The sequence below is a fragment of the Gymnoscopelus braueri genome (genome assembly GCF_963280865.1).
Source record: "Gymnoscopelus braueri genome assembly, chromosome: 7".
NCBI lineage: Eukaryota > Metazoa > Chordata > Actinopteri > Myctophiformes > Myctophidae > Gymnoscopelus > Gymnoscopelus braueri.
Genome location: NC_137608.1, coordinates 33,850,076 through 33,971,971, shown reverse-complemented (window position 1 = coordinate 33,971,971; position 121,896 = coordinate 33,850,076). Strand labels below are relative to the sequence as shown.

Below are 121,896 nucleotides of genomic sequence, written 5' to 3'. Positions count from 1 at the left end.
AGTCAAGGAGCCTCAAATTAATACGTATCTGTCTGCAGTCCCCCATCTGAAAACATGTTGTGCCAGGGACCCACCATACAAGATTTGTGTTGTCAAAATATCAAAATTGTTTCCAAGATTTTTTTGGCAAGGGCGAAGGGCTCGCTTCTTTTGGGCTCGTATTCATAGACCTGGTTGCTCGTTTCTCTCGCAAAACCTGGCAACGCTGCCCACTAGCGGAAGATAAACAGAAAGCTGTCAACATGGCAGAGGTGAGTTAAAAAAAGATACAAACACTATGTCAACCAATACCATTTAAAACATATAGTTGGACAGACAGCCAACAAGACAACAAATGACTCTTCATACACTCATCTATAAAGCTTGTTTACAGCATGCAGGCCTGGTCCATAGAATAGATTCAAAGACCGACCTGAGGGTCTGAAGGAAAGATGACGAGCATTAGCTCAGCAGCTAAAGTAACTTAAAGCCAACGTTTAAAGACACATTACTAAACAATAACCAGTCTTACGTGTCATATCACATCAGTTATACCGTTATTGTTGCATTAATGTGGAGGTCAGACTTTCCATATTATAAGCAAGACTAGACGGTGGTAACGTTAGATATTCTACTACTAGCCTGCCTGGCTAACTTACCTGGTGTGCTAATATTTGCTGTAGTACAGGGGTTCTCAAACCTTTTCATTTTAAAGATCCCTATAACTCTGAGAGTGTACAGATCGCTATTAAAAAAGACTGAAGCAGTTGGGTTCCATTTGTACACTCAGAGTTACAGACCTGCTGTATGGGATCCATTTGTAGCCCCCAGAAGGTCCCTGGACCCCACTTAAAGAACCACTGCTCTAGTATTTCCCTCTAGTCACAGAACTTGAGGGAAACCACTTTTGTGACACTGAAATACATGAATATTATGCTATAACAACAGTGTGAAAGAACATACCACAAACCCTGTGATTACTTTTAGTAGTAGTAGGTCTGGGGATCTTAAAATGCTTCTTCTTTTTTTTTGTCAATTCCAATTTAAAATCAATTTATACTAAGATCCCCAGACTCTAATATCTACTACATTTCTTTTTACATTGGATCACCAGTAAAACAAAAATAAAAAATAAAAAAAGTATAATTATAAGTTGCATTGCATGTGCACTTCTGTGCCATTAACTTTGTTATGTCATAACATCGTCGCTATGTAGGCTAGTACATTGCATAACCACAATGTTACCCTGGAGAACTTTGATTCCAATCTGTTTGCCAGCACAAAGCTATAATCAAACAATAGCTTTAAGTACTCTTAATAACTTTCAGCTCCAGCAAGAGACAACAATATCTTTGAGCTCGCACTAATAGTTTAAAATGCAGCCTACAGGCTGTCGCAGTGCAGTGATCATTGTGTTCTCATTATTTCAAAGGCTCTGGGTTTTGTCTTGTTTATTCTAACATCAGTGATTGTTGAAGTTCTTTAACCCAAAACACTACCCCTGATTTATGTTTCAAACAGTAACAGCTGTTGCCGATGCTGTGTGACACATGCTGTGCTCTAGACCGGTGTCAAGTACTGAACATTTTATTAAAGAGAAAGAACTATTTCTCTTCCCTGGTGGCTGATTGATGCCAGCGTAAAAGAACATAATGGTGAAATAAGCTCCACTGTTTCAGATTGCGTGTCTCTGTTTTGATCAAGAGATCCTCATCAGACAGGAATTACTGCATGGAGATCTCTTCATCGAAATGTTGACACGCAATAAAGCTGTGCTCATTTCACCAGCATGCAAACCTTATTTTCTTTTATGTGTACTAGTCTCCACGGTTTTATTGCGTTGTCAATGTTTTGATCAAGAGATCTTCTGAAGATCTCTTGATCAAAATCATTGACAGGCAATAAAACAGAGGCGCTCATATCACTGGTGTGTGGTCCTTATTATTTTTTATGTGAACTTGGCACCTGGGCACTTGGATCGTGCTTGCGCTGTGAGCACTACCCTTTCATGATTGATGGCTGTCAGCCCCATTTTATTCCAGGACCTCTGAATAATACCTAGCTACCAGCCAAAGATTGTATCGATATGCTTCCCTGAAAATATTTTTTTGTATTTTGCATGTCAAGCGTTGAAATAAAATAATCGATACACATTTGTAACTTCTAAGTTCTGTTATCATTATAAAGGGACAAATTTGAAACTCTTACCCTATTAAATGGAGTCTATTTGTTACAGACTCACAGCCTGCAGGACATGAGGCAGCAGGCAACTGTTGCTGCTAAAGTTTTCATCCAGAGAGACTACACCAACGGCACTGTCTGCCAGTTCCAGCTTAAGTTCCCCTCTGACCTGGAGACCAGAGTAAGATATATATCTGTGTCTGTTTCTGTGTGTGTTTGTGCCAATCCATCATTAGATACAGACACGCATGATGCAGCCATGCACACATTTCACAGACACATACAGTACATAGCATTCTACAGACTTGTGAATTTGCTTCATATGTCTGCACTGTAGAGGCAATTACAATATGCCACAGATGTCTGCAAGCCTGGAGATCGAGGCTAGCGTGGTAGAGAGACTAGAGACATCTACAGCACGCTACAGATGTCTACATTGCAGAGACATCTGTAGCATGTTATGTAAGAATAAATTCATCTCAAACTATAACAATGTAGCTGTTCATAGATCTGTCTGTGGTCACTGGTTAATGGTGATTAATCTTTGCAAAGGAAATATTCTCACATCCACTCAGCTCAAATGAAGTTACTTGAGGCTGCAGCCTGAGCAAGAGCAGTGTGCTAGATCTTTCTTCATTTATGGTCATTTGATGGTGATTTAAAAAATCCATTGAGATTATAGGGTAGCACGGGTTAAAAGAATTGGACCCGATCTGAAACTGACCGGTGGATAATTGGACCCGGCCCGAAGGGGGACCGAGGAAAACTGGTACCCCAACGGACCAAGGATAATTCAAATTTACTAGAACCGGTCTGGCCGGGTCTCTAGACCCGTACTGGACCCGATGCTCATTTATGCTCTTTTCACCGTGGCATTGAGACTAGCCGTGTGTGTCAGTCGCCTCCCCCGCCCCAGCCGAACTTCTGGAGTGAAGCTCTCAGTCACAGACGAAGCAAAGTTTAGAAAGGAGTGCGCTCGCTCTATATGTTGCAGATACAGTGTACATTTTCACCGACTTTCTTATGACGTCCGTCCCCGCAGATAATGGCATTATGACCACAAACACACAGAAAAAGTTCCAACTTGCAACTTCCCGGTGGCTTTCCTTTACGTTTCACCGCCTGGGTGGCAATCAGAGTAGAGCTCTGATTGCCAAGAAGCTTGTGGTCTCACGATCAACATGTCTATCATGGATACCATTAACTGTAAACTGGTAGTTGACATGTGATGTTCCTGATAAACTATTCGACTAGTCGGCTTTTCATGGCCGTCCCTAGTTTTTTTGTCATGGCAGTATCAGCGGAAGTTTATGTATGCTTGAAGTCAGCTTTGCCAAAACAAAGTGATATAGAACTTCTCTCAATCTGCCGGTCAGTGCCGACATGTCGGAGGAATGCATTTGGAGGAGAGCTGATCCTGGTGCAATGACTTTGGTCCAAGGGGATGGTCTGCCCTGCTGCACTCTAAAGTGCTCTAAAGAGTGCCATTAAAGTAGAGCACAGTCATGTTGTACATTCTTCGTGGATCTGTCCCAGTGAGCTTGCCATTCTTATGTGCATCCAAACTTCCAGGTTCTGGTACCGATAACAAAGGATAAGAGGTAACTAGTGTCTGTTAAAGTTGTTGGGGTTATCAAATGGTCACGTCCTATCCCCAAGGTGTTGTGGAACAAGTTGTGTAACAAGTTCTAGGCCAGCGTTTTTCCTCTGTTTTGCAATGATAGGCCTCCACAACTGGAATACTGCACAACTTGTAGAGAAAAATAACAAACTTAGAATTTCAAATTAACTTGGTTTCTTTCAAAGAGCACAACGGTTTATTACAATAAAGCGTGCAAAGAAGAGTTTTGGTGCTACAATGTGTCTAGTATTGATAATATTAGCATAGATGTGGAACGCAAATTCCTCCCACCACCGTTTTGAAAGACGCCAATTTGAGAGAAGAATACTGCTGGACTGTGTCCTGACTGTCCTCATATGACTGCGAGCAGACAGGGGCTTCAGTAATGATCGTGGGGGGGGAAGAAGAGCAGGTCGCTGAGAGACTGAACAGACTCGGTGCCACATGAAAGTGCGTGGTGGGTGATCGGTTCAGAGTTCATCGAACAAAAAGCAGCAGCAGCTTTTGCAACCCATGTAGCCACATGAAATGATCAGTTTAGCAGCACTTAAGCCTAGTGGTTTAATGGCGCTTCCCTCTAGATTGGGTGGTCTTTGTCTGGTTTTTCTTGTAGGATGTACTTTGTGTAGACACACACATGCCAAATGGCTGGAGAAATACAGTGGGCTTTCTCCTAAGGGAGGTAACTGCTTCAGTATCGTATAATAAAAAAGTGTTTCCAACATATCTTTTTATTATTCGCTGCAAACTATCAGATATGCAGCGCCAGCGCGTTGCCAAGCTGTTAAGTGGGCTTTTTCCCCTGTTTTTTTTACTGACCTGTTATTTATGTCACCTCCTCTGGACTATTGCTGGACTATTATAGCGATAAAATATATCTTTATTTCAATCTGTTTCTACTTTAACATGTCATTTCTGCTGTTTGGCTTATCTATCCCTGCAGTAGTCTTCATGTTGAAACGGCACATTCTTGCTTATCATTATTATTTGGGGCTGTTGATTTATTATTGTTGGTAGTGCTTTTCTGTTTTAATACTTTGGAGAATAATCCCAAATAACTGGGAAAGCACTCTGTATCTTAAAATGCTTTTGGCAGCTTCTTTTGCCAGACAAGCTAAGTTAGCTGAGACAGAATTTTGTTACTCTCATAGTTTCTAGACGGACGGTAATTTGTCTTGATGACGTTGGTGCGGAACAATATGAGTTGTGTAACATAAGAACATACTGGATTCAGTGCAAGGGAACTGTGCAGGTCAGTTCAATGGAGGTAGAGTGTACTGTACATATCCTTATTCATTTTTACAGTTAGAAAATGCACTGAAAAGGTCGCAGCTGCGGGGGGGTGTCAAAATCTCGTATTTACATCGGTAGAATGAAGCCCATATCCCAAGGTTAGGTGATATAAAGGAAAGCAGAGAGGATGAAGTCTCGGTGGGATTCGACCATCCATCCTCCTGCATGTTCCTGAGGGTAACGTCCCACCAATGACACTAGTGTCAGTGATGGGATGACACTGTTTTAGGCTTACTGTGTGCCTAATATGTTTTGTTTTTGTAGGTATAGTCTATTCTGGTAAATCCTCCCAGCATATTCCAATTGAGCGCATCTGCCAGTTCTACATAGTGTGTACAGATAGACATCATCTTTCTTATTTATGGCTATTTATGAGGAGTGTGTGAATAAAGCGCAGATGTACTCCACTTCTCCAGGAATATGCTCAAATCCAGAGGCCTAGTTTACCCTTTTGCACTGTTATCTCTCACTCATCACTCAATCATGGCAGCAGCATTTTTGGAATGTTCAAATGTCGTGCATGCATTGGACATAATTGAACAACAGAATGGATGCTCACAGCAGAGGAAACGTGTAGAACAAAAGCTGCTATTGCACACTGTCAACTCCTGAGCGTTCATTTAACTGAGAGTGTACTAATGGGACCAAATGGACCCGTTTTGGTTCAATTCCAGTGAAATCTCCAGCGTTGAATTAACGCTGTTGTATAGGCAGGCATCAAAACACTAGTATATCAGACCACTGAGCTGGAGCATGTTGCTGTGGCTGCATTCTTCCAGCACATGGGGGGTCAGGCGTTAGAGGGTTATTCAGGGATCCAGGAGTCCAGAGGCCCAGCTGGCTGCTGGTGAGCTCTACAGACTTCTATCTATACTCCATACTCCATACTCCATACTCCTGCTCTCTCTCTCTCTCTCTCTCTCTCTCTCTCTCTCTCTCTCTCTCTCTCCCTCTCTCTCTCTCTCTCTCTCTGTCTCTGTCTCTGTCTCTGTGTGTCTCTCTCTCTCTCTCTCTCTCTCTGTGTCTCTGTCTGTCTCTGTTCCTATAACATATAGGGCCCTATTTTTGCGTCTTTTAACTACCAGGTCTTATGACTTAATTTAAGACCTGGAGGCGTGGCCAATGCTTTTTCACTATTTTGAGTGGCCAAACAGCATTGGCCACGCCTCCAGGTCTGTAAGTTAAGTCATAAGACCTGGTACTTAAGACATGAAAAATAGGGTCCATATAGTCTGAATAAACGGCAGCGTACAACATTCTTTATTACTACTGCAGCAACTCCTAACACACTTTTTCGAGGGCTCTTTATCTGTGCTTCAGGCTCCAGCCAAAGGTTTACCTCCCCTCCTCTCTCCTCTTATCTCTGATGTTCTGAGTGGGTCTCAGTGAGTGCACTGTGGAGAGACTAGCGTTGATAACCCAGTCAAAACAACGGCAGAGTCCAGCAGCAGTCCCTAGGCCCTAAAACATCCATGGAGCCTGCCTCCGTGGGAGGAATGCTTGAGAAAGGCTGCTTTTATTGTTACCCAGCCCATTTTCATAACTGTGTTCTTGATGCTATCAGGAAGTCTTGATAACCCCCAGATATAGGGTTGAGTTAATACACGGTGAGTTCCATGTCAGGAGATAAGGTCACGGTGAATCTCCAGCGTGTGTGTCCAGCTAAGTATTAACCCATTAAGACCGGGAACGCATCTGTGTGTCAGTTCAGTCAATCTGTTTTAGATTTCTTTGGCTATTCAAAAATAGCAGATATACAAGCTCATAGTTGCCGTGCTACGAGCTTGTAGATCTGCTTTTTTGGGGGGAAATCGTGAATATTTTGTGCAAATCTTTGAATATATATATATTTCTAAAGCGAACATTTCTAACTCAAATCTTTGCTTCTGGGGATTCTACAAATGTCTTCTAAATCTTAACAGTTTTTTGAAAAAACGTATGTTGCTGTAAGTGGTTCTCAGTTTTTCATGGCAAGGACCACCCAAAATTATATGTATTTAGCTGCGGACCCCCATCTCAAAATATTTTGTTCCAGGGACCCCCAGAAGTTGTAACATGAGTTAAAAATGTTCGCTGAGAAAAATATGTATTGAAAGATTTGCAAAAACGATTAAAAAAAAATAGCAGATCTACAAGCTCGCGTTATGAGCTTGTATATCTGCTATTTTTGAATAGCCAAAGAAATCTTAAAATGACACACGGATGTGTTCCCGGTCTTAAAGAGTTAAGTGAAAGCACACAGAGATCATACAGCTGAGGCATTCTCATTTCAGAGTTGTTTTGCCATTTCTGGAAAGAGGTGCAGCTCTCTGCCTTGATGAATTACATGTCTGGGAAAATTCACCCACTCGTTGGTCCAGAGCAGAAGGGGGAAAAAAAGTGATCTGGGGTTTGTTAGAGGACTTTCCATTGTTAGAGCATTTTCCATTTGATCTTCAGAATAATTTTCCATTTGATCTTCAGAATAAAATCAGACGGCGCTTCATTTACTGATTGGTCCAAAAATACCGAACGGTGAAGATTTAACATTTTTGAGCAGTGCCCTCTATGCTGGCACTGGCCATCAAACAAAGCACCAACATAAAAATGAATTGCTGATACTCAAACCCTTATAATCAGAATAACATTGATTAATGATAGTTGATTCTTAAAGTAATACTAGGTAACGTTTTCAACAAAACTAAAGTTAAATTGTATATCTTTTGCGAGTGGCAAAAGTTTCACAACACCCACTCCGTGAATTTCACCCCCGGAAGCCTTTTATTTATATATTTTCTATTGAACGTGTACGGGGGGGACTTTCCCGGGAAAATGACGTTCCTGGCCAACGTCATGACGTCGTGGCCGACGTCCTCAGGAACTACCGCAACGGTTTCCTGTTTGGCCAGGAACTACCGCGCTATTAACAAAAAGGAACCTCACGCTGATTTTAAGATAATGTAGGATTGGGAGATCGAAAAAGAACAGAAAAAGAAAGCACAGCTCATGGTAACTAATGCTCCACTGGCTAAGAGAAACGATCCGTAGATAGTATAAAACAATTAAAAGATCGCTTTTTGAAACGCTTCCGGCTTCCGGTGAAAACGAATGGAATTCTGGGTAATCGAGGACTAGGGAAATTGTATGCAGTGACGGTAGTGACCAGCAGAGGTTGCTAAAAATCGTTATTTGTGATTTTGCATTGTACAACTTTAACTATTTAAAGAACACATTTATAGCACGCAACCTCCGAATAAAACACAAAGTGTGTGTGTGTGTGTGTGTGTGTGTGTGTGTGTGTGTGGGGGGAGGGTGGGTGGGTGGGCATTTGATGACTGATGTCATAGACTTGCCTCTCCAAGTACTCTGATAATGGTCGGGCACTGCACTAAGTACCAATTTAAACAAATGTTATTGACACATGTGTCCAATAGATATGTGCAACCCTTTTTTTAAATTGAATTCTCAGAATAAAATCTTCTATAGAATATTCCAAAGTGATACTTTTTTTTAATGTCATTTCCCTCCATTTCCGAACATTACCTTTAGCAAAATGGCTGTCCCCGTATCAGTTTTTAGTCCTGTTAGTGGTGACAGGAATCTAAGGATGGCATTGTCTTGTCGGTCTATCCAACACTTTTGGTCTAAAATTCTTGGCTGGTTTGCCATCGAAATTGCTGTGAAGCTTCATGCTTCCTGGCAGATGAACGCTTCTCGTTTTGGTGACACCATGGCTTTTCCTGTAGCGCTAACCTTGAGGGCTAAATGTCCACTTATATAAAAGATAAACCCATTTGCAGCCTATTTTCATATAATTGCTCCTCACTAGCGCTCATTATAAGATGATTTTTGTCAGAATTTCAGTCTGAATCTCAGAGCAGGGCTGTGAACAGTTCATAAACCTGCCTAGTGACATCATCGGTAGGCAGGTTTGGTAAATTCAAAGAAGATTTTGTGGGGTGCCAGTCATTCAAGTTAAAGCAGTTTTTTTTAAGCTTTGGTAAATTTGTACTAATGCATCAATACTTGTCTCTTAGGCGCGCTACAGTACAGTATACATAACAGTATGAGAGAGATTTTGTGTTGTCAAAATGAATATTAATACATTATAAGCAAAACAATCACTACACACTTTTTTATACATTTATATACATTTATAGCTTGTGACAAAAAAACTGCAGGATATTTTGCGGAGAACTTTTAAACTTAAGTCAACAGGGGGGTGTAATCTATTCAAAAATGCATTGAAAAAGTAGAGCCCAGATGTGGGAACGAAAAGTCACCTTTTCATAGTTCACCATATGGCCTATAATGAATAAAATATATAAAGAATACAAGTAGAAGGGGTGCCGTGTGTGTGTGGGTGGGTCTATGTATACCAGGGGTCCAAATGTGGGTCTGTAAGTCTTTGGGACACCAATAGATTTCAGGGAACATTTCAGGTAATTTTTCAGGTTCTTCAGACATATCCAGTCTTGTGATTGGCAGTTGTTGGCTTTGGTCTATGTACTTGCCGTATGTGCTGAGCCAGGCCATTTTGAAGTTCATTGGAGATGAATAAGATATATCAACCAGCAGCTGTATCTGTCAGTTTTGATAAGCTTGGTCCAATATTGATACGCACGAAATCACGTTTTTCAAAAGAATTCAAAATAGTGGAAAATATAGCCAGACCGAATTTTGTAGTTCTTGAGGCAAATTTGTAGCGTGATGATAGAGGGATGTCTGTAGCAAGCTCTGTGCAAATCAAGGTGTAGGAGTTGTGATGTTTTCAAAGTAAAACATCTATCATAGGGCCCAAACTGATTCAATCAAAGGATTGTATTCATATTTGTTGTGCAAGTCACGCACATAACTTCCAACCTTGGTGAAAATTTCACGTCGATATCATTTACCGTCTCACAGGAATTAGCAAATCCGTGACAGAAGGAGATGAAAAATGAATACAAAAACAATAACATTTCACTCAGCCCTTTGGGGATGAACCTCTAATAAGTAGCAGATAATGTAAAATCTATACCACTTGTATGACTGTGTGTGGGTGCGTGTGTGTGTGTGTGTGTGTGTGTGTGTGTGTGTGCTGAGCAGAGTGCTTTCACAGCCACCAATGGATATAACGTGTAACCTTTAGTTGCTCCATTCTTATCAATTTATCGGGAAGCTACCTGCCTTGTGTGTGTGTGTGTGTGTCGTTGCCTTGTTAAAGGAATAGTTCACCCAAAAAATTACTTATTTTCTATCAATTACACACCCAATGAAGCCTTGAATTCATGGAGATCTTTTCGTTTTTGTCGCATTCCTAAGCCAATAACTTCACGCCGGTAGGCGGCGGTAATCAAATTATTGGCTTAGGAATGAGACAAAAACCAAAAAAATCCATGAATTCAAGGCTTCATGGGGTGTGTATTTGATTTTTTTTTGGGGTGAACTACTCCTTTAATGAATGATCTGGTTTGCTTTATATTCAGATGGCTTTTCTTGTGTGTGTTTTTTACAGATTGACAAGCAGCAGTTTGAAGAGACGGTGAGGACACTGAATAACCTCTACGCCGAAGCGGAAAAGCTTGGCGGTCAGTCGTACTTGGAGGGCTGCCTGGCCTGCCTCACTGCCTACACCATCTTCCTCTGTATGGAGACCCATTATGAGAAGGTGGGAGATTGCATGATGTCTCAATAGACGCTTGTAATAATTATAAGTTCTGCTTATAATACGTGGCTTTTAACCCATTAAGACCTGGAACGCATCTGTGTCATTTTTTTGATTTGAGCTAAAAAGCCTTATTTTACACTTTGGCTATTCAAAAATAGCAGATATACAAGCTCATAGCGCGGCACCGAGTGCCGCGCTATGAGCTTGTATATCTGCTATTTTTGAAAAATCGTGAAAATGTGTGCAAATCTTTGAATATATATATATATTTTTAAAGCGAACATTTTTAACTCAAATCTTTGCTTCTGGGGGGTCCCTGGAACTAAATATTTTGAGATGGGGGTCCGCGGCCAAATACATATCATTTTGGGGGTCCTTGACATGAAAAATATTGAAAACCACTGATATAGAAACATAGGTTTTTCAGAATACTGTTGGGATTTATGTAGAATCGGCTTCAGGTCTTAATGGGTTAAAGATGTAGGCTGCATTTCTTTCAATAATCCCACCATGTCTGTTTCATCCTCTACTGTATCTTAACATTTTGGTCTCCCTCTCTCTTTCTGTCTCTTCATCCATTCTTATCGTCCTGTCGTTCACTCATTCGCAGATTTCGCACACAGTCATTCTCTCACCCCAGTGTCCTAAACACAGACACACAGAGGAGGAAAAAAAGGCTATTGTGGATTGACTACATTTATACATAGACCCATCAACAAATGTGTCTACAAGCCACATTGGAGATTATTGAAGTGGGTTCAAACCCTAAGAAGCCATGTTGTTGCTGAGTGGATCCATGCAGCTTGGCCGTAAATCAACAGCTTTATGATCCTCTGTAAAAAGCTTGCAAAATGTGTATGATTTATATACCTCCTCAACCTCTGGCAAACCCCTCTCTCTTAAGCCCAACCCACACGGAATGTAAATGAATCAGTGTGTCAGTAGGCTTCTCCTATCCAGGGGATTTGTATTGGAGTGGACAGGAGTAATCGAGGATGAAAAACAGTTTGGCTTGGTTCGCGGTTTTACGAGACCCTTCTAAAGTCTGGTGATTTGAATTAGCTGGTCTTTGCCAAAGCCAAAGATTCGCTGGAGTCGACTATTCAGCTCCTGGCAAAAAGGAGGAAAAAAAATCAAGAATGCAGCAGGCTGGCTGGTTGTTTTATGGAGGCGGCCTTTTAGCCAATGGTATGCAAGTTTCATCCCAGGTATGAAGAGTTCCCAGAACGTCCCACTGCTGCAAGATATTGAAGACTAGCTAACGTGCTATATATTAGTGTGATTGTGTTTGTCCGTCTGTGTAGAAGTATGTCAAAGACGTACCCTGCACAGAGCCAGATCAGGATCAAAAAAGCATTTGTAAATAATAATTAGTATTTGTATTGTATTATGCAAGAATGCAAAGTCGGAAAACACAGACCAGGACTCGAGGCGAGTCGTGTGGACCCAATGCCGGGAAGCAAGCACTCCGCTTCAGTATTCAGCTGAGAATCTCATAATGTTAGAGCCTCCTGATAGTATTTAAAAAATGTACGTTATACATTATTATTATTTATCAGGGGCACGGTGGCACAGTCGGTAGCTGTGCCACCGTGCCTCTCAGCTAGAAGGTCCTGGGTTCTATTCCCGCAGGGGACGCTGTGGGCGCTGGGGGCGTGTTCTCTCCTCCGCGTCATCAGTGCCCATACCCTGGGTGGGGTTGGCGAAAGGGCCTTTCTGTGTGGAGTTTGCAGGTTCTCCCCGTGTCTCCTAGGGTAGTTAATACCCTCACAAAAACCTGCAGTAATCCTGGTCACTATACTGCCTCCCCCTGGCCAGCCGGGGCGCCTGATGGAGGGGAAGGGAACTAGTTGGAATAACGTGTTCCTTCCACGCGCTACGTCCTACCAGGGAAACTCTCCCCTGTCAGGTGACAAGAACGTCAGTTGGCTCTCATGCATTGAAGGAGGCATGAGCTCGGCCCTGGCCTCCCTAGGTTGGCAGAGGGAAGGTAGTGCCCAGGATTACATAGACAATTGGCACTGGGTGTAAAAAATAGGGTTACAAAATCGTGGGATAAAAATTTTAAAAAAATAATAAAAAAATTGTACGTTATACTATTTGTAACTGTTATTCCTGTGTGCTTTCAGGTTTTGAAGAAGATTGCAAAGTACATTCAGGAGCAGAACGACAAGATCTACGCCCCACGAGGTCTCCTGCTCACTGATCCCATTGAAAGAGGACTCAGAGTTGTATCCTTACCTTATGTGTTTTGTTGCCAGGAAAACATTTCTTTATAAGGACAATCAGTTCAGTTCTTCTCTCAACAGCATCAAGGTGTGTGGAAAGAGTTGGAGTTTTCCCTCTAGCTTTAACTATAAAGCTTTTACAAAGCGGTTTTGGTTCTAACTGCTAACAGTCACATCTTAAATGACTCTTGTGGTTGATGTGCTGACAGTATCATTCACACTTTTGTTTACAACATTAGGATAAGCTTGACATCATACACACTCAACAATTACAAGCAGCCAACAATGAAGCGTGATGATGGAGGGATGTCTGTATGCCTTGACAACTTTTATTGAATGTTAGGTGTGGTCTAACAATGGTTGTGTAAGTCAGATAGGCACGAGACGAATAAAGAAGAGCTGAGGAAGAAAAACTAAAATTCGTATCCAAGACTGGAGCATAATATAGTAAATGAGATTGTCATGGGATGGGGAAAGAAAGGGCATATGAAATTATTGCTCGAACAAATGACCTACTACACCAAATCACGTATCTAGCCGATGGATGGATATTGCATATTAATCCCAATTTGTTGTTGATGTGTTAGACATAGCGATGAGCTAGAAGAAGCTGTTATATTGGCTGTTGATAAAACGACGAAGAAAGAGGTTTTTACGAGGTTTTACAGTTGACATTAAAAAAGAGGAATTTGGGGAATGGTCCAGGGGATATTTTCGAACCAATATTCACATGGTCCCTCTGACAGCCGGACTTATTTTGCAACAGGATGCTATTGATGCCAGTAATAGAAAATATTTTGAGAAATATATATATATATATACAAATCTAGCACAGAGATGCACTATTGCAGTCTGCGTGTTTCAGTGGTCCTAATGCCTAACAAATCAAATGGGCCATGGAGCTTATTGCAACTATCCACATACCCTCTCTATTGCCTTTTATCTGGACCTGCAGGCAATAAATGGGAAGCATCATTGTTGGTCAGCTTACAGGAAATGTAGGGATGCACTGTAATAACCACCAGATAAAAGTTGTGTATGTAATCCATAGCATCTGCGTAAAATCAGCGGGCGTGCAAAACAGCTCGGTTTTTCCAAGAGTTTGTGTGGGGGAGGGTCATGGGTGACTCAACATTCTAATTAATTGTAACTGGTGGATTAGAAATGGTGAAAAAAGGAAAATATGATTGAAATCGTTTGCAGCCGAGGGCCATTCTCTCTTTTCTCTCTATTGGAGTATGATGGTTTTCATTTGTACAACTGACCTGGATTATGTCTTTGACACGGCCAAGCTGTTGCTCTGCTGACTTTGGCTTGAGAGCAAGTTGGGGAGTGCAGAGATTGACAAGAATGTCACACTTGTGCCTTTGTTTAGTCCCAACCACAACACACACACACATCCCCTGTCGATTCAATAGAGAAGTCTGACCGATGACTATTTCTGCATGTCTGATGATGATCTTAACCACCACCATCTGAATGTCTGTTTTGGAACTGGTCTGAGAGACTAAATGTAAATCCATTTTCTGTTTACATTTAAAGCGGTTTATTTTGTAAAAACCCAGATTTTTCCATTTTGAACACAAAACCGTTCCCATGAATTGATTTGAAAACAATCGTGTCAGATATTGTTCCTTAACTAGATGTTAATGAAGATTGAGATCACCGTCTTTGAAGACAGGAGCTTGGGAAGATAAAAGCCACATTGGTGAGTTTAATCACTTATGGAAGTATTTTTAATCATCATTCATTTCAGTCACGCACACTTCCAGTAGGGCAGGGAAGAACCTCCACCATGGGTCCACATGGTGGCACTATAACAGCCCACTTCACGTTTTGGCCTCTATCTCTTGAACCGTACAATCAAAACATTTTCCCCCTGGATTCCTTGGATCATAACGCTACTCCCCATATAGGCCCTGGCCATTTGTGCCAGGACAAAATTTCTGCCATTTCACGTTATCTTCAAAACACACTTTTTGTTACTACTCCTACACATTTTGTCAAAATCTCACACAAATCTGCACACATTATCTCTGGAGTCATGTGATCAGTCAGATCGTTCAGATTCCATTCCATTCCACACGGCCTGGTGGAGACCTCGCTCTTTTCTAGTTGTTGCTATTTTTGCCAGACCCAAGGGGTCGGGCTTACATGAGGCTTTGTACCTGTTTCGTCCATACATGGGCAGGGGCCATTTGTCCTCCGGCCCCAGCCAAAAAAGTCTGTCCCCCTTTCGTCCATACATGGGCATACACAGGCTGATACGTCATGTGAAGTCCGGCTTAGCCGTGACGTAGTGCATGTTTTGTTCCTGTTTGCCAGACCCAAGGGGTCGGGCTTACATGAGGCTTTGTACCTGTTTCTTCCATACATGGGCATGGTCACTTTGTCCTCCGGCCCCAGCCAAAAAAGTCTGTCCCCCTTTCGTCCATACATGGGCATAGACACAGGCTGACACGTCATGTGAAGTCCGGTGACGTAGAGCTCTGATCTTATAAAGTACTTATTCTGGGTCTGGCAGAACCAGGTCTCCTGGTCTTGTTATCTGAGATAAACTGCACATTCAGTAGTGTGACATCAGTAAATACAGGCCTATATTAAATGAGATATATTGTAAGTTTAGAAAAAGTCCACAAAAATGTTAAGACATATTGATTGTGTTTGATTCATACATATTGTAATGTGACTGGCTTTTATCATCCAGCACCATTAGAGATGACCTGTAGATTTCAGTTGTTGACTGGTCGCCACCATGACACTTGATGTGTGAACTGCTATATAACAAAATCAATTGAATGTCGCTGACAGTCATAGAAAAAGCAAGGTTTTATGCATCTAGATTTTTCGCTGTTTTGGGTTTGAGTCAGTTGGTGACAGTCCATGCATAAACCGGACATTAATATTTGCAATATGTGCAGCTCTGCTCCACACTACAGCTGTTGTCAGAAAGGGAGTGAATGAGATACATCTGCCAAAATGTAATGATGGAGAAAAGACCTAGCAAGACAAAAATGGGGTTTCACAGATTTTTAAGAGACATTTGTTTTTGGTCAACTCAGTCCAAGAACCCCTGCTGTATTAAACCATTCTATTGATAAAGCACCGAGAACACATCATATTCTTCTGCAGCTTTTATTTACTTTTCCTGCTGTATTCCTTTGCATTAGCTCGTTAAAATCATTTGATTCTGCCCAATGCAACAACTCAACCATGGCTGAATTTCATACATTGAAGATTCCCTTAAAAATAAATTCCATGGCAGACGGATTAAGGTTTTAGCCTCTGGAGCACCACATATCCTTCCATAAATCCTTTCTCTGCTGTTGAATCTCATCTTTTCCACGAGTGTAACTCATTTCATGTGACAAAGAACACAATTTTCCCATTAAGACCTCCGGATATGCTCTCCTGCTTGTGTATGTATTACACCGTGCAGGTGTTGAATAAATAAATAATGTTAATTAAAAAAGAAATCTGACACGTGATGAGCTCCGCATCATAGCTGCAGTCGCTACAGTCGACGCCAAAGTAAGTCTTTTATCCATAAATATTTTACCTATGGGGAATGTTATGTTTGGCCAACATTTTTAAGACCATAGACCCCATGCAGACGGATAAGACATGGGGGCCGTCTATCAAACAAGCACATTTTCTCATTTGAAATTCCTTGCCCAGTGCCTCTCTATACATATACATTTCTCAGCTAGGAATGTAAACCGTCTCTTTTTATAAGTAGCTGCTGAGAGAGTAGTGTTTTGGAACGTGGCCATGGTCAGAAGAAGGCGAAACCGCAGTGGGCAGGCAGTGTGTGTGCATTCATACACTTAATCAGTACTAGTAAGGGCTGAAGCTGCTTTGTCCCGTGCTAGCTAGCTCATCTCCTTGTTCTTCTTAACTTTCCCCTTCCCTCACCTCTGTGCCGTGAGCCCCCCCCGTCCCGTCCCCCGTCTTGGCTGAAGGCCCTTTTGGCTCGGAGTACTGTTCTGTTTGTCTAGAAGTCTCCTAGGACCAAGCATAGGGCTGATGGAAGAGTGTGATGGATCAGCCGCCAGACAGACAGCTAGCTCTGTGGGGGGGGAAACAGACCTGTTCTGTTTATTTGAGCCAGTGGCAGGCCAGGCAGGCAGGGAGGGTATCCAAAGTGGTTGGAGAGATTGTCCTATTATGGAAAGGTCACGGGTCTGAATATTAACAGCACAGGGGCCAGGGGCTTCAAGGTCACAAGGAAAACTGATCATTTGCGCACCGCACAAGTTTTTCCCAAAGCACAGAAAGCATCCGATTTCCTGAACAGGCAACGTGGACAGACAAATGTTTTTCTTTCTTTCTGAAATGCAAGACGGTGGGCCCTTACCTGCTGCTAACTCATTTAAAGATATTCATGATGAATGTATTAGCCCAAAGGGAAATGGAAATTGGGCAAGATCATACAATGTCAATGCTTTGGCTTCCTCTGTACCAAATCCACAGCCACCTGCCTGTGTGGAAACCATAAAATAGACCACGCACAAGGCGAGCGTCCGCTGTCAGTGGGGATGTTGCAGAGAGTGTAGGCGGAATGTAATCAGCTGCTCATTTTCATATAGATCAAGTCTTTAAGCCGGGCTGGCAATTTGGCTGTGCATGTATGCATGCATGTTTATTGGGAGCTAAACTGTTCAGCTACTGTGCTATGTTATGGGTTCTTTGCCAACTTTTGTCTGCTCCAACTTGAAAGCGCAGCCAAGTGGAACTGCTTGTTTGACAACTTTCAATGTCGATGAAAACGTTCTTGCTCAAAGATGAAGAAAGCACTTGCAGAAGTACACGCCCAAGACACAGAAAAAATAACTCGATGTTACGGATATACGTTTTTATGTCAACATTTTTGGATAAAGAACACAGCCATCTTTATCGCAAACAGGTACTATATGCTGCTGTGTAATCCTAAGAGGTTCATTCCTGCAGTTGGAGGCCACCTGGGGCGGCCATAGCTGAGTGGTTAGTGAGCCCGCATAGGGAGCCAGAGGCCCTGGTTGCCCCAGGTTCGATTCCAGGCCAGGCCAGCATATGTGTCGATGAAATGAAATTTGTCCCTGAGCAAGACTCTTAACCCCTAATTGCTCACAGGTTCTCATTGGAAACAAGACCGCAAGGACTTTCATGAACGACCTGTTAAAAGGAATTATCCTTTATCCTACCTGATTGTTACAGCAGGCTTGTAAAGCCGCTGTCTTAACACTACATCCCCTGTTGCCTAGTGTTTCCATACTTTGTGACTTCCCCAGCAACGTGTTGGACTTTGTGGCAACCAGTCAGAGCAGCATTTGGAGGATACGTTACGTTCTCTCCCATCTCTGGGGTGGACTTTGCCAAATAAATCACACAAAACAAACACACACTCAGTGGAGTCAACTTGCATCGCTTCCAGTGCAAATATAGGGAGAGAGTGTGAAAGAGTAAACAGAGGGAGTCACAAAACATACAAATCTAAAAAACATTTTCCAAAATAGCACATTTACTTAGGTAGCCGGCTGTAACCGAAATGTCATTCCAGTCTTGTTGTAATTTCTATGTTGGTCATTAGGGCTGTCACGATTATAAATTTAATTTGACGATTAATTATCACTCAAATAATTGCGATTAACGATTTAATAGTGTTTCTGTCGTCGAAAATTTATGGAACATTATGAATAAAAATTACATTTCTGTTGTAGCTTTCGTAAAACAAAAGTTGCACAGGGCAGATATGACAAATAACACATATTTAATTACTTTATACTTAAGAATAAACATTAATAGTGGAAATAGCCGATCTATAAGCTCAAAACGCGTCGCATCGCGACGCGTTTTGAGCTTATAGATCTGCTATTTCCACTATTTCTGAATTTTTTTGAAGATATATGACATTTTTTAACATGGAATTGATTATGACGATTACAAAAATAATTGCGATTTATATAAAATAATTGCGATTCGACGATTATGTAATAATTGTGACAGGCCTATTGGTGATGATGGCTAAACTGTATTATAAAATGCTCATTCTTATCTACATCATGTTTCCTCAGCTGGTGCCAGTCTTTATCAGAGGGGCTTCAGGGGGATCTACTACCTCCCCCAGAAGACAAAGATCCCAAAATCCTTACAAATGCGTCTCAAACAATCCTCCCCCCAAATATACCCAGCTCACCCCAGCTAACTCATGTATGTACAGTATACAGTATCATTGTTTCCTCTGTTGTGTAACTTAAATCTATTTGTATTAACTTAAATCTTTGTATTTTGCATGTTATATATCTATGATGCTCTATCAGATAAGTTTGGTTAGCTGTGCCATGCATAGTGTTTGGTGACTACTGGTCTTTGATTGAACCATGTTTTCTACACATATACTGTATATATATACACCACTCATACTGTAGGATACATTTGACTGAAGAATTTAAAAAGAAGTGCTCTTGTTAGTCGATATTGCCTGTATTGGCTTTGAACATTGCCTTTGTTAAGTCTCCCAAGTGGATTCATGTTATAATTTTCAGTTGCTCATAGGTTAAGTCAAACAACATCTGAAAATGAGGATTTTCTTGACTTCCCTCTCTGGAAGATGTTGGTTGACTGTATTATAAAGAATCGGTAACACTTTACACCATAGAGTGACCTTAACCTGAGTATTAACCTTCACGGTAGTCTACATCAGAAGTATTTAACAGGGAGAAATGTATAAGATCTTGATTTGGAAACCAAACCTCCAAAGCAATGTGTTCTGTTAAAGTGTTATTGAGCCACTCACCAATTATAAATCACCCTGGACAGATGTTATCAGGTAAATGACTAAAACATAATGGGTGTACAAGGCTGTGAGCGCAAATGTAAGTGGTAACACAAAACTTTACACCCTGCTAATTACAATAGCATTAAGCACAAATTTCATTCATTAAGTTCTTGTATAAGTATTATTATAATATATATTATAAATATCACTTTCCCACAGGGTAGTTGCTCTGGTTAAACTCTGGAACATGGCCATAGTAAAGTAAAGTGTGGCCAAAGCACCTGACTTTGAGAACCTCCGTTTGTCATTGAATCCTCCCAGCATTTTCAACATAGTAAATAGCTGGATCCAGATAGGATGTCTAATGAATGTGCTCTGTTAACAGAATGTCTTTTTGAAATGTTCCTTACTGATTTAATCAGTGATTACCATGATTACATATGTTCCAAATATATATTCCATGGAATGTTTATTATCTGAACGCTAGTGAAAAAACTGTTTTCATTATGTAAATATTTTTTCCTGTAGATTTTGTTTTTTTCCCTCTTTTTTTTAGTTTTTTTTATTTAGGATTACACATTTGTATTTGCTTTGGCCATTTTATGTTTAGTTTTTTTTTTGTTTTACATTGGGTTTGATAAATTGCGGTAACTTTTCTACATTCTTTTTTTTATTTTGATTGCAAACTGTTTCTTAACCTTGAAATTGTTCGGTAATAAACTAATGTGTACATCTTTTACATCATCATGGCTGCTTTTCCTTGGCTCACTGTTTTGACCCAATGTCAAGATTTCAAGGGTTAATGTGAATATATATATAGAACCTGTGTTGAGAGAAATACTTACCCTTATGATTTGGCTGTTTAACCAGTGCTCTGTGCAAAAATTCTGAATAATGGGTTTGTACCCTTCAAGTCTGAGTCTTGGCCTTGATCAGTACACCACAAAAGTAAGAGGGTTATAGCAAGTGATATAGTTTAAAAGAAAAAAACACGTTACATGCTTTTCAGGGAAACGGCAAGGATATAAACTAACTAGACGCGTCGCAATTCTGGGAAGTTGCAAAGTGTGGTTGCGCCGACGCCGGTCGCGGCCGCCGGGACTCGAGGAATACGCCTGGAGGAATACCGTCGGAGGCCGTGCGACGTGCGATTCGAATTCGGTGCCGATCGGATCCTGCGTTCGTGACACGTGCCGTTTTGAATTGAGGAAATAGGCCCCTCCCACTAAAGAAACAGGCCCCTCCCACAAATGTAGCGGGCCAATGACATCGTCATGTCACTCCTGAGATCACTTGCTTTTCTTTTTGAGAACTGATTCCCCCAAAAATCATGTTTTTGCATCAAACGGTTACGTTTTGCGCATTTGTGGCGCCTCCTATGGATCAAAGTGGAAATGCTTTTGGGGATTCGTTGAGTAAACCACCCTCGACATGTGATTCAAATTTGGGATTGATTGGACGATTTTTGTCATTCTTCATAAAACGGGCCCCTCCCACTAACTTTGGAAGCCAATTACGGACGAACGGTAAGGACTATCAAAATGCCATTTGGATATGTTTATCGCATGGGTCCAGAGATCATGTGTACCATTTTTGTGTAATTTGGATAAAATATGTGGGAGGAGGAGCTAAAAGTGTGTTTTGAAGAGAATTCAAAATGGCGGAAAATCTATCCAAACGCAGATGGGCGTGGCCTATACGGAATCCAGGGGTACATTTTTTTTTATTCTACGACCTACGGTTCAAAAGTTATAGGCCAAAAGGTAAAGTGGGCTGTTATAGCGCCACCATGTGGCCGACTGGTGTAATTCTTTTATTAATAATTTGGCAATAAACTATGAACCTCCCCTCAAAGTCTTTTAACTCTAGCCCTTACGGTTTCCGAGAAAGAAATACTTGAATTTGAGTTTTTTCATTTTCCCATTAAAGTGGATGGGGACATTTAATGCACTAATAAATCAATATTAATTAAACTATGCAAACAATCTCTTAGCAAAGTACAAGCAGTCTGGTCCCGGTGAAGCCGGTCAATTTGACATATGGCACGAAATTGGGAAAAATAAACTGGGAGAAATAGCGCGCAAGAAAAATGTTTATATAGAAAGTGGAATAATAATAAAGTGGGTAGAGTACTATAGTCTGGTTGCCCTGTTAGGGCAACCACACTAATAAAGTGGGAAGAGTACTATAGTCTGGTTGCCAATCCAGGGCAAGGCACAGCCGGCCTGTGAACCAGAATGTTATACTGTAGGTTTGATTGCTATCCCTGACATTGTGTGAAAGTATCGACAAATTCGGAATAAGAATATATATATTCTTTAAATATACTATATACTATATAAATATAAATATACTAATACTTTCTCATGGGGTGCCCTGACACTACATCTTTTCACATGGGGGCCTTGACCTCAAAATGTTTTAGATCCACAGATATCATAGAAACAGCTGTAGGTGAATGGATAGAGTGGCTGCATAGTGAGTCGTAGGTTACAGATTCAAGACCTGATTGCTGCAGTATGATCCTGAGCAAGACATACTCCACTGCAATTATTTGGTAATAATACTGGTACTTTTACTTGTAACAAAGTATTTCTACATTGTGTGCTACTATTTACTTAAGTACACAATGTGACTACCTTTTCCACCACCGCTAGTAATGACAGAGAAACAATATAAATATTATATGAAAATAATTCAGTGGTGACTCGACCATAGCTGAGTGGTCAGTGAGCTTACCTCGGGGATCCAGAGGCTCTGGTCGATCCAGGTTTGATTCCAGGTCAGGACACATGTTGAGTTGTCGCTGAGCAAGACAGTGGAGTTTCTAGGTGAAAGTGTTTTTTTGAGGTCCCAAAATCTTCCATCGGCCTCCATTATAAATCTCTGAACTTTTAAAGGAGTACAATTCTACAACTATGAAACATTTCAAAGATTCCTTTTCAGGCAAACATGTCCACATTAAGATGAACATTTTAAAGTTTGAATGGGGGCTCTAGGTGTAAGTATGTATTACTTACACCTAGTGTATTAAGACACAATTTACACAGTTCTTAGTTATTGCGTGACCTGGAGGAAAAAAGGAGTATGGTCATCCTAGTGCTGGCTGCCATTCAAGGTCAGTAATTTATCTTGCTTTTACAGGAGTTATGGAGCAGGACCAGACGAGTGTCCCTGAGTCCACCTTAAAACCAACATTTCTCACTGTGAAAAAAACAACAGACGATCCAGGCACTCAGGGGTAAAAAAGAGGAACAGCCTTTATTTATTAAAAGGCAACATGTTTCGACCTTGGAAGGTCTTCATCGGGGGAAATGGACCTTCCGAGGCCGAAACATGTTGGCAGCTGCCTTTTAATAAATAAAGCTGTTCCTCTTGTTTACTCCTGAGAGACCGGATCGTCCGTTGTTTTGTCACGACTTGATCCCGTTTAATCCGTGAGCATCATTGACACTTTTTACAATAGTTACCTTTTTTATTTCCTGTGAGCATCTGGTTGTTCTTGTTTTTGTTGTTGAGGTGAATTTCAGGCTAGAAAAGATGTACTGGATTCAAGATGCTGCTGGGTAGTAGGGAGGTTTCTTTCTGTGTGTAAGCGAGGATGCATGAATACATTTAATATGAGGTGGGTGACTGACATTTCATTATATTTTGGAAGGTCTAGTTTCTTGGCATTAACATTAATGCAACCAGGCTAAACTTAATGATCTAGGGGCCTATTACACGAAAGGAGAATTAAATAAGCCTGGATTTAAGTCAAATCCAGGTTTGACAAAGTCTGGTCCGTACAGCCTGGTTTATTCCGTTCCATGAACGCCAAGCCAGGCTGAAAAGGAGCGACTTTGTCGAGCTAGACCTTGCCAAGCCAGGCTGTGTCGAGCCAGGATGGTAAAGCCAGGTTTCACGTATTCCTATAAAAGACCATGAAAGTCGATAGCAGAATCCTTGAAAGATTGGAGTCATTGGACTAACAGCTATATCACAAAACTTGAAGAACAAGGTACTGGATTAATTAAGCTTGGCTGTTAGCCTGGTCCGGACCAGGCTAACTTCACAGCTAAATTGCCATGGTAACTAAAGTAGGATTGCGTCAATTTTCTTTCGTGAAATCAAGTCATGGATAAACTTAGCCAGGGTGAACTGGCTAAACTAATCTGGCAAGATAATTCAGCTTTCATGAAACTCATTCATCGCAAATCCTGGCTAAATTAAGCCAGGATAGGTGTTAAATCCAGGCTTAACCCCTAATTCTGCTTTCGTGAAATAGGGCCCAGGAATTGAAGCTTATGGCTAGTACTATTATACTCATTTTAGGTCACCTCACCTCAACCCCTTAAATCTAAATATAACATTTAGATCTCCAGTTCCTGGGTAATTGCAGTAAAACGGGTACATTAATGGATTACCGTGTTCACATCTGATTTCAGCACAAATTAGGAGAATGTCACGTGTTCTCCCAGGGGTCAGGGAAAGAAGGGGGAAAAAACTGATCAACCATATCCTCTCTCCTGCTGTTGGAGTCCACCTTGCATTTAACCTTTTATCACATGAGGCCTGTTCATTGTTGCCTTAAAGAGCGGGACAAGATTTTCCCCCCAAAGTCACCTGAGCGTCTCCTTTTACTGACTGAAGTCTGCTGTTTCATATTACACAAGTCAATGGCTCATTCAATCCCACTGCCATGGCACTGTTGGTGGTCTCTTGCATTAGCCATATTGGGACACTGTGTGTGTGTGTACTTCTTTTCTTGTGACAAACGTCCTCATAAGGACAGAAAGACGAGGAATATCCTGGAAACTAAAGTGAGGACATTTCACTGGGCGCAAATGTCAAGGTTCCATTTTAAGTTTAGGTCTTGTGTTTATGGCTTGAGTAATGGTAGCCTAATGGTTAAGGTTACAAATAACCGAAACCCTGGGGGATGTAATAGTCAATAGAATGTCTTCATAATTTTACAAATGTGCGTAGGCCTGTATAGAGACTTGGTGGTCTGATACGCATAAACACATAACATAGGCACATAGGATTTACAATGTAAACGTGTCCGTTTTATGAAGTGTTAATTGGAGGTGTGAAGTTGACAATTGTTGATCTGAAGGTTGGTTGTTCGTCTATAAAGCTATAAAGCTCCATATGCTTCTTGGGCGGACATTCCTCAAGCCACTTTGGCTGTCAAAAGCATTAAGTTGACTCTGATAGTGTTTGGACTTATTTAAACACTTTGTTTGTTGTTGTGTACAGTGATTCATACTGTGCAGGCTATTGTTTTGCCATACACTGTCCCATTGTATGAAATGTGAGTTCATGTTGTCAGTCAAGGGTGGGAATGTTGCATCAGTGTCTCCAAGACAAAATGATTGTACTTCTGTGATTCACAAAGTAGTGTCAGGGGACCCTGTGTCTCCAAGACAAAACGATTGGACTTTTGTGATTCCCAAACTAGTGTCAGGGGACGCTGGGGTCGCCTTTAAGTGGTTTTGGAAGTGGAGGCAACCCCCCACCCCATCTCTCTCCCCATTGTATAGACCATAGACAATGTGAAGTTATAATTCTATTCATCTATACTATATCTAATGGTAAACATTTCTTTAAGAGTATGGGTCCCCGGGAGGATTTTGTTTTTTAAGTGTGCTAAATGTTGGAAAAAGATTGGGAATCCCTGCATTAGAAATATGTAGTCATAGACAAACTACTAACCAACACCTGTGGTCTGTTTTTGACTCAAACACCTCTAATGTCTGAGTGGCAGCATGTTGACAGATGAGTCATTCTTCCTGGCGTGACTAGGCCTGCATGGCAAAGCCTGATTTTTATCTAGGAGTCCATGCCTGCTGGATGCCTATACTGTATATTCAAATGAATAATAGGCCCTAAATTAGGATAGTTTACATCATACATGTAACACTAAAGATAACACATTTTCTCATCATCTGTGTGCACAACTGAATGATTTTTCAGAACCACAACCGGTGTCAAATCCCACCAGAAATTCCTTCTCTCCTGTCACCCCTAGCCTATGGTATCTCCCTATCTGCTGTCTTACTATTTTGTCTCAATAAAGACAAAATGCTAAGATGTGTCGACAGCCCATTTGAAAAAATTCAATGAAATTGTATGTTAATGCGTATCCACAGCAAAAGTCTGGATTCACTCCAACATCCACAGATCATATTCACCCACAAACAATCAGTCATAATTTAAAGCCCACACAAAGATTTGGCGAGGCTTCCTGCCTTTCTCAGTTTTAAATTACTGTACTTATGACAACTGTAATTCATTGCCTTAAAGCCCATTGAATTTATGTGGCATAAATATATAATTGAGCTTTAACTGTAAACACCCTTTCACTCTGTCGATGAGCTATGAAATGGGTTCTATGTGTAAGAGAGCCAAAGGAAGATCATGTAATGTGACAGGAAAATCTCTTGGTGTGTTGAAATAGCACTACTATTGTTTCAATGACAGGGCGTAGAAGATTAGGAGTTGACGCTATCAGTTCTGTAACCCATTCGCCTACGAGGGTTATTTTAGCAAGAAGAACTATAATATGTCCCTCTGACCAAAAGGTGGCAGCACTACACTGCTTCAAGGTCCCACTGTTGAAGTGTGCTTCGTACAGTATGGTTAAAATATCTGATACTACTATGTGATAGAGAAGTGTTAGAGTGAAAGAAATATAATTAATATGTAAATAAAAGATGGCGGTGCATAGGTGCAGTGGTTACTCTCGTCTCCAGGGACAGGTGAAAGAATATTCATAATATGTGAAACATATTGAGGGATTTACTTCCTTGGCCTACTGGCAGCATACACAAGAAATGGTTTGCCGGATTAGCTGTGGAAGATGAATGTGAAATGCTATAAATGCCACACGAAGAATTGGTTGCTTGAACTTTATTATAGTTAACACATAAAGCACATTGTTCTTTTTGTTTCTTCTACACTCCATTCAAGTATACTGTCTGTTAGCACTTAGCATACATAACATAGTCATTCAGTACCCTCAGAAAACAGAGGGTCGGTTTGATAGCACCATTATAAAAAAAAAGTACAATAAAATAAGATTCACATATATTATTGTACAAAAGTAAATTAAGAAAAGGACCACATGTCTAAAATCCCTGACTTTTACAATAAGTTACTAATATGGGGACTTTTTTTTTGGTTTATGAACATTGACAAATATAAATGTAGCTTGGAACTGTCTGATTGACTATTTGTGAACAGAAATAAAGCCTAGTAATAAAATAGAACATTCCTATGGCACAGAACAGGTATTTGAATGTTAACATTCAGTAGTACTTGTCTTAAAGAACTATAATATTTTCTGCAATTTGGTATGAGTCTCAGGTAAAAAGATACATTAAAACATCGTCATTCCAGTGCCTTAATCTCTGTATAAACAAAAGGTTAATACCACTAAGGTAAAAACACTACTGCGTTAGCATCTGTGTTATACTACTTTACTAGTGTGGAACACAATGTAAATACAATTACATTTTCACTCTACACTGTGTTGTTACACCTTAAGAAAGTATGTAGGAGGCACAATGTCATGACGTATCAACAACTTATATATTGTATTACTTCGTAGTAACAATACATGTCTTAATAACAATACATAGGTTGATACACAAAGGTAAATTCAAATGTTTCCCTGTCTCATGTCTGCATTTGCCATTTATCAATAGTTTCATGTGAGAAACCCAAAATAACTAAATTGCTACAATAATTAGAAGAATGCGAGTACCTACAAACTGGAAGAATAGCAACAAGCTTAATTTATTCTATTGTCATGCAATGAAGTATAAATAGCCTTAATGAACTGGACAGACTAAAAAGTATCTAAAGAAATATGACAACATGGTGGCAACAAAGGTCACCTACATCTTAAATAGAAAACATTACTGAATGCAATCACAATGCAGTTAGTTAAGGTTTGATCTCCAGCCATTTCAGCAACCTATTCAATGTGTGAAAGGCACCTCTCAAACTTCATGGTGAATACTGAGTGAGAGTACGTCCAATTATTTCCATTCGAAGACTAACGATCCCGCAGAGGCAACCAAACTCTTGAAAATCACATTCGAATAATTATGATGCTTCTTATTCTGAAACAAACTGCTGCCAACTTCCCTGTAATTACTTCTCTTCAAAGAAGTTGCACCCTTGATGACATGACATCGCAGATGCTGTATGGTCAGCAGCAGGAGTATTTCATTGCTTATTCCATAAAAGGTTGTAGCAGTGCTAGTGTGAGCATGTCATGCAAGGGATCCACTGGGATGCTGAGGGGTAACGGCTGTTTCTGCCTCGGTCTGGGAGCTGACTAGTCCACAGGAGGGGAGAATTCTTAATGACACCAAAATACATCAAATACGCTGACTGTGTTCTAGGGCAGAGAAGCAACCTGCACCTTCAAGATTGGTGGTGTTCATTCAAAGCTGGCCGCGGCCTTGAGGATGGGGTGGGGATATTGAGTTTGATCCTGGTGTTTGTAGCGAGGGAAAAATCCACCACAGATGGATGTGTCTAGTGGTTGGTGGGGCATCAGGATGGCTCTCAGCGGGAGGTCCTTTACCTGTGGGCCACCTGGTTGTTGATCAGGCCAGGAAACGTCTGTTCTGTCTCAGTGCTTAATGAACCACCTACAAGAACAGGACAGGGACACTTTAAGAGTTCTATACAAAACTGGGTAAAACAATGAAACGGTAAGAAAATAAACGAGACAAGACAAGATTCTACAAATACAGACATGCAAGACTGTGCTGTATTACCATTATGACAGCTATACATCCATACACGATGTCCGTCATATCGACATCTGCACTTCATGACGTTATTGGAGTAGTCTGATTCTGCCACCTCATACTTTGGATTTATGTTAATCTGCAGGAGAGGAGACATATGGAAAACTATTAGGCAACACCTTCCAACGGAGCCCAAGGCACCTCATGGAAAGAAAGGGGTCATTTATCAAACTATTCACCCCAACCATTGAAAACAACTAGAAACATGAGAATCTGGAAGGTACAAACAAGGAAAAAACAACTAGATTAAACAGATGACTGTCCACAAAGTCATACTTGTCACATTTGTGTCATTTTGTAAGCAAAAGCTTGATTATATTGTGTTATGGCTTTAATTGCATTTATATGAAACACAGCTCAAGACAAGAAATAAAGAGAAAAGATTACCTGAAAAATGTAATCCCCAGGTTTGATGTCAGTGATGTCAATCCACTGGCAGTCAATGTCATGTCGGTAGGTATCCCAGCAGCCCACAGTGATACCCTGCTCTCCAAAATTGGCACACTCATATTGCTTGTCAATACCTACAACACAGAACATCAGTCAAACATTAAATGAGGCCAGAGGTGATAGTATTGTACAACCGATCACATAATCACAGCGGTTTCTAATCAAATCACATCTTCTGGAATCAAGTCCACTTATTTTGTGTGATATATATCATCACTAGGGGTGGGACGATATGGGTATCTCACGATACGATATCTGTGGCGATATTAGGCCCTCGATAACAATAATATCACGATATTCGATATATTGCGATATCACGATATATTGCATGAAATTTCACCGACGATATATCACGATAGTCCTTGTATTCAATTCATAAACACATAAAATAGCACCAAACATTTCAAAATCATCATCACACAAATACAGTCAGACAAAAAACGTATCACAAAAAAATAAAAAAATAATCGCCAGTATATCGATTATTTATCGCGAGAGGAAGTATCGCGATATATCGCGATATCGATATATCGTCCCACCCCTAATCATCACACTATTCAGTTATTGTGATTTAGTTCAAGAACATCAATGGAAACCATGAGAAATTATTTAGAATTTGTCTGAATAGATTTTAACTGTGAATAGCACTACATAAAAACATGACCTCTTGAGCTTGTTATTATTTTGTATAAGAGGAGATATATTCTTTGCACTTGTGCTGCTCACCCTCATCACACTCAGAGTCTTCCAGACAGAAGCTGGCTTTGTGTCCTTCTGCCACTTTAGTTCCGTTAAGACTGAACAGGTCGTAGTGTGTGAACACCTCCATGCTGTGGTAATGTCTACACGCACGCGCGCGCGCACACACACACACACACACACACACACACACACACACACACACACACACACACACACACACACACACACACACACACACACACACACACACACACACACACACACACACACACACACACACACACACACAAACAGAAAACAACAGTCACATCAACAGTACATTTTAAGAAGTAATATGGAACTAGTTTATGAAAGTAACTTTTATTTACAATAGTAATGTCTGGAGAAATCAGTGGAAAAAAAAGAAAGCTAAGATACATGCTAGGCTCTGGAAGGGGAGTTGACTGCCAGCTCTGTTTCAAAAAATTCTATTTACCAACCTACTCAGGCTCAGAAGTTCAGAACAAAAATACACGGCGCCATCCACCGAGGGCAGCGTTTTCTTGTACACTCGACTTATAGTCTCTGCTAAAGTACAAGGCACCAGGCAGACACAAAAGGCCAAAAGGACGCATTCTGCCTACAAATTGTCTATGTTTAGTAATGCTGTGTGCATGCAATCCCACAAGATTCTTGGAAATCGCTCTGCATGGGACAGCCAGGTTCAACCAGTCATGACAGGGAGCCAGAGGGTTGATGTGTGTGGGGCTGGTCATCGTGTAAAGCTGCCAACACGACACAGTTCCTCTACCTGACACTAGAACCACAAAACATTCAGCTCTAGCTTGCAACACATAGTTTGTGGATGGGGTAATATAAGTTCCCCCTATCCCCTAAAAATAAATTGATACGTGGGGAAGTAAATATCATGGAAAAACAAAACCTCTTCCATAAGTAGATACCGGTAATTGCACACAGTCAACTTGAAATTAGGAGTCAATGGCTATCGAGTAGATAAATATTTGCCTTCTATCATGTTCTTGGGTAATATATAATACAAATTAATAATTAGGTGAAAACCTGAGAATAAAACCAACAGAACACATACTAACGTATTCTCTGTACACCATACTGTATGCAGTGGTGGAAAGTAACTAAGTACATTTACTCAAGTAATGTACTTAAGTAAAATGTTGAGGGATTTTTACTTTACTAGAGTATTTCCATTTAATTACTTTTACTTTTACTCCACTACAATTATTTGAAAACTTTAGTTACTAGTTACTTTGCAGATATAAATTATTACATTATAAAACATACATATTTTATACAGCGTCGTGATGCGACGCGTTGTGAGCTTGTAGATCGGCTATTTTCAAACATTTCAAACATTTTTTCAAACACTTTTACTACCTAGTACATTTTGATACCAATACTTTTACTCAAGTAAATTGAATTCCGGACTTTTACTTGTAACAGAGTACTTCTACATTGCAGTATTGATACTTTTACTTAAGTAAAACATTTGAGTACTTTTTCCACCACTGCATACTAACGTATTCTAACGTACACCATACTGTATGTATACCTGTGACAGTCGTGCCAAACCCAGGAGTTTCGCTCAGCTTTGGGCCTGAAGTCGGACTGTCCATTGTTGTGGATCTGGGAGGAGAATCGGAGCAGTCGCCGGTAGGCGTTGGCCGGGGTCTGGCTGGAGGTGGAGGAGAGACAGTTCTCTTCGGACGCACACTGCAGCATGAACATGGGCCTGTCCTCCATGTAGGTGGTCTGCTCCACCACCGAGGGGTTCAACACCAAGTCAGGAGCCGCTGGAAAAGAGGAGGGCATGGAGAGATATGGACCACACAGTGAGCAGGAGGATGAACACAGGCCAGGGAGGGAGATAAAAGAGTAGTGGACATGGCAATTTAGAATGTTATCAAAGACAACATACAGACACATATTATGTTGTCAAACATCCTAAAGAACTTTTACCATACTGTCATCAACAAAGGTCACGCTATACTAGGTCAAATATACGCAACAGTACTTATTTGCGTCCATGTGGCCTGTCCATGAAAAATGGGGTCTATCTATAAATTCTATACAATGGGGAATGAAAGACAAAAGCCTGCTGACAGATCACTGGACTCAATTCAAGTCTCCATGGGGTGACTAATCAATAGGAAAAAAAAGTAATTTGTTGGGTGAACTATCCCTTTAAGTAGTGGTTCAATGATCTCTGTAATAATTCAAACAGAACATACAGTATAAAGTGGGTTTGTGTGATTTTTGTAGACATCTATCTGGGTGTGCCTCCACCGACTAAAGTGTGCCGAAAATAGCAATGGATGACCGTGCAAACTCGCTATATACGCCAGGAGACCTGGTCCAAGCAGGCCGGCGGTGGACGGTGCAAATTAAGGCCGTCTTGACCTCAAAATTGCAGTGTGCTTGCTGATTTGCAAATCACACAAAACCTACTGCACCTCTCCTCCCACATGGTGCACTGCGAGTCCCTAAAATCCCAAACACGCGTACAGTAGGAAAACGTTCACCGGCCCACTGGACACCTCTCACGCCAATCCACCAGGCCTAAAACAGGACCCCATGTCATTATTCCAATAAAGTGCCAATGCTGCACTTCATAAACACACTTTTAACCTCATATTACAGTATGATGGGCCTTTCATTGTCACTCTAGCTGGAGCCCTCATTCAATGCCACTTTGACAATGCTTGCACCTCTTGGTTCTCCAACATCTCAAAGTCACTAACAACTAAGCTTCAGACCTACCAAAAGAAACTGATCCGACTACTTCTCGGCCTAAAGCCCCATGACCCACCTAATTCCAACACACTTTGCTAGTCTGGGATGGCTCAGGGTAGAAGACAGGGTTAATCAAATACAAATGGGATTGGTATTGAAGATAGTCAAAGGGGCAGTGCCCTCAACACCCTCATACCTGACTAACTACTTCTCCAAAGTGAGTGTGACACCCACAGCCACAACACTAGAGGGAGCGACAACGATCTGGTACTACCCAAATATAGAACAAACCTGGGGAAATTCTCATTCTACTACTCTGCCACCAAAATGTGGAATGCTGACACCATCCATTAAAAAATGTGAATCACTGGTTTCCTTCAAAACTAGCCTGAGAAACTATCTATCAGGAGACCACAAGGGGAGGTAAATGCAAATTTCCCACAGAAAGGAGGTGTTATTCACTGCTGACGTTTTTCCCTTTTCTCCTTTGAACATAATAGTCTTTTTGTATTTGTTGATGACATGTATTGTGTTATTTTTTTTATGCTACAGATGCTATGTTTAAATTTGGGGGAAAAAAGCTTTTCTTTCTTAGTTTCAAACCATCTTGTGATGCAATGCAATGACAACATGGGATCTTTTCCTGTTATTGGCACAAAAAAAAGTGTACAATCTTTGCAAAATATATTTTTTTTTCTTGGGCAGGATTGAGCTTTAGGTACTACAGTACAGCATGGAACAAGCATTGCCATGAATGCATATTATTTAGTGTCTTACTCTCGGAGCAAGAGACCCCAGCGGCGTAGCGCCCCCCTCCTCTGGGGCAGCTGAGGTGGGCTCCGTGATGGAGGCAGTGGGAGACGGACATCTCAGTGCCAGAACAGCGGACTCCGCTCATCGCCACCGCATCTGCGCTCACCTCCCCTGGCCAGTACCACGTCTCCTGTTAGGACAACATGGAATGGAGTTAAGGGCCATTCACACACTGAGCACTATAACTATAACGATAAGAATATAGTTTTAAAAATCGTTCTAAGTCAGGTGGATGGCAGCGTTCAGACCAACTTTAAAAAACGATACAATGGTGAACGATATAGTTATAGTTATCTTTATAGTTATAGTGCTCAGTGTGAATGGCACTTTAGAGCGTAGGTTCAGACAGGAACATGAACTCATGCACCACACTGGGGTTGATTGTCAGCTGATCGCCCTGAGTGCCAGTTCACAGGTCTATTTAAACCAGTGGTTTAAATAGACCACAGGGGGGGGTCCCCACATGATTTTGGGGGGTCCCCAGATGACAGTAAAGTGACAATTTGAGGACTTTTAAGAAGAAAAAAAAATGAAATGAAAAAAGAACGTAATCAACAAACTATACTATAAAAACTGGTCAAACATTGGGCTAATTGTCAAATAATATAAGAAAGGCAAAACATTTGAAAACAGACGATCTACAAGCTCACAACACCTCACGTTGAGAGGTGTTGTGAGCTTGTAGATCTGCTATTTTCACAATATTTAGCAATAAATGTAATACCTAAACTCCTACAATTCCAAGTGCTTCTCAGGGTGGGGGGTCCCCAGTTCAAATATGATCATTTTGGGGGGGTTGCGGCCTGAAACGGTTGAGAACCACTGATTTAAACAACCGGCTCCACAGATCCTGCAGCTATCGTGCATGATTACTGCATCTTTTTCTTGCTACTGCTACATAGTAAAATCCTCAGTTGTTAATTACATTTTATGTACAAATTGTACATTCTCACTGAGGAGTGTAAAATGTAAACAGAAAACCCAGCACCCATAAACCACCCATCCTATTCTGTATTGTCCTTCAAGCTTCATGACTATTTTAAACAATGTTCTCTCCTCTTTTCTGGCTCTTACATTGACATTCCTACACCCACAGAACACCTTCTGGCCAAGTACGCTGTGGTCTTTAACCAGTGTTCATCCTCCATGACTGTTAAAGGCAGCACAGAGACTCTCTCCAGTCCAGGTCTATTTGATATCAGCGTTACTTTTCAGTTTTCTAATCTCTCTCTCTAAGAGCACCTATTAACCAACCTGTGTGACTTGTGGACTATTAAAGCATTACATTTTATACTCCATAGAGTTGTTAATAGTTGTCATTAGATGGCCACTATTGAAAGGATGGAAGTCCAGCATACATTTTTTTATTATATTTACAGTAGTTAAGTTTAGCCATGGGTTGAATTAGGTACTATTAGTATGGTTACGTTTAACCATGGCTTGAATTAGGTATTGTTAGCATGAGCTATGGGTTGAATTAGGTAGGCTACTGTTAGTATGGTTACGTTTAGGCATGGATTTAATTAGGTACTGTTTAGTATGGTTAAGTTTAGGCATGGGCTTGGTGTGGGGAAGTTTAGGGTAAGGATCTGGCAAACTTCTGATGGCCTTTCTAGGATGGGCTTCAAGTGACTATGCTTACTCAATTCAATTCAAAAGTGTCAAATCACAACAAGTTGTCTCAAGACACTTTACATGTAGAGCGGAGACCCGACAATGTCCCACTCAGCTGGTATCCCAGGTCTAAATTAAATATTGAGTAGATGACTAGAATGAAAACCAGCAGTGGATTAGTGCAAGGCGGTGTGTCACTCAACTGTGTGTGGGGCACAATGAGAAATTGTAATGTAATGCAATGTAAGGCCAGGAATGTACAAATTGTACGTTCACTATATTACGGAATAAAATATTTTAATACCATATTTTCATGTGGATAAAAGGACATTTTCAGTGATCACTACTTTGTTGAAGTGATGTGCCACTCCAGCCACTAGAGGGAGCCCCTTGTTAATGTACAGTACTATTTTTGTCTGAAAATGGTGAGCCCTTTAGAATCAGCAGTGTGGATTAAAACGTTATGACTATTTCCTTCACCTTTAATGAATAAAATATGTGTCTATATAAAACTCTACCGTAAAACACAGAATAAGCATGTGTCCCTAGGCCTAGAATATGTTTAATGAATAAGTTATACTGTGTGTAAAGGTATGGGCCAGAGGGAAGGGGGAAAAAACATATAATAACAGTGATTTGTTTTAGAATATAAACTGCAATCCATAACTTTTTTTTGTGTATGAATAAAATATGATTTTAACCAATCTGGATGGTAGAGTATGTTGATGCAATGATAATTAACATAACTGCGGTGGTTGTCGGTGGTCTCCCAGCTCTTCTATTGAGAAATGTAGACCCTGTGGTAGGGTAGGACCAGCTTTAATGCCCAAACAGGCTTTCAGTCTTAGCTCACATCCCGGGTAGGGCATGAATCTTATGGATTGCAGCTTTAAAAGTCAACAGAGACACTGCCCCTGTCTTGAGGCCGAGCCTGACAACCTATAATAAACAAAAATCATTATTTTGCCATTTCCACTCATAAATCTCCGGCATCGAGGAGGAGAGTTCTGTCATTCCACGGCTCTGCAAATACTTTCCTAAGCTGTAAGTATGCTGCCGGGCCTCCCTACTATTACAGTTATCAACCCACACTGTAAACATTAGAGGGCCACAATGGAAATAAGTCCTAGACTTTATTGTGTGTTATGCCTGAATGTCTTTTTATGATTTGTAGGTTAATTGCAATTCAAATCAAACCAAATGTTAAAGTTTGGAACGCCGAATCCATCCCTGTTGGAGGTGAGTCCATCTATCTTAACGTTTCACAGGTGTAAGCAGTTAGCAGAGGTAACGGATGTTAATATGTGGTGGTGACTGCAGGGGGTCATTTGTCACCCATAGCAACACCATACACATGCTGTAGAAACACAAGGCAACAGGCTCCATATGGCATGTTTATTTTTGGGAATGGCAGGGTGTTCTAAACCACATCAATTGAACATATCATTTTTGGCTTATGTGTTGACACAGTGAGCGCAATGTGAACGGGTGCAAAATGTTCCAAAACGTGACATCAGTGACTTCGTGTGCTTATGGGTGGGACATCATAAACACAATGTTAGGGGTGGAAAATGTCCCAAAACGTGACATGTCTGTCCAAATCCAGACGTCATATTTGTGACCCTGGATTTTCAGGCCACAAAGTATACAGTATATATGTCACAGGTAAATTGGCATTCCAGGTAAATTGGAAGTGGAGCGCTTGTTTTTAGGCGCGGGGCTGCGAGGCGAGGCTTTGATGCGAGGACGACAACAACAACATATTAACCAGGAAAAGCAAGCACCAGCCTCAGTGGCGCACTTTGATAATCATTGGACTCCCCATCCACTACCGCTAGGAGTCTGGGTTTGACTTCCGCTTGGGACATTACTTTTTCAAACAACCGCGGACTACTTTTTTTCGACGATAAAGTATAGTTTTGGACCATGACGGAGGCGCGCCGACTCAGCAGACCTTGAGGCCAAGGAGTCGCGCCCGAGCGCCTCCAGGCGCGAGTGCCCGCGACGACCGGCCGATGGTCTGCTAGTCGACTAAAGCGCCGTCCGAGTTATGTACCGATAGGCACAGAATCGTAAATGATGTTGTGGGGACTGCGTTTGCCCCAACTGCCACTCACTGCACTAACATAGCCCACCAGCACCGCCCCCTCGCCCCCTTGTGCTTCAACTGCATGGAATATGGCTGTTTGCGGGTGTGTGTGTGTGTGTGTATGTGTGTGTGTGTGTGTGTGTGTGTGTGTGTGCGCGTGCGTGTGTGCGCATGCGTGTGTGCGTGCTCGTTTGTGCGCGTGTGTATGCGTGCGTGCGTGGTGTGGGGCTCATCATGTCTGGCTTGCATTGCCCTCTAGCGTTGATTCTACAGAATTGCCTGGGGGGGGGGGGGGAGGGGCGGTGAAAACAAGCGCTTCTTTTCCAATTTACCTGGAATGCCAATTTACCTGTAACATATATATACAGTATACATCCTAATATAAAATAAGGCTCAAAGAAGGTGTGTTAGTGTGCTTTGACTCAAGAACAAAGCAGGGGTGGGTCATATGACATTGGTAGTGGCAGTCAAACATAAAAGAAACCCACCACCCCAGTACACACACACACACGCGCGCGCGCACACCCTACCCCCATCATAGTAGCGACTACAACCCACACCAAAGACCTCCACTCAGTGGCTGCTCATCAAAGCCAGCAACTAATTGATGGAGTCATTTCATGAGCTAACCCAGTAGAGTGGTTTTGACGCAGGGCATTAAAAATGACTCAGTCAATCCATTGCAACCTATGGGCCCCCTGCAGAGAGGGCTGCATGGTAAGCCTCCCCTTGGGTTATTACTTTGGTTTCTCTTTTATCATTGTCTGGTGGAGACATCAGTGGAGTAAATTTGTCTGCTACTGTACAAAGCGTTCAGCCACATTATAGAAGTGCCTTATTATATATATATATATATATATATATATATATATATATATATATATATATATATATACGTACATTTCGGACTATAAGCCGCGACATTTTTCCCATTTTTCGACCCTGCGGCTTATATAACGGTGCGGCTTATCTATGGATTTTTACAGCTAACGGCCACTAGGGGACCTCCTAAATCTATGGATTTTACACCCGCGGCTTATAGTCCAGTGCGGCTTATATATGTACAAATCATTCAATTTAGCTGCTGCGGCTTATATTCAGGTGCAGCTTATAGTGCGAAAATTACGGTATACATATATATTGGGAAATATATATATTTCAGGAAATGGAAAAAAAGAAAGAACCTGTGTTCCACTGGATCCTATGTAGTTATCATTTAGTCACAAGCTCTTAATACTTTTCATTAGTTAAAAAAAAATAAACACAGACATACTTATATTAACCACTTTCAACATGGAATTCCTGTTTTGGCCATTTCATTATAGGGTGAACATTTTCTAAATCTTTTAAAATCTTTCAAATATTGTGTAAATAGCAGATCTGCAAGCTCACAACGCGTTGGATTGCGACGCAGTGTGAGCTTTTAGTTCAGCTATTTTCACTACTTCAGCACGAAACTGGTAGCCTGACACTCAGCCTGAATTTTCATTTAGTTTGACTCCATTATTCAGTCTGAGAGCCTTCTCAGTGCAGCCCTTTTCTGAGATGGGGGCGTGGCCAAAGTGGGACTCTTTGGCGATTGGTTCATAATGGACCATCCCGATCCCGATTCGTCAGGGCCGCCAGTTAGATTTAGACCCTGAATGCGAGGCTAGCGATTCAGGGGCCGGAGCCAGGCTACGAAACTGGCATACGGCGATGAAATATAAAAAGATGAAAATGAAGACACAAGGTTTCTGTCCGACAGTGACATCATATTATGTTCCCAGCCAGTGACAACTTGCTTTGTTCACAATGGACTCAAGTCACATGACCACGGTGTGCCAATCACAAAATGGATGCAAGTGCTGACTCTAACTTGTAACATGTTGACACCCTGGGGAGTCATATTTCTCCATAGGACTCAAAAAGGGAAAAACTGGCAGTGATGAAAGATGCAACGAATTCAAGCTGACATGAAAGGAGTGAAGGAGAGAGAGTGAGAAGCCACTTTATGTGCAGATGTCAACTTAATCCTCACCGCACATGAATGTGACAACAGACCTAGGCTAGATCAAAGTGGGTGAGGACCGTGTGACATTAAAAATGAATGTGGCAGGGTCCCCCCCCCCCCCCCTCCAGAACACTTCAATCACCATACAGCAAAGAAAATAATTAAGCATTTGGACGAGCTACGGTTTCAGTCTATTGGTCAAGGGACACTGTGAGAGAGAGTGACAACATTGGCTTTAGCAGGAAATAAACTATGACCTTCCACGTCATACTTTCTAACTCTTTAAGACCGGGAACGCATCTGTGTGTCATTTTTAGATTTCGTTGGGCTATTCAAAAATATCAAATATACAAGCTCATAGCGCGGCTAAGTCAAGTGGCTTTTTAAAAAATTGTGCAAATATTTGATTTTTTTTCTTATTTTTGGCGGACATTTGTAACTCAAATCTTTGCTTCTGTGTGGTTCCTGGAGCTATATATTTTACAAATGTTCGCTTTAAAAAATATTTAATCCAAGATTTTGCCGTGAATTTTCACGATTCTTCAAAAATAGCAGATCTACAAGCTCATAGCGCGGCACCGAGTGCCGCGCTATGAGCTTGTATATCTGCTATTTTTGAATAGCCAAAGAAATAAAAAAAAACACTCAGATGTGTTCCCGGTCTTAATGGGCTAATCACCAGGCTGCCTTGTTTTGTTGTTGTTGTTTCTAGACTAGAGCAGTGAACTGTTTTTTACTCAGACTCTATTTCTACCTTCTAAACAAAGTCATGATGATGTCCCAGACAAAAAACTTCATCCATGGCCCTGTGAGAATGTCTTGTGAAACATGACCCACTTTTGAGTCATGACAGACTAGTTCACAAACAAACACTGCATTCTACAAAGTATTTCAACCAAGGAGTGAATGCAGACCCAGGGGTGCTCCCAAAACTTTATCTACAGCAGTGGTTCTCAAACTTTTTCATGCCAAGGACCCCCAAAATGATATGTATTTGGCCGCGGACCCCCATCTCAAATATTGTGTTCCAGGGACCCCCAGAAGCAAATATTTTAGTTACAAATGTTCGCTTAAAAATATATATACTCAAAGGTTTGCACAAATTTTCAGAATGTTTCAAAAATAGCCGATCTACAAGCTCATAGCACGGCACTCTGTGCCACGCTATGAGCTTGTATATCTGCTATTTTTGAATAGCCAAAGTATAAAAGGTTAAAATTGTTTTGATGCTATATTAACACATTAAGCTGGGGACCCCCTGGCAGCCCCCCAAGGACCCCTGGGGGTCCCCGGACCCCACTTTGAGAACCAATGATCTACACAGTGTCTGTGTGTCTTACCTGGAAAGCATTACTGGCAAAGCCCAGGCCCAGCTGTCTGCAGACCACCATGGCCTCCATGGTTCCCCAGCCCTCGCTGCACACCGTGCCCCAAACCAGAGAACCGTTTCTCTCCGCCAGCACCTCCACGCGGCCCTCATAGGGGTTACGACCTCCACTCAGACGTAACTGCATATGCAGACAGAACACAGCAGAGACATGGACTGAATCAGGGGATGACGTGACAGCTTTTGCTTCTCTTTGTTGCCTAACTGCCAAATTACGATTAAATCTTTTTTAATTTTACATTTTTATCCCACGATTTTGCAACCCCATTTTTTTTCCACCCAGTGCCAATTGTCTAAGTAATCCTGCAGGCGCTGCACTCCCTCTGCCAGCCTAGGGAGAGCCCTGAACTACAATGCAACTTTCATGACATGGCATTTCAGTCTCAAGCATTGGCTTTATGATGGCAAACTGCATGCCTGCAATTGGCTAGCACAATTACATCCCAGAGACAGGAGTGTTGTAATTGGCTAGTTCGTATAAGCCTGAATCGATAGTTCCGATCCTTAGCCTCGTGACTCACAGAGCTCGTATCCCATAGTCTGGAGGGATGATTGCCCTGTGATTATTCATTTACAATAATAGCATAGTTGTCGTTGAACTATTTCATGGAAAAACTTTTCCATTAATTGAGTACATGGGGATCTCATTTGAAACAAGCCATTGCGGCTTTTATGAGCGATCCATTTTCAGTTGACCTTGTATTGTAAACTATACTTCCATGTGCTTTTTCTCTGCAACTTCTGAATAAAGTATTCAATCAATCAATCAATATTTGAAAAATATTCAGGTCTTTTGCCTGCTGGCAAGAAATGTGGTGCTGACCAGCAGCAGATGCATGAATCTCCTGACGGGGAATGGAGATTAATAAATAATGGGGAACAGCTTAATCCATCGCTATTCATGATTCGTGACCAAAAAAAGTTTAGGAATATTTTGACGTACTCTTTCCTGGAAGCCCATTGCTGGGACATTACACCTGACGGCTGCATCTTCTTCATGGCTGCAGCCTATAGACTCCTTGTTGAAGAAACACTCTGTGATGGACTTCTCAAAGCCAGAACACTGCACCTCATTCATATGCACTGGGCCCATACCTTGGAAACACACACACAACAGGGTCAGACCAGGGTTAAACAAACAAAATAACTAAAACTATAATTAACATTTTTGTTAAATGAAAAATAATAACTGGAACTATATTGTGTCTTTACAAAACTAACTAAAAATAAATATAATCATAGATTTTGCCAACTTTTTTTTATCTTGTCCTTGATTCCTATATATTACCAAAAAAAAATTACTAGTCAAAATGTAACTATAATTAAAAACAAAAGCATACACCAAAATAAAAACGTTAAACTAATGATAATAAAACTATAATAACCTTGGGTCAGACAAAGGAAAGCTTGGTTATTTATAAAAAGACAGAAGGCTGCATTTAGTCTTTACTGAGAAACCCAAAGCTCAAATGGAGACAGTGAAGGGAAAGCGAGGGAGGTGGGTTTCCAAGCCCAGCAAGCCAGTGGTCAGAATATTTCTTGTTAACAGGAAACCAACGAGGATTCCCTGGGATGATTTTTTTCCGAACGCAGCCACCAGTACCACTCTCCTCTCTGCCTCTGCTCATTCCATGTTCAGTGTGCCATTATTCTGGAATTTACTCCTTCCCTGGCAAAATACTGGGTGGAGGTGCAGTGAAAAAAGAATGACTATTGGGTATTCACAAAATAATATGCAGTGTGGATATTTTTCTCCTGGTCACAGGACGAGGGAGTGGACAATTTTCCACAGTGTGGCAGTAAAACATGCTATTTTCCGCAGTATATTCTTGTAACAGGTGAGCTAGGGTCCTTAAAACTATTTCACAAGCTTGTTACGGTATTTCTGCTGAGTTGTGTGGGTCAGTGTCGCTTTTTGGGGGTAGGGTGGAATTAGGGTCTGGGCTTAAGGAGGGAAGGGGGGGTCCAACCTTGCTTTGCCTCCTGTGATAAAACCTCTATGACAACCCATAACAACGTCCCGCTGGTATAAGGCTAACAAACTCCTCCATCGAGGCCATAAAGAGGTGCTGGTATTGGAATGAAGGCTATCATTAGGGATATTCCTCCATAAAAGGTGGTGGAAGGATTTCTCTTCTGCGCAGGTTCAAATTGCCTGGAGGCCAGGGCTGAGTTGTTCTGGTGCCCGTCCTATAACGTTTCAGAGGTTCGATATCTAAAAGGCAGCTAAGTGTACTTTTTAACCCATTAAGACCTGAAGCCGATTCTACAAATGTCTTCTAAATCCTAACAGTTTTTTGAAAAAACGTATGTTACTACAGTATGTCAGTGGTTCTCAAACTTTTTCATGTCAAGGACCCCCAAAATGATATGTAGCCGATCTACGAGCTGATCTACAAGCTCACAACGCGTCGCATCGCGACGCGTTGTGAGCTTGTAGATCTGCTATTTTCAAATAGCTGATGTAGCCTATATGTTAAAGTGCTCATGTGGCCCATAGTCGCTTCTTTTGGGCTGGTTTTCTTAGACCTGGTTGCTTGTTTCTCTCACAAAATCTGGCAACACTGATACTGTATATGAATAAAACTAAAATGCTCTGAACATGGTCACATGTTTATATGTGACCTTGTATACCCTCAAACCTTCAGCGCTAGCACACCTGAATGGAACCAAAGCCACTTTCCCCACATTCAACTCCACCCCACCAAACCCACTTTATCGCCACGCGGTCGGTGAGTTCAATTTGGTGACATCAGTGGGTATTGAGCTAAAGGGAAAGGTTGAGGGGTAACATTACTGTCTGTGAGATGTTTTGGATAATTTCCTAACCAAGCATTTGGTGAGCAGATGTACTATTGCTCTAAGTAGACAATCATCACTTTTCATCCCGTTCCATGCAGACACTGTATTTTAATAGCCACTCCAGCAGTAAAGGCCTGTAATTTTAAGCTTTCTGGGCTTATTGCCTTTGGATTGCTTTCAAAGCTACTTCTATACCTCACTGGCTACTGTACACTCTGTACCTTACTGTAGGTCAAAGCTTGGAAATGTTTTTGTACAAACATTTTCTAAAAAGCATCCTCATCCACCAGTGTTGATTTCGTCGACTAAAACTATGACGAAAAATGTTCGTCAACTACCCTTTTTCACTGACGAAAACTAAATAAAAAAACGAAATAAAAACTAAACTACGATGACTAAAACTAAGACTGTTTCTTGTTAAATATATAAATATATTGACAATTTCGTCAACAAATAAAAACTAGACTAAAATGCTAGTCAGGGACTAGTGGAGAAGAGATCCAGTAGAACTAACTAACTAAGTAATTTTTTGCTTGGTTGCGTTCTGGTGTTGCACTCTGAAAATAGCAGATCTACAAGCTCACAACGCGTCGCGCTGCGACGCGTTGTGAGCTTGTAGATCGGCTATTTTCAGCATGCAACCAAGTGTAAAATCAGCCATTACGACACCATCAAGGCCTGCCCAAAAAACATTTTAGTCGACTAAATCAACTGTAATCTTATGATATTTAGTCGACTAAAACTAGACTAAGAGTAAAACATTTCAAGTGACTAAAATATGACTAAAACTAAAAGGAACTTGATTCAAAAGACTATGACCAAAACTGAATAAAAATTTGCTGTGAAAATCAACACTATCATCCACGCAAGCATCCTCACCCTCCTAGTCTTACGTAGCCAGAAAATCAGAGATCTCCGCCTACAGATAGATCTGGTGACATATCACAAATTCAATAATATTGGCTAGTACAGCAGAGAAAGTAGCCGCAAACAAACCTATGCCTTAGTTAGGGAATTTTAGCAATATGTGTGGACCATCTGTGAAAAAATTTACTACCAATAGCTTTCTTCACCAATGTGTTCTTATAGGTGTCTAGAATCACCTCTCAATTAATATAAACCCAATTCCTCGTGGAAAATCCTGGAGAGCCAATCAAAGTCAAGGAGCCCAGAGGGCTTGGGTGAAAAATATGAAAAAAAGTAAAAGTCTAAAATCAACTTGTGAGGTGTCTAACTAGGGGTTTTGAGGGGTGCTGAATCCATTCCAACCATTATTTTTGAGTAAAAATGTCTCCCTGGCCATATAATATTGGTATATTGGTTATTGTTAGTGTATAATCAGTGTATAATCAACGGTAGGGGATTGGAGTGTTGTTGAATTGATTCTATTCTGAAAAATAAAATAAGAAAATATTGCTAAACACTTGATAAGAGTGTACACCTACTGTGCACATGCTCAGTGGGATACACTGTCTGCATGTGGGGACTTAAGGAGCCCCAAGGGCTTCGGTGAAAAAAACGAAAAGTCTAAAATTAACTCTAACTAGGGGTTTTCAGAGGTGCTGAATCTAATCCAACCATTAGTTTTGAGTAAAAAAAACAACTCATTTTCCATAACAACATATTTTATTACATATTACAAGAAAAATGTAAAGTAAGAAATGTGCATTATTGATGAAACCTGGTGTCAGTCTTACTCAGCCAACACCTCATCTTCCTCACTCCTTTTCTCGTCTGCCTGGTTGATGTTCTTGCATTCTCCATTACACTTGCCACAAGCAGATATACACTTGACCCCCTGCTTTTTACAGCAGCACCTGCGTGTACTACAGTCTCCCGCACAGTTGCAGCTGATGAATTTCAGTAGATAGTCTGGGGCAATGGGGTCTGTGGTAGGGACTGGTGCATAGCCTTCTCCTCCCAGTTTCCACCCGTAGTCGAGGACATCCAGTGATGGACTTTGTAGCAGTAGCCAGTCTCTGGTTTGGAGATATGCCCGGAGAGAATGCTGTGCTGCAGCTGCTGTAGTCGGGGGCAGTTTCTCTGGTCTGACATTCCCAGCAGCAGCATGCTTGCTGAACATCTCAAATCTCAAGTCCCCCAAGTCTTTTGGTGGTTTCCCGTGGTACATGAGTTTGAACAGTTCACAGCCGGCTGTGATGATGGCTTCTTTCTGGGCTTGGATGTCAAGAAAAACGTCCATGGCTGCCTCGGCTTGGTCTGTCTTGCAGAGTTTACTTAGTATAGTTGGTTTGCCAAAACCAAAAATTGCAGACACAGTATCACAGCCCGAGAAGCTGTGTAGGAAGAGCAGATACTTCCTGTATTTCTCTGGGAGGGCTTCTTGGATCTTTGCAACATCATAAGATAATTTTTTTGCTGCTGTGATGAAGATGGAGTGGTCTGCTTTATGATGAATGAGCATAACCAGGATGTCCGTATCCTCAGCTCTCACCTCAACAGCAGACTCTCTTGCTTCATCTAGAGCTGCCTGGACGATAGAAGTGTCTGCATCATCGGAGCATTAGCCTCGGAAACCCAGGCTTTTTTTTTTGTTACAAAAGAAAAAAAGCCTGGGGGAGCGATGCAGGAACTATGGTCTTGGACCTTGTTATCTCCTAACCAATCAGAGTGCAGAGGGGCGTCGCTCTAAATTTGGTGACGTCAGCGTGCTCCGTGCACAGGCCGAGGGGGGGAGGGGAGGGGAGGCGGGGACATAGATTGGTGAAGCAATAGGAAGCCACGCACAAATCCAGGCGTCTGTGTTTGGGTCCGCCCTTCAAGACCATGGATTGAGCTCGTAGCCTCAGGCTATCGGAGCATTGCTGTACACGGATTCCACTACTACTGAATGTCTCAGCAAGTAGCAGGATGAGCTGGGCCTTGTTACTCTTGTTGTCAAGGAACTTTTCTCTAGGAATGATGTTTTGGATGTCTGGACGAATCTGGATGTCACAGCATGCATGCTTTGTACGTCTGACATGATCATGGTCCTTGGTCGAGTTAACATATCCGTCAAAGACCACAGTGATGAACAAATGTGGGGTACCTGTCCATACAGATGTCACAAGAGCCCAAATGCAAAAAGACAACAATGCTGTCAATGCCATGGTTGGATGGTTGGAAGAAGTAAACCCCTTCGATAACACACGGGACAGGAAGACCCTGGTTTCTTTCTCTACAGGGTTTAGTAGCTCTCCTGGAGATCCAGTAAACGCGGATCAGGCAGAGGAGATTGGCAGAACCATGCAGGCCAAGATGGATGGGAAAACTGTTCTTGATACAATGCAAACCAAGTACAAGGTGAAGTCATTAGCAACCCTCATATCTGGACCGAAAGTCAGTGGGGAGAAGCTAGTTATTGACTCACTCAGGCTCTTCAACCGCCTAATCATCATCTGTGAGCGTGAAGTCAAGACCAAAGAAGCTCTGCAATTTGAGTTGACGCCAACACCGATGTCTCTTTTTGACAGAAACCAGAAGATGCGAAAGCCAGACAAGGCTGCCCTAGCAAAGTTCCTGAAGGCATTTGTGGAACCTGTCGAGCAACCCCCATGCCCGAGCCTTGTGATCGATGGTGGTTGGCTTCTGCACAATGTCAAGTGGGAGGCTAACCTCACCTGGAAGGACATCGCTGAGAACTACCTCCGGTTTGTGAAGGCCATGGGGAGCCAGCACCTCCGGATCACTGTGGTCTTTGACGGATATGTTAACTCGACCAAGGACCATGATCATGTCAGACGTACAAAGCATGCATGCTGTGACATCCAGATTCGTCCAGACATCCAAAACATCATTCCTAGAGAAAAGTTCCTTGACAACAAGAGTAACAAGGCCCAGCTCATCCTGCTACTTGCTGAGACATTCAGTAGTAGTGGAATCCGTGTACAGCAATGCTCCGATGATGCAGACACTTCTATCGTCCAGGCAGCTCTAGATGAAGCAAGAGAGTCTGCTGTTGAGGTGAGAGCTGAGGATACGGACATCCTGGTTATGCTCATTCATCATAAAGCAGACCACTCCATCTTCATCACAGCAGCAAAAAAATTATCTTATGATGTTGCAAAGATCCAAGAAGCCCTCCCAGAGAAATACAGGAAGTATCTGCTCTTCCTACATAGCTTCTCGGGCTGTGATACTGTGTCTGCAATTTTTGGTTTTGGCAAACCAACTATACTAAGTAAACTCTGCAAGACAGACCAAGCCGAGGCAGCCATGGACGTTTTTCTTGACATCCAAGCCCAGAAAGAAGCCATCATCACAGCCGGCTGTGAACTGTTCAAACTCATGTAACCACCAAAAGACTTGGGGGACTTGAGATTTGAGATGTTCAGCAAGCATGCTGCTGCTGGGAATGTCAGACCAGAGAAACTGCCCCCGACTACAGCAGCTGCAGCACAGCATTCTCTCCGGGCATATCTCCAAACCAGAGACTGGCTACTGCTACAAAGTCCATCACTGGATGTCCTCGACTACGGGTGGAAACTGGGAGGAGAAGGCTATGCACCAGTCCCTACCACAGACCCCATTGCCCCAGACTATCTACTGAAATTCATCAGCTGCAACTGTGCGGGAGACTGTAGTACACGCAGGTGCTGCTGTAAAAAGCAGGGGGTCAAGTGTATATCTGCTTGTGGCAAGTGTAATGGAGAATGCAAGAACATCAACCAGGCAGACGAGAAAAGGAGTGAGGAAGATGAGGTGTTGGCTGAGTAAGACTGACACCAGGTTTCATCAATAATGCACATTTCTTACTTTACATTTTTCTTGTAATATGTAATAAAATATGTTGTTATGGAAAATGAGTTGTTTTTTTTACTCAAAACTAATGGTTGGATTAGATTCAGCACCTCTGAAAACCCCTAGTTAGAGTTAATTTTAGACTTTTCGTTTTTTTCACCGAAGCCCTTGGGGCTCCTTAAGTCCCCACATGCAGACAGTGTATCCCACTGAGCATGTGCACAGTAGGTGTACACTCTTATCAAGTGTTTAGCAATATTTTCTTATTTTATTTTTCAGAATAGAATCAATTCAACAACACTCCAATCCCCTACCGTTGATTATACACTGATTATACACTAACAATAACCAATATACCAATATTATATGGCCAGGGAGACATTTTTACTCAAAAATAATGGTTGGAATGGATTCAGCACCCCTCAAAACCCCTAGTTAGACACCTCACAAGTTGATTTTAGACTTTTACTTTTTTCATATTTTTCACCCAAGCCCTCTGGGCTCCTTGACTTTGATTGGCTCTCCAGGATTTTCCACGAGGAATTGGGTTTATATTAATTGAGAGGTGATTCTAGACACCTATAAGAACACATTGGTGAAGAAAGCTATTGGTAGTAAATTTTTTCACAGATGGTCCACACATATTGCTAAAATTCCCTAACTACCTGTACTGCTGGAAGACAAATCATATAACCATATCTATATGAAGGACCACCTTAAAGTCTTTGCATTGGTGCTGCAATGCAGTTATTTCTTAAAATCTCTGAATTGTTTCCACACTTTTTTTAGCCACTACTTTGAATTCACTGATTAATTGAGTACAAAGAACAACAATGAAAACACCCCTGGGGCATGTTAACCCATTAAGACCTTCTGTGTAATTTTTTGATTTGAGCTAAAAAAAAAAGCATTATTTTACACTTTGGGCTATTCAAAAATAGCAGATGTACAAGCTCATAGCGCGGCACTCGAGCTTGTAGATCTGCTATTTTTGAAAAATTTAGAAAATGTGTGCAAATCAATATATTTATATTATTTTAAAGCTTATATTTTTAACTCAAAGCTTTGCTTCTAGGGATCCCTGGAACAACATATTTTGAGATGGGGGTCCATGGCCAAATACATGAAAAAGTTTGAGCACCACTGATATAGAAACATACGTTTTTCAGAAAACTGTTAGGATTTAGAAGACATTAGCAAGAATCGGCCTCAGGTCTTAATGGGTTAATAAAGTATCAGACAGTCAGTCAGTCAGTGAGTCAGTCAGTCAGTCAGTCAGTCAGTCAGTCGTCACCAGGTGTATCATCCTCCGAAGCATCCTCAGCCTCCCATTCTCAGGTACAAATATTAATTACCCAATAGACATAATATTTAATTAATTCATTCATATTCTGTTGAACGATACTAGACTAATAAGTATCATTATACTCTTACTCTTACAAAATGATGACATGAAATGAAAATACATTATGCTAATGTATGTATGTATTAGGTCATGTGAATAGATTGACTGACAAAATGGCAAATGATAATGCATCTACTTTATGCTTAACAAGTCAGTGCATTTATATACAATGTATACAATGTCTGTAATGATTGGCCCACCTTGTCCGAGCCGTCCTCCAGACAAGACCTCTTTGGCGGTTCCAAAGCCCAGCTCTCGACACACCACGGTAGCCGCCTGCATGTTCCAGTTGTCATCACATATGGTTCCCCACTCCCCGCTCTTCAGCACTTCCACCCTGCCTTCCCCCACGATGGCCCCGCCACGCAAACGCACCAACGGTTGCTATGGGTGGTGGAGGCAAAAGAAAGATGGAGTGAGTGAGAGAAGAACATTCAGACACCAATGTGTTTGAATTAAAAGGATTAAATAAGAAAAGAGAAAGAAAACCGCAAATAAAATAACCCACAGCCTTTACCGTAGTGTGAGGCAAACGTAGTGTAGTGTGAGATGGTGTGGCATACATTTGACATACAACTATTATATTGTAGGGTTTAAGTGGTTTTAGTGTGTTTGTCCTTGGTTGATCAAATCTATCCCTTACACAGTTTGATACTGAATACCAAGGCAGCAGATTTATTCTATCGGACATTTTTGGAAGTGAACTCCATGATCTATTCTATAATGTCTTTCTAAAAGAAGAAAACCACAGTTTTGGGTTAGACTATAGTTTTTCCAAAAATAACACAGTCAGCTGAAAGTATGCAGGACCGCAGTTTAGACTCTTCCTCCTTTCACAGGGCAGGAGAATTGTTAGAAAACCCACAGACTGGGTGGCTCCATGTTAACATGCCACTGAAGTGCTCCCGCCATTAAAAGCTCAGACAGATTGGAAGTGTTTAATTTGACAAGTAAACACATTAGTGGCATAGTTTCACGTGCTTTACTGCCATTTTCATTATGGGCAATCTGGACACATTTATGGTCATTTGGATTGTGGGTTACACCTGTACCAAAACGCTACGGTTAATATTGTTAAATAGATCGTTATGTGACCGTATATTGAGTTTTGTTCGAAAAATAACCGATACAATGTTTTTCAAGAACTTTTTGAAAAAAGATATAACGACACCGTTATAGACCGGACTGTGTATTTTTGACACTGAAAGAAATGCTTCAAATCAATTTCATTAAAGACTGATGAATCGAGGGAAAAACCAGTATCAGTCCACTTCATCGTAAATACAGGCCCTTCCTTCAGTATGAGATATTTCACAATGTTTAAAGAATGCACGCGTTCCATCCAAGTTCAATGCTAAGCTGTGGAACGTGACAGAGAGCACACACACACGCAGGCAAGCATCTCAAGACATCAGAGCAGAGTTAATGACGCCACAAGTGGACAAAACTTCAGCGTTAGCACTGCAAAGTCGTGGAACATTTTGTATTTGTCTTACTTGAATCAAACATTTATGTGATTGACTATAAAAAAGAAAGAAAAAAAAACTTTCATAACCTTTGAAGCCTGGGAGAAATCATTTGGATCTTTTCGATACAAATTCTTCATTCTCAAAAACTTTTTCCACACAGCTGTATGGCCATGACACTGATCAGGTTTCAGAGTTTCCATGATGTATATTACATTTCTCCCTCAAGTCAGTATAACAGAAGGGGCTCACATGTGAAAACGAGGATATATAATGAGCTACATGGAGAACAGCAACCCTGAAAATGATTGTGTCTTCACCATTGTACAGTAGCCTACATGGGCTACAGGCATGGAGGCATATTTCTTTGTTGGCACAGTTTTTCCTGCTGTAATATACCACATCATTTGTAGAGCAGTACAGTAGAGTAGTAAAAGTAGACTGCCCTAGCGTGGCTCATATCTGGCATAGAGGGGCGGGTTTAACATCTCCGGAGAGAGAATGCGCGTGATCCCATTGGTTCACCGATCTGTCCGTCAGCCCCCGCCCCGTCAACACAACATTTGGAGCGACGCCCACTGCACTCTGGTTGGTTGGGGAAATGAGACACTTCCTATGCCTGGAACACCGACTCGCTGGTCCAGGCTTTTATTTTTTTAGCAAAACTAAAAAATAAAAGCCTGGAGATCGAGGCTACAAAAAAAGTAACAACACAAATCTTCTCTTATGGGGGTCCCTGGCACAATACCTTCTCAAATGGACTAATACATATCAATTTGGGGGTCCTTGACATGGAAATGTTTGAAAACCACTGACTTGGAGTATTGTAAGAACTGTGGGTGTTCTGAATAGTTTCACAGGCATCTCATGGAACTGATGCCCGTAAACACCTACGTACCTCTTGTCGGAACGCCTTCCTGAAGCCCGCCACGGGTGTGGGAGCGAAGGCTCTCCCAGGGACGCAGCTCACCACCACCGGCATGCCTCCCAGACAGGTACCGTTGCCTTTCAGCGACACGACGTGACCCAGTTTGCAGCTAGACAGATGGACCTCGTTGCCGGTGCAGTTGACGGAGTAGTCCCAATAGGTGGGCTTTCTCCTGCGAGCAAACATCCTGGAGAGACAGGAAGCACACTAAGTTAAGACCTGAGGCCGATTCTAAAAATGTTTTCTAAATATTTTTTTTCACAACAAAAATATAAAAAATATAAAAAATATAAAAAATATAAAAAATATAAAAAATATAAAAAATATAAAAAATATAAAAAATATAAAAAATATAAAAAAATATAAAAAATGTATTTGAGTTACAAATGTTTACTTAAAAAAATATATATATATTCAAAGATTTGCACAAATGTTCACGATTTTTCAAAAATGATTTTTCAAAAATGGCAGATCTACAAGCTCATAGCACGACACTCGGTGTCGCGCTATGAGCTTGTATATCTGCTATTTTTGAATAGCCAAAGAAATCTTAAAATGACACAGATGCTTCCCTGGTCTAAATGGATTAAGTGAAGTGAAGATGTATTTGTACAGGGCACTCGGGTGCCACGCAGTGTTTAAAATGCCTGCCCACCACTGTGGAGGTTGTGGGTTCAAATCTACCGTGGTGCATCCGGCTTTGTCGAGCGTCTACTTTTTATGTATTCAAAAAGCAACAGAATAGCTGATACTGCAGTAAACAGGTGGCCTGGTTAAGGTTAGACATGGTTTGGTGAGGGTTATGGTAAAGATCCGGGTCCGGGGCGTTCAGAGCATCCGACAGCTTGACAGCATTTCCTTTCCGAATGCTGTTCAAAGGCTGAATAATAGGTTGTAACCTGGAATAAAGGTTATAGCTGGTAATAAGGACCCGGGTTAGACAAAGGTTATTCATAATGGACTGCATCAAGTAGGCTAGTTGCAGTGTCATAAAAAAAATACAGTGTCGTAAAATAAATACCCCCCCCCCCTACTTGATAGCATTCTTAATGTTCTATTACTGATCCCTAAATAGGAAATGTCCTTCTATGTCCAACTATCATTTCATCGTTGTCAGGTGCACTGACACTGCAGCAGTGGTGGAAAGTAACAAAGCACATTTACTTAAAGGGATACTTCACTTTCGGGCCGGGGACATTTAAAAATAATATTAAAAATAAATGAAAAAAGTTATGGAAAATTCATGGCCCCCTCACACATTAGTAGGACACTCTAATGCGTGAGGGGGCCATGAATTTTCCATAACTTTTTTCATTTATTTTTAATATTTTTTTTAAATGTGTCCCCGGCCCTAAAGTGAAGTATCCCTTTAAGTACTGTACTTAAAGGGATACTTCACTTTAGGGCTGGGGAAACATTTAAAAAATATATTAAAAATAAATGAAAAAAGTTATGGAAAATTCATGGCCCCCTCACGCATTAGAGTGTCCTACTAATGCGTGAGGGGGCCATGAATTTTCCATAACTTTTTTCATTTATTTTTAATATATTTTTTAAATGTTTCCCCGGCCCGAAAGTGAAGTATCCCTTTAAGTAAAATTTTGAGGTATTTGTACTTTACTTGAGTATTTCCAATTTCCAATACTTTTACTTCTACTCCACTACATCTCAGAGGCAAATATTGTACTTTTACTCCACTACAATTATTTGAAAACTTTAGTTACTAGTTACTTTGCAGATATAAATTATTACATTATAAAATATACATTAACCACTTTAACCCTATTTTATACATAGGTTATTTGAAAATAGCCGATCTATAAGCTCACATGCCACGCGTTGTGAGCTCGTAGATCTGCAATTTTCAAACATTTTAGTACTTTTACTTTTGGTACTTTAAGTATATTTTGATGCCAATACATTTGTACTTTTACTCAAGTAACATTTTGAACACAGGCCTTTTACTTGTAAACGAAGTGCGTCTACCTGGCAGTATTGGTACTTTTACTTAAGTAAAACATTTGAGTACTTTTCCCACCACTGCACTGCAGCATGACGAAGTAGTAGGGCAGTACTTTACGAAAAGACATAAAAAAATAATTATGGAGATACAAGGTTTCTGCCTGACAGCAATGATTTGCACTCAATCCTTAACATGGTCCTGACCTGCCAGCTAAAAAATGTACTGGGACTGGTTGATCCTGTAATAGATAGGTTCCACTGAGATTTGAACTCAGATTAATGGAAGCAAAGCTCAGAGTGCTGCTAGCCATGACTGATATGACTGATGACCGTAGTGAAACAATAGAGAACGTTAATACAATTACAGCATTGGTAAGAACTACAGTATCGTCGCTGTCAGGTGGAAAACCTTGTATGTCCAAAACAGTTACTTTGCAGAAAAGTGCTTTGTTAACACACTCACCGCCAAAGGGGAGAATTCTCCCCTTTTAATTATTTTCTTTTATTCTGTTTTTGAATTCCTAAAAAGTTTCTCTAATTTTTGAGTATAAATTTATAACCCTAACCCTAACGAATTAAAAAAAAAAAAATTGAAAATTCACTTCAATGTTAAAAAATAAACGGACAAATAATTCACATTGTTTCTATAAAAAAATGATAAAAACCCTGGCAGTGGGTGATTTTATTAGGAAAAAACTTTGGCGGTGAATTTCAATAATTAAATAAAATCCACAGACAGATTTAAAAACTTTCAACCTGGCGTCCCTATTTTGGGCATGTCATTATAGGCAAAAATAGCAGATCTACAAGCTTACAACTTGTGGTGACGCGCTGTGAGATTGTAGCCTGGGACCAGACGAATCTGCCAGTGCAAAAAAAAAAAGTTGCCCTCTGCGATTTGGGTCTGGCACCGCTCCGTTGTGAATCCATTTTCTGCTCCCGAAATCTGGGGTGACCAATCAGGGCCCAGTATTCAAATATGGGAGACTGTAATTGGTAGTTGGTTGTAGGTCTAACCAATCGCGTCCAGAGCCATCGTTTTGATCCCACCCCTTGGGAAAAAAACTAGTGAGATTGTAGATGGGCTATTTTCGCAACTTTTGCACAACGTCATACGACGAAATAGAGCATTCATTTATGCATTTATTTTAAAAGTTTGAAAAACGGAGATACAAGGTTTCTGCCTCCCAGCGACGATATGGACATACCGGTAATGTTGTTACGGACGGAACAACGTGGGGTTAATTGTGCTCTTTCAGGCCCACCGGGGTGCTAATCTCTTCCTCTCCGTTTAGTACACAGCCTATATTAATGTGTTTAACGAGCCTCACTCACAGAACAGTATGTCCTCCAGTCTGTGTGTCACATGTCTCAGGTGTACACAGAAAGCCTATTAAACAAGGGACGGCATTTGTTTTTCATTTGGGACCGTACAATAGGAACGCTGCTCACTTTTGGACACGGCCCAAGTGTTCTAATCCCACGCCTAGATGCCTACCTGCCTGGTAGCTCCTCAAATGTAAAATTAAAATGCAGCTGTGATACATTAACGCAAATGTAAAGCAAGTAAATTCAATTTAAATTAAATGAAAAACTACACGTTTCATCAGGTGTGCGTGCGTGCTCGCGCGCACGCACGCACGCACATGTATGTGTGTGAGTGAAAACGCTATGTAAGGATGTACATAGCATCCTTACTGTACATAGCATGTGAGAACCTTTAATATAAATCTTTGCTGTCAATGTTAATGTGAATAAAGCTAACCTAGAGGGCAAACGCTGAGGCATCCGAACAGATGGCAAACCTCACATTATGAAACAACTGGAGCTAGGCCTTGGCTATGCGCCGCGACTCAGTCAAACGGCAGCCTGTAAAAACAACGTTGTGCACGTTTCATGGTTTTTTGAGCAGCAGGAGCAGGGAGCACGGGGAAGCAGACACGTAGATGGAAAAGTAAGGAGCATGACGCGCTCCACTGTGGTTACCTAAGCACAAGAAAACTTCCTTACCCTGCAGAGTTCTCGCTGCAGCGCTGGCTAAAAGTGTATGGTTAACTGTGATTAACCTGTAGCTATTTGGCTGCTGGTTACCACATTTTATAATATACCTCATCATCCGCTTCAACATTACAACTGCTTCCAGGAATGCAATGAAGGTAAATGCATGAAAGGGGGAAGCGTTGAAAGGCTTGTGGGGGGAAGCATGTCGGACACACATGGGAGGTGTCTCTTTTATTAAGACCTCATTTTCCATATTTAACTTAAACCCTATATACTTAGTTAACCAGCGCTCTATTCTTGGACCCCTCCTTTTTTCCGTCTACACCAAATCTCTTCACTGAAAATACAGTAGCCCCCGAATATGGACACTAGGATAGATAAATAGTTAAATAGGCAAACATTCAGCAGATTATCGGTTATTTTCTGTAAAGACATTTGGTGTATAGCGAAAAAGGAGGGGGCCAAGTATACTGTAGATCCCTGGGGGACTCGGGTCAATAACGTATTATTATATAATAGGGTTTAAGAGGTTAATGTCCCCCTATAGAGTTGCGAGAGGTCAAGGATTCACGTTCAGCAGACAGACATGAGGTATTGTAAGGGACATGACACTGATCGGGTTTCAGAGTTTCCATGATATGGATGTCTTCGAGGATATATAATGAGCTACATGGAGAACAGCGACCCTGAGCCTGATGGTGTCTTCACCATCGTACATGAGCTACAGGCATGTAGCCCCCACCCTGACAGTTGTTGGCACTTTGAGCTAATAGTACATAAACGAGGGAGTCTTCGTGCTATGTTGCTTAACCCACCCATTTACTCTCACTAAAAGTGTCATTTTGAGATCTATTTCACCATTCAATAAGAGTGAATAGAGAGATGATTCCTCATTCCCCACTAAGAAGCTCAAATGATAAAGATGATTTGACCGGTGGTGGGAAAAGTACTCACATGTTTTACTTATGTAAAAGTATCAATACTGCAATGTAGAAACACTCACTGTTACAAGTGAAAGTCCGGAATTCAGAATTTACTTGAGTAAAAGTACAAAAGTATTGGTATCAAAATATACTTAAAGTACAAAAGTAAAAGTACTCATGTGCATAATGTCCCATTCCACAAGTTCATAATGTATAAAAAAATCTTATATAGCAAATAGCCTCAAATAGCGATCTACAAGCTCACAATGCGCCGTATAGCGACGCATTGTGAGCTTGTAGATCTGTTATTTTCAAATGGCCGAAATGTATATTAGGGCTGAAGCGGTTGGTGTGTTTTGCGATAATAATCAAAGTCGTGGCGTAAAAGTACAATATTTGCTTCTGAGATGTAGTGGAGTAGAAGTAAAAGTACTGAAAACTGGAAATACTCTAGTAAAGTAAAAAAATACCTCAAAATTGTACTTAAGTACAGTACTAATAGTAAATGTACTTAGTTCCTTTACACCACTGGATTTGACAATATTCAGACTAATAGCATGGCCAGGTAGCTACTATCAAAGTTTAACATTGGCAGTGTTCTATATAGGGAACTGTTAACCATGGTAATGTTCATGTTGCACTCCACCTACTGAGCTACAGGTATAGCTACAGCTATGTAGTTTTCCCTCGGAGAATGTAATAAAGTACCAGCCTATCTAGTGAAGGACTACTCACTTGTACACTCTGGCATTGTATTTCCTCTCCCCGGGGAATCCAAACATGCCACAGATGACCCTGCTGTCAAGGTGGTTCCACTCATTGTTACAAATCTGCTTCCACTTGCCCCCGTCCTTCACCTCCACATAGCCCTCTGTCACTGGGATACGCTTACGGTATGAGGACAGGATGGCCCGAATGCGCACGTCCTCTACCTGAATATTGAAGTTCTGTGAAAAAGAGGCAAATATGGCAAATATTATAGTCATTTTAAAGGAAGCCATTGGATTCAGGTCATTTCAGTATGGTATTAAATCAACTTGCAGCCTTGAAACTTATAGGTAACACACTTAATATAATCATACATTTATTCTTTACTCTGTTGTTGTTGCATTTTAATGCAATTTAAAGTACGGATGAACTATTAACTGTGCTCAATTGACTCAATTATTCAGGTAAGTTCAATAATGTCTTAATACATTTGGATACAATTTAATGTATGGTTGAGACTGTGAATATACACATTGATATGCATTGCATGATCAAATGAAGCTCCGAACTTTTGGCTTTTACAATTTCCAAACAACTTGATGTTGATTGATGATGTTGGAATCATCAATCCCATCTTATAAACAACTCTACAGTACATCACAGCTGTGTGGAATGTTGCATTTCTTGTGTTACATCATATGCAATCTATGGCCCTCATCTCCCCATCTGTGCTCTAACACAACACACCCACCCCCTCATAAACCTGTTTCCGGTTTACTTAAACATTTTCACGGTAAATACCCTCATTAATGTAAAAAGATCATGACCAGATGCACTGCAACCGTTTGCAGAATCATGGAGGTCTGTATCAGCATGGCACGTGTTGTGGCTGGCAGTGGTGGAAATGAGCTAAGTACCTTTACTTAAGTACATGTTTGAGTATTTCCATTTTTGATCATTTATACTTTTACTCCACTACATCTCAGAGGCAAATATTGTACTTTTTTCTCCACCACAATTATTTGACAGCTTTAGTTACTAGTTACTTTGCAGATTTAGATTATTAATACAAAACATGCATTAACCACTCAAAGCCTCACTATGTAACTTTTTAACAACTATATAGCATAGTATGTCCCACAAAATTATAAAGTTACATGTTTAAGCAATAAGGGCTTGACTGTATTACTATGTATAGGGAAGACAATGAGTTTCATCCTGGCATTTGCCAAGGCACCCGGGCAGAACTGCCAGTCAAAGCGAAGACTGTCCAGACTGGAGAAGAGCAGCACAACAGTTAGCACCCAGGCAGTGTCAAGCTGTCAAAAAGGGACTATAATGAGTCTTTCCACTGTGACTCTTGGTAGGGATTAAGTAAACAGCTTTCTCTCTCTTAGACCAAACCCACATTCTTGCGCTACGTGACAGTGCAAGCTAAGCGGGAGGGAGGGAGGGAGGGAGGGAGCAAGATGGGTCTGACTGGGGGGGAACACGTCGCTTTGCTCGACACATGTGGCGGGCATAAACGCATATCACTTACAGTCAAACAAGTGGAGAGAGACCTACCAAATCCAGTAATGAAAAAGCAAGGGTTTCCGAAATTGGCAATTGCATACAGTACATGGAAAGGAAGATGCAGGCCATTGGGAAAAAAAACTGCAAATCATCAGTCTTTCGCTTGACTATTTTGTCCCCATGGATGACCACAGTAACCATCCCTTGACAGAAACAGAGGGGTCTGGTATGTAGAGTTGGTTAAACTGTACGCAGCCTGAAATTATAGGGAAATACTAATGACAGGAAATGTGGCGATGGTGCAATGTTGTCTGGATATACACAGCCTGGTAGCTGACATTAGTGGTAAGTGGTAAGGCTATTTCTAATATCTTTTCAACTTAATACACCAGGAGGAAAGCATACACTGTATGTGCACTGGTGCCAAATTCACTTGGCAATCACAACAACAACTAAAAAAAGAAAAATCACAAAATGATTTATTCTCAATTTCATTGGAGGCGTAATGTGTACAATCTGCGAACATCCAAATAAAACCCAAGCCACTCTAAATATCTCAGGCCACAGTCAAGTAAACAGGACTGGTGAAAGTCACTGTAAAGACTGCCGTCCAAAATTAACTCAAGACTTAACTTGCGATGAACGTCCGATAAACATTGCAAAATAATACCCTTCTCTTTCTCAGACACTGACCCCACGTCTATGTGAGATAAACAATATCCCTGCCAACAGTTTCCTGGTGTGCTTTATACTGCTTACGTGTACCGTAGGTCTTTAACGGTGACCACTCTGTGTTTACGGAGAAAGTCTGAAAATATTACAACTATTTCCCCTTTAATTTAGCTTTCAGGTGGACGGACAGACTCAACTTGTTTGTGGAACTGGCTCACGTGCCAGCTTCTCACCCTCCTGCTGCCCTCCCATTCCCCCGCTGGCACTGCCACAACTAATTCCTCATATAATCTATTTCCTGTTTGGTTGGTTCAGAGGGCACTTCAAGGGTCCTGTTTACTAGAAAGCAAGGCCTGAAATATGCATGGTCGACTGCACCGTGGATTGAAGGAATGAAGTAGATTTTTCTAACATGTGTGCTTTGTTTTCAGTGCACTCCGGGGGGAAGAGGGGGCCCAATCAGTTTAGCTTGTGTAAGAGGAAGGTGGTGCAGATGGAAAAGCCATTAAGCTGGATGAGTCTCTCTATTGGAGAGTTTCGAGACCTGCTGCAACCCAACTCTTACTCACTGTGGTTGCCACACACTTTCCAGTTCAAAAGAAATCCATAACTTTCCAATTTGTATGTTTTTTTTTATTTGTTGACAAGATGTGAAGATTTTATTCATTAATGAAAACGTCCCAAAATGTGATATCACAATGGATCTGAATGAATCTTAATATTTTATATGAAGGTATCTGAACACAACAGTTATATTTTTTCACATTACTACACCCCTGCAAACTTCCAACCTTTTGCAAATGAAATACAGGAATATGTCCTGTTATGCTTGTGCAGATATTGTATACATAGTAAACATACAGTATACAGTACTTAAGTGGGAGCCACAGGTATAAGTGGTAAACCTACTCCTTAGGGAAAACAATATGCTGCAGCATTGCCGCAGCTGTCATGTATAATCTACTCAGAACAGTAGACCATACATGCTGGGGAATGATACCTCCCCGTCAGCAGTGCTTAGTAATACTCAAAGGTGAATGGAGTTCTCAATATCACAACTTTGCTGTGAAATCATTGGAATCATTGTACATTGGCAGTGGTGGAAAAAGTACTCAAATGTTTTTGATTGAGGTCATGTGATCAGTGACATACGCAGGGTGTACTTTTGGCTGAGGGGGCGGAGCCAAAAGTACACCCTGCGTATGTCATCATCACATCACATGACCTCAATCAATTATCCAGTTCTAGGCAACATAGAAGGGGGGGGGACTTTTTTCTTATTTCCACACAACAGCTCTAAGGTGTATTAAAGACATAGTTCAATGTTGAAAATGAGTGGTACTGGTATTCCTCTCTAAGTACAGTACTTGAGGACCATGTATTTAGTTACTTTACACCACTGTACATTGGTACACAAGTATGGCCATGATGGTACACAGCAAATTCCATGGCATTCCCAGCCAGTAGTAGTAGTTTTATCTTGTTTGGCACCAAAGTGTTGGAATGGACAGACCATGTTTAGAGCCTAGCAGGGTTACACACGTGGAAATACTACTGAGCATACTATATAGGGCGGCTATAGGCTTGACTCAGCTGTATATCAAGATGCTGCTGGCTACGCAAAGAATGCAGCACAGTCTTTCAGTTAACACTCAGGGTGTTTTTCTGGCAACAAGGCCACAGACATTTAAACAACTTAGGGCCAAATAGTGACTTCATGATCCTTCCCCATGCACAGCACTGTTCTAACGTGTATCACCGCCAGCGAAAATAAAGTGTATGAAGAACATATGGTTCCAATAGAGCCCTTGAAGAAGCCTCTTTTGCAGTTGAAATCATCTGAAGTCCAAAGTTTTCAGTTCAGTTTTGCGATTGCAATTCACAATTATTTCTCAGAACTTCACTTATAGTTACATTCAGGAATGCTTTAGCTCTTACAGTGTTTTTCATCTTAACAGAGGTATACATGTTTTATTTTATTTTATTTATTGGGTCCTGATCAGAGGTGTAAAGTAACTAAGTACATGTACTCAAGTACTGTACCTAAGTACAATTTGGAGGTATTTTTTACTTTACTGGGGTATTTCCAATTTTCAATACTTTTATTTCTACTCCACTACAGCTCAGAGGCAAATATTGTACTGTACTTTACACCACTACATTAATTTGAAAACTTTATATTACTAGTTACTTACAAAACATAAATTAACCACTTCAACCCTATATATACTTTGGGTATTTGTTGAAAATAGCTGATCTACAAGCGATCAGCTATTTTCAAAAGATTTTTAAACATGACAAACTTGTGAAATGGGACATATTGCATTGTGAGTACTTTTACTTTTGGTACTTTAAGTATATTTTAATGCCAATACTGTTGTTCTCTTACTCAAGTACATTTTGAACACCGGACCTTTACTTGTAACAGAGTATTTCTACATTGCAGTATTGATACTTTAACTTAAGCACATAATGTGAGTACTTCTTCCATCCCTGGCTCCTGACTCAATTGTGAGTACATTGAAACCAGAACCCAGTGTGAAAACAGTGGTGATCCGCTGTGAGAAATCTTTGTTGACATCACTCCCAGTCACCACTCCCTGTGATTTCCACGTGTTCTGAGGTCACATTTCGTAAATATATTCCCCTGGCCAGAGAGTCGATTACTTCACAGGCCACAGCACAAACTGATCATTATCTGTTTCCTGAATTAGCATTTATAAGATTGCTGTAAATGTCATGTACTCACCAGTTTTGTTTCATTTGCGGCAGACTTCCTTAGGACCCATTAAAAAGAGCCTTTGTTTGCAAATTGAAAGCAGATGTCTAAGTTCAACAAAGCCACGATAAAACCTGAAACCCCCAATGGCATAAACTCCTAATTCACACTGTGTTTAAAGTTTTAAGATACAAAAATATATATAAAATAGAATTTCCAATGATAACATTTCCATGACTGCAATCTCTGTTCATATGGTTATTTTGTTTTCTTTAGTTAATTTAGTCATTATTTGTCTCAGCTGTGTGTGAACTCCTTTCTGAACTCTAGCCAGAGGTCAAGTGATTGTTGCACAGGCATGTCAATCACGAGTGTGCATGAAAGGCAGAACTCACAGTATGTAGCGCAGGTAATGAACTAATTGTTTGATTGGTAACTGAAATACTATAACTGAATTTTGACCAGTAATGATGGGTTAGAGAGTAGAGACACATTTTATGTAATTACAGTAACATATGAATTTGTTACTTTGTATCACTGCCAGTGCCAAGTTGGCACTGGCAGTGTTACAAAGTAACACGTTAATCTGCCAACACAGCCTGCGAAACACATGGGAGTCACAAGCCACTTCTTTTCAACTGAGAGTGAGGAGTTTCACTGGGAGGGGTAAGTACGTGTGCGGAGGAACACGCTATCCATCTCAGCTCCAAACAGGTGCCCGACCAAGTTAACCCTTTAAGACCTGAGGCGATTCTTTAAAAAAATCTAAATCCTAACAGTTTTCTGGAAAAAAAAAAAATTCTCGATTTTTCAAAAATAGCAGATCTACAAGTTCATAGCGCGGCACTCGGTGCCGCGCTATGAGCTTGTATATCTGCTATTTTTGAATAGCCTAAAGAAATCTAAAGTGACACAGATGCGTTCCAGGTATCAATGGGTTAACCTGTAGTAACAACAGCAACAGAGAACAAACTCCCCAACTGGCTTCTCAGACAATTTTGTTAATTTTGTTAAGTTGGAACGCCTAGCCAAAGGCACCATAGAGAAATCAAACCTCTATATCGCAGGGTGGTGGGCAAGAACTTTACCCTATGCCACCCGGGAGCCCTGATTTAAATGATTTTACATGTATTAAAAGCAAAGACTGTTGTGGACATACCGTAGCTAATATTATGACAGAGCAACAAAAAGCAAATCTAAGTTCATTGATTCACCAATGGAGGGTCGGTTTGAAAAGGAGACTACCGCCTTTACCAACAACAGCAGCTGTTTGTCAGATCCCATTGTGGTTTTCTGTCTGGTAAAAACATAGCCACACATGCACATCAGTGTCTGGCCAAGTGGCCATTAAGGCGAAACTATAAAGTGGATGGATTCAAAGACATAGTAAGATTTTAACCCATTAAAACCGGGAATTCAGTACAGTACTGTGTCATTTTAGATTTTTGCATTGGCTATTCAAAAATAGCAGATATACAAGCTCACAGCATGTTACTTAGTTTGTGCCGCGCTGCGAAGGATCTTGAATGTTTGAGAACTACTGATTTAGAAGGAATTTGTAGAATCGGCCTCAGGTCTTAATGGGTTAATAGAGAAACAGACAGTAATTTATTTATGGTTGTGATTTGTCTCACAGCAGCATAATATCACAGTGTGAATGAAAAAGCCACTTCACCATTAGTCTGTATCTTACAGTATATTCACACTGCTGTATATTATTCACACTGCTGCCAGGGGCAGCGGACTTAATTTTAGAATGCATATTTCCAGAGGGTAAACATCCGACTGGGTTGTATAATGGGAATGTGGTGCCTTGGGGCTGTGAAATGTTACTGAGCTACAGAAATATGTATCGGTTGTATGGGAATCTGATTAAACTGTTAGGATTTCATTTGAGATCTCGGACCAAATGGCGCCGGGCATCAAGTCAAGTTCATGGTGCCGTTTAATTAGAGACTGACAGGGCAGTCTATGGCACCCTGCCACCGTGTGGAGGTTTAGAGAGTAGAAAGTTGAGATTTTGACCTTTAGCCCTCAGCGGAAACAATGACTAAAGAGAGAGAGAAAATAGGAGCCATAAAACTCTGCTTGGGGTGACTTCAATGGTCCTTGTAAAATACTTAAGAGTGGGGAAGTGAGAGAGTGGAAGAGAAAGGGTTAAGCCAGTGAGATAGGGAGAGAGATAGAGAGAAAGCAAGTAAAAGTTAGAAAAGAGAGAGGGGTGGGGGGGAGCGAGGAAAGAGAATGGGAGAGATGAGTTCTACCACCAGCCTGGAGCCCCACAATCAGTCTTGTTCGGCTTGGCCTGTCCCAGCATGACATCCCTGGGAGATTCTTTAGGACAAGTGGACTGCAAAGTAATGGAGCTAAATATATCAAGCAGGATGAGGCCCTGCTTATAGGCATTTGTGATATCACCTAAAACACCACAACAGGCAGACAGCCAGACCTCTGTGCAGATTCCTTATGATGAGGTACCATTACACCTAGTAATATGATACCCATGATGTCATGCAATTACACTACGGGCATGCTTCTCGGGGTCAAATATTTCAGGCGGCATACCATGTTTGTCTGGGGGTTTTATAAATATTTAACCAATGAAATAGCGTGTGACTGCATAATAACTGCTTTGGGTCCTGTTCAACATAGGTTCTATTTTCATTTTCTTTCCAGAAAAGTAAGCGTTTCAGACCAACAGCAATGACATATTGTCTTTCCTCAGACAGCTGACACTGCAGCCTATGCATTTCACATAATCAATTCAATAAACCTCCACTCCACCTTTGGCAATTTGGCTGTAATGTTCCACAAAAGTTTTATTTTTTAACTGAGACAATTAACGAGCAACCAATCATTCATAGGTTGCTCCAGTGGTGTGTTCTACCGTGTTACGCTATATATGTAGTGTGACATTTTTCGTAGCCAAGCGTAGCCATCCAAAAAACGTCAGAGAAAGCGTATCTGATACGCAGGAGGATGGGAGGGCAGCAAGAATGTAGACTTCAGTTCAAATAGCCTTTTTCATGTGATATTGTGGCGTCTGAGGTGAAGGCTTACGTGTGACTATTGTCTTGAGGTGATAATGACCGCTGGCCGTTGAAGTTTTGAAGTAATTCACACTTGAACTAAGCGCGTGCCGTGCGTGTGGGAGGGAATAATTATAGTATGCCCTCGGAAACAACCTAGAACACACCACTGGGTTGCTTCCACCATGTGCATTTAGCTTGCTTGCTTGACCTTCATAAAACCTGACTGCACCAGTGTCTTCATAAAGTCTGCATTGATAAATGCTGAACAGTATGTTGTTAACTTGGCACGGAAACAGGCACTGCCAAAGCCCACATTTCATTCCAGATTCCAGGAATCTCTCAAAGTTGAATTTAGTTTTGAGATGGAATGTAAACGTGTGAGAGATCATACGGCAAACCTCATATATTTTCTCTACCCACCTCTAAAAACCCAAATGTTTTGGGGAAGTTGTGTTTTCTAAAGGCAGGACAAAGATACAAATAAACACAGGACAAAATATTCCAGTGAATATTCCAGTGAAGGAGGAAGTCCTATACTAGCCTGGGCAGTTCCTCTCTGTTTACAGTCCAACCGACGAACCGGCACAATGCTAACTTCTACTGGACTCTATACAAACCAATAAGCTCCACTCTATACTACTCCACCACAAAAGAACAACTTTCTATTTTCAGCAGCGGTGAACCTGGAAGATCAGGAAAGCCTGTACAAAAGAATGTACAAAAACAGGCCTTTAAAAAAAAGTGATCTCTTCTCTTATTTCAACAACCAGAGAAGAGAAAAGTACTCAGAGAGGAGGAGGAATCCATCCCAAGTCAAATTGAAAGTCAAAAGGTCAGTGACACGTGCGTGCGAGGCCTCACGTTTCGCCGCTCTCTCTCTTAACTCACCCTTTAAGCATTTCTTTGTGGCTGACTGGGTGGCCATTGTCCTCAGGTTATCATCACCTGTACCATACCATGAGAGGGCACACAGGCCTCTTAACCCTTTAAGGCCGGGAAGGGAACGCATGTCATTTTAAGATGTCTTTGGCTATTAAAAAATAGCAGATCTACAAGCTCATAGTGCGGCACCGAGTGCCGCACTATGAGCTTGTAGATCTGCTATTTTTTAGAAAAATCGTGAAAACTTTGTGCAAATCTTTTATATACATTTTTAACTCAAATCTTTGCTTCTGCGGGTCCCTGGAACTAAATATTTTTAGATGGGAGGGGGTCCGCGGACAAATACATATTATTTTGGGGGTCCTTGACATGAAAAAGGTTTTTAAACCATTGATAATATAGCAACATAAGTAAAAAATAAAGTTTAAAACTTTCGCTTTAAAAAAGTATATATATATATTCAAACTAAAGATTTGCACACATTTTCACGATTTTTCCCAAAAAATCGTAGATCTACAAGCTCATAGTGCGGCACTCGGTGCCGCACTATGAGCTTGTAGATCTGCTATTTTTGAATAGCCAAAGAAATCTTAAAATGACACAGATGCGTTCCCGCTCTGAAAGGGTTAACGCAGATGCTTGTGTTGTGTAATCCCAAAGCTTACTCAAAAAGCCCTCCTCTCATCCTACTGAAACCACAGAACCCACATAGTGGCATGTCGTCATGTCTGTCATTACAAACCCCAACTCTGCCCGGGCTGAGTCACCATGAATACCTTTTCCAGATGATAAGACCAAGGCCCCTGTGTGGTGGGCCTGGGCCTGCCTCGTGTTTTATACACAGTGAGCCCATGTGTCCCCTCTTAGTGGATGGAAAAGCTGAGTGCGATTATTTTCTCTGTTACTACCCCAGCATGAGACTGGAGAGGCTGACTCCAGACGTCTAGACCACTCCAGCAGTGTGCTCTCTCTGGAGAATCATAATGTACCTTTTCTCTTCAAAAAACCTACGCGGAACACGGAGCGAGCCGGATGAGATGCATCCTTTCCCCACTACGGGCATTTATAGCTTTGGAAAGAGTTTAATCAGACTCAAATACTCCACAGGGGAACAGTTTAATTTACAATGGCCTTATTCTAGTGTACTGGCCTTTTTCCAGCCTTTTGTATTGACGTAGGGAATGGTGATCTCAGTATGAATAGCAATGTGCCAACATATACAGTAATGAAAATGTCAGTATAATAATTACATAACATAGGCCTACTAACCAGGGTGTAACAGCACAATTTAACCACATGAACCATGGCATCCCTATTCTGGTAGCAAAAATAGCAGATCTACAAGCACGCAATGCCTCGCAACGCGGCACATTGTGAACTTGAAGATCCGCTATTTTCCACAAAGATATTTGGTGTAGAGGGACAAAAGGAGCATGCCCAGTACAGACCCCTGGAGGACTCCGGTCAACTAAATAGTATATACTGTAGGGTCTAAGTGGTTAAGTAAGTAAGTACTTTGTGCATTTTGTCCTACATTGTGTTAACATAACATAACATACATCAGAGAGGATTAATAATGTATTTGCAAAACTGTCCCACAGAATAATTCACAGGTTAAGATGATTAATTGGGGTGTTTTTAAACCGCGGTCAATTATAACAACCTCAAACCCTGGGGAACAGCTCTGCTGTGCTGTTCATACATGTTAATTATATAAGTTTTAAACTCACTAGAGAGCTATGGGGGGTAGAGAGAGAGAGAGAGAGAGAGAGAGAGAGAGAGAGAGAGAGAGAGAGAGAGAGAGAGAGAGAGAGAGAGAGAGAGAGAGAGAGAGAGAGAGAGAGAGAGAGAGAGAGAGAGAGAGAGACACACAGAGAGAGAGAGAGAACAGGTGAGAGACAGAGCAAGAGAAAGCAAATGAGAGAGAGAGAGAGAGCTCTGTTGTACAGTTTGCTCATAACATTGGAATGTGAATTCACAAGGCCTGCACAGTGAGCAGATAGATAACATTCTGCCTTTGGTGGCAATTATCTCTGGGCTTATTGGCCAGTCCTCTGTGGAGAGCTCAATACATCTTTAAAAAGGCCAGTGAGACAAAAATTAAGCCTAATTTATATGTCATTTGACAGTGTTGCTCGTTCAAAGTAGATAAGTGAACGGGCTGCATTTTTCGAGTTATGAGCGCAACATCACTTCACTTCCCCAGACTCACTTTGACTGGAGGCTATTTGCAAAGAGCTTATTGAGATAGATAATCACAATGACAGCAACCGTCTAGGCACCCTGGTGTCTCAAACAGTTATTGCACATAACAAGCAATGTCCTGTTTGACTCCATCCCAGGACCTTTGTTGTACTTTATATGATTTCCCCTCAGCCCCATCCTTCCTGTCTACCCCTCCACTGTCTGTCTAGTGAAGGAGAAAAAGTATTGTTTCGGCATAGTCAGCACCTTCTCTGAGTGCAGAAACCATTTTCTAATATGAATTTTGGATTGCTGCAGCTGACTGTACAAATTCGGCGAAAATAGCAGATCTACAACCTCATATGTGCTGTCTGAAGATATTTAGAGTAGAGTGAACACAGGAAGGGGCCTAGTATAGAGCCCTTGGGAATCCGGTCAACTACTGTAAGTATAGGGTTTAAAGGGCAAGACCACTTTGGTAGAGGTTTGGTTTGTATAGTTACCTTGCCATGATGTAACTCCAAAGGTGGACAAGAAATGAAAAAATAATTGCTCCATTAATTAGAAATTGATAATTAAAAATATGCTCCCCATTGACTTACATTGTACACTGAAGCAGCTCTCAAAGTCACTCTTTTAGCCCATAAACAAACACAAACTAAGCTGATTCAGACAATATAGAGCATCACCAAACCCAGTACTGTTTATTTTTTTAATAAAAATGTCAACTTCCTGATGATTTTACTATTTGAAGATCCGGATCCGCCGATCCAGTCCAGGTTTTCTTTCTAATAAAAATAGCTAAATCAACAGTAAGTTAACATTTTTATATTTAAAAAAAACAGTACTGGGTTTGGTGATGTTTTATATTGTCTGAATCAACTTTGTTTACGTTCGTTTACATGCTAAAAGAGCGACCTTGAGAGCTGTTTTACTGTACAATGTAAGTCAATGGGGAGCATATTTTGAATTATCAATTTCTAATCAATGCAGCAATTATTTTTTATTTCTTGACCACCTTTGGAGTTACATCATGGCGAGGTAACTACACAACCCAAACCTCTACCAAAGTGGTCTTGCCCTTTAAGTGCACTTTCAACCTGGCGGCCCTATTTTGGGCAGGTCATTATAGCAGATCTACAAGCTCACAACGTGTCATGTAGTGAGCTTGTCGATCGACTATTTTCATCACACGACACTGTTGTACGACAAAGTATAAAATAGGGGTATTGTGTTTAAAGACTCAGGTAGACAAAGCAATTTCCAAGAATGCCACAGAATACTCAAGAGATTTAAATACTGAATGGAGTCTGCACAAATCCCTCCAAAACAAAAACAAAAACTAAGTAAAAAAAAAGCCCAGCTGTGACTGTGAGAGCTGAGCTGACAAGGTGTGAGGTGATAAATGTTTGTCTAGCCAGAAGTAAAAAACATGTCAGTCAACAACAGCTTAAGTTGCCAAAAGGTCCACAAATGTCCTTGTTGCGGAGCTAAAGAAGCTCACGTGGGAGTCTAATATATACTGCATACCTTTTCTGCTGTCTTTTTTAAACATGCCCTGTTCTTAAATTATGTCCAATGTGTTAAATTGATGAATTACAGAAATGTACAATAAAAATGTGGGTAGAAAAGGATAAAGGGTACTTAATTATAGTATACAAATAGTATATTTAACCACTTTTAACCTGGCATCCCCATTTTGGGCATGTCATTATAGGCGATAAGTTTCAATAATTGCAAAAATAGCAGATCTACAAGCTCGCAACACACATCACAATGTGACGCGTGTGAACTTGTAGATTGCGGCAACGCCATCATACAACAAATGTGTCACTTAAAATGTATTTGGCTATTCAAAAATAGCAGATATACAAGCTCATAGCGCGGCACCGAGTGCCGCGCTATGAACTTGTAGATCTGCTATTTTTGAAAAATCGTGATTTATTTTCAAATTCTATTTATTTTCAAAAAACTGTTTTTAAACATTTTTTAAGAATCGCCTCAGGTCTTAATGGGTTAATGTGGCTCAAAAAGACCACTACATTTGCATAACGGTTTGGTTTAGTCAACAACAGTGTAAAATGATAAAACAATGGGGGAGAAAGGGTGCATGGCTTACCTCCACATGGTTAGGCAGAGTGTTGACAAATCTAAACCCTGGGATCCTTCTGTCGCTGCACACCACGCCCACGTCCTCTGTGTGCTTACAATCTGACACGCCGATTCCATTAGAGGTGCACAACGCCAGGCTCTGCTCTTTGCCGGTGCACTGGACATTGTCAAACCAAATGCGTCCTGGAAAAAGCAGAAGAAACACTCCGGGTCACACAGGATTCATCAGGACTACCACAACAAGTTTTTTTTTTAAATCTTCAACAGAAGTGAGGGTCAATCAACAATCTCAGTCAGTCGTCTATGATATATGACTCCAAATTTGGCCATTTTCTCAGCCCGATCCACCCCCCATTAACTTCCATTGTACAATTAAAGATACATATTTTAGGAATACTGAAATATTCATGGAGGTACTTAGTCGGCCTACTGGCAGTGTGCACACTAGGTTTGGGGTTCAGTGGTTTTCAAGCTTAAATCTATAAAAACACACACACACGCTAGTGTCGAGAATTCCCATATTTGAATTTGTTGTACCAACAGTTTTTTATTAGAATGTGTATCTGTTGATTTGTTTTGTGTTGTGATTGATCTTTGTACCATTTTTGGGGTGGGGTGGTGGACCCTTAGACTTAGTCAGACTGTCCTCCCTACATCATAATTACATACTTACATCATCATCACATTCCATAATGAAATGTGAAATATACATCATGCTAAGTGACTCACAAGAGGTAATTGCAAATGAGTATCCAGTCATGCCTGGAATTAGATTTTTTGCGCTTAATCTTTTCCATTTTGTTCCTTAATAGATCATGCTACGGTAGGAGCCATAATGTTAAACTAAGTAAGTAAATCCTGAGCAACCAAGGTGAGAAGGTGAACATCGAACAAAGTTTTCCAAGAACATTGACTCATACAGTATAATGACTGTAACAGCTGTGGAGTCATGATTTTCAGTCAGAAAAATAATTTGATGTCTCTTCTTATATAATATGAACTAGACTATGCTAAACTAACACAGCTGTTGATATATTGCTATTGTTGATAGTCGTTTCAGCTCTATCTAACTGTATAAACCAGTGATTCTCAAATATTTCCAGTTTACTATGGATTAGGGACCATAACTCTGAAAGTGACAAAATGGAACGAAATGGACCAGTAAGGGTTCATTTGGTTACATTTGTACACTCTCAGAGTTACCAATCATTTAGCTGGGGCCTCCCTCAAGGACCCCTGGGGGTCCCTGGACCAGACTTTGAAATCCACTGGTGTAAACTACACAAATAATTGTGCAGCCTGTTGTAAACAGGGTTGCCAGATCTGCTTATTATAATTTCCCCGCAAGATTTTATTTGAAAATAGCCGATCTACAAGCTCACAACGCGTCGCATCGCGAAGCGTTGTGAGCTTGTAGATCTTCTATTTTCAAATAGCTGATGTACATGTTAAAGTGCACATGTGGCCCATAGTCACTTCTTTTGGGCTGGTTTTCCTAGACCTGGTTGCTTGTTTCTCTCACAGAATCTGGCAACACTGGTTGTAAACATTACAGGGGGGGAAATAACACCTACTGTACCTTCTCCTTTGCCATATTTGGAGGATGGCGACCAAGAGACCGCTTCAACATAGCCCAGTTCCCTACACACCACCTGGGCGCCGTGAATAGAGAAGTCATCGTCACAAACTGTGCCCCACTCTCCATCATAGAAAACTTCCACGCGACCCTCGTTGTGCTTCCGCTTATCGCCCGCCAAACGCAGCTGGATCCTGGGCGTGTCAGCTGGCAGTGGTTTCGGGGCAGTGTACTGTTCCTGTTGGGGGTCAAGATAGCCCGGCGGCAAACCCAGGTGCTCGTACTGGGCCAGGCCGAGCGCCAACAGGGCATAAAGGAAGGCTAAGCAGCAGGGCAGACAGTGGGCGACCAGCATCGTTGTTTTGTAGAACACACAGAACGGACGGAAGACAGAGATCTGTGGGAGAGAATAGATGGAGAGAGCAGAACAGTGATCATTAAAATTCCATGGCTGTTGTCTCGGTTAGTGATTCATTGGGATTGCGGTCGTTTATTATAGAGGAATCAGGACAGGGGAACACTGTCTCAAACAGAAGGCCAAGGGATGTAAGTCTTCCATCATGTTTATAGAATCAATTAAACGGTGACCAGTGATGATGTCATGTTTAAACTCTTATCTATGGACCCACATGTACTCTGTGTACTCCAACGATCGAATCCAGCCACAGACAGACAGGCTGTACACTTCATTAAACAAACTGGTGTGATGATGACCACACAATCATGTTGATGTCATTCTGCCTCGTCTGAAAATACCCTTTGTAAAACAACTCCAACCAAAGACTACTCTTCTCCTGTGCTTCTCTTATTTAATTTGGTTATTTAATATTGATTTATTGTAGTGTTGAGAAACTAAAAAATTGAAGCTTTTCATTAGATGCCTCAATAGCTTTCTATCAGTCAAGTTCACATTTTACCTTGAGCTTCAACTTTAACAAGACACCTGCAAAAAGATGCAGGACTAATGCCTAAACTCCCAAAGGAGAGCAGAGATACTGGTATTATTATGGTCAGTGCCACACCCCTTCTCCTGTGTGTCCCTTGAAGCCTTAAAAGAAGTTAAACAAACAAACCCCAGGTCATAGGTCAAAATGGCATACAAGGGTAGCAGTGGTGAAGAAACATTATCCACAATGTCTCAAGAAACTAAACTATGAACAAAATGTGCAATGTTGAATGTTTCCAACTGTGATTCTACAATGCAATGACATAAAAAAAGAAGAAAAAAACTGAGTGTCACTCTTGTGTAAAAGCAACATCTGTAACGTGGCAGTGAAATACACATGTTACAAAATACACATACTGTACAAAACCGACAGGCCTGCTGGAATAGAGCCAGCAGACTCTGCCGTCTCGTGTGTGCAGTAAATCCTGTGAGCTGTTGTCCTTACAAAAACATGGTTAACATACATGCACAGAAGAAGGTTCAGCTAAGGCTGCATACGTGGAGTTTGGAAACTTTCGTCTTATAGAGCTTCTTGCTATTTCTGTGACCTGAAATGTGCTTTCAATCCAGTGGCTTTGCTTTGATGGTATTATAATAATCCAAAAGACCATGTCAACAGGATGGTTATGTGGATCAGGTTGCAGCACATTGACACCAGTCCAACTAGAGCTGGCCAATATATCAATTCAATATTAATATATAGTGATATGATGACACTATCGAAATGTGTTGATATGGCTTGTAAGAGCAATGCACTGAGACAAATTCCTTGTATACAGTTCCTAGTATATCAACTGAACAGAGGCGGATGTTCTGAACTTATTAGACTATTCTACCTGAGTGAAATGAATAACAAGGTGTTTGGTCATGACATAATTACTAATGATTGCAAAAAGGGCTTGTGTGAATTATGTACCAATAGTCATCCCCAAAATATTAACCAAACAATATTCCAGAACTTGACTGGACCTAGCCTGGTAAACCCCTCCCTCCGGAAATCTCATTTGTATTAATGCAAATGAGATTTCCGGAGGGAGGGGGGATTACCAGGCTAGACTGGACCAGCATGCTTGAGTGAAACCCTCACTGTATTTTGTCAGAAAAAGGTCTATAGTTGGTCTAAAAGTCTAAAAAAAATCTCATTGTTACCTTTCCTAATAAAATGCTCCATTAATCTATTATGCATCATCATATGATGTATCAAGGGGGGTTTATCGTCAACAATGTCCAATCAAGCCAGAATAGCCTTTGTCTTCCTCCTAACCTTCATAATCAGGCCATGTGACTCATAGATACACTGTTATTGAAACTGTAGCATGGACCAAACAGAGGGTCAAAATGCCACTGTAAAGTAAAGTAATAACCTATAAATTGGAGACATTGTTGCCAACACCATGTGGCCTATTGTGTGATGAATTGTGTCATCATCATAAACCTCTATTCACCTCGAGAAAACATTGAGAAATGACCCTCATTGAACAATGGTTAACTAAACTAAACTCGAGTTTACTCAAGAAGTAACAACAACTAGGTGAGGAAGTCAAACAGAAAACTACAGACTGGCCAGGAGCAGAACCAGTGAAAATGTACAAAAAGTAACTAATCACATATACCTCAAGTACAATTTTTAGGTGGTTTTACTGTATTTCCAATTTTCAATGCTTTCTTTTACTTTTACTCCACTACATCTCAGAGGCAAATATTGTACTTTCACTCCACTACAATTATTTGAAAACTTTAGATACTTGATTGATTGATTGAATACTAACACAGGAAAGTACAGTTCAATACAAGGTCTGCTAAGAGGATTTTAAACCCAAGAAAGCCTATAGAAAAATGGGTCTTTGATTTTGATTATTATCACAAAACATACATTATCCACTTCAGCGCAGCCCTACATTTCGGCCACCAGAGTATTTCTACATTGCAGAATTGATTTACTTAAGCAAAATATTTGGGTACTTTTCCCACCACTGGCTGATGGGGAAACAGTCACAAAGTAACGGGGTTACGGTTAGCTGACAATCTCACCCAGCGCTACATTGTTGCATGAACATTTCGTGCATAAACTAGTGGTTGCTTTAAACTTACGTGAATTCTTCTGCCACTGAAGGCTTCCCTTGGTGTTCTGCGGTCCTCTGGTTGAACCAACCAATCGATCACAGTAAATAACGCCGTCCGCCGCCTTCCACAGTGTCCAGAGGCAGAGCAGCTGAGCCAAGAGAGTTATTCCGTTAACTTTCCCTCCTCCTCCTCCTCCTCCTCCTCCTCCCCTGTGATTTTAACTTTCCGACCAAACTGAGCAGGACCTTCCCAGTCAGTCACACCCACCTCCCCCCGATGACCTCAGTGATGTGATGGTGGCCCATGCTGTGTGAATGGAGTGGTGGAGAGAGAAGCTGCTTATTCAACTGCCAGGGAGGGGTACAGACTAGAACGGCACTGTTACCAAACTTTTTAGCTCAACACCCAAAAGAGAAATTTGATGTCTCCCTATAGCAGTGGTTCTCAAACTTTTTCATGTCAAGGACCCCCAAGATTATATGTATTTGGTCACGGACCCCCATGTCAAGATATTTTGTTCCAGGGACCCCCAGAAGCAAAGATTTGAGTTACAAATGTTCGCTTTGAAAAATATCATATTCAAAGATTTGCAAAAAATATTCACGTTTTTTTTTCAAAAATAGCAGATCTACAAACTCCGAGTGCCACGCTATGAGCTTGTAGATCTGCTATTTTTCAATAGCCAAAGTATAAAAGGTTAAAGTGGTTAAAATTATTGTGATGCCATATTAACACATTTCGCTGGGGACCCCCTGGAACCCCCCCACGGACCCCTGGGGGTCCCCGGACCCCACTTTGAGAACCAACGCCCTATAGGACCCAAACTAATGAAAATAGCAGATCTACAAGCTCACAACTTGAGTTTGTAGATCTGCTATTTTCACTAGGGTCCAGGGTCCTGCATTTATGCAATTATAAAAAATGTTCAAATTATTTATGAAATATTTGTTTTTAATTGATGAAAGGGTTGTGATTTTTTGTTTCTTGACTTTAAAAAAAACAAAAATGTAAGAAATGGAAAAAATGAGATATTTACTCGTGACCCATAAAAATGTGACCCACAAAGGAGTCCCGACCCAGTGTTTGGGAACCAGTGGACTAGAGTAACAGGCTGCAGTAGGTGGAGGTTTAATTGTCACAGAAGCATCAGTGTTTCATTGGAGTCCCCACTGCTCAGCTGATTTCTGAGCGCAATCATTGTCTACAGTTAGAAACCGTAGGCTACAGCGCGAATAGCGTCCCTAAAATGCCTCGAAGAGGTTAAAAACAGATTTCGTAATGATTTAGATTGGATTATAATAGACTTTGCTGCCACCTTGTGCAAACTAGGATACGACTGTGAGTCATAGACCCCACGTAGGGCCTCGGCCTGTGATCAGTGTTGCCATATTTAGTGAGAGAGATAGCAACCAGGTCTATGAAAACAAGCCCAAAAGAAGCAACTATACGCCCCACATGAGCACTTTAAACCTATATATATATTGGCTATTTGAAAATAGCAACGTCTCGTGAGCTTGTATATCTGCTATTTTCAAAATAATCTAGAAAATGTTTTGAAAACATTGGAATATTTTAACAACCTACATGGGTCCCAAAATATTTTCAGTCCGCAGACAAATACATACAATTTAAGGGGGTCCTTGACATGAAAATATTTGAGAACTGGTATAAACAACATTAGGAAACAAGCCCAAAAAATGCAAAACGCAACTAGCAATATTTACAAGCGACTTTACAGAAAAACAATCCCAAAGTATACAGTTCTAGGTACCCCAGCCTTTGTCTAACATTTGAGCATCATTTGAGATGAAAATGGACTATAAACTTAAAACAGACGACTTTTACATCGATTTTTCATTCCATGTATATTGGTAATTATGTAGATGTTTTTTCTGGAGGGGGAGAAAATAATTTTAATAGCATTGCCTCTGGGCCTTTTATAATTACTGCACTCACAAGTAATTAACCGTCTATGGCAAGGTGCAAGCATGGCGCTGCCCTCAGGCCCTCACACCATCCCCTTAAAACACACACACACACACACACACACACACACACACACACACACACACACACACACACACACACACACACACACACGTGAGATATGGGCTTTATATATATATATATATATAGCTACAGGTATGCGCAAAACAAAACCTCTATATCTAGAATGTTCTAAATCTGTGATGCTTGTGAGGGATGCAGGTTGGAGTGATTGGTGCATGAATATAGCAGCACTACCATAATTTCATATCCTACATTCCCTCCCTTGTGCTCCTATTTGCTGCTTACCCACCATTCCTACAAGTTTTACCTCTATCTTTCTCAGAGCCCAATAGTGATATTAGCAGTGATAGGCTCAGCAGTGCATTCTCACATTTCTCAGCTGTCTTTTCTCCCATTAAGAGGAGGAAAGCTGTATAAAGAAAGAAGTGGTTGCCTGGGATACTTGAGAATTGGATCAGGCGTTATATTATACACCTTATACATGTACTAATATGGTCCATATATTTAGTATTAAAACATTATTATAGCAATTTTAATAAAATGAGGGGGTATTCCACAGTTTTTTTCTTCTTCATTGAAATAGAGAGTAAGTAGAGGGGACATAGAAGGACATTTATAGAGGGAATCAAAGTTTATAACGGGAATCAATCATAAGGCACTATGAGGCTACATCTGGCTGCAAAGGTGTGCATCTTAATGTCTGGCATTAATGGTGTATCTTAAAGGCATAGTTCACCCAAAACATAACTTATTTTCTATCGATTACTCACCCATGGAGACTTGAATTCATGGATATTTTTTTGTTTTTGTCACAAAGGAGACTCTTTGTGTCTCCTACCGGAACCCACTGCTCGTCATCAAATTATTGGCTTAGGAATGCGACAAAAACTAAAAAAAAATATCCACGAATTTGAGTCTCCATGGGGCGAGTAATCCCCAAAAAGTCATTTTGAGGGTGAACTATCTCTTTAAGGACAGCAGAGCTTCTAACCTGCTGTGAATCTATTTCAATGGACCCCACTGTCTGGTAGTTGTTTCTTCCCCCCCTTCTTGGAATATTGGCACGGCACACAGGGTAAGACAAGGAGGAAATTATGCAAAACACAAGCGATGGTGAAATATCCAGGCTAGTATAACTCCCTCAGTGACTGCCTGCCTGTGCTCTTCCTCTATCCTCTTCAGCAGATTCATGGAAAGATACCTGGTGTGTATCACTGTGGTCCCAATTCCACCACTTGTGATCCAAGGTGGCCCATGTGTTAGTGATGTCTCTGGCTGTGTCTGACATCTGTGTGGCCACACACTCGTCATATGTTTGAGGGCAGTTACTGAGTAGGCAGGATTCTGGCCATCTGGCAGCCTCTGTGAGGTCGTCTGGGTTGCCTTTTATTATCATGAGTTCCATCCACCGCTTCCATTCTGAACCTTATCATCAGCATGGATCATTACTGGGCCATCACCAGCCCATTTAACCCTTTCAATCCGGGAAGGCATCTGTCATTTTGGATTTCTTTGGCTATTCAAAAATAGCAGATCTACAAGCTCATAGCGCGGAGCTTGTAGATCTGCTATTTTTGAACAATCTTGAAAATCTTTGAATATATATTTTTTTAAGCGAACATTTGTAAAACATTTAGTTACAGGGACCTCCAGAAGCAAAGATTTGAGTTACAAATGTCCCCTTAAAAAGAAAATAATCTAATATTTGCACACATTTTCATGATTTTTCAAAAATAGCAGATCTACAAGCTCATAGCGCGGCACTCGGTGCCGTGCTATGAGCATTATTTTTGAATAGCCCAAAGGAATCTAAAATGACACAGATGCGTCCCCGGATTGAATGGCTTAACTGAGAAGATGAGAAGTCAAGTGGCTCTGATCATGATTGGCATCGCATGGATGCTCTCAGTCCTCCTTTATTCCCGTAAAGTTGAACTGGCATAACGCTCAGGCCGCTCTGAGAGAACATGTGGCATGAGCCTGAACCGCACTCACGCCATCACTACTTCCTCCCTGATCTAGCCTACTGTAGTGGGATTTGAGGGGATCACAGAGCCTGCCAGGTTGCTGTCAATTGTCAGAGAAGACGCTGAACACAGGGGACCAAAGGTCTCGCAAGTTTATCTCGGAAGGCTACAGGGCAGTGGTAAATGAATTGCATGTATTTGCTGTTGCAACTTACAGATTTATCTCAGATAAATCACTACAACAGCTAATAGTCAACAGCAATTGTAACATGCCATTAGAAGACTAAACTAAAGTAATAAATCATACAGTGAGTACATCAACTTAACAAACGTTAACAACTTGACAAATGTTTCTGCGTTCTGCACAGAAGAATGTATTAAATAAATTATACTAATTGCAGGGAAAGGAATAATTATCTCTATTAAAAGTAATTAAAGACTCCGGCAATACCACATCATTAAAACGTATGTTTTGACATTAATATGATATGAGCTAATTTAATAATGAATTTTACATTAATTATACTACTTTCTTGTTAGTGTTACTATAATTTAAACTCTATCCATTCAAAACCAGAGGTAATGATTCATGCATTTATTGCCCCAAATCCCACTGAGAAATAAATAGTTGTGTGTTACACAGCAAAACCAAATCACGAAATCAGTATATAAACATTCTACTCAGCCAACTAATTACCAGAGCATTCATTTCCAAGGACTCAAAATTATATTTTACCCAGAAAATGTTATTCAAACTAGACAATTGATTATTAGCAGTTTGCAAAAAAAGCACAGAAAGTACAGTTCAATACAAGGTCTGCTAAGAGGATTAGACCCAAGAAAGCGCTATGGCTTCTTTCCATTGGAGTCCTGTGTACTCAATTCATCAAATTCAGTATTCATCAATTCATCAACAAAAGACACATAATTTGCTCAAAATAGTAAGGACTTTGAGATTGCGTTTGAGGACATATTGTACAACAGATTGTATACTTATTACCATCCCTAACTGAATTAGGCAATTACTGTGGTTGTCGCACTTTAAGGATTGCAAAATCAGTATTAAACCAAACTTCACTTTGAGGATCATTAGAGAGCAGACATTGCTTTTATACCAATCAACACATGGTAATTATGGTAATCTATCATATTGTAAAGCTGGCTCACATACATACATCTTGCAGGTTTCAGCAGTTTATACAAATACCCTTTTTGGAATATTTATTAGCATCAAGATGATAGCCAGCACTAGTCTAAATATGCACCGAGCACCCCAAACTTACCCTAGCCTAGACCTTCAACAACTATTCTTACTAAAGCGTAAGAAATGTTGTAGAATCAAGACTAGGGACAAGGAAAATACTCTCATCTCAAAACTGAGGTTCCTCTGCACATGGTAAATGAATAAGAATATTGAATGAAGAGTATGGTCATTGGTCATTCTTGTGATGTAGATGTATTTATTCTTTGGCCCAAAAAATACAGCAAAGTTAAATATAATCTCAAATAAATAATCATATCCAGAAAAGACAATCATTTCACATAGTAGTACTATGTATACAGTAGCTTGTACATTCAGAATTGCACTTTTACATTTTATAAAGAGAAGTTTGTGCGCATTTTCAATATTTCTTCATTTCCTTCCTTAATTATCTTCTTGGAGCAAAGGCTGTGGAAAAGTTTAAATCAAATGTTATTTTCCCTTCTTTTTTGTTTTCTATTTTACACAGTATACTGTATGTACAGTATGTACACAGTAAAATTCTCAGTGTTCATTTATCCATTTGTAACTCTGAGTTTACAAATGGAACCAAACACTCTCAGAGTTAAATTAACACTGAGGATTTTACTGTGTATACATAATATTGGTGTTCTTACCCTGTAGGCTGCATCGTCAGATCTAGGCTCCGGTCTCTGCCATTTCTGGTTCAACAGAATCGCCAATACGACCAGTCCAAAGACAACAATCAAAACGCCAAATGAATTTCCAAACACAGCTTCAGATGGTAGTAACTTATATGGCTTCGTTCCATTGGTGTTTGATGTCCTTGGAAAACACAAGAAAAGACAAAGGATTTGCAACAACAACACAAAAACATGTCATGACTTCATCCACAACACATGTCTACATTACACCACATCAAAGCCCAATTCATACTACACCAGAACAGGCAAACTTTGATCAGTTCGGCTGGCCCAAAGCGACAATAATGACGTCATTCAGAGCTTCGGGTGGGCGGTCTCAGACCCTTTTCCGGTTGTTCTGCGCCACCAACATGTTTCGATTGGCTGAACTAGTTTGTCCACTGTGATTGGTCAGAAGTTGGTCAGACGCCGACACGTTTCCACATTCAGCCCAGCTATTCTGTGACTGTCAGCAGTGAAGCGAGTGAAAAACAGCGATAGTTTGGAAGAGGCACGAGACGACTTCCAGGAAGGTACAAACACCTCTGAAATCTCTCTCTAGTGACCATTCATGAACACAACCAATCGCTAGAAAGGGCAAAACTCTGTCACAAATTCCCCACAGCACGTTACGATATCCAGGTGTTAAAACCATCGGTTCCGGCAGTGCTGGCTGTAGTGCACACTGCTTCAGTTAGTGTCTCGAGAGACTACCAACAGCGTGAGCCATGGTGGGCGAGGCCTGGCTTCCAGAACACAGAAGTGATCTGTGGCAGTATGAATTGCCATTTGCCTGTCAGACGGTTTTCGTCTCGGGGAGCTCTCCACTGTCCTTGTGGAGTATGCAGCTACCATGGACTGATGCCTCCAAAATGGTTTCCATTTTTTGACAATGAAATTATATCAGTTTATACTAATAAGAAAACAACCTGAGAGGTGGCACTCACAGAACAAAGAAGAGTTTCTCATTAATTCCAGAGATGCAGGACGCGACGCTGAGGGCCACAATGCTGATTCCCATCCACACATGAGCAGGTTTCAGCAGCATACGAAATGACACAGGGGAGCAGGGCAGGAGAAAGCCAGCCAGGCCTACAACCCACTGTTAAGACAATGTTGATTAGTAGCTTGTCTTTTTAAATAATCAGTTGTACAGATATAGTGGTGTTAAAGGACCATTGCGGAGCGAGGTCTGGCATGTTTAGCCCATTGACTACGACTCCTGGTATAATGGATACTACTGGCAACCATTTATGAAACAGGTATGAAAATCAACTTGCAGAGACTTTCAACTTGCTAGACTAAGTAATCCAAGAATCTACATATCATTGCGTGTTTATTTTGTGTGAAAGTATTTAATGCACTAGTGCTGTGCCGGATTGGGGCTATAGCCATCATAGCGCGGCATGGAGTGCCGTGCTTTGAACTTCTGCTATTTTTTATCGTGAAAATGTGTGCAAATCTTTGAAAATTTCAAAAAATAATTCTGTTATTTGTAGAATCATCCTCAGGTCTTAATGGGTTAAATTCATACCTGTAAGGCAAAAAGTGCGGTAGTGCTAATTCCAATCCAGCTGTGCAGGGAGTAGACGTTGGGAATGTGTTTGGCATTGTGGAAGTCAAACACAGCAACCAGCCCCAGGATGGAGAGGATCAGGGCCAGAAGCATCACGGCAGCATGCAGCAGCTTCCAGGGAAGCTTATTGTCACCCCATGTCAGAGGGACACGGTATAGGACAGCTCCTACAGGGGGCGGGGAGACAACAAGAGCATGTAGTTTTAAAAATTCTGGTCACACATTAACATTTTAAGCCGTTAAGATAAGACCCAAGGCCGATTCTACAAAATGTCTTCTAAATCCTAACAGTTTTTTTTTTTTAAACTTATGTTGCTATATCAGTGGTGCCCAAACTTTTTCATGTCAAGGACCCCCAAAATGATATGTATTTGGCTGCGGACCCCCCATCTCAAAATATGTTGTTCCAGGAACCCCCCCAAAGCAAAGATTTGAGTGACAAACGTTCGCTTTAAAAATATATATATTCAAAGATTTGCACACATTTTCACGATATCTTCCACTAGATACAGACAAGCAGTGTGGAAGATATTTGCACCAAAGTGGAAACTATCAGCATCAGCTAAAGATGACACCTTTAGCTGAAAGAGAAGTGATACCTTTATCAAGGTGTCACTTCTCTTTTCGATTGATCAACCGAACTTTTGTTTCTAAAAAACGAATAGAGAAAAAAGAACTGAAACTTCATGATAAAAGGTGCCAGTCACCATTGCCGTAGAGCACCACCAGACCTGAAACCATCAGTACTGGGTGCCAGTTGAACTGAAGGTCTGAGCCATCCCAGGCAAAGCCCCCACGATACTGACCGCTCCAATAGCAAACAGTCATCACACAGGCTAGCCCCAGGCACAGGCAGAGCACGTAGCAAAGGTAGAAGGCCAAAACAGACCTCATCCTGGACGGATCTGCACACTGAAACAACAACAAAAATAATTAAAATGCAGGGTTCCTATGCAAGTATGAACGGTATGGAAAAGTATGGAATTTGATTCGAGTAATTTCCAGGTCTGGAAAAGTATGGGAAAAAGAAAAGACAGTTTCTTTACAAATTATTTTCGCTATTCTGGTTGGTTTCTAAAATATTAAATTCAAAAGGTCTATAAATAAATTGATTGACTGCATCGGTTAGTTTTCTTAGTTTTTGGGCAGAGATGTTTGACAGTGACTTTATTTATTTGATCTAAAATCAATGGGTTGGCGGGGAAACAAATCAAAAAATGATATGATGAAATGATGTTTTTCTCAGGGGAAAAAATCTAAACAAAAAATGATATGATGAAACTATGTTCTTCCCCTGTCTAACTGTCTGAAAAATACTAAATAAACACAAAGGTTAAAATCAATGGGCTTTAGATCTCTTTTCTAGTTCCCTGTTGAATTGTACATGAACACAACTTCTGTTACTGTAGGGGTTGAACGTACAGTTTGTTATTTAAATTTACACGACAAAAACTATCACATTCATTTCACTATTTTATCATTGCTTGGGTTTGGTGTTAACCACTTTCAACCTAACATCCCTATTTTGGCCATGTGGTTATATGCAAAACTGTTCTCTCTTTACTTCTAACCGATCTACGGTCACATAGCAACGTAGTCAGAAGGTAACATACATGTTAACAATTGGATTTCAAACGTTTTTTTTTTATACATAATAAACATCTAGCTATTTGTACTCAAGACGTCAAATATGGTCTGAAAAGACTACAGAGAACTTTGGATTTAAACTGTGGCGGGACCCTCAGAATAGTAGCAACAATTATCATTAGGGGTGCAACAGTTAATTGAATTAATCAACTTAATCGATATTATAAAATAAATGTATAATTTAAAGTATTAGATTAATAATCAATTGCTATTTTGAGCATGTCATAGATGAAAGGTTTCAAGGCAATTCAGTGAAAATAGCTGATCTACGAGCTCACCACACGTAGACTTCGGCTTGTATGCAGCATACGTATAAAACCCACACACACACACAAAACAAATAGGGGGAAAAAAGAAAAACCCTTCACCTTTTTAACAGTGATTTAAAGTGAGATAGTCCTTTAATGAGACGTTCCACTATCTGGAGTCTAGACACCAGCAGAACTACATAAGACTAAACATTTGTAAAAATAGAGGCTTGAGTGAGTGGCCAGTGGCAGGCAGTGTCTCTGGACTGACACATGCCCCCGTTGGCCTTGGATTAAACGTTTGCCAGATCCTTCACTCCTGTGCCTCCCATATGAGTCATATCAATTTTCTCTCTTGTCTCAATAAAGAAAAAGGAGAGAGGGCTGCCCACTAAGCCACTAAGAATAGACTAGACAGAGAAAGCTATACAGACTCATTCTGTACCAAACAGCAAGCAAATTACACTCATACCAGCTTAGAGTTCCTACCTCGTCCACAGCCAACTGTTACAAGTCAACAAAGGTCGCTCTGGCAGACTAATCCAGACAGAATGGAAAATCCCTGACAGACAGCAGATTGTCTGATAAATATTTTACTCACAATACTGTTTGATTTCACTTCTTGATTTGATGTTTCATCTGTAGAAGTGTCACTTCCACATTCTGCAGTGTGTAACGGCCTGAGGACGACGCAGTCTGGGGAAGTAGAATACAATGCTTGCTGCATCTGCCTGCAATGAATAATATGGAAATAGGGTGCGTACGTGCGTGCGTGTGTACGTGCGTGCGTGTGTGCGTGCATGTGTGTGTGTGTGTGAGTGTGTGTGCGTGCGTGCACGTGTATGTGTGTGTGTTGATTGATTGAATACTTAATTAACAGTTTGCAAATAGTACAGTGGTAGCCCTAAGGACTCGGTTCCATTGTGGTCCTGTGTATTCAATTCATCAGACATTTTAAAGACATACAATAATATACAAAACATCATCAACACTAGTAGCTGCTAGCAATAAATGTATATACAGAAAACAGTTGGGGGAGTCAGGTCATTTTTGTGTGTGTGTGTGTGTGTGTGTGTGTGTGTGCGTGCGTGTGTGTGTGTGTGTGTGTGTGTGTGTGTGTCACATGGCTGTCACATTGACTAAGTCGGACTTTATACTTTTTATTTTTATGAGTATGGCAGTGGTGGAAAAAGTACTAAAATGTTGTACTTAAGTAAAAGTATCAATACTGCAAGGTAGAAACACTCTGTAACAAGTAAAAGTAAGGTAATCAAAAGTTTACTTGAGTAAAGGTAAAAAAGTGTAGGCATCAAAATATACTTGAAGTACCAAAAGTAAAAGTACTCATTGTGCAGAAGGTCCCGTTTCACAAGTTATCATAAGTTATCATAATGTCTAAAAATATATATATATTTTGAAAATAGCAGATCTACAAGCTCACAACACGTCCCATCGTTGTGAGCTTGTAGATCGGCTATTTTAGCCAAATAGCTCAAGTTTAAATAGGGCTGAAGTGGGTCATGTATGTTTTGTAATAATAATCAAAATCTACAAAGTAACTATAGTAACTAAAGATTTCAAATCATTGAGTGTGGAGTGAAAGTATAATATTTGCCTCCTCTGAGATGTAGTGGAGTAGAGTAAAAGTATTGCAAAATGGAAACACTCAAGAGAAGTAAAAAAAAAATGCTTCAACATTGTACTTAAGTACAGTACTTGAGTACATGTACTTAGTTACTTTACTGAGTATGGTGCACAAATGAAAATAGGTAGCCATAGGTAGATGTGCATTGAAACAATTATGTTACCAAAGTCATTGGTCACCTTGCGTTTTAAGTCATAATGTTATAGAATCAAAGTTATTGAGACAAAGTAATATTACTATTACTAGATTACCAAAGATCTCTATGAAGGCAGTCAGTCTCAAAAAGGAAGATGTTCGGTGCCAGAGAGCATTTAAGGACATGACCGACGTTACATATTAGTTTAAGTGATGAATGGCAAAGTAATCCAACAGTATCCTACCTCGTTTACACAGCCTCCATGTCTGTAGATGATTGTAAAGCAGTTCGTGGCCACAAATAGTTTAAATTTAATAAAGGGTAATTACGTTAAAGCTAGGAAGTCACATACTTCCTTGTTGACAGTGGGAGGCTCATGGGAGATGTAGTCACTTTGTCCTCCAGTCTGTAGGCTACCGCTACAGTCACCCTTTAGCAGTGATGTAGCCCTGAAACATGAACCGAAAGTACCTGGTTTTTGATTTTTTTGGACATTTACAACTCTCACATGTACATAAACGTTCATATTTCAAATATAAAGTGCTTACCCACGAGCCACGGATGTTACAAGTTGATCCGACCCACGATAAGTACCTATATCTCCCGTATTGTTCAATAAAAAGCATTTTAATCCGATTGCCGAGCATTTTGTATTTTTTTTGGTTAATGTATCAGGGTGCAATACACCTTCCAACCATTAGTGTCGCATAGTTGAAAAGCATCGGAGAAAATTCGGAGAAATGGCTGGCGATCGGATTAAAATGTTTTTTTGTATTGAACAATACGGGAGATACAGGTACTTATCGTGAATCGGATCAACTTGTAACATCCGTGGCTCATGGTTAAGCACTTTATATTTGAAAGTTGAACGTTTATTATGTACATGTGAGAGTTGTAATTGAAAAAAATAGACAAGGAACTTTCGGTTCCATGACGCTTGTGACAGACCATCATGTGAACCATGGCAAAGCAGTGATGGAAAGTAAATAAGTATATTTACTCAAGTACTGTACTTATAAGTACAATTTTGAGGTATTTGTACTTTACTTGAGTATTTCCAATTTCCAATACTTTTACTTGTACTCCACTACATCTCAGAGGCAATATTGAACTTTTACTCCACTACAATTATTTGAAAACTTTAGTCATTGATTGATTGATTGATGTAGTTTATTTAGAAAGACATGAGAATAGTACATGGCAGTACATAACAGTACATGGAAGTACAAATTCACAATACAAGGTCTACTAAACTGGAAACCCTCATTAAGCATTACGCTTGTTTAAGATGAGGACCCCATGCACACAAATCATGATGAAATATAAGAGGCAGGCAGATATACACACTACTATACAGAATGTCATACAATCAGCTTTCAGGTTACTGGTATGACGAGAGAAAAAAAAAAAAAAAAAAAAAAAAAAAAAAATATATATATATATATACAAAAGAGGAAAATGAAAGAGGGGGGGGGGGGGGTAGGGAGGGGTAGGTTAAGACTTAGACAGGGGCCATTTTCGAATTGCAGCCTCCTGAAGGTGTATCTTTAGGGCAGTTTTGAAAGTGAGTAGGGTTTTACACTCCTTTACTCCTTTTGGTAGGGCATTCCACATTTTTGATGAATAGCATGAGAATGAGTTCATACCCTTAGTTGAGCCAAATCTGGGTTGAACATGATCAGTGGAGCTGCCTCTGGTGTTATGATCATGGACTTCATTAACATTTTTGAAGTATTTTGACAAATACAGGGGGATCCCAATGTTGTGGTGTATCTTGAAGACCAGGCCCATAGCAAGTTGCTGTACTCTGTCCTCAACCCTAAGCCATCCAATCCTAGCAAAATGAGCAGGGGTTAGATGGGTTCTGTGATTGAGGCCAAGAAGTAGCCTTACAAGTTTGTTTTGGGATGTTTGGAGCCTTGTTTTTAAGGCCTTGGAGGTGTTGTGATACCATGAAGTGCATGCATAATCATAATGACCTTGAATGAGGGCCCCTGCAAGAATCTTTAGAGTATTCTTACTGACTAGGCGATCAATCCTCCACAAATAGCGTGTTGTTCGGTTGACATTTTTGATCACTTTTTCGGCGTTTTTGTTACCGGAGAGGTTTGCCTCCAAGATGGAGCCCAGGTAGGTAATTTCATCCTTTCTTTTGATGACATTATCACCCACTTTGATCGTGAAACTCTCTGCCTTGCTAAGGTTAGGACTGGACCCAAAGAGGATGGATTCAGTTTTACCCAGGTGTAATGAAAGTTTGTTGTCAGAGAGCCAGATGCAGATCTTGTTGAGTTCGGAGCTGAGAGTTTTCTCAACCTGCAGCCTGTCCCTGTCCGAGACTAGCAGGGCCGAGTCATCTGCGAACAGGAACAGCTTGCAGTCGCAGGCCGATGACATGTCATTCACATATATCAGGAACAGTAAAGGTCCTAGTATACTTCCTTGTGGGACACCACAAGTCACAGGGAGGGGGGGGGACTGGGTGCCGTTTACTTCCACCACTTGCTCCCTCCCTTCCAGGTAGGATCTCATCCAGTTCACTGACGTATCATCAAAACCTATTGCTTTGAGCTTATTGATCATAATTGGGTGATTGACGGTGTCAAAGGCCTTTTGGAGGTCCAGCATGACCATGCCGCAATATTTGCCCTTGTCGACATCTTGTTTGATAGAGTCGTTCAAATAGAGAAGGCATGTGTCAGTGGAGTGGTTTGTTCTGAAACCAGATTGGAATTTGTAAATTAGATTTTTTTCGGCAAGATACTTATCGACCTGTTCATAGACTATTTTTTCCATGACTTTCGAGATGGAGCTAAGAATAGAAATAGGGCGGTAGTTGCCAGGGTCTAATTTGTTTCCTTTTTTGTACAGGGGGGTCACCCTTGCTTTTTTGAAATCGTTAGGGACCCGTCCCTGTATGATGGAGAGGTTTATTATGTGGGTAATGATTGGAGCAATGGAGGCGGCCGAGTCTTTTAGAAATTTGGCGGGGATATTGTCGAGGCCTGTGGCTTTGTGTTGATGAAGAGCACTCAATTTTTTAAACACCTCTTCTGTTTTCACAGGGGAGAGTTTAAAATCATCTTTCCGTACACCCTGTTTTTTGTAAAATGAGTCAACATGTTCTTCACCATAGCACCCAGAGTGAGGGGGAAGTTTTTCAACCAAATCTGAGGTTATGGTCGTGAAGAATATGTTGAGGATTTTACTCACTTCATGTTTGGATGTGATGAGAGTGTCATTCACCTTGAGGCTTATGTTTGTAAACCTGGTTTTCAATTTCTTGCTGCAGCCTAGTAGGTTGTTGAATAGCTTCCAAAGCTCTCGTGGTTTGCTTTTATTTTCCTCAATTTTGTCATCGAGGAAGCTTTTTTCTGCTAGTTCGAGCATGCGATTAACCTTGTTTCTTAGCTTGTTTCTTTCTTTTACAAGTTTAGCTACGTGGGATTCGAGACCTTTGTTAAAACACCTGGCGAGTTTGATCCTACCTTTATGAAGCTCAGAACACTTTTTGTTTCTGACCTTCATGGCAGTAAGGATGTCCGAATTCATCCATGGTACCGGGCGGGATTTGACCATGACGGTTTTCATGGGGGCCACACTGTCCAAAATTTGAATGAATTTGGTTTTGAAACCAAGCCAAGATTCGTCTACCTGTGTGCTGTTTAGTACGTCGGACCAGTCCAGTTCCTCTAGCCTGCGATCTAAGTCCTCACTCTTATAGTTTTTGAGGTCTCTGATCGTGACTGATTTGTGGCAACCGTTCTTAGGTTTACGTTTCTTTCTGGTGCAGAAGATCATGTTATGATCAGATATGCCACAGGTAGAAACACCACTATTGAGGATTTTGTCCTTGTCCGTTGCTAGAATGAGATCTATGGTAGTTTGAGTGGAAACACACAGCCTTGTGGGCTGGGTGATTAGCTGGTGGAGTGAGTGCCGATGACAAAACCCCTTGAATGACTTATACACTGACGCTTCCTTACAGAGCATGTCTGTGTTAAAGTCACCAAGAAGAATCGTCTCCGCACACTCCACCTTAGCTAAACACTCCTCAAGTCTTTCATAGAAATCAGTCTGGTTAGGAGGTCTGTATATGGTACCGACTAGCACAGGCTTGGAATTTTTAAAAATGATCTCGACCCACACAGCTTCAATGGCTGCATCCTTCAGGTCTTCGCGAAGGATGCACTCATTGTCAATATGTACATACATGCATACACCACCTCCGTTTCTCCCATCTAGTTACTTTGTAGATTTGTATTATTATTATAATAAAACATACATTAAACATGTTGTTACTTCAGCCCTATATACATACATTTCGGCCATCCGTATAGTATATTTACTGATGTTGGTGTTTATTGTGCTGCATTTAATTGCTCTGGTAGACGATCTTAATTTTACAAAATAATTTCTCGACATCGTTGTCCTTTAGCGCCCCCCTGAGGTAGAAGACAAGCCCTAACTAATGAGTGCGTAGAGAGGTCATGGTAATCAGAAGGTCACCGGTCTGTCTGCCTCCTGGCCGCCTTGGTATTGTTGTTGTTGAAGTGTCCATGAGCAAGACACTCTCACCCCTTAACTGCTCATCATAACAACATGAGCAGCCATCAGCTGTGTGAAGCTGGAAAAAAAGTTATAATTTAATTACCCTTTGTTTGATTGTGAGTTGCCTATTATTCCTTGGCTGGAAGCAACATTAATACATTATGCCAAAAAAAACACAAGTCCATGATTTGGTTGGTGTAATTGCCCTATACAGAACTGTTTTCCCTGAATCCCTTTTAGCATGAATGTTTACCATAAATTATAACTGTTATTTTGGACAATAACTAAATCTGTGAGTCAATGAATTTTGGAGTAAGCGTGGCCTATATATATGCACATAGCTACAGTAAAAAAAAACATAACTCGATGACTTCTTCAAAGCTAGACACAAATTTGTGAGCGGGCCATGCTTACCAAAGCATATCCAATGAATTCACAAGGACTAAAATGTGTTTCTCAGAACATGTGAAGCACTTAGAATTACACAGGAATGTGCGATGTAATTAAATGTGAAGGTCTGTACGTTTGGATAGTACTAGTACTATGCCCATCAATACTAGATAGAAGTAGTAGTTAAGACACCACTTGAAATGCATGGGCTCCATGACATTACAGAGGAGCCCCATTATTTATTAAGCAAAACACAGGCCTATTCTAAACTCTGGCGTCTATGAAGGCTTATGCGAGCTCCTTTGGCCCTTGGATTTTCCAACCCTTTCCTTTGTTCGGTGTCAGCTCTAGTATTGGTGTAATAAAAGCACCAGCCTCCCCAGGCAGCAGATAGAATGCTTTAATAGCAGTATAATGCTACAATGGCAAGCACCCACACATCATTCACCTGAAAACCTGTGTGAAACTATTCATGTGGGTCCTTCAAAGGCATTAGGCAAATGGTATTGTGCTATTGTAATTACCCCGTGCTGCCAGTGTAAATGTGCCATGGGGTTGCTCCAGGGTTTTTTGATTCCCGATCACATACGAAGCCCCTGGGCTGACAACCGTAGAGAGCTGAAATTGCTATGAGCTCAAAATTTGAATGATAATTCCAAGTAAGCAACTGGATTCTCGGGGTCATTACCAGTAAAGATTGGGAAATGGAAGCATAATGGAAATGGAAGGCATAAAAACTGATGAATGACAGTATAGTGTCTTCTAGACAGCTACACTGACGTGTGTGAGATCACCCGTAATTCAGGAGCAAAATGAAGGCATAGTTTAGAATTAATGTAGGCTGCATCGGTTGATTATATTACGGGAAGCTGAAGTCACTCAATGAATTTCTAATCTCGCTGGAAGCAGTGGCTGTTGCTTGGAGACCATGCGATACAATACCGTGGCAGGATTTTCTTCCCGTCCTTTATAATTCACTAAATTGTTGTCGTTATGGGCATTGTGTAGGCTAACCTATGACATGCTGACATTTCTGTTGAGAAATGCACAACTATGCAACAAGTCCTCTTGTCTTCATAAGAATGATTCGTACGACACCACAGAAAATAGCTGATCTATAAGCTCACAGTGACATAAATTAGCCATTTGAACCCTATGGCATCCACATTTCTAGGGCAAACTTTAGCCAAAATACCTGATTTTTGGTGAAGATATTTTGTGTGGCCCTTGGGAATCCGGTGCACTAACTATAGGGTCCTTGGGAATCAGGTCAAGCAAGTCAAGCCTATAAGAAATACCATAAAAGGACTCTGGAAGTAAAGAAGTTGTTGGTTTGAAATATGTCAATGGTTACAATTGTTGTGCAGGACAGGCTGTGCCTTTGTAGATCCTTTGAGATTATGTATATGATTATATCATCATTATGTTTGTTAATTTATATTCATATTACTAATCGGAATCTGCAACGTAACTAAACATGTCAAATAAACATTGTAGAGTGAAAAAAGATTACCATCTGAAATGTTTGAGAAGTGTAAAGTATCAGAAAATTCAAAATTCTGAATTGGAAGTACAGTTGAATAAATGCACTTATAGATGTTGCCAATGTCAAAAGTTATATTGTTCTAAACAAAGTTAATGCAACACAAACATGTAACATTAGCCATTTAATCTATTTGCCTCTATAAGATGAGTGATGTAAAAAATCCTAAACATGCAAGATTTCAAAATTCCTGGTGTTGACATTTGAAAAAGAATCAACATTATCCATGTACGATTTTCATGCTGCATTACAAGACACCAGCAATGAAAAGTAAATTAGCCTTCAGTATTCAACAATTGATAGATCCTCATGAGCAACATCCTTTATTTATTTATTTGGTGTCCCCCTATTCATGCATTTTTAGCATACTGCTACAATTACGTGATCCTATACACGGTGCTGCAAGCATCAGCCAGTGTGTCCACACTCCAGCACTTTTACATCAGTCAAGGTCCCAGTCTAATTATGTACTCGTTCAAATGTAATAGTCCCCTTGGATTCTACAGTCACAGGAAATTGAATAAAACTCAACAGGGGTACAGAAAAGGCAAGAGCCCGGTGAGAATTCAAAGTCAGGGGTAGCCTATGTTTCGCTTCAAGTCCCACTGCTCTGTGCTGTCCAGTCTGCCATCTCAATACAAAAATATATGGGTTATTATTCCTGCTCTAACCACCACCAGGGAAAAGCACCACTATCTACAGGGCATCTACAGTACGCTCTAAAGCAGGGGTCTTCAACAGGGGGTCCGGGACCCCTAGGGGGTCCTCAGAGTTACTACAGGGGGTCCGTCAAATCTTTGTGTGATATATATATATATATATATATATATATATATATTATTTTTACCTTAACTACTTGAACCCTAGCATTCCTTTTCTGAGGAGAACTTTAGCCAAAAATAGCCGATCTACAAGCTCACAACGCCTCGTAGATCGGCTATTTCTGGCAAAGACGTGTTTGGTGTAGAGGGAAAAGAGAGCAGACCAAGTAAACAAAAAAAGTTTAACCAGAAACACAATTTTATACAATATGGAGGGGGTCCCTGCTTCATTTCTCTCTCAGCTAGGGGGTCCTTGGCCTGAAAACGTTGAAGACCCCTGCTCTAAAAGGGTCTACAAGCTCACAATGCAACAATTGCAGCAACAACACAGTGTGAGCTTTTAGATCTGTTATTTTTGGTGCGCGAGCAATGCAGTGCACAACGTAGTACATCAAGCCCTTCACACTGCATTTTGTTCAGAGCCAATGGGGGTTTGACTGTAAATCGTTGACATGGTTCTCGGCTGCCAGCAGACTTTGATGTGAGAGTGGCAAAATAACACACGTCTACTGGGACAAGATGTTCACAAATCCACTGTCAAACATTGTCATATAATACATGCTGATACAGAAACAGACAATATTGCACCGACTATACACATGGGCCGACACATACAGGCACAAACACCACACGTAGACAGCAGACAGTACATAAATACAAATAACCCCAGAAAAGCTGTAGGCTATTTAAATGGCATAATTTATTTTTGTGCAAACAAACATACACACTGTACTTTATTCTCTCAGACGGCAGCTTAGAAAATACAATTATTGGAATGATATACTTGCAACTACCATAGGTACAGAGAACATGAAAAGTAATGGACACAACAAAGACAGGCAATGTTCTATTTAAAAAAGGAAAAAGTAAACTGCTCGAATTTGAGAAGCAATGTAGCAATTACGGTGCTCCAGTCATGGATGGGTTTGATGCAACACCAAGACACCCACTCTTGTATGGGTATTATAATGCGTCTATTGCAAACCTCAGTGGAAACATGTCTATGGGCCATCACTCTTAATGTAACACAATGAACCAGTCATCTTAATTTTGTAGCCTATTGACCAAACACATATTGGAGATCGATTATGTTCCCATTATCCCACTTGTGTTGATGGTGATAGTGGGGACTTGTAACAAACAGCAGGAATCATAATAGAAATGCCATATAGGACATTCAAAGAAATGTCTGTTTCCTAACACAGGGGGTTCCCAAACCTTTTCAGCTCTGGACCCAAAAGATACGTTTGGTGTCACCCCGGGACGCAAACGTACACAAATACATTATAAATTTATATTATAAGCCCCATTTTAAAAATAGTGCAAATAGCCCATACAAGCTCACATGTCATGATGCAATGTGAACTTGTAGATCTAATATTTATATAATATGTTTTTTGTCATGGAATTCATTTGAATTCTTTGTTTTTCTTCTTTCTGAAATTCTTTGAATCATCAGAATTTTGGGGGGAAATCTTTTGAAATAAAAAAAACTGTAAAAAAAAAAAGAAATATATATATATTCTTTAACCATAAAAGCTTGGTCCGGCCCATTGTTTGGGAACCACTGTCCTGGTCCTAACCCACTGTTACGACTGAATCTCTGTGGAAACACTACTGTTTATCCACTAGAGGGAACTATGTACTACAGTCTGACAAGCGAGGATGATGCAATGCCATCACATTCATCACTACACCTAATCACAATTTACATTCACAAAGCATTCAATTCAAAGAATGTACATTAACGATGCCACAATGCGCCTCATGCGGGTAAGGCATGACATACTGTCAAGAGGTTTGCCTGACACAAAGGAACAGCGTCTTGACTCATGGCTGTAGAAGTCAGAAGTGACAAGTTACATGTTCACTCACTCAGTACCATTATGACTTTTTTCATTAACAACGTTACTGGGAGCCCTCTGTCCCTTTGCTCAAGCAAATAAGAGGCAGCATTTGTGCAGAAGTCACATAAATGGTTGTAAACCAGCAAATAAATATGCACAATTAAATACTTCATCATCAGCGATTCCAGCATGGCCCACGGGGAAAATTAAATTATGCAGGTGGAGAGTAAAATAAATAATAAATGACCATTAGTAAAAGAGAATAAACTACATTCCAGCTCTTACTAATAAAGAGTGCTTGTAAAGGAAGGTGACCAATGCCTTCCTGTGGCCCTGTATGTATAGGAGCCATCTTAAGGAGTCAAGCTGCAAGGCTCAGTGCATCTCTTGATAATAACAGCTCGTCTACAGTACAATACTATGTCCTTCTGGGTGCAAGAGTAGAAGCGTCACAGCAATGCATTTCAGTGTATACACTCCTCCCTTTTGTTTCCAGTTTATACATTTAAGAATCACTATTCACGCGGAAAAGCTCTACAGCTGCCAGCCTTGAGCCTGCATGACATGTCCTGCACTTTTCAGGGAATGATTCAGCCCACAGGCCTGCTGCAGCAAGTACCTGAGAATAGCATGACTCACGCGCACATTTTCCATGCATTTTTCCGAGGTGAAAGGAATTCACCGTTCGCTCACTCCCTCTCACGTTCATAATAACCACCGGCAATGGCTTTGGCGATGACATTTTCAGCCGTTAGTCTTTGATTAAAAGTAAGCAGTGCTTTCAGTAGGTGATTTAAGCTGGCGTCTTTGCCAACCTTCTCCATCCAGACGTTCAACAGTTCATGGGTCCTGTCCTCGTGGGTGAGGTGGTCTTTGCTTTTGATCAGGTTGTCGTTAATGCCCAGATGTCTAAAGAACCTCTTGTGATAGTCCACGTCCAAGTCCTCAAAGTATTCAAAACATTTCTTCAGAGACTCCTCGCCTGACCACAAAAAACAAATAGGAAGACATTTCCATTAAGCATTCTTTAATTTAGAGCACTAAACTCCTTATATGGTTATGGTTGAATTATAGTGACATGAGTGGTGACAATTTTAATATAGAATATTTAACCAATGAGACGCATTAACAAGAGATTTCCCTATATAATAATTATATTAGAATCATTGGAATGAACGGTTTTGGACCTACACGGTTTCCTCCCGACAGTGACGATATGCATATTCATATCTTGCAGCAAAAGAGTTCATTCTAAAACCAACAAAACTCGTCATCCCTTTGAATACTCCCATCAAAAGCATATTCATGGATTTGTCACATTACTGACAAATCCATAAATGTGTTATTTTACAGTTTGCTAGCCAGTCATGATAACCTGTTAGCTTTCTCCACTGTCAAAATTAAGAACTAATTACTTTGAAATTAACAACCATGAAGAGACACCAACAGTTCTGTTCTGAACTAGTATCTCATATTACAGTGTCACACAAATAGCCGATCTACAAGCTCATGACATGTCACAAGCGACAATATAACATTTGTAAGCGGACAGTAAGGAGGGAATGAAAGGGATATTATCGTACCATTCAATGGAATGAGCGATGGAATCGGGTCATCGTCCTGCAAAAGAAAGAAAAGCAAATGGTAAACATTAATAATACAGTTCCATCTACTCTGAGATCTACAGTTTACTCATATTTTGCCATTCATTGTCATGAATTGTGAAAAGAAAACACCTATGAATTTTACTGTTACTAAACACTTTAGTACCCAATGATCAGAAAGTAATTCACTATATTATTATAAATTGTTTAATAATATAATTCAATGTAATCCAATGGGCACTTCTTTAAATGTTTTGCTTTCATAAAAAGAAAGGAAAAAAAAAAAAATACTACTCATCAGTAGAGAAAAAAGTTATATACAACACGTTGTTATAACAATTCTGATTTGAACTTATAGAGCTCAGTGTAGTCATAGATAAATGAACCAATTACCAAAGAACAGCTTGATCCTAGTAGCTCATTGATATTTTGGTGTGGTTCTGGCTAGCAATTAGGTCACCTATTACTGTTACTTCAATTTCAATACTTCAAATTGATCTCATTGAACTTTAAGCCATACAAATTTATTTGGCCTGGTAAATTTTAGGTATATTCCTACAGGGTCTAGAAAGGTTTGACCCAGATAACCTATATGTAAATAAAACTGCACTTTATGTCCCTGCTATTCCTAATTCTATGATCTAGAATTCTATTTAATTTTAATGAGCTTTAACAGTTTTTATTCAAATGTATCTTGTTTTACGGTCAGATTTTAAAAAAATGGTAAAGTGAAGCTACTTGGCCAAATACATTTGCATACCTGGAACATAAACCATCCTAACTAGTTGCCAGTTAATGACCGATGAGCAGATGGGTCAAGGACACAATACCAACAAACCAGGAACCATTCGATTTGGTGGACACTATTCCCCTGAGCCACTAACGCCCGTAAATGTATAGCAACCCAATTTCAGAACAATCTTTTACGTTCACTTTTATGTAAAGAATATCGCACAGCATTTTAATGAATCAAATGGTTGTAAGTGACGACCGATTGATTTATTTATTTATTGATTGGTTGATAGATTGGGGGGGACGGAATGGAGAGGAATCAGAGTAAGGGGTCAGCCAGACCAGTATAACCTAACCAGACAGACCTCGGGAAGTCTGCTGTTAAAAAGGCAGAGGACAAGCATTGGGGGTCGGGGGGGGGTTGCAGTTGTTAAGGGTTGGTGGTGAAGTTATGGGGCTAGCCCCACCACCAAAAAAATACAATTAAAAACTAATATATTCTCTATATGATTGACTCAGCTCTTGATAGAATGACACTATACAACACACACGTCATTTGTTAACTATATTTCTGGTATTTTGGTACCGTAATATTTGCTTGTGTGTTGGTAATGTTTGTAAACATTGGCGTAAAATGATTGCATTACAATAAATAAACTACAAATCAAACTCTTTAAGAAGGTATGTGAATATAACCAAACTAAGTTATTATGTTCAAAGCAGTCCTGACCTGGATTGGGCCTTACAGTGCAGTTAAGAGAGCAAAAGACACCTCATACAGCTAGGAATGCGTACATAGAGTACATAGCATGACGTATAAGTGAGACTGAAGTGTGTTGAGGAGTAGAGAACAGCCATCACGACCATAGACTACAGAGAGAGCTTTACTGTACTGGAGGTTCTTGAAAGTTAGAGAGAACTTTAAAAAGTATAGAATGGGAGAAAACTGTTTAGTAGAAAGATAGTAGGGCAGCATGATTGAGACAAATAGATAGGTGTAGGGCTGGGCAATTAACCAAAATTATATGTACAATGGTGATGTACAAAAATAGCAAAAAATAGCTGATCTGCAAGCTAACAACGCGTCACATCGCAACACGTTGCGAGCTTGTAGATCAGCCATTTTATTTTTGTAAAATAATCATTCATTAATAGTAATCGAGACAAGTTTGAAATAATCATGATATTGATTTGAAGTCATATGGCCCAGCCCTAGTAGGTAAGTAGGTAGTAAGTCGGTAGGTAGGTAGGTAGGTAGGCAGGCAGGCAGGCAGGCAGAGTGAAGACAAGCATGCATGGGTGCTGCTGCTCTCACCCTCAGCTGCCGGGGGACCATGGAGCTGGGCTGGGGTGAGCATATCGGGAGGTAATAGGAGGTAGAGCATGGGGGAGCGGGCGTGGGAAGCTGGCTGGAGAGCAGGCTGCTTTGCGAGTTACTGGCAGTGTTGGCCAGGCTGTCCCCCAACCCGGTGTCCTCGTCCTCCTCGAGGGCTGACGATTTGCCAGTGGAGGCTGCCCTCACCGCTCGCTGGCAGTGCTGAGGGAGCAGGCACAGCCTGTCGTCTTCACGTGTCATCGCATGGTTTTGCCTGTTCTGACTCTCCTCCATGGAAGGAGCAGACGCCATTTTGTCCTAGAGAGGAGGGATAAGGACGGAGCAATCCTGTCTAGTCAGTTCGAGACTCCTAATGTAGATGGCTTGACAGGGTGGTATAATGCCTACTGAAATTATGCTACTGTACCGGTAAAGTAGTAGTTTTAAATTTGGCATATATCTCCTACAGCCAACGTCTTAGCATAACTGTGCTGATGTACGATTTAAAGACCAGTGTCGTGTTTTTTTTTGGTGGAATTGTTAGTTTCTTCTTCTTCATAATCCCAAAGGATGTCTATGGCAGCCCATAGAACCGATTGCTCACTTTTATGAAACTTGGCATACTGATAGAGGCAATATCCCCTATTCACACAGCAAACCTTTCTCCAGTGCCACCAACAGAACAAACACTCAACATTTAAACATCATCTCCTGACCACTTTCTTGTGCCTCAGAGAGGCATCTCTTCATGGACAACTAATTTGCCACCACTAAGTCCACCATATTCAGAATACACTCTTCCCATAGATTTTGTCTCTTTGAATAATTCATACTCAATAAATAAATGTTCTAGAATGATGTTATCACAAGGTGAAACTGATGTGCTGGATCAAATTTGGTGCAACAAAATGTCTTTCTTATTATAAATCCTTGGTTCATGGCGTATCATTACCAGCAACAGATACCCAAAACCCCAACTCCCCATTCCTCCTCCACATGGCACCTAACTGTACATTGCCACTTGTGATATTTGTGGATGTTTTTCTCCCCTTTAAAATCTAGTCTTACGTTTTTAGATAAAAGGTTGCTTTCACAATCTTTAATACAAGTAAGACGCGCGAACGCGGGAAGCGAACGCAAAAAAAATATATATATATGAAAAAAAAAGATTTTAAAAAAAGTAACCAATGAAAAAATACAAAAAAAATACAAAAAAGATCTGCGTTAAAAGGAGCATCTTAGAAAAATACAAATTCACTAAAAAAAAACTTTGAATGTTTTTGAACAATTCAACAAAGTGTTTGAAGTGCCTGTTTCACCCACTTCCGGGGGGCGGAGCCAAAATCCGAGCCCGAAGTATTTGTTCGTAGACCCCCACTTAGGGGGGGTAGAAAAAGTTTCGGAGCGATTCGGGCACTTTTCATTTAACATGGGGTTTCAATGGGGAGTTTTTAGGAGCCTTCTCTGGGGCGTGGCTTCCGGGGGAAGGGGCGGGCGTAAACGCAACCTTGACAGGTGTGTTCAGTTTTCAAAGACCTTTCATTTGATGTATGGTACGTCTAAATTGGACATTTACTTATCTCAGAGGAGCTGCAGGCAGGCAGTGAACACAGACACGCACGCACGCACGCACACACACACACACACACTCACAAGCCGAGCACGGTTTCATAGTAAGCTCCACTTGCGTGTACCAAGTCCATCAAAACAAAGTAAGCAGGTAAGTAGCCTTGGGAATCAACGGTTCCCCAACCATGTGGTCTATGGGTCAGGAGCTTATCTTTTATCTCCTTAGCATGAGGCAGCTTGATGTACAAGTACATGATGCTAGTATTACCCCCAATCCAACCCTTGATGCCGAGTGCCGAGCAGTGAGGCATTAGGTAACATTTTAACAGTTGTTGGTATGACTCTGCCAGGGATTGAACACCCAACCTCCCAATCTTAGGGTGGACACTTATCTAGGAGATCAAGGTTATTCCGCCCATGCTCTTGTTTTAGATTGCTATGGATAAGAGTGTCAGCTGAAGTTTGAAAATATAAAATGGGTTACTCACCACGACAACCTTCAGACTGTCATTTATATCACTCTGGGAACCTGTGAGAGAGGAACTGTGGAGTGAGTGAGGGCACGCTAAGGAATAAACCGATGACAAACACAATTTTCATATTGTTGCATTTAACATTTACATGTATCTATTTTTAGAACTAAAATTATTTTTCATTTCAGAAGATTCTGTTTCTGCTGTAGCGGTTTCCATAGAAACTGACTTTCAGAAGGAAGAACGCAGCTACGATAAAAAGAAAGGTTATGCACTTTTATATGAACCAAATAACTAAAACACTAAAGCTAGCCACAAATGCATTTAACTTTCAAGAAGGTCAAACACAGTTGTAAAAGTTGACCCAAAGTCCTCACCTGGCTCTATAAGACTCGAGAATTATTTGTCTCACAGCGTGTATGCAGTACCATGCAAATTCATAAAAGTGTAATTTGTTCAATCCAATTTAGAAAGGCATTTAATAGGCATTTAGTAGGCATTGCCAAATTCCCAATTGGTCACACTCATTTGCAGAAAATAGATTCTGAAATGTATTACCTTTTGCTTTATTTAGACAATTGGGGATCAGAAAAGATCAGACAATAGTCTTAACAGCAGTAAGAGTGAAACTCAGGAGAGGTACAGGTAAGAAGTGAACCAAAATAATGATGAATAAAATAAAATACAAAAAAAATACAAAAAAAGAAGAAAGAATTCATTGACATGCAACACAGGTCAGAAGATATTGCCATGATGTGGTCAACACACTGACTAGCCAGTCAAAAAAAGATTCTGATTCTTACCCGTCGCCGTTTGATGTCTCCGTCTCTTCCAAAGACATACCAAGGCAACCACCAAAACCACAGCAACCAGTAGTGCAAGCAGGGATATAATCATCACAGCAACTGTTGATTGAGCACAAGAAATAATCAGCATCCATTACTACTAAGGGATGGCTCATGGCTGCAAGTGACGTCACAATTCCAATCCGTTTGCAGCAACTTACTACTGTATATCAATTCATCTATACTGTATAGTTTTAGAAGGCGGCAGATTGTGATGGCATTCCTATAATTGTCCATTTCAGTGGGGAAATAAAGTAAAGAAATCCAAACATCTTATATTCTACATTTGTAGAATGTATGTTGGTAGTATTAGAGAAAAAAAGAAAAAAAAACTAGCCCACAGTAGGTCAGGATTATTGTTCATCAACAATAAATATTACAATATTTGAAATGCCAAAAGGACCACTATAATTGCATACATTGTCTACATGTGTATTTGACTGTGCTGTAAGTGATATATTTGGTTAAAACTAAATGTTTTCGTTTTAGGTTAAAGCTCTATATTCTTATATTATAATCATTGCCATGGGGTGTTTGTTCAGTAACAGGGTTTTCCCATCTCTCCAGCTCTTGAAAAAACATTTTCAGTTGGGTCAACAATTTCATCCAATCAGGAGAGAGAACCCAGCTTAAATGTTATAGTGTTCAAAGTCTGCACATTGTTTGTTTTTGTTTCATCACTTACAATTTCATTTGTTTATCCTGTATGAGTTCTTTCTCGTGATTGGATGAAATTGGTATCCTGACCTACTTTCTGTTTACTAGAGAGCTGGAGAGACAAAGGTCGTCGGGAACGGGAGTCGAACCCCCGACACGCTGTCAGGCTGGCATTGCAGCCTAGGGTGCCTGGACCGTCACGCTACGGCCCAGGCCGAAATGCTTTCACTTTGATAAAATATAGGCTATCGTCGTTCATATTTTTGGTGACATAATATACAATGAAAATAAGTGGATATACCAAACTCTAATATATACAAGTGCACAAGGGAAAAAATAGACTCCATTACAATTTTAGCGGGGCACATGCGGGCACGGACTTCAATTGGAGCGTTCCAGATGTAAATTACACTCACAGTAAATTCCACGCATGGATGCGTATTGATGCATCTGGTGTAGCACCGGCATTAATATACAACTCTGTGTATTATTATTCTTTTCAACATTTCCCACGGTGCTTATCCACTATCGGTCTCATGTCTCAGTAATTGTAACCTGTGTGGCTCGCTCTCCAATATCTATCATTGTAGCAGAAATGTATTCCTTTCACAGAAAAGGAATCAAGAGATGTGCGATTTCTTTAGCTAATGAAAAGTTAGCAATTTATTGTGTGCCGACAGGTGTGTCATAAAAGCCTCACGTGTACAAAGGGAGCATAATAGTAAGTTCGTTTTGGAACAGAGGCGATGATTATACATTTCCAAATTAGATGGTGTTGTACCTGAGCCAGTGCTGGGGCTGGATGGTGGTTTCTTGCAGACTGTGTTAGCGGTGGCGGTACAGTTCCTCACCTTCACTTCACCTTCTCGACATCTAGTTTGAAAGCACGAGAAAGACAAAACGAAGGCACAAAAATCATTACAACGGGTAAGGTCGCCTGAGGAGCACATTACATTTGAGAAATGGTTGCCATAAAAAGGAATATTCTCCCATGATTCATTTGAATGAAATAACTGGAGGGCCTGTTCTATATTCTCTATCCTGTTATCTCACCTTGAACACTTTTTGCAGATCTCGCATGCCTGATCAGGGGCACAAAACGTCCCTGGTTTGCACTGGCATTCAGTGTTCTGGATGGGTGTACATGGCCTTACAACATGCTGGTCTGAAAGGACAAAAAAGTTTTACGCTGATGCTTTGAGGATTTGAGCACTAATAAAAGGTTAAGTGTTGATTTTTCTTTTCACTCACTAGTGATGAATAATGTAAAATCCATTTAGCAGAAATACCTGAACGACAGTTGGTGCACTTCAAACACTGTCTCTGCAGGCCGTTTTCATGTTCTGTGTACGTGCCAATGTCACAATCCTCACAAATTCCTTTCTCTCCTGTTGTAGTGCACGATGACTGCACATGAGTACCTGTTCAAATACATTGTCAATCAGTGTGGTGTTTTTTAAAAGTGTGATTTATACTTTGTCATACAACGATGTCACTTGCCAAAAATAGCAGTTGGCCACACGGACCCCGATCTGTGACACATACTTTGAAATAATTTGTTATCAGTGTTTATAAGGAATTCACTAACAAAACAAATACATTATTTCTGTGTGGTGGTGTTATTTTTAAATGAGATATCAGTCATTCCCTGATATGATGACCTCTATTGAGGTCTTCCAAACCACTTTACATATAAGGCATTTTGCTGATTAGTTTTACCCAGGGTGCAACAGAAGAAATGGGCATCAAATCCTAGATTACACAAAGTACAAGCAACTAAGAGTACAAGGACACGTGAAAAGAAAACGCACACTATTCCATATAATAGTAACTAAGCCTGAATCCTATAATATGAATTAATACTGCACAAATGTTACACGAACAAGCAAAGCGCAGGCCCAGACACAGTCAAATGCGTATTGTTAATTTAACTCTGACAGAGAGTAGAATACACTCTGAGTGTATTCACAAAATGTACACAGAGTTAAATTAACACTCAGGATTCTACAGTGTAAAGGCTCAGAAAGGTGAAACTAGATGATCAGGTAAAGAAGGAAGAAACAACAATTGAGGGTAGAGTAGAGACGAGGACAAAATGTGAGGAACGAGATTTGATTATGATGGAGAGGACCATGTGAGGTACCGAAAGAACCCCATACATGTTTCTTTAACCCATTAAGACCTGAAGCCGATTCTACAAATGTCTTCTAAATCCCAACAGTATTCTGAAAAAAACATATGTTTCTATATCAGTGGTGCTCAAACTTTTTCATGTCAAGGACCCCAAAATTATATTTATTTGGCCGCGGACCCCCATCTGAAAATATTTAGTTCCAGGGACCCCCAGAAGCAAAGATTTGAGTTACAAATGTTCGCTTTAAACAATATATATATTCAAAGATTTGCACACATTTTCACGATTTTTCCAAAATAGCAGATCTACAAGCTCGTAGCGCGGCACTCGGTGCCGCGCTATGAGCTTGTATATCTGCTATTTTTGAATAGCCAAAGTGTAAAATAATGCTTTTTAGCTCAAATGAAAAAGTGACACAGATGCGTTCCGGGTCTTAATGGGTTAAAACAAACGCACACACACACACACACACACGACACACACACGACACAGAGAACATTCAATCGATTGTCAACACCACTTAGTCTAAATAACGGCCTCTGGCTATTAGGCTATGGGCTCTCATGATGGATTTGAGCTTGGTGACAATGCTCTGTGTCTCGGTGGACGTTGATTGAGCGTGGTTCCATGTGGCTCACCAGCTGGGCACTTTAAGCAGCAGATGTCTTTGTCCCGGTACTCCGTTTCTCTGCAGGTGTTGTGCCGCCGCAGCCTGCTTCTGGCATCACCGGCGTCACCTTGCTCGCCTTCAGCCAATTCAGTGTTCGACCAAGACAGTGTCGCCGCCGTCGTCAGTTTGAGGACCGGGATTAACATGAAAATGACCTGGGAGAAACGTTGTGAAATTAGTAACACACATTTGTAGTTTTGATTCCTTCATTTAGGCTAATTTGAGGTGAGATGCTTTGAGATTATTTTTTTTTATTTATTTTTTTATGATACATATTGCAACTGTTCCCTCATCTTTCCATGCTCTATGACTGGGAAAACATCCTGTCAAGGAGGCCCAGAATGTCATAATTTAGGGGCAAAGCCACTTGGCCTTTGAGGGCACGAAGGCCAAATGCAAGGGCAAGCAAGGCCATCAAATAAAACAATATTATTTTAAGTCCAAAATAATAATTCATTGAAGTGTGTAACAGATTATTTTTATTAAAATGTTTCACTCTCATGTGACACTACACACTGGGCTACTACACAAGTTAAAGAGCGACCTCGCCCATGTTTAGGCTATTTACACGCACCGTTGCAAAGTGATGACATTACTGTTGTTTAGACTAGAAAGGTGTTCAAGAGCAAATAAATGAAGGTATCTTTGTCACTCTGCACTCCTACAGGTGCAAAATATCCATCTCTTTTTAAATCGGCACTACTGAAGTAGCTTCTCTCTCAAGCTCTATTTTATAGACTCATCTTGATTTTCCCTAAAACAGACAGTCAGAAAATTACATTTACAAATTGAATCTAGGCATTCTTGGTCTTCATAAGAGCAACTTATAACTGTCAACTAACAACATATTTAAGTGCTTAGTTAATTATTAACTCCAAAGGAAGAGTGTAATATAACCATGGCCTTGACAGTGAAGATTGTGACATCACTGTCTGACCACGCCCCCCGTAAAGTCCCCCCAGATGTTTATGATTCCGGCGGCCCTGGTGTGCGCCTTAAACCACGAGGCCATCTGCGCCCCCAAATAAAGGCATTTTGAAATAAAGATAGTTTGGGCTCTTTTTTTCCATAGTGCCATATTATCTCACTTTACGTTGCCCGATAAGACTTGAGAATCTCAACAAGACACTGGTGTTTCAAAAACATATTGATAGGAAAGAAGCAGAGGAGAAACAGTGAAAACAGCTGGGGCAGGGCATCAAGGCCACTGTGGCCTCGAGCAGATACTTTTTTGAGGGGCATACTGAGGGGGCATGGTGGTCATGGCCTCCATGAAATTCCAGCCTTATGTCCAGGTATTCCCGGGGACTACCTGGACATCAAGGGGAATAATTCCTCTACCCCTATATATAAATACAGAGTAAAGACTAACTAAGCCACATGCTTATCAGTCTAGGTTTGGATTATAAGCAGTTCTCCTCACAAGAAACTGCTTGTTTACAAAGTTAATCTCCATCTCATTCATGGGAAACCACAGCAGAACCAGTTAATGTGAAAGCCTTCTCAAAGTCACATTCTGGAGCAACTTCCTTATTTGTGTTTGAGACTTGAGTGTTAAATCCACCCTGTTATATTTGAACCAATGGAATGAATGCATATGGGATCAGGCCACTGTCTGTGCTGCGTGTTCAAAGGTCATCTATGAGGAACGGCAGGGGGGTTTAGCCCTCTAATTACTCACACTGTAGCTATGGGCAAAAGTGCTCACAATCCGGCTAGTCTGTCAGTGACATAATTAGTTACAAAGCTAAAACAAATGCTGCTGTTGCTCTGTGAATAGCAGTACAAGTAAACAGACAGGAATAATAAACAATAGTCTATACACGGTGCTTAACCCGCTTAACAACAGACAGCAAATCTCAAGTTCTGTTATGACCCACATACGGCAGATCGAGTCACAAGACCGGTGATCACACCCAACAGGGCTTATTGCTCAACCTTTTTTTTCACCTGTGCCGCCCATGGTGCCGCCCTACCGCGCTATGCGCGTACCACGCGCATTAATGATCTAATCTTCTGCATGCCTGCCTGGAAATGCATGCACGCGGTGTGTCAGTCAGTGCCAGGCCGACATGATGCACCGCATGAAAGTTTTACAAGCATCACAAACAGACAGCGACTGTCTGCACTTCTCCCAATCCGCCTGTGAGCTCTCATCTCGGGAAGCCAGGCAGATACCTTATGAGAGCTCTCTGACAGTCTGTGTCTCGGTGGCACATGCATTTGTTTATGTTTATTCAGCTTCCAGGCATGATCACAGATGTTTAAAAAGACGGGTGCCATTCAAAACACTGCATTTCACGCATGAATGATCAGGCCATACAATACAGGCTTAGTACAAAGCCTACATGTACTGTATTGCCGCATGCGTGCACTGAATTGCATCATGTAGACTACATGTAGCCTCTACTGTAATGTTTTGTCCACACAGCCATCACTCACTATCATGTGTGATGTGTGTTGAGACTCTTGGCCAAGGTAAACAGCATGAGACAGTTCATGCTTTTATTTCTTCTAGGCTTGATTGCTGCGACTCTTTATATGCTGGTATATTGACCAGGCAGGCATCACTGCAGCTTGTGAGAAAGCAACTGCACATCTCCTCACCAGGTAGCAAAAAGTATGACCACATCAGCACCCGTTCCTGGCCTCGCTCCCTGTTCGTTTCAGAATTGATTAAAAAATACAAAAATGTAAAGGCTATCTTTCTGATCTCGTAGGCCTACACAGACACACTGCAGTAAGTTAGATCTTGGAGGTCGGCTGACCACCAGCCAGGCTCTGGAATAGCCTACACCTCCATATTAGATCGGTCCAGTCCGTTTACTCCGTTATGGGTTTAAATCTTAACTCAAGACTAATTCTGTCTCATTGGCCTTTCACTCTTAGTTGACCCTGAGTCCCCTGACCTCTTGGTGGATAATAGGTCCTACTGTTTTTGTCTTTCATTTGTGTCATGTTCTTCTATCCCGTTTTTCTCATTACAACTTGTTCTGCTGTGGCTACTTTGGGCAACAACGGTTGTCTTAAATGTGCTTCACAAATAACGTTGTGTTGTCGCCAGCGGCGAAATAAAATGGGCACGAGTAGCAAGGCTAATAAAAACGATAATGTGGCATAACATTATTATTCCAACCGTAGCCTATACCACCGTTTGTGATTCCGTTTAATCGTCTGCTTTCAGCTTTCTCAGCTACTGACAACATGTACTTTTACAGTATAACTGACCCCGACAGTGCCGAGGACAGACAGATAGTAATGGAATGTCACACACTCCAGCCAAAACGTCATGAGGCGATCAGTCCACATGAGTTGGCTTTTGACGAGTAAACGTGACAAGTGTGTATGTGACATTCTTTGACTCCGTGGTAAAAGTTACGAATAAGTTCACTTAACTAACTTTCCAAATTGTTCCAAACTGAAGCATTTCTGGTTGGAGGAACGACCCCACTCTCGTCTCTCACTAGCCATGGATCACACGACGGTCATCTGTCACGACCGTCATGGATGAACTTCAACCTGGTGTTTGCACTTCTCCCTTTTTGGTCCGTACATCTACATAAACGTTCAGATTTCAAATATAAAGTGCTTACCCCATGGCCACTGATGTTACCATTATGTACGGGCCCTCAGAAGTACCCGTAGCTGACGTATTGTTCAATAAAAAGCATTTTAATCCGATCGGTGGCCATTGTCTCATCGTTATAAATAATGTATCAGAGTGCAATACACCTCCCAACCGATAGGGTCGCATGGTTGAAAGCATAGGCGAAAATACGGAGAAAATGGCCACCAATTTGATTAAAATGCTTTTTACTGAACAATACAAAATATGCAGGTACTTCTGAGCGGCCGTACATAATTGCAACATCCGTGGCCATGGGGTAAGCACTTTATATTGGAAATATGAACGTATATGTACGGGCCAAAAGGGGAGAAAGTGCAAACACCAGGTGTAAGTTCATCCATGACTGTCATGTTATGACAGTCATGTATCAGGGCTAGTGTCCCAACACAGTGTGTAGGCCCACCGCCGGCGGTACTCGCGGACTGCTAACAACAATGTTACATGTTTCCACTTTGGATTATTACATACATTCCGCCACTCAACAACACCATGACCACTTACCATATACTGTGAGATGCCCATAGCTGCCAAAGAGTCGTCGAAAGCTACGATCATCAGCGACTACATCCCAACTCAAGTCTTCTAGGAATGATTTGGACGCAACAAGTCAACACAACACCTCTCTCTCTCTCTCCAGGGAAAAGTTTCTAATGCCGAAAGAGTTTCCCAGCGCCGGGAGTGCAAACATCAAGCCACGCCCCCTGCTTCAGGCATCAGGTTGTCCGCAGTGTTGCCACGTCGGCTTAATATAAGCGACTTTGGGCTTGTTTTTATGTAAAGTTGCTTGTACAGTAGTAGTTACTTGCGGGTTGCGTTTTTTTGCCATTGGGCTTGTTTCCAAAGTGTACTTGCTTATTTTGGGCTTGTTTCCAAAACATTTTAATTGTTATTTAAACCAGTGGTTCTCAAATATTTTCATGAAAATGTTTTGTGCCAGGGTGCATTTGTGTTGTTATAATGTTTCCCAGCTTAGATCGGCTATTTTCAAATAGCCAATGCAGGGTTAAAGTGCGCATGTGGCCTAGTTTCGATGAATTGAGGACAAAGGACCCCAATGGAAAACAGCCATAGTGCTTTCTTGGGTTTGAAAACCTCTTAACAGACCTTGTATTGAACTGTACTTTCCTGTGCTTGTCTTTGCAAACTGTTAATTAAGTATTCAATCAATCAATCAGTTGCTTCTTTTGGGCTCGTTTTCCTAGACCTGGTTGCTTATTTCTCTCACAAAATATGGCAACCCTGGTTGTCATATTTGGCACTTGTTTTGGAAGGCCTTCTGGAAGAGGGCTAATGCAATGTGTGTGGTTTCTTTCACAGACAGACATGTACACAGACAGATAATGAATGAAGTCATGAAACTGTAAATACAAACAGAAACAACAAATGGAAGCAAATTGTAGTCAAAAGAAAACCCACATCAAATGACAGAAAAAATAGCCCCCACACTGCAAGGGTCAAGGGGCTTGTCTGGGCATGTTCCCCATGGGCCTAGAGTTAATTGAAAGCTCAATTCACTTGGATTTATTTCATGGAACTGACAATGACCATTGAGAGGTGTGTTGTTGCTGTTGTTTTTTTGTTAATTGTTTTCATTTATTTATCAATTAGGGGTATTAATTAGGGATTCAGTGTCTTGCTCAAGGACACTTCGGCACTAACACAGGGGGCGCCAGGGATCGGCGGGGGAATGGTGAGCCAGCCTACTACCCTTTATGGCTGTTGGCTGGGGGGAAATGAGCTATAGCCACAAGTAGAGATAGAGCCCTGTGACAGTAAGCCCCAATGTAGAAACGGTTATTTCCACAAACAGGTTTATCAGAAATGTCACAAACACTAACACTAATTGTTCTTCTGTTATGTGTGTCAGTTGTACATTATCTATTATGCAGTTGTCTGTAACATGGAGATACAGTCACACAGGAAGCAGTGAGTTAATCTGCTTCAGACATTGTCTGAGGACATGTGGAATGATTAGGAAGACACTGATCAGTTGACATCAGTATGTAGTTTTGACAGTTTGAAACAGGAAAGAGAAAACATGGGGATATTTATGCTTTTGTCGTGGCCCAGACAAGACCCGGTCATAACAGCTCTGCCTTGGCACGATGGGTTGTGCCTCAGGTTGCCGAGTGGGAGAGTGGGGTTCGATCACAACTTGGTACGAATCACTACACATTGTTACAATAACTGAACACAGACCACATAGTCTTCATTTTAGCCCTAAATAAGTTTGGCCCTATACTAAGCAAATAAGTAAGTACGTAGGCCTAAGCAATATGTAGTCCTAGAGCCCAAAGTCAGGCTAAAGTTTTGTCCACAAGTTAAAAAAAAAACACACTAAAACAATACTTGAGATGGATAGTCGTTATATCCGCCAGTCCGGACATCCGAACGCAGAAGATGATGTTTTCGCCCATGTCCGCCAACTTTGCATGCACAGTTGCACACTCCCAAAGGAAGAACCGCAACACTAATATTTCAGATCAGCCTCATGGTGGCGTTATAAGAGGTCACCTCACATTTTGGCCTATAACTCTGGAACCTGGAGGTCCCAGCCATTTGTGCCTGACTACATTTTTTGCCACTTAGTGCTTTCTTCAAAACACACTTTTTGTTACTACTAGATTTTGTTCAAAACTCAAACAAATCAGTACACATTATCTATAGAGTCATGTGATCAAGATGTATCAGTATCAGATTCCATTCTGATTGACTTCCAAAATGTGCGGGTCCTGGGTAACTAACCCGGCCTGGCGTAGAATAGATCTGTATTCCAAGAAGCGCACTTTTCTAGTTTTGCATGCACTTTGGTGGAGGTATATGTACCAAATTGTCTTAATTACAGGCCTAACAAACTAACTTTCTCAGGGTAAAGCTGTACTAACCACTGCACAGTAAATCTTATGATAATGGTTGAACCAGGCAGGATAATTCATGGCTGTGTTTAAATACCATCTGGCTATACTAAATAAAAATATGAATATAGTCATAGTTATCTGGCAACTGTAGGCTACAGGAATAGTAGCCGACCTTAGACTTGTAGGCCATAAGAGCTTCGGGGCTCTTAAAGGTTATTTTACATATTTGATTAGCGATTCAATTAATAAAGTACAGTATGTGTGAATGTCCTAAATAGTTCCAGGTAGTAGAATAGACCTACAGGGGGATATGTTTTATTGTGTACTAACTAATTAAAGTGAAAATGTTTGCCTGACCTAAGGCCAGTCTGGGCTGAAATGTTGGATTAATTGTTTCACTAATGAAAAAGTAAATGAAAATAAAACGACCCTATGATTCTTGTCATATCGGTCGGATCGGCGGTGCGATGTAGGTGTGAGGGCCGCATAGTGGCTTCGAACCTAGTTGACCTAAAAGCATTGTTACTGATTATAATTTCACAATCTAAACATCATTATTTAAACATCGTTCTTTTTTTTTCAAATAAAGCTAACATCTAAGTAACTAAGCACCTGCACAATTTACCCCAAATCTAATCATTAATCTATTTGCATGATTAATGTGTTTTACAACAACTACAGCTGCCATTTTCCAATATATTCAGATACACAAACCCCATTACATATTATCAGTCTCACGGCAGCCCTGGCACTACCTTTGACTTAGCCCAGTTCCTGGCTGATTGACAGTTTCATGGACTTCTGGGCAAGCTGCAAAGCACGCTCCAGGCTGACACTTGTGTGTTACCATAGCAACCTCACATGAATCAAAATGCACCATAAAATAAGAGGTGACTGATCTACCCCAACAGCCCTGGGAGCGTGAGCTATTACTGCTGCTGTACATGCTATTGCAGCTCATGGACATTCTACAATCATCATAATAGAACATAAAATACAGTGGGTTAGACTGAGACATATAGTACATGCTTCTAGAACAAATCAGTATACTTGGCGTGGGAGTTCCAAATCAACAAACACAACAGCAACAACAAGAGGATAGGTGTGTCCATAGATGATGTGGTGGATTAGGCCCTTGTCTCTGGAGCCTATTTATCTCTACAGGGATGGGATTGAATCCCACTAGAGCCTTTTCTCTTCTGGCTCTCTTTTGTGACCCAGCTGAGAACAATGATTTAAAGTGTCATCTGGTAATAGTAAGCTCTCCTCTAGTCTGTCTCAATAAAGACAAAACAATACAAAGGGCCAGGGAGTGGACTGCCCATTCTCCTTATGGAGAAGAGAGGCACTGCCACACTTTCAGAGTCAGTAGGATCGTAATTTAAAACATTGGACTGTCCAGTTACCTAAAGCTCGCAGTTTTGATCCTCGCATGACAAAAACTGTGTCCAAGTGTTCTTGGGCAAGATGCCGAATCCCTCCCTGCTCACTCACTTTAAGTTGTTTATCTTAAGGGTTTATGCTAAATGCCTAAAAACAGTTTTTGACATGGCCACCACACAGTGTTGTGCTGCGGTGTGGTTCATGCCTCTGGGACTTGTGTTTGTGGATGATAAGGCAGCAGACCCAAGGGAGGCTGGAGTCTGCAGGCCGTCTTATTCTTAGATAAGGCAGTGAACTTTGCATTCACGCTGGCTGCATTGGATTCTGCACATCTGCTGCGCTGGGGTCAAGATCAATTTCATCGATATGGAAATTTCGTTCCTTCATTCAGTATTTTGTGTGTGCGTGTGTGCGTGTGTGTGTGTGTGTGCGCGCGTGCGTGCGACGTGCGCATTATCTGTGTGTGTGTGTGTGTGTACTGTATTTCACATTTGTGAGTAAGAATGCATTCACTGACTAAAAGTGAAGTAGGCAGATCCACATCATTAACTACTGTCAGTCTGCTGTTCTCAATCGGTATGTAAGTGTGTTGGATTAACTTTTGGGATTCAAAGAGATGAAACAGTGTCATTGTAAAATGAGCTAGAGAGGTACCAGAACATGTTTTTGTCTCTTTTGCAAGGATAGCAGGTAACTGAAGTCCTTGGCTGATAGAAAGAATCTCACTGAGTGGTGGCCATGTCATTGACTTTTTGAAAGTCTTTTATCTGTCTGTATAACTACATTGATCAGTCCCTTCCTTTCACCAAAGCACATGCTTGACTTTCCCTTCCTTACTTCCTTTGACAGCTCTGATTGCCGCTCAAAGAAATAAACGTTGCATTTCACAGTGTACACTGTACAGATTAAGTGGTTGCAGGTTCAGTGCATTGTTGACGGAGGGCAAAATATTGGTTTAATGCACTAGACACACCCACATTCCTGTGCCAGTGTGGTGTGACTAATACTTCCGACCATCATTCAGTATTTCGTAATCATTTATGTACATTTCTAAATAGGGCAAGCAGGGGATTATCTGGGCACTGGTTCTTTCCGGATCTTGAAGCCGCTCCCTAGCTTCTTAGCCACCACATGCTGTACAGTAACTATTTACTACTGTATGGCTCTTGTAAATGTATTTTGCCTCTGTCAAAAATCTGTTTAGAATGCAGCAGTTTTCAAGCTGCAGAACAAGTAACACCACATTTACCCAATGTCAGCATCTCCACACTGTCTCCACCAAATTTCCATAGTTCATCTTTTAAGAAAAAAATTATTAAACACTGTAAAGTCCAGCAAATTTTCAGAGTAAATGTATTAATCCCCTATGCGTAAATAGTCCATACTATTTAAAGCAATTAGTTACACTATAAAAAACTAAATTATTATTATTAGTTTGTCAATTGAAAATCTTCAGTGAGCAACAACAAAGTATAAATTTGTCTTGACGCTGAATGGGTGACACCAGAGGCAGCCTGCTTGCAGACTAGAGTTATACAGTTGTAAAACTGTTGTTGAGTTATATAGTGCCACACAATGGTGGACAAAATTGTGTACATTGATTGTATTACACATACAAGAAGCCAAGTGACTCATCTAAACAGGCTGAGACTTTTAAACTGTACATTTATTTCCAAAAGGCTGCATATACATTTGCAAATTCTACTGTACAGAAAACATCCAAAATGTCCATAATTATAGATACAATATACCACAAAGCTGCCCTGGCGTTACCAAACATATATGTTCAGCACTAGAAAAGCTCTGCAGCCTATTCAATATTATAGTCTTTTATATTTTTTTAAATAATATCTTTAAATGTATGTAATTATGATTACGTTTTCTCTTTTTTTCAGCCCCATCTGTAACTTTACAACATTCACCATTTACAGTAGTTAAACAAGGCACAAGAATAGTGATATGAAGCCGAAGGCCATGCGTGAAGCAAAGAGAAAGAAAGCATGGGACCAAATCAACAAGAGAAATCAGAGGAACCCTTTTTTTATAAGCTTGTGAAACAGGTTTAGTCTAACACCAAAGCATTATACATAGAGTGTATGTACAGACGGGTGACAAATTAAAGGAAAAAACAACAAAAAATGTCTTCGTAAGGTTGTTGGGCCAGCAGCGTCAATGTACCGTGGCATAGATTGTACAAGTCTCTGGAACTGTACTGAGGAGTGATGGAACACCATTCTAACAATATATTCCATCATTTTGTGTTTTGATGATGGAGAGTGCTGTAACATGTCGATCCAATATATCCCAAGGGTGTTCCATTGGGTTGACGCGATCCCTCGTGACTTGCGGATGAGGGCATTGTCATCCCGGAACAGTCCACTCCCATCAGGACAGAATTGTGTCATCATAGGATAAAGGTTATCACTCAGAATAACTTTCTTGATTTATAATGACCCTTCCCTTTAGGGCGACAAGTGGACTCAAACCGTGCCAGGAAAATGCCCCCCCCCCCCCCCCACACACACACAGCATAACAGAGCCACCGGACCACCCCACTGCCAGGGTCAAGCATTCAGGCAAGTACTGTTGGTGTACCACATGCACTTGCCAACGTGTGGAGAATATGATAACAGATGACTATATCACCTTTTCCCCCACATGTCTGTACTGTAGTTCAGTGCCTATGGTTTTTTTCACCACTGAACTCTCAAAAAATGCATGTGTCTGACTCTGTGCTAAGAGGGGTTTATGCAATGCACCTCCCTACGTAGTTGTCAACGGACTGCTGACACAGTCTGATCACGTCCTGCGCTGACATTCTCAGTCACCTGAGGAAGAGTTGCACCTCTGGCTTTCCCTACTTATCGCACTAATGCACGTCCATCACAATCGTTGAATGTGAACTTTCAACCTCGATTTCATTTTTTTTGTTATGCATTTCCTATAGATCCAAATACAGATATATTGAAACACAAGCCAGTTGAGCTCCTTCTGCCATCTGTGCCACAATAGCAAACTCTCTTTCATAGTCACTTCTTTCCTTGTCATCTTGATCCAAAATCGCAGTATTTTAATACATGCCAGAGCATGATAGGATGTTAATTTGCTTAATTTGATCATGCAAGCCATTTGTATAATGGAAGCAGATGCATTTGCTATGTTTCTTCACTCCGTTTTCCTTTAATTTGTCACCTGCCTGTGTGTGGTGAGTGTGAGCATACAGTTTGTCCGTGCCTGTGTGTGAGTTCACATTTGAAATAAACAGAATGATTATATTGATTATGGAAAGTAGACAGAGCTGAGTGTACATCCAAAGTGAGGGTGAACGTTGGGCACGATGCGAGTGTGATGCCAAAGACTAGAATGCTCTCTCAATGCGAACATAAACCACTGGTAAGCACTACAGAAGCACACATTTCCATTTTCAACACTCTTTGCTCACAGGAATGAGAACCCAAACAGTCACAATTACAGAAACAATGATATTTTAAAATAAATGAACTTTCATCCTCTTCAGTAACCTGTTGATATTATATAAACGACTGGTATAATTTGATTAGCCGTGCGTAGTAAAAATAGAAAAAAAAGTCTTCTTTAAACTTGGCTGGATGACAAACACATAAATAAAAAATACCCAGCTTGATGCTGTGTACAACAATATGACTGTTAATGTTCAAGTTAAATGTCACCATGTCCTTAATGATAAAACTGTGAGAGACACAAACATATTTCACTTATCTTAAAATTATTTTTATAGATTGAAATAAATGATATACCCAAATAATCATGATTGCGATTTGTAAGCAGGAAATGACACACAAATGTGACTATTATGGGAACAACTAATAAGTATTTATTAAACTGCACGTTGATATGTTTTGAGATCAAACACATCCCGGACATCATCTTTGTTATATTTTTTTCCAAACACTGCGTAGGTTGTTCTGAGACCAGAAAAGCCGCTGCATAATTTTAGTTTAACACTTTTTTTTTCTTTTTTTTTACAATAAAAGCTCACTAACAGAATAAAAACCTTTGCGTTTCATCAACAGACACCTGGCGTAGCTTTGAAATGCAGTACCGCCATTGAGGGAGGTTTTGGGACCTAAAATAGGCCTAGAGCAATATGGTACACATCAACACAATGGCGAAACTAAGGCGATCGATAGATACACACCGCAGTTCAAAGTACTGATGTTGTACTCTCTCTCTCTCTTAAGCAGGTCACCATACAGCTCTCATCTCTTGGTCAGCAAATACTAAGTCAACATTTCTCACGTTCCTACAGTACAGCATCTGACAGTATGTACCCCCCCGCCCCGCCCCCCGCCCCCCCAAACCAGTCAGCTGACTCCTCTCAAGATGTCCACTGTCACAAAAGAAGGCTGTTTTAATGGAACCAAAAGTGAAACACATATTTGTCTTGCTTTGTATTTTTCCACAAATTGGATGCCATGATTATATTCCTCTAGCATAATTTGCATATTAGAACTAATATGCAAATACATCCAGATGCCATATGGAGTGTTGCTGGGATCGGGAGGGGTGTGTGTGTGTGTGTGTGTGTGTTCTGAGTTGCAGGGACAGACCCCCAGGGTGCCTGGAGAGAATTTCCCATACTCTCTCTTAGGAGCATATTGTACTGGAAAATAATGGATGCAGCAATGCAGAGGGTAACCCCTGCCTGCACCATAACTCTATGGCTGGGGGGGGAAGGTGGGGGCACAAAATACACAGTGCACCACTCAGATGAAGGGCGGGCCGACGTTGAGAAGAAGAATACCCCCCCCCTAAAATAATCAAGTAGTCAAGTAGAAGGGCGAGAGAAAATAAATCGGGTTCACAGTCCTTCTTCAGACGTATTCTTGAAAAATAGAGATGAGGTGGGGTAGTAGATCTGGTGGCGAGACAGCATCATGTCTCTTTTGCTAGCTTTGATTGGCCAACGTGTTGATCGCGTTGTCTGTCCGTCTGTCTGACCAACGCATGACCCCACAACGTGCTGCCCACCACCATTGGCTGTTGTACAGTATGTGTGCATACAAGGATTATGCATTAAGCTTAATTCATCAGTTCATAGACTCGATTGGGGCTAATTTGTGCCAGTCCCTCTGTCGGTTCAGCCTGTGTACTCGGGAGCCGAGTCCTCCGTCTCGTGATTTGCAAATTCCGAGCCCGTTTGATGCAGATTTGTGGCCAGACCGCCCGTTGATATGTGATTGAGGTGGGGCTCCGGCTTTTCCAGGCTCTTTGGGGAGGTTTTCGATTGGATCTTGCTAATCTCCTCGAGAGCACTGGCCAGAGAGTCCAAGTCACCGCTGTCTTGGTGGTGCGCCTCCCACAGACTTAGTATGACCGCTGATGGACTCCGCTGCTTAGCGAAGTAACACAAGTTTCTGTAGAGGAGGAAGGGAGAAAATCCTGTCAGACTTTTGAGTTAGGTTAGGTGCATGCTCCCTGTGGTATGTCAATGGAAATTGTGACTAGATGTGCATTTGTATGTAAAGTGAGGCCTGTACTGTAAAAACTGTTAATGGCTGATCATTTATTTACTGGATAGAGCGGCTAGGCAGAGTGAGTTATAGTAGCGGTTTTCAAACTTTTTATGCCGAAGGCACACCAATAGGCAAGACAAAATCTCAAGATATACCTATTTACTGTACATAGCAAAAATAGCTGATCTACAAGCTCACAATGCATCACGATGCACCATGCTGTGAGCTTGTAGATCTGCTAAATTGTGTAATAAAGAATTAAATAAATAATAATAATAATATTTAAAACAATTCTCACTATGCTTCCGCTAGGTGAGTTGTCATTAGTGATTTGTCATTAGAAAACACAATGCTAGCTTCCATATCTATGTTGATGATACACATCTGTACATATTGAACCAAACAATGCAGATGCCTGGAGCTCCCTAACCGCCTGTCCGTCCGCCTGCAATCAATAAATGGATGAGTAATAACTTTCTAAGCTTAAATGAGGTTAAGACAGAAATCCTATAGTGAAGCAAAAAATTGACTTCTATGATCAAACCAGAATTATACAACAGGTAGTTCCGACCAAGCAATCTGATTTGGCTGAAATAGCTTTCTAGCCGTGCTTCAAACCAGCATCATAGCACGGGCCTAATCACATTAAATAAATCACTCCGCACTGCAGTCCGCACCTGATTAGACCATGTCACAGCTGTGCTGTGAAATCACGCTGTCCCACGGTAGGAAAACAAACAGACAGTAGCCTGACCCACCGCCGCCACCGGAGAACAAACAGCTACGCAAAATGGACTATGTTGTTAATTTTGACTTATTTGGTGGACTTACGGTTGATCAATGGTTAGAAGAGAGCACACTAAATCGCCTAAAATCCTATAATAAAAGGAATAACTGGAAAAAAGTGGTCAATGGTAACATCCATACTGTATAAATATCCTCCTGTGTTAAAGTAAAATTACTCCCATTTCGTTAACAGTCCAGTGTATGTTATACTTTATCGTACGAAGGTATCGCACGGCAAAAATAGCCGATCTACAAGTTCACAACGCATCGCCGTCTTGACGCGTTGTGAGCTTGTAGATCAGTTATTTTGGCCACGTAACACGATCGTACGACGGAGCATATAGCCTAATGGAATCAGCTGTGTTGATGAGACGATGACTCAGAGTGCTGCGCTGTTACAGGGACTATTTTGTCTCAGTCAAATAAACTCTTCTCTTTAACAGGGAAGCGGATAAGCGAATTTTTTTAATTATGAATTGCCCCACAATATGAATACATTTGGATGTGTTTTGTTGGTAACTGTTGTATAATCGCAATATTACACTCGAGGGTGTGCTTTACCTTACATTATTAGCACTTCTGTGATCGCGGCGGAACTCGGCTTCGCCTCGTTCCTGACCGCATCACAGGCGTGCTAATAATGACGGTAAAGCACACCCTCTCGTGTAATATTGCTTAAGTAACAAGCATAGGCATTAGTGATGTGCGGGTCGGGTTTTTTCATGACCCGCCCCGCCCCGCCACGCCACCGAACCCAACCCGCCTCAACCCGCCCCGCGAACCCATACATGTATATAAATCTATGGCTCAACCCGCCCGCGACCCGCGGTGGGAAAAAAAAGATAATCATCATCATAATAATAGCTCACATTTATACAGCGCCCTTTTAAGTACCCAAAGTCGCTTTAAATGTCTACAGTAGCACAACATTGTCATGGGCTAAATAAACAATTGCAAATTATAATTTTTTTGCTTGTGAGAGCGGCTGACCCGCTCACCCGCAGCCCGCATAATTGCCTCTGAAATCCTGACTCGATCACCCGCGCCGCGGGTTGACCCGCGGGTTACGGGTCGGCCCGCTCATCACTAATAGGCATTGTCTTATTTTAGAGTCTGATTTCATGTTTACGTCCCATATGAATAAAGTTACCAACACAATTCTTTCATCTCAGAACTATCGCCAAAGTATGACCATTCCTAACTCAGCAAGATGCTGAAAAACGAATTCATGCTTTTATAGGTAGGTTTGGCTACTGCAATGCACCTTTTATTGGTCTTTCTAAAACGCCCATTGAAAGGTTGCAGGCAGCGTACAGTATTCAGAGAACTCTGCTGGTAGACTGCTAACAAATGCAAAAAAGAAGAGAACATATCATTCTAGTCTTAGCTAGACACTGGCTGTCTGTGTCTTCGATATTTAAAAGTCCTTCTAGTTGTTTATAAAGCTCTCAACGGTTTAGGGCTAGCCTATGCCTTTCCTAGGGCATTGTGGGCATCACTTCCGGTCGATTTGATCCCTGATACCTGATCAAATCGACAGGATGTGATGCCCACAACGCCGTAGGAAACTTGTGGATATGCAGACCCCCTGTATCTGTATGTTCCAGCCACCACTGGTCCAGTACAGTCACATAGGACAGTGGTTCTCAAACTTTTTCATGTCGAGGACCCCCAAATTGACACTTATTAGCCCGCGGACTCCCATTTGAAAAGATATGCCAAGGCCCCCCCATTAGAGAAGATTTTTACGGCTCTAGCAGTGATTTTCAACCATTTTAATTTCAAGGACCCCCAGTTTGACATGCATTATAGGCTACGGACCCCCATTTAATGGCATTTATATCTCTGGGACCCCAATTTCTATTGTAAAATCAATGTTAATTTAACTCAGAGAGTGTACAAATGGAACCAAATGGACCCGTTAGGGTCCATTTGGTTCCTTTGTACACTCTCTGAGTTACAAACCCATAGAGGTCAATTTGGTTCCTAACTATCTATCATTTAGCTGGGGACCCCCTGGAACTCCCTCAAGGACCCCTGGGGGTCCCCGGACCCCACTTTGAGAACCAACGACATAGGAAATTACAATATGATATGAATACCCAGCTGCTTTCAATGTTCTTCAAAGGACAACAATGGAAATAAGGCCTTGAGCTTTATTGTTACTGTGACCTTGACACTTTTCTTTTCATTTATATCTTCTTTTTGCATAGCATGTTTTGAAATAACTGAAAGCTTTCAAATAGATTGAATCAATAAATCAATCAAATACTATTTGATCCTGAAAAGAGTGAAGTTTCAGGTTCCGATGTGGGTCTTAAGAAGTAATGAAACACTTCACATCATTGGATATCACTTTAGAATAACTATCCCTTATAAATGGTTAATAGATAATTGAAAAGGTGAGTTAATGAGTTATTCATTATTTGTTAGTTAATGATTTGAAACTATGCCATATGAATAGATAGGCCATGGACAAGCTATTAGTAAACTACAACTATTAAACAAATACTTAATAGTTAAGTATTAG

The 121,896-nt window shown here is 40.8% G+C and overlaps 5 protein-coding genes across 11 annotated transcripts in view; 1 reads left to right on the top strand and 4 right to left on the bottom strand.

The window, feature by feature from the left end:
* Window positions 1–201: 201 nt before the first annotated feature.
* Window positions 202–20,485, top strand: LOC308087907 (golgin subfamily A member 7). Of its 2 annotated transcripts, none has more exons than XM_080432148.1 (6): window positions 202–251; window positions 2,216–2,341; window positions 10,551–10,703; window positions 12,833–12,934; window positions 14,587–14,639; window positions 18,985–20,485. In XM_080432148.1, the coding sequence occupies exons 1-5, from the start codon at window positions 243–245 to the stop codon at window positions 14,626–14,628; spliced, it is 432 nt and encodes a 143-aa protein (XP_080288274.1). In that variant the 5' UTR covers window positions 202–242; the 3' UTR covers window positions 14,629–14,639; window positions 18,985–20,485. The 2 variants fall into 2 exon arrangements, with proteins under 2 accessions (XP_080288274.1, XP_080288275.1); XM_080432149.1 differs by lacking the exon at window positions 202–251 and adding an exon at window positions 1,977–2,057.
* Window positions 20,486–26,575: 6,090 nt separating this feature from the next.
* loxl2b (lysyl oxidase-like 2b) lies at window positions 26,576–75,112 on the bottom strand. The gene is made up of 14 exons (XM_080432438.1): window positions 74,959–75,112; window positions 71,925–72,318; window positions 70,353–70,528; window positions 57,257–57,468; window positions 51,606–51,822; window positions 49,442–49,625; window positions 41,238–41,389; window positions 40,248–40,415; window positions 33,176–33,341; window positions 31,218–31,458; window positions 29,675–29,790; window positions 28,886–29,022; window positions 28,466–28,577; window positions 26,576–28,336 (listed from the first exon to the last, which is right to left on the bottom strand). The coding sequence occupies exons 2-14, from the start codon at window positions 72,274–72,276 to the stop codon at window positions 28,266–28,268; spliced, it is 2,304 nt and encodes a 767-aa protein (XP_080288564.1). The 5' UTR covers window positions 72,277–72,318; window positions 74,959–75,112; the 3' UTR covers window positions 26,576–28,265.
* Window positions 75,113–80,354: 5,242 nt separating this feature from the next.
* On the bottom strand, window positions 80,355–86,435 carry cyb561a3a (cytochrome b561 family, member A3a). Of its 4 annotated transcripts, none has more exons than XM_080432713.1 (7): window positions 86,310–86,435; window positions 84,886–84,980; window positions 83,097–83,301; window positions 82,348–82,556; window positions 81,761–81,915; window positions 80,787–80,955; window positions 80,355–80,577 (listed from the first exon to the last, which is right to left on the bottom strand). In XM_080432713.1, the coding sequence occupies exons 3-7, from the start codon at window positions 83,281–83,283 to the stop codon at window positions 80,554–80,556; spliced, it is 744 nt and encodes a 247-aa protein (XP_080288839.1). In that variant the 5' UTR covers window positions 83,284–83,301; window positions 84,886–84,980; window positions 86,310–86,435; the 3' UTR covers window positions 80,355–80,553. The 4 variants fall into 4 exon arrangements, with proteins under 4 accessions (XP_080288839.1, XP_080288837.1, XP_080288838.1 ...); XM_080432711.1 differs by having other exon boundaries at window positions 84,886–85,015; window positions 86,310–86,421; XM_080432712.1 differs by having other exon boundaries at window positions 84,886–85,011; window positions 86,310–86,334.
* Window positions 86,436–94,012: 7,577 nt separating this feature from the next.
* hdr (hematopoietic death receptor) lies at window positions 94,013–109,476 on the bottom strand. 2 transcript variants are annotated; one of them, XM_080432155.1, is made up of 10 exons: window positions 109,346–109,476; window positions 105,185–105,371; window positions 103,702–103,833; window positions 103,466–103,577; window positions 103,194–103,285; window positions 101,714–101,815; window positions 100,926–100,966; window positions 98,869–99,186; window positions 96,801–96,837; window positions 94,013–96,199 (listed from the first exon to the last, which is right to left on the bottom strand). In XM_080432155.1, exons 1-10 carry the CDS (start codon window positions 109,397–109,399, stop codon window positions 95,907–95,909), a joined length of 1,368 nt encoding a protein of 455 aa, XP_080288281.1. In that variant the 5' UTR covers window positions 109,400–109,476; the 3' UTR covers window positions 94,013–95,906. The 2 variants fall into 2 exon arrangements, with proteins under 2 accessions (XP_080288281.1, XP_080288282.1); XM_080432156.1 differs by having other exon boundaries at window positions 99,076–99,186.
* Window positions 109,477–117,458: 7,982 nt separating this feature from the next.
* The window catches only part of unc5db (unc-5 netrin receptor Db), a 288,363-nt gene continuing 283,925 nt past the window's right edge, over window positions 117,459–121,896 (bottom strand). For both annotated transcript variants that reach the window (XM_080434213.1, XM_080434214.1), the window contains one exon: window positions 117,459–118,481. In XM_080434213.1, the coding sequence (XP_080290339.1) occupies window positions 118,205–118,481 (277 nt within the window). In that variant the 3' untranslated portion in view covers window positions 117,459–118,204. The remainder of the gene's footprint in view (window positions 118,482–121,896) is intronic.

Excerpts from the sequence above, each read along its gene's own strand:
- LOC308087907 (XM_080432148.1), top strand. Across the intron at positions 2,342-10,550 it reads CCTCTGACCTGGAGACCAGA|ATTGACAAGCAGCAGTTTGA; the intron begins GTAAGATATATA and ends TGTTTTTTACAG. Across the intron at positions 10,704-12,832 it reads TGGAGACCCATTATGAGAAG|GTTTTGAAGAAGATTGCAAA; the intron begins GTGGGAGATTGC and ends GTGTGCTTTCAG.
- loxl2b (XM_080432438.1), bottom strand. The coding sequence starts at position 72,276 with ATGCTGGTCGCCCACTGTCTGCCCTGCTGCTTAGCCTTCCTTTATGCC. Across the intron at positions 31,459-33,175 it reads TGGGGTCTCTTGCTCCGAGA|CGGCTCCTGACTTGGTGTTG; the intron begins GTAAGACACTAA and ends CCTCTTTTCCAG. Across the intron at positions 28,337-28,465 it reads GATGTATAGCTGTCATAATG|GTGGTTCATTAAGCACTGAG; the intron begins GTAATACAGCAC and ends CTGTTCTTGTAG.
- cyb561a3a (XM_080432711.1), bottom strand. The coding sequence starts at position 85,011 with ATGCAGCAAGCATTGTATTCTACTTCCCCAGACTGCGTCGTCCTCAGG. Across the intron at positions 82,557-83,096 it reads GGTGGTGCTCTACGGCAATG|GAGCTGTCCTATACCGTGTC; the intron begins GTGACTGGCACC and ends CGCCCCCTGTAG. Across the intron at positions 80,578-80,786 it reads CTGACGATGCAGCCTACAGG|CCTTTGCTCCAAGAAGATAA; the intron begins GTAAGAACACCA and ends ACTTTTCCACAG.
- hdr (XM_080432155.1), bottom strand. The coding sequence starts at position 109,399 with ATGATCGTAGCTTTCGACGACTCTTTGGCAGCTATGGGCATCTCACAG. Across the intron at positions 103,834-105,184 it reads CTGCTTAAAGTGCCCAGCTG|GTACTCATGTGCAGTCATCG; the intron begins GTGAGCCACATG and ends GTATTTGAACAG. Across the intron at positions 101,816-103,193 it reads CAGCCCCAGCACTGGCTCAG|TTGCTGTGATGATTATATCC; the intron begins GTACAACACCAT and ends CTCAATCAACAG.